The sequence below is a fragment of the Somniosus microcephalus genome, chromosome 16 (assembly GCF_052327205.1).
Source record: "Somniosus microcephalus isolate GS21.2 chromosome 16, FLI_Smic_1.0, whole genome shotgun sequence".
Classification (NCBI taxonomy): Eukaryota; Metazoa; Chordata; class Chondrichthyes; order Squaliformes; family Somniosidae; genus Somniosus; species Somniosus microcephalus.
In genome coordinates, this window is record NC_141002.1 from 85766640 (window position 1) to 85910818 (window position 144179).

The 144179-nt window shown below is 46.2% G+C and overlaps 1 protein-coding gene across 3 annotated transcripts; it reads right to left on the reverse strand.

Moving 5' to 3' along the window:
- Positions 1 to 10249: 10249 nt before the first annotated feature.
- Positions 10250 to 110059, reverse strand: LOC147106357 (sodium-coupled neutral amino acid transporter 4-like). 3 transcript variants are annotated; one of them, XM_086009399.1, is made up of 17 exons: positions 109959 to 110059; positions 67215 to 67339; positions 62497 to 62733; positions 61150 to 61243; positions 60863 to 60978; positions 57733 to 57806; positions 57323 to 57415; positions 49201 to 49282; positions 46427 to 46509; positions 43001 to 43059; positions 42005 to 42289; positions 41833 to 41912; positions 41416 to 41516; positions 40351 to 40475; positions 21780 to 21924; positions 20911 to 21008; positions 10250 to 18428 (listed from the first exon to the last, which is right to left on the reverse strand). In XM_086009399.1, the coding sequence occupies exons 3-17, from the start codon at positions 62613 to 62615 to the stop codon at positions 18327 to 18329; spliced, it is 1656 nt and encodes a 551-aa protein (XP_085865525.1). In that variant the 5' UTR covers positions 62616 to 62733; positions 67215 to 67339; positions 109959 to 110059; the 3' UTR covers positions 10250 to 18326. The 3 variants fall into 3 exon arrangements, with proteins under 3 accessions (XP_085865525.1, XP_085865524.1, XP_085865526.1); XM_086009398.1 differs by having other exon boundaries at positions 62497 to 62736; XM_086009400.1 differs by lacking the exons at positions 10250 to 18428; positions 20911 to 21008; positions 21780 to 21924 and adding an exon at positions 37620 to 38499 and having other exon boundaries at positions 62497 to 62736.
- Between the last annotated feature and the right edge of the window lie 34120 nt (positions 110060 to 144179).

Genomic DNA, 144179 nt, shown 5'->3' on the forward strand with positions numbered 1-144179 from the left:
TGGCAGTACACAATAGCGACCGTATCGAATGGAGCACATCCGAGAGGACTTCCTGCCAGCGGGAGATAGGGAGGCCCTTGGTCCTTAGAGCTAGAGTGACTGCTTTCCATACTGTCCCGTTCTCTCGCTCCACTTGGCCGTTACCCCGGGGGTTGTAGCTGGTGGTACGGCTCGTGGCGATCCCCCTGGACAGCATGTACTGGCATAGCTCTTCACTCATGAAGGACGCCCCCCTATCCGTATGGATGTAGCTCGGCATACTGAACAGGCAGAACAGGCTGTTGAGGCATTTAATGACCGTGGCGCTGGTCATGTCTGGGCAGGGGAAGGCAAATGGGAACCGGGAGTATTCGTCCACAATGTTCAGGAAGTAAACATTGCGGTCGACGGACGGGAGGGGGCCCTTGAAATCTAAGCTGAGCCGCTCAAAGGGCCGTGTAGCTTTGATTAAGTGGGCTCTATCTGGGCGGTAGAACCGAGGCTTGCACTCAGCGCAAGTGCGGCAGTTCCTGGTCAGAGACCGAACTTCCTCAATCGAGTAGGGTAAGTTACGGGACTTTATGAAGTGGAACAGCCGCGTGACCCCTGGGTGGCAGAGGTCGTTGTGGAGGGTCTGTAGCCGATCCCCGGTGACGCTGGCACACATCCCTCGTGAGAGGGCGTCAGGGGATTCGTTAAGGGCCCCTGGCCGGTAAATGATGTCATACTCGAAGGTGGAGAGCTCGATCCGCCACCTAAGAATCTTATCATTTTTAATCTTCCCCCTCTGTTTATTATTGAACATAAACGCTACCGACCGCTGGTCGGTAAGTAGGGTGAAGCGTTTGCCGGCTAGGTAGTGGCGCCAGTGGTGCACTGCCTCCACGATGGCTTGGGCCTCCTTTTCCACGGAGGAGTGTCTGATCTCGGGCCCTTGGAGGGTCCTCGAGAAGAAAGCTACGGGCCGCCCCGCCTGGTTGAAGGTGGCCGCCAAGGCGAAGTCAGACGCATCACTTTCCACTTGAAATGGAGTGTTCTCGTCCACTGCCTGGAGCGTGGCCCACTCAATATCCTGCTTAATGCTTTTGAAGGCGGCGTGGGCCTCAGCAGAGAGCGGAAAGAGGATGCTTTCAAGAGGGGGCGGGCTTTGTCGGAGTAGTTGGGGACCCATTGGGAATAATAAGAAAATAACCCCAGGCACCTTTTCAGGGCTTTGGGAGTGTTGGGCAGGGGCAGCTCCCGTAGGGGGCGCAATCGGTCGGGGTCTGGTCCGATTTCCCCATTCTCCACCACGCTGCCTAGTATGCAGAGGCGCGTGGTGTTGAAAACGCACTTGTCCTCGTTGTAGGTGAGGTTGAGTTTTTGTGCGGTTTCCAGGAACCTCTCGAGGTTCGAGTCGTGATCCTGCTGGTTGTGACCGCAGATGGTGACGTTGTCGAGGTAGGGGAAGGTTGCCTGCAAGTGGTGGTCATCGACCATGCGGTCCATCTCCCTCTGGAAGACCGAGACCCCATTCGTCACCCCAAAGGGGACTCTGAGGAATTGGTAGAGGCGTCCGTTCGCCTCGAAGGCGGTGTACGGGCGGTCCTCTGGTCTGATAGGGAGCTGGTGGTACGCTGACTTAAGGTCGATGGTGGAGAACACCCGGTATTGGGCGATTTGGTTCACCATTTCTGATATGCGGGGTAGCGGGTAGGCGTCTAGTTGGGTGTACCTGTTGATCGTTTGGCTATAGTCGATCACCATCCGTTTCTTCTCGCTACCCCTTACCACTACCACTTGGGCGCGCCACGGGCTGTTGCTGCGTTCAATAATGCGCTCTTTCAGGAGCCTGTCTACCTCGGTCGCGATAAACCGCCTGTCCTCCCAGCTGTACCTCCTGCTTTTGGTCGCTATTGGCCGGCAGTTAGGGGTAAGGTTCGCGAATAGCGAGGGCGGCTTTACCTTCAGGGTAGCCAGACCGCACACTGTGAGGGGCGGCTGGGACCCACCGTACTTGAGCGTGATGCTTTGGTGGTTGCACTGGAAATCCAGGCCCAAGATCACGCTCGCACATAGATTCTTCATGATTAATACTTTAAAATTATCATATACAGTTCCGTTAATGGACAATTGTACCGTGCAGTAACCCAGAATGGTCGATGTCTGGGTTTTATCAGCCATAGAGATGGTACCCTGAGTAGGGACCACCTTTAGGGAGAGTTGTTGTGCCAGTTCAGGGTGGATAAAACTCTCCGTGCTTCCACTGTCAATTAAACATTTAACCCTGCACCCGTTTACCTCGATGTCCACCATTGATTTGGATAGCGGGTGCGGCCTGGTCTGGTCCACTGTGACCGATGCCACTGTAGGGCTCTGATCGAGACAAGATGGCGTCCACGCTGTCTGCTCATAAGATGGCGGACCCCACGAGGTCGGGCAAGATGGCATCCAAGATGGCCGCTCCCACGGCGCGCACGCGGCGGTGGCGGGTTTTCCGGCAGTTGGTTTTCCGGCGGGGTTCCCTCTGCACACCTTCCCGAAGTGCCCCTTCTTACCGCACTTAAAGCAGGTGGTGCCTTTCGCCGGGCACAGGTTTCTGGTGTGCTTTGGCTGCCCGCAGAAGTAGCAGTTGGGTCCCTGATGCGTCGCGGCTGTCGTAGGGCTTCTGGGGGGAGAGCGGGGCCCCGACGGTGTCGGGCTGCCGGGCGGGGAAGATGCCTTCCAAGATGGCGGCGCCCTTGGTGCACACGTGGCGGCGTGGACGGCGCTGGCTGAAGAGTAGGCGTCCGAGTTTCTCTGGGCCACATCCAGGGATCGCGCGGTGTCCGCAGCCTGTTTCAGGTCCAATCCCGTTTTTTCCAGCAGTCTTTGCCGGATGTAAGTGGAGCTGAGGCCTGTGATAAAGGCATCGCGAACAAGCTCGTCAGTGTACACTGCGGCTTTTACATCTCGGCACTTGCAGTCTTTGCCAAGCATTTTCAGGGTGCCTAGGAACTCCTCCACCGATTCCCCAGGTCGCTGTGCGCGAGTAGCGAGCAGATGCCTAGCATACACCTCATTCGTAGACTGCTGGTAATGCGTCTTTAAGATGTCGCAGGCGGCCAGGTACGTGTCGGCGTCTTGGATGAGGGGGTAAACCCGGTGGCTTACCCAATTCCGCAGAATTCCGAGTTTCATACTCACAGCGTCCGTAGCGTCTTTGACGGCTGCGGAATTGTCCAGGAAGAATTCCATACACATAAACCAGTGTCCGAAGCGTGCTGATGCGTCCAGAGCATGCTGATCCAAATCCAAACGTTCGGGTTTCAGGAGTTGATCCATTGTGTTGAAAAATAAGTTAATAAAATTGATGTGCCTCAATAATTCCGAGACTCGATGTTAGCGAAAGAAAACAAGGCTTTTATTAACTTAGAAGGTAACACGTAGTGGAGAGAGGTATCTTCCATCCGGAGGGCTGCAGTGCTGGATATGAGGCCAGACTGAGCTTGCTTACATAGGGGCCAGGTATGGGCGGAGCCCTACACACAACACATTCCAATATACAATACAATGGTGAGGAAACGGAACTGGGGGAAGGGAAATGAAACTGAAACTGACCACAGTCACAGGCAGTGATGAATGGAATATTTCATCACAACGGGTCTATGCTAGCAGTTATAGTATGAATGCAGTCTAAATCTGGAGTCAGTATCTGACCTGACACTGGAGCGAAGTGGAGTCAGACTCCATGGGGGGGGGGGGCGCGGGGAGTCTCACTCCACTTGGCTTCGGAGTCAGCTCTGACCCATGACACTGACTTATACTTCATGGGCGGAACACTGATGTGGTCTTGCACTCAATGGGTACTTACTGGAAAATCACAGATGCTTTGCCTGCGATTTTCTGTCCATTGGTATTAATAGGAGAAGAATTGCGGGCCATGAAACTATTGTAGGGGGTGGTGTGTGTGTAGTCAGCTTCGCCTCTGACTGGGTTCCCGAGTGGTTCGAATCGCTCCCACACCCTTGGGTTCTAGACACTGGACTTAGGTACAGGCGGCGATACAGAATTGGAGCAGACAACTGGATTGGTACAAGAAAAACTGTATTTTTATTAAAAGGCACAATAAAATTACAACACTGGAAAAATTACTGGAATAGCTACAGGCATACAAGAGTACACTTAATTAGGGATGGGGAACACACGGCACATCGAGGGAAAAATCACAGTATTACTTCCCTTACCCTTGTCCCACCCCCAATATCTAACTAATTGTGCTTAGGGGCCAGGGATTATGCTCACCAATAAGGGTTTCTGGACAGGTCGGAGCCTGTCGATTAAGCCGGTTGCGGTTTTGGGGTTCGCTCTTGGTGTCCTTTGGGGCCTGCTGTCGTCATGTGGTCCCAGGGCACGGCGGTGGAGTCGTCTGAGTAAAGTACCCCCTTTTCCTCTGTTAGAGATAGGGAATAAAGTCTTTGTTGGGTACTTTACCTTGCAGAATGGAAACTTCGGGTTTTGTTCTTCTGGTGGTGGTCTGGTCGTCGAAGTTTTTGTTGCGGTTGGGGTTTGGTTGGCAGTCTTCGGTGTTGGCTTGGTCGCGGTGGCCTAGATCATTACCTGTGCAGTGGTAATGACCCGAAGGTATGGTTTACCCGGTCCTTTGTTACCGCGGTGCCCGTGGTCATCTGCTTCTTCTTCTACCCCTGCTTCGTTCATCAGCTTCGTTCGTTCCGAGTATACCTGGACCAGGGTGTGTGCCTGCTCGTCCCCAATGCTTCTCCACGCTGCCCTTCTCTGCTTATCGGCCTTGCCATTCGCCTCGTCTTGCCTGCCCACTTGCTGCCCTGTGTGTCCTGTGTGTCTTGGTTACCGGTGGGCCTACAATTATACTATTTTGGAGGTTCGTTATCTGCGCGCCAAATCAGGGTTAGTTCTTTGTCCGATTTTTGGCGGGCTCGTTAAAGTGATTATAGTCATTTCACTTTAACTGCTTTTCGGGTGGTTGCCCCTTTGCTAAATGCTCTTTAATGTCCTGGTGTTTGTTATTCATAAAGTGAATCGGCATCTTCCTGGCTCAGTAGCCAGTTTAAACTGTAAGCGATTATTTATGCAAAGGTTTGATGGGTTCAAGATTAAGTCTTTCCTGAGTTGATTGGTTTCAAAATGAAGAATGCGTATTCTGCATTATCTACTGTCTGGCTTCAGCTCTCACAGGCCCCGGCATGTCATTTGACCTGCCGTTTTTGCAGGGCCCTACTCTTGCAGGTTTCTGCCACGAGGTCCAGACGCCATTTTGTTTAGGGTTCCCTTATAACTTCTTTCTTCAGGGTCCCTTTATTAATAACTCTGGGGAATGTGGGAATTTTGAGAACCCTACACTATAATGTTGCAATAAACTGCTCACTTTGGGTGAGGCCTTGTTGGTGGAACAGAGAGATTCATCCCTCAACTTTACACCAATGCTTAACTCGTGTGAAACCACCATAAAGTTGTATTTTTATGCTAACAGTACATGGACATTATCAGGAAACCTTTCTTAGATGGTATCCAAGACTTTGTCACTGTTATCAGCTTCTACAGGGAAGGTTTTATGTACAAAAACATATTTGCTTGGCTAGTCACCAGGAGCAACACATCAACATTCAGGTCTTTGGTTGCACCCCAGGGCTCATTTGGTTTTTATATTATTTTGGTTCTACATAATTGCCCTTCCTGAAGTGTGCCATGATTCAGAAGCTTTTAATCCATTTCTGTCATTTCTGTGAATGATAGTATTCTATTATTACTCCCATAAATAGTGAACAGGAATGAGAAACAAACTGTTGAACCCAGTCAGTCCAAACTGTACTGACAGTACGAGAAGCCTAAGAAGGAGTTGTAACTTAAAAAAAAATGTTTCTTGGAACAAAATGTTATTGTAGGCAAGTCCAGGATATTACATAAAGAAATGGTTACTCAGTGACCCTATGTGGCACACAACTCAGCCTTTCATTTCTGTATTTTTCCTTCCAAGTATTATGTTGATGCATTGCTTCTCCAATACTTGTTTTCCTGTCACTGATTCCTTTCTGATTTCGGGTATCCTTTACGAGGAATTTGGGGGAAAGAGGAATGAAATCAGATCAAAGTAGTTAGCTCCAGTGTAGCAGCATTGTAAACTCTATGGAAGAAAAGAAAGAACTACATTTATATAGCATCTTCAGAGCATCCCAAAGTGCATCGTAGGCCAATGAAGTACTTTTAAAGTGTACTGTCAGTTGTAATGTAGGGAAATATGACACACAGCAAGGTCCCACAAACAGAAATGAGATAAATGATCAGATAATCAATTTTAATGATGTTATTTGGGGGATAAATATTGGCCAGGACACTGCTCTTCTTCAAATAATGACACGGCATCTTTGACACCCACCTGAAAGGGAAGATAGGGCCTCACTTTAATGTCTCATGTGAAAGACGGCACCTCCGACAGTCCAGCACTCCCTCAGTACTGCACTGAAATGTCAGCCTAGATTATATGCTGAGGTACCTGGAGTAGGGCTTGAGTCCACAACCTTCTGACTCAGATGGCAAGAGTGCGATCACTGAGCCAAAGCTGACGGCAATAGAAAATCAAGGCTGGTTTAACTTTTGCAATGCATAGTAAATGAAATCAACCGGCCAACTTGAAAGGAGGATTTATCCTTAAGTACACCTAAAAAGTCCCTTTCTTTTTTGTCTCTTTATGCATTAAAGCAACAGAGATCAGTGTTAGAACTTCTGTGTACTTTCCGCAGGAATGTGAAGACTTTTAAAGTGAAACAGCATTGTGGTTTTGGACAGAGAGAGCCTAGAAAAACTGCACATTATTTTATACCACCATCAAGCAACGTAATATTTCTGTCATGCGAATCATGTTGGCTCTGTGAATGTTCCCCACATTGCTTTATATTGGCAATATTGTCCCGATCATAATCAAAACATGTAACTTTTTCCTTATGAGGTCTCTAGAATGTGTGTCCATATCGCAGGGTTTGTAGACAGCCTCAATCCGACAGGAACTTTGACCGTACGAATGTCCTGTATTGGCTGCTCTTAAGTGGTTGGTTTTGAATTACTCTTCAGCTGTGATTGTGCAGCTTAAGTGTTGAAAAGCACTGCAGACGTCATGACCACCTCTAAAAGGATACATTGAGTACTGAGTCTGCACTCTGTGCAGTGGAAACACAAATAGACCCATTGGTTCAAGTCATTGGATGTTGAAGAGGCTGGTCTGTAGTATTAAAAGCAGACTGCAGTGCAAGTGTATGACTGATTATGTCAGGTCAATTCAGTGGGAACTGTAACTTTGCTACAAAACAGACTGGAATATAACATAATAAGGAAAAATTATTTTCCCTGCCTAACTATTCTTGACCACATAACTATTTGTTGTCAGAAATCAATTTAATTGACGAATAACTAGCTTAGTCTTGCAACATTTTTCACTAATCATTGACTCTGTTTAATTTTACTTAGTCAAGGACCAGATTTCAGTTGAATCTTGACTTGGCTAGGTTTTGTTGTTTGAAAAATAATTTCTATACATTATTTAAAAAAACCCAAAGAGTAAATGCCTCTTAATGGCAAGTGGGACTTTCCCAACACACAAAAAAATGGCTTTTAACAAGAATTACTCTCACCAGGAATTCTTGTATCCATTGCTGATATGCCCACTGAAGGTCTATGTAGTACGTAAGTTGAGGGCAGTGGTGAGCTTTACTGCCTCTGGTAATGCATACCAGGTGGCTTGCTGTCCCCGCAGGTCTTTGTGAAGTATTTAATGAAGCAGTCCATACCCGCATGTAACAAGACCTGGACGGCATTCAGGCTTGGGCTGATAAGCGGCAAGTAACATTCGTGCCAAAAATACCAGGCAATGACCATCTCCAATAAGAGAGAGCCTAACCACTGCTCCTTGACATTCAACGGTATTACCATCGCCGAATCTCCCACCATCAACATCCTGGGGGTCACCATTGGCCAGAAGCTTAACTGGACCAGCCACATAAATACTGTGGCTACAAGAGCAGGTCAGAGGTTGGGTATTCTGTGGCGAGTGACTCACCTCCTGACTCCCCAAAGACTTTCCACCATCTACAAGGCACAAGTCAAGAGTGTGATAGAATACTCTCCACTTGCATGGATGAGTGCAGCTCCAACAGCACTCAAGAAGCTTAAGACCATCCAGGATAAAGGAGCCTGCTTGATTGGCACCCCATCCACAAACTTAAACATTTACTGCTTTCACCATTGGCACACCATGGCTGCAGTGTGTACCATCTACAAGATGCACTGCAGCAACTCGCCAAGGCTTCTTCGGCAGCAACTCCGAAACCCGCAACCTCTACCGCCTAGAAGGACAAGGGCAGCAGGCGCATGGGAACATCACCACCTCCAAGTTCCCCTCCAAATCACACACCATCTTGACTTGGAAATATTGCTGTTCCTTCATCGCCGCTGGATCAAAATCCTGGAACTCCCTCCCTCACAGCACTGTAGGAGTACCTTCACCACATGGACTGCAGCGGTTCAAGAAGGCGGCTCACCACCACCTTCTCGAGGGCAATTAGGGATGGGCAATACATGCTGGCCTTGCCAGTGACGCCCACATCCCATGAACGAATAAAAAAAGGAGGTGGCACACCTCAGTCAAAGCATTCCTGGTAAGTTCAAGCCATCCTCTGCATTCTTAGGTAGCTGACTGTTGCTGTGGAGCACTGCCTGGGATAGTGCCTGCTGTGAGTCATACACTTCCCTATTCCCTCTCCTCCTACCTCACCACCTTTTATCACCAGTGGCTGCTACACCTTTGCTCTTGGGCAGAAAACCTCCCTGTGGCAGCACTTCAAAGAATCTTCCCCTTTGTTAAGCTAATGGCAGGTGGGATACTTTTCAATGTGAATATTCAGCTGTGTGGATAGGAGAGTGTCTATGGATGTTCCCTATATGGACATCCAGATGGCATTTGATTAGGTTTCACACAAAAGATTATATACAAAAATGAAATTGGCAAAAGAACCAGAGGGGAGACAAGGAGAATTTTTTTTTATGCAGCGAGTTGTTATGACCTGGAATGCACCACCTGAAAGAGTGGTGGAAGCAGATTCAATAGGAACTTTCAAAAGGGAATTGGATATATATATACCCAAAAAGGAAAAGAAATTGCAGGGCTATGGGGAATGAGACTAATTGGATAGCTCTTTCAAAGAGCCGGCACAGGCACAATGGGCCAAAAAGGCCTACTGTGCTGTAAGATTCTATGATCCTTAGGCCCATTTGTGTGATGTCGCCAATTAGAGGAAGTTTTGTGCTATAGCCCCATACTGACTTGGAACTGGATTGAGACTGCTGCAAATCATTGCACATAGGAGTGACCCCTAGAGCCAACAGACCGAGGAGACTCTCAATCCATCAGACTGGGCTGCATTTGAAACCAGCTCCCAGAATAAAAGGGCCCGTATCTCCCCATGGGTTGCCAGCCCTCCCGGATTGCCATGGAGTCTCCAGGAATGAAAGATTAACCTCCTGGACACTGCTGCGAGCAAACCCGGCAGAAAAATTAAAGGTGCTTTAAAAAATGGTGTATTTTATTTCAATGAACATGTTAGTTTATTACAGGAAACTTTGGTTTATCCAGAGGTTAACTGTCCGGAATGTTCGAGCCACCGGCAAAAATCAGGAGCTGTTTCGTTAGGTTATTTTTTTTTCCTTGCTTTTTTTTCACTAGTCAGGCTCTGCAAGGTCTCGCTGAAGCTGTTGCTAAGCTACAGAGACGCTTGCAAGGTACGGCCGACTGTTTAGAAGCTGTTGCCAAGCAACAGGGTTTGTTGCCAGATACGGAGCTCAAAATCTCCGTATGTTTCAACATTAGCGCTGGTTTGTCCGGCAGTTTTGATGGGACGGCAACAGCTCGGTCCTGTCGGTGCCGGATAGCACAAAGTTTCCTGTAGTTATAAAAACATTGGAGATGGGAAGAAAGGCTATTTGATTGGGTGGGTCGGTTAGAGGCAGGAGGCCATATGATGAAACCACCAGGAATACGTCCAACTGGATTTGGCGACCCTAATCTAACCCCACTGTGCCACCCATTTCCTACTCACAGAAGTTTTGTCAGGATCTCTTGTTAAATGACTTGGCGCTGTCAAAATGGGCTGAAGTATTGCATTTGTTGCACCCAATGCAAGCCAAACAACATTTTTCCAAGTTGAATTTTAATTCACTTCCAGTTTGTTATCCACAGTTCAGAAAGATGGCTTACACAAATTCAGCATAACAAAATGAGAAAAAGTGTCTTTATACAGCTTTATTGAGCATTATACGCTTTCCCACAATATTTTCTGATACAAAAGAAGCTCCAGTAATGGTAAGTTAGAAAGGTTATACCAATTTTATAAGTAAACTGGAATGCGATATGCAATTTGTATCTTGCTACGACAGCTTCACCCGCCTATTTATAAACATGAGTCACTTCATGAATACTGTGCATAATTTGTATCATAAAACAAGACAAACAAAACAGAAATAACAACAGAAAACGCTGGAAAAACTCAGCAGGCCAGGGCAGCATCCGTGGAGAGAGAAACAGAGTTAACGTTTCAGGTCGATGACCTTTCATCAGAACTGGGAAAAAGCAGGAAATGGAAAGCAGGTTTGGGGGCAAAACAGATCTGATCACTGCTCCGAAAGAACACTGGTAAGGCATTTGAGAGGTCATGGACATTCAGGTGTAGCTTTATCGAAACAGATAGGTGCTGAATTCTTTTTTTTAATAAAAAATCACTTGAAAATCATCACCAACAAATAAAAAGGTTAGTTTTTTTTGTGGCTAATTTACTGACGCTGAATTGAAGAATATCCTTAAAAGATCTTCAGGGTAAATTCCTCATCAGGCTTTTAAAATGCTGCTTGAAATACTCCCGGGCCTTTTATGCAAGGACATGCCACTAACTCAAGTGCTATTCATCCAAGCATGATATGGCATACTGTCTGATTTCCATAGGACCCTGCACAAGGACCCATCAAGGACAAATCCAAATGGTGGGAGGCCATCCTACAGGGCAGGATTCATCATCGGAGTGAGCCTTAGTGTCAGGTGACTCATTGCCACTGAACCCTTAAATACTGGCACCCAAGAGGTCCGATCTCTCACGGAGGGGTGAAGCACCATTTGGGCTAAGGGACTCCCTGCACTGGTGGAGCGAAGCTGTTTGTCTGAGGTGACACTGTCCCAAGGACCATCTCCGTGTATCTAGCTCCCAGCATTATAGACCTCCTGTGCCCACAGGGGCCCCTTCATCTTCATAGGGATGTCTTGGCTTCTCCCCTTTACAAGTCCTGCGGAATTTTCTCCCCTGGGACCAGTCGGGGGTGACACTGTGGCCATCAGAAACTAAGGGCTGAATTTTGCTGGCGCTCAGAGGGCGGGTTCGCTGTCAAAATCCAAATGATTGACAGCGGGGCAGTATCCCGCTCTAAACCCGCCTCCTTGAGAGTTTCCCTAGTGCCGGCTCTGCCTGCGCTTTGCAGACCCGGCACTAAGCGGCGGGTCATTCAGTTGTGCTAGTTGAGAGGGTGTTTAAACCAATTTAATCAACATTTTAGCAGGCACAAAGTATTTTCCCAAGTTTTCCACGAGGTTCCTGTCACTCGCGGATCATGCCAGGTAAGTGTGTTGGGTTCTGAACAATTCTCCATTTCTTTCACTAGGTGACAGCTGCAAAAGTGGTTTCAAACCTGCCATTTTACATCTGGTCACTTTCCACTCTCAAAAGCTTCAGGCTTGATTATTTGGAACAGATTTTTCAGCTTTATGCATTTGAGAAGTGTTTGCAGTAAACTCTCTAGTCACTGTCACCTCCTTGCAACATCATATCTAACCCTTGATAGATTGGTTCTGTCATCTGAACTTCACCTGCCATATGAATCATCAGAATGGGCATGATTTATGCTCTCTCACCTTTGTCCTCCGAATCTGATGACGATCAGCTGCAGCAGCAGCAGAACCGTGCTGGAGGCCACACCCCCAAAACAGGGTATACAGGCAGAGGATGAGCTTCCTCAACATGACGGAGCAGCAGTGCTAAAGGATGCTCAGGCTATCGCGCCAGGTCGTCGCTGACATTTGCGCTCTACTGGAGCAAGACCTGCAGCCCAGAGGAAGGGGTGGACACTCTTTACCAGTGGCTGTCAAACTCACCCTTGCCCTCAACTTCTTCGCCTCAGACTCCTTCTAGGCATCTGCAGCAGACCGTTGCGGCATCTCGCAGTCGGCCGCCCACACATGCATTGTACAGCTAACCGATGCCCTCTTTAACATGTCCGCAAATTATATTCATTTTGCCACTGATGAAACCACTGCCAATGAGCGTGCGCTTGGCTTTGCCGCACTGGCTGGCTTCCCACAGGTGCAGGGAGTCATCGACATGTGGCCATCAGGGCCCCTGTCACAACCCAATATCATTTGTCAACCACAAGGGTCTCCACTCCTTCAACGTTCAGCTGGTCTGCAACCATAGGAAGATCATCATCCATGTGTGCGCCAAGTTCCCTGGCAGTTGCCATGACTCGTACATCCTGCTCCAGTCCACCCTCCCTCAGCTCTTCGCATCGCCAAATAGTTTTGGCGGCTGGCTGCTTGGAGACAAGGGCTATCCACTGAAGATGTGGCTCATGGCACCTTTGAGGAGGCCAACAAATGAGCCTGAGGGACGTTATAATCAAAGCCACATCTCCACGAGAAGTGTCATTGAGCAGACAATAGGCTTGCTCAAAATGCGCTTTAGATGCCTCGACAGATCTGGAGGAATCCTTCAGTAAACACCAGCTAGGGTCTCGCGAATAGTCGTCATCTGCAGCACCCTGCACAACAGCGCGGCAGCGAGGATTAGTACTGGATGAGGAAGACAGCACTGAGCGCAGAGCCTCATCGGAGGACGAGGAGGATGAGGACGAGGAGGCTCACCATGAGGTTGGTTATGAGGATGAGGAACACCTGGACGAGCCGGTGGTCCCATTGGGACCAGTACGTGAGCACGTTGCTGCCCGTCACACCAGGGATACCCTTATCAATGGCAGATTTCAATAACTTCATGCAGCTCATACATGTGGCTGCCACCTGCGTACGCAGGTTTGCCTCACCGAACACCAACACCATGCAGCAGTCAAACAATGATTCGTCCCTTGTTTTGACTCTCACCACCATTGCTGGGTGTGAAACGAGCCCTGATCCTTCACTCTGCCACTTCCATTTCATCACACAAATTTGCCAACGACCTCCAAGTGAGGCAATTAGATGATTTATTAACAGCACTTCATAGAATACTAACATGACATTGATAAAGAAAGACACACCTGAGTGACTACCCTTGTGACTCTGTGTGGGATCTTTCTTTTCCGGGTGCTTCTACGTCGTGCTACCCCTGCGGCTTTAGCAAAGGTAGAGGCAGCCTCCTCATCTCCGTGCTGCGCCTGCTTAGACGCCTTTAGCGGCCGTCTTCTGGGTTTTGCAGCCACTGATGGCTCCGCCAAAGTCTGCTGCTCCTGCGACTGTGCATGCGCAGACTCAGCCATCACTGTCCGGGGAGGCATCTGGGGCTCTGACCGAGTGGGTGGAAGTCAGAGCGCTTGGAGCGGAGCCCCCACTTCCATGTCCCCTCCGACCATCATCCCTCTCATGGGCCACCTGCACTTCCCTGCAAGCAAGTAGCTGGAGAACACCTTGCTGCACTTCAATGGGGCCATGAGGGCCCACGTCTATACTGACACCCCTTCTAGAAAGGACGTCTATGAACCTCTGGTTTCTCTCCTCCATAGATGCCCATCTCTCCTCCATTTTTCCCCATCTCCCCTCCATAGATTAGCATCTATTTTGAAGAGAAACCATGTTCTCATGTGACTGGCACCGTGCCTCCTCCATGCAGGTGGCCATCCTATTCATGGAGGAAGCTATAGTTGCCAGTGATTGCGCCACGATGTTGCTCATGCTGGAGATGGACTCCTCCATTCTCTGCACACTCGCAGTCACTGCGGTCGCAAAACCAGTCAGAGCCTCCTGCACTTGTTCCTGCAGCTCCAGGATCACCCTCTTTCTGGATGGTCCCTGAGGCTCAGCATCTGCATGCAGGTGATCAGAGCTAGGAGACTCCTGCGCCCTCCAATGAGGAGTCTCCACTGCTGTCACTGTCTCCACCATCTGCTGCTGCTCAGTTGTGATCTGAGAGACATCAGGTGACACTATTCTATCTCGCGACATACCCACTGAGGTGTGCGTCTCTGCGCTGGTGCTGGGTTGCGTTGTCTGAGGTGATGCTGCACCCTCAGAGGCAGGAGGCTCCTCTGAGGAGTCTTCTTGCTGTTGCTCCTGGACATTGGGGGGGGGAGGGCGGCGGGTGCTCTTGATGGACCTGTGGGAGAGTGAAGACATCAGTAAGATATACAGGATGTCTACTGCAGACACATACCATTATCCACATGAGGAGCGTTCATCTTGTCTTGACATCACACCCCATATGAGGCAATGATGAAAGGCATGCAATTGTGTGGAAAATCACTGTCACCAGCTTCTTCTACTGAGCCCCTCTCTCCGTCCCCCACTTCCGGAACATCCACCACTCCAGCAATCTCCTGTGCTGCCTCCTCTGCACTCGTCAGATATGACATGGTTTGTGAAGGCCCTCCTCCCGTTCTCTCCCTCTTATTGTGGGCTATATTTTCCTGCAAGGAGGGAAAGAAGAGAAGGTTCAGTGACAGTGATGGAATGAGTGTAAGGAATGGAATGGCATAGAGCTTTACAGGGAGACTTTGATGGAGTGGGTTGGCAATAACAAGTTGCCTTCTTTTGTGCTGTTAGTTGCTGTCATTGCATAACAATGAGGCTGAGTGTGAGGGCTGCATAGTAAGATGGCGACCTGATAATGTAGATAGAGTTCGAGGGATGGATGAAGGTACAGGGGATGTTGGGCTGTGTAGTGTTGTGCAGGAGTATGGATGGCAATGTAGAGTGGTGTGAATGTGATGACACACACAGCAGCATCATGGTCATTGTGGCTTAATACTCACTTTTCCTGATCTTACTAGATCATTGAACCTCTTGCGGCATTGCACCCAGATGTGAACCACCACTGACAGCCCCGTAACCTCCTGCGATATCTGCAGCCACGCTGCCTTTGTCTGCTGCGGAGGCCTCTTCCTGCCGTCCATAGGGAAGAGAACCTCCCTATGTGCTCTCACTCCCTCCACAAGATGATGGGGGGAGTCATCCATGAAACGAGGTGCTGCTAGCTCATAGTGCAGGGACTCAAACACTGACAGCACTGAATGCTATCAATTTGCAACTGACAGTAACTGGGGCCATGGCCCCTTTAAATAAATCGGCAATAATCGCGTCATCGGGTGACGTCACCAGACCTGCACTCTTTAATAGGGCCGGGCAACGCGCAGGGCGCGCCTAACAAGGCCCATTAGGGCAAGGTTCAATTTATTGACGGGATCCATGCAGCAGCGGGGTCGCCCCCCACCCCCTGCAGCCGGCCTCCCCGCCTTGAAGCCGTCCAGGTAGGCAAAATGGCGGCCTAATTGACTAAAAATTTGTGCAAAAAATCTCTCACAATGTAGAGATTAACTGTCGCGTTTCAACAGACAATAAAACTTATGCAAGTTTACCATGGGGATCCCTATTTACAATACATAAATTACTCAAGAATGAAGAAACTGTTTGAGTAATCAAAAACATGCACACAATAATAGATCACACCATTGGAACTATTCACTCGTCACGCATACTTAGATCCACAAAAGAATCTATAAATAAACCTCCACTTTGGCTAGTTAAATAAAAATACCTCTGCTGGGCCTTTCCTGCCCATCATAATGGCAACAGATCTTTGTCATAATACAAACTTGCTCGTAAAGTAATGCAGAAAAATGATTGATATGTCAACTGGGAAAGAGAAACAAACTAGTTTTGAAATTCCATTGTATCAAAAAGCCTTGAAAATCTGTTGGGACATCAAAACTTCAGAGCATTATCACCAAACTGTGGAAGTAAGAGTTTGCGTTATGTTGCATTTTTTAAACGTTAGTTTCAAAACACTTTGGCCTAGAAATTCACTGGCACCCCGTTTGGGGCGCCAGCCTCGCCAGGGCGCCGGAAGTACCGCCCCGGAAGGAGTCGCGGCCGCCCGCCGCAAATTCAGTTTCAGTGCCCCAGACAGAAGCGTGGCGCTACTCGAGGCGCCCTGCATCCCTCTTGGGGCGCTGCAACTGAAAATCGCAGCGCAACGTGCCGCAGCGCCACACGCTGCGGCACGGTGTGCTGCGGTACTGCAGGCCTTCCTCCCCTTCTTAAAGGGGAGGGGCCTGCTGCAACGCGCTCGAAGAGCGTGAGTGCCGGCAAAAGAGCCCGGCACCGAGGAGAAGTGCCGAGCTCTTGGGACACAGCCGGCACTCTGCGGGGTGGGGGGGGGGGGGGTGTTCAGGAGGCCAGGGACGGCGGCGCAGAGAGGTGCTGGCAGGCGGCCAGCAAAAAAAAAAAAAAAATGGCCGCCCCGCACCTCAGCGCCTCTACCGCCGCAGGTAGGCCCCCCTGAACCGGTCGCAAAAGCAGGGGACGCTACTAAATTTCGCGATCGGGGCGCTGCGCACACCGATGACGTCATCGGTAGCGGCGCAGTGCTAACGGCTAGCGCCGCCATTAGTGTCCCGCTAAATTTAGCGGGAGGCGCGGCCAGTGGCACAAAACCCACTAAGTGCCCTCTTAGGGCGCTAACGGGTGGCGCAGCCCACTGAATTTCTAGGCCTTTGTCGATCAGTAAATGTGAAAACCGGGTAAACCAGAGTAACCTCTAAGCAGCTCATTCAGACGTCAAAGTATACTGTGCAACTGAATAAAGGTTCGTATTGAAATGCAGCTCATGGTTAAGCTGGTTGACCACCCAACAATTAAAACAACAAATGTTGGAAGACCGAGCGAAGACTAGTTTAAAAATAAATCTGAATTATTGATCTATCTAGAGATTTAAAAAAAAATAACCGAACAGAAAAAAGTACTGTACATTTTAATTCCAGAAATATCAACTCATAAAAAAAATGATGTGAATTATATACATTGATGAAATCATAGTTGCCTGCAGCATAACATCCTTGACAGCTAGCACTGGTTTAACTAAACAAAGTAGTTAGTTACTAGAATGCTTTGCCCTTTAAAACCTTTCTGTTTATGTGTGGAAGACAAGGCTATTAATTAAATCCACACTTGTTCTGTGACTTCTGTGAATAAAGTAGTTGCAAAGCACCATTCAGAAGAGAGATTTTCTCTAGCTATTAAACAGTAATATATACATTTGCACTATTGCCAGAGAAGGGAGCTGTAACTTATCAGCCTGAATGGATCTTGTGAAATGGATAAGAAGTTTCAGACTGAGATGAGCCTCTACATTTCTAAGAAAGATAATAAATAATGTAGAAATTATGCTAATATTCTAGAGAAGTTAAAGATGCCCTGCCAGGCAGATTAAAGATTAGAATGAAATAAGTTTACTTTTCAAATCAGGTAACATGAGAGGCATAATTGTGTACCCAATCTTATGATCCTTTCATTTGTAATAAATGGAGTGGATCATTACTCGAGGTTACTAGTTCCAGGCTCTGTTATTGGCAGGAACCTGTGGCACAGAATGGGGGTGGGGGGAGGGGAGGGGTGTCGAGGTAACAGTGACTTGTGATACAGTATCTGGACGTTAACTACAGACATGGAAAAAAATTCTGCCAAATACATTGTATTCAATTATAACCTTTAACTGAATAATAAAGAAGCTCTAACAAGAGGGGGGCGCGGTCACTTTACAGGCCCAGTAGGCCGCACCAGCACTTTCTATACCTTAAAAGACAGAGGTTAAATTCAATAGACACTTGACATGTCTTCTAAAGTTAGAAAATGCATGCTTGGTTTAATATTTGAAAACTATGTACACACTGTCTCAACCGCCGAGATAAAAAGTTTCCAGTATTCCAGCAGCAGGTACACATTACCCTAAGTTAACTACATACAGCAGTTAAGTTACACTACATCTGTAGTCTTGCTCTACTATGCATTTGTTCACAGCACATGCTATCTATCCTGAATCTGGATTTTTTTTTTGAAGTCCAAAGATTTTTTTTAAGCATAACTAAATCAAGCCCTTGTAAGAACAGATCTTCAGTTATCAACAGGCAGCGTCTAATCTTAACACTAGGTATGCTCAAGTCTCTGGAATCTTGCGGTTAAAAAAAAACTGAGGAATGGCATCTCACTCCCGCTGTCAGTGTTTGCCGGGGCCGTTTAGAAGATGCAAACCGATGGTTCCAGTCAGTAACACTGATCCGTCAGGTTACTGGCCACCTGAACCTGGAGGGTTGTGAATCCAATCAATGATAATAAGCGTCATGCTTCCAATCATAAAAATGATTCCAATTACAAGGAAAATCATAGCCTGGAAAACAAGAGGTACAAAAAAAAAAATTTAGGTTTCAGAATTTTTTACTGCTTTTATCCCAAACAAAACTATTCATCCCTAAAAGTACAAATCGTAATTGTACATTTCAATGCAAAATTAGAAACTATTATGGAAAATAGTGTCAGGTGCTGGTGCAAGACTTGGAATCAACACTCGGAATGTGCAACCTCCATGATAATAGTGGCTTCATTACTTAGCAGTACACTGTCTGATGGACAGCGGGAACAAAATGGAGGCTCTGTCTTCAGATCATGCTAGACTTAGGGAGCTCGACGATTTCGGATTCTGTGGATGTAAAGTCACCATTGTCTGGGTGAGTGGAGGAGGAATTTGGGACAGGACCCAGTTACATTGCGTCTCTGTCCCTTTTTTTAAACCTGTTGCCAACTTCCGATGTGAGGGGGACAGTCTCTTCCGTCCCTCCCCCCCACCCCACCCCCCGCCACCCTCGCTCATGTCAGAAGAGGAGGCGAGGCTGGCGGTATTACGTCACCACCAGAAATCCCGCTAGTTCCGCCTCTTTGCCCTCAGCAGAAAGTACATCTGGATGATACAGGCACACTTTCCTGGCTAGCATTACATACGAGTGGAGATGGGGTTAACATCGTTGATTTATGAAAGGCAATCAATTACAGAGCAATCGACTGAAATTACATTTGCCAGCTTCTGAATGGCAATTATCAGTAGCAAACAAAATCCAGACCTTTGGCTGGAACAGCCAGCCCTCTCATGGAACGCCAAAGTGCTGTTCCCAAATTCCTCACATAGAAACATAGAAGATAGGAACAGGAGTAGGCCATTCGGCCCCTCGAGCCTGCTCCGCCATTTATTGAGATCATGGTTGATCATCCAAATTCAGTACCCTGTGACGTAAGAAAACTACGAGGCACTTGGTCTAAGCATTAAGCAAAGCTTTAATCAACTGTTTTACAACATGGAGATCTAGTCGTGTTCTTCACTAGTTCCTGTAAAAGAATGTCCTGAGCAAGCTGGGCCCATGCCCGAGTATTTATACTCTCCCTGGACAGCGCCACCAGCAGGCCGCCCAGTATTATTTCATAAGTAATTTCCACATGAATGGCTGATTCATGTCACCCTGTCCCTGCTTTCTCCCCATATCCCATAGAAACATAGAAGATAGGAGCAGAAGTAGGCCACATCTCGTCACATCTCTGCTAGGTGGATGCCCAGGCAGCACCATAAATAGCATAGATGTGGGTCCCCTTTATTTTCCCCAGGCTTTGGGACAGGGTCAGTACTAGGGCAGACGTCCCATTAAGCATGAAATTGGTAAAATTGTTACTGTTAATGATTTAGAAGAAAATAGAGGCTGAAGAATGGAGAGCAAGAAAAAAAAAGATGTGTTTTAGCATTGCTGAATAAACAATGTAAAGACAATTAATAATTTTTCATACCCATTTTCATTTACAGTAGTGAGGTGTTTGGATTAAAGGAACACAAACTGGCCAATTTGCAGGCTTACTGGCCAGTTTTGCTTTTGATGCCCACTCACTTAGACAGACTAAGTGAATGGGCAGAGCTATGGCAGATGGAGTTCAATGTGGGGAAGTGTGAGGTCATCCACTTTGCAGCTGAGAGAGACAAATCGGAATATTTTTAAGTGATGAGAGACTAGGAGCTGTGGAAGAGCAAAGGGATTTAGGTGTCCATATACACAAATCACTAAAAGTTAGTGCAAAGATCCAAATATTAATCAAAAAGGTTAATGGAATGTTGGACTTTTTCTCAAGGGGATCGGACCCTTGGTCAGACCCCAACTGGATACTACAATCAGATTTGGGCACCGAACCTCAGGAAGGACAGATTGGCCCTGAAAGGGGTAAAGTGCAAATTCACCAGAATTATATCAGGGCTTAAAGGGTTAAATTACGAGGACAGGTTGCATAAACTTGGCTTGTATTCCCTTGAGTTAGAAGGTTGAGGGGTGATCTGATTGAGGTATTTAAAATGATTGAGGGATTCAGCAGTGTAGATACAGAAAAAACTATTTCCTCTGGTGGGAGAATCCAGAACAAGAGGGCACTTCTTCACACATTGGGTAGTGGAAATCTGGAACTCTCTCCCCCATAAAGGCTGTGGATGCTGGGACTCAACTGAAACTTTCAAGACTGAGATTGATAGATTTTTGTTAGGTATGGGTATCAAGGGAACAAAGATGGATAAATGGAGTTGAAGTATAGATCAGCCATGATCTAATTGAATGGCAGAACAGGCTCGAAGGGCTGAATGGCCTAATCCTGTAAGACAATGACAAAGTGCTATGTTACATTATATTGGTAAGTTTGCAAAATCGTGCTTCCAAGCACAGAGCCGTTGAAATTCAGGTGCATGCAACCCACGATTTTCTGTTCAGAGTGGGAGTGCAGCTTCGTAAAGCTACCCGAACAAAGTAGCACGAACTACTTTGGTGCGTTTTGCTAGAACATCATTTACTGACCCCGATCTTTTGCATGGATCTCATTGATTCCTTCTTCACAAGTCTGATGTAACATGCTGAGGGGAGTATGAAGATAAGCATCGTTGCAGCAGATGCTCCTGCAATACAGAAAAAAAAACACAAAAACAAAATGGTATTAATGTTTCACATCTGACTAATAATTTGCGTCCGCCGCCATTTCACCATTGAAACTGACCACAAAATAGCCGAATGCGAAATCCTGAAGTTGCGGTCTGTCGTTCACTGCTCCTGCACAGGCTGCACTGTGCGTCCAATACCCACCTCCCACCCCCACCCCATAGCCGGCAATCAGTGAAATCTCTCAAATCAGGGAAACTGATGAAAACTTCGGCTCTTCTGCAGTAATGCTACTGTTAAATAAACCTTTAAAAGTTAGACCCAAAGGGATTCGGTGCAATGGGGCTTTAACGGTGTATTGACGGCTAAACAAAGGTTATGGCCCTGAAAAACAAATTTTAATTTTGTGCAGTGTTATATTTATCCATTTGAATAAAAATTGAAGTTTTTAAGAAACCTTTTGTTCCTCTTTTTTCAGATTTTCCTTTTCCCCATGCAAGAGCCCCAATCTTTGTTTTGCTCTCTCTAACATTTTTAAAAGGTTAGAATTTTAAGAGCTTACTCGCTTCCTCGTTCGCTGTCTGTAAGAATTCTGCATTTTGATTGGCTGCTTAGACAGTTAGTTGATGTCACAGCAGCTCGCACTGGGGGATCCCCGCTATACTACGTTGATTTCAATTACGTGTCGGGAAACCTGAAATTCTCGACACAGAGATCATGAGTCACCGCTGACCGCAAATTCCGGGCCAATATACGTAGTATCAGTCGCACAGCGGTCCCTGTGAGCTTACCTATAAAGCCGAAAATATCTCTAATGTTTGGAACGAATATCACAAGAAGGTTGTTTAAAATCAGCAGGATCCCTGCAATTCCAATATGTCGTATCCAGTTGAATGACCTTCTTGGGAATATCAGTTCCTGAATCGATGCTCGGATCTGTAGAGATGAAATATTATTAGAAAATCATTCAAAAATTTTGCAAACAATGTTATTTTTTTTCCCCGTACCTAAAAGTAAAATTGCATGACAAATAATCCCTGCCAACAGAACACTAGAAATTCTATAGCATCCCATTTCGTACCTACACGGGCTCATTTTCAGTGTCAAAGCCACGTGATGAAAGATTTCCTGATCTTAATATTTCAAACTGTCCAAAGGGAAGGTTTTGCAAAAGGTTAAGATCTGCTGAATTGAATGGAAAGCTGACCTGATGCTTTTCAGCTGCTGTGGGCCATCGGAATAGGACACTGCAGCATCAACTGCAATCTAAAATCAAGACTCACATTCTACACCTTTTATAAAAAGATCATATCGGTGAAGCACAAGGAAAAATAGTTAATCCTTTTAGCGCTGCAGACAGTCCGAAATGAATATCCGCACAACAAATTCTCTTTCATAGTTTATTCAGGGGCTATTTAAAATTAATACTTTGTTTTAAACTTTTATTTCTAATAAGCAATTGAATGTGTTAAGTGTCATCGAGTATTATGACCCCTGAAATTCTGCGGGGGCTCCGGATCCGGGTTTCTTGCCGGAGCTACAGCGGGAGAATGGGAGAACAGCCGTGAAAATTCAGGGGCTAACATTTGAGGGGAATGGTTTACTTTGAAGGTGGTACAACCCTTTCATTTTTCAAACGTTTCACAGCTCATTAATGCTTAATGAACTAGAATGGGATACGGAGAGCTTTGACAGAATATATGCCGTTACGTTTGTAAAAGCAGGGAGTAAAAATCATGTGCGACATACTTCACTTACGTAGATATAAGGGTAAAGTTGCCCATTGGGTACAGCAGATGAATCGCACTGCACTTTATTCGAACTGTCTAATAGGAATACCAAGCTGAAGTCTTGAGCAGTGGATCAGTTGTAATGAATACTTGGAAATACACGGCACAAAAGTTCAAGCACAAGAATAGGTGAGGAGTAAAGGAAAAAAGTTCAATGCAGACTGACAAGACTTTTTGTCTGTTGAAGGCTGTGGGGATAAAATTAAACCATCCTCTATTTGAGAATAAAGGTTCAACAGCTGAAGTTCCCTCTTTCCGTATATCTGCCAGCTCAAAAAAGTGGTTATAAAACATTTTTGAATCCTACAAGGATACACTTACTCTTGCTTCAATCTAATAGGCCTTGAAATTAAACTATGCAAATATTAATGTGATGGCTCTTTTTTTATTCGTTCACGGGATGTGGGCGTCGCTGGCAAGGCCAGCTTTTATTGCCCATCCCTAGTTGCCCTTGAGAAGGTGGTGGTGAGCCGACTCTTGAACCACTGCAGTCCGTGTGGTGAAGGTACTCCCACAGTGCTGTTAGGGAGGGAGTTCCAGGATTTTGACCCAGCGACGACGAAGGAACGGCAATATATTTCCAAGTCAGGATGGTGTGTCACTTGGAGGGGAACTTGGAGGTGGTGGTGTTGCCATGCGCCTGCTGCCCTTGTCCTTCTAGGTAGTAGAGGTCACGGGTGTGGGAGGGCTTAACACCGTTGTATGATATTCATCTGTCTACTATTTTAACAGAAGTGCTAACTCGCTTATTTTAAGCCGGTTAACTCTCCTGTTAAAGGAGTACACAATGGAACTTCATTCAAATGTATTAAGCAGTTGCATGCTAATATGCCCTTATATAATTTCAACGCAATTCTGTTACAGCTACAAACTCAAAAAATTGTCCATTGTATTTAAATACAATCAAGTTAGAAAAATTGTATATGGATGAAAACTATGGAAGAAAGTGTGAAAAAAAGAGAAAGCTGTAATAGATTAGAATCCTCCCTTTTCTCTCCAATGTCTTCAAATGCACCGCCATCTCCCAGCTACATGCTCACCACTCCTACAATTCCCTGTTTGAATCAAGACAGCTCTGGTCAAAGGTACCACAACATCCTTTGTGACTGCTATCACATTTCATTATCACTCCATGACCTCTCCATGGTGTTTAACCACTCCATCCTCCTTCGCCGACTCTCCTCCATAGTCTGCCTCTGTAGGACTTCTTTTACATGTTCTGCTACTTTCTATCCCATTGCAGCCAGTGCAGCACCAGCAATTGCTCTCCACTTGTCCTCTGGAGTACCCCAAAGTTCCAACCTCGGTCTCCCTCATTTCCTCATTTACATACAGGAAAACATTTTTTATCCGGCACCGATGTGACCGACGTGGTGCCAGTTCATCAAAAATTCCAAATAACCGAGAGCTATAGTAAAAGATACGGAGAGCTGAGAGCTCCGTATAAAGCAACAAACCCTGTTGCTTAGCAACAGGTGCAGAACAATGGCCACAAGTTTCAAGCGTCTCTGTAGCTTAGCAACAGCTGCAGCCACACCCAATTGCACAGCAACAGATCGAGTACGTAATATGAAGTAAAACTTACCTGAACCTACTCCTGAATTTCGCCGGTTAACCGAGATTTCCGGTTATTTAGGTGCCGGTAAATCAAAGTTTCCTGTATTGATCCTGCTGTTCACAATATATATTAATGATCTGGACGAGGGAATTGGATGTAATATCTCCAAATTTGCAGACGACACAAAGCTGGGTGGGAGGGTAAGCTGTGAGGAGGATGTCGTGAAGCTCCAGTATGATTTGGACAGGTTGGGTGATTGGGCAGAAACATGGCAAATGCACTATAATGTGGATAAATGTGAGGTTATCCACTTTGGTGGCAAAAACAGGAAGGCAGATTATTATTTGAATGGCAATAGATTGGGAGAAGGGGAAGTGCAAAGAGACCTGGGTGTTCTTGTGCACCAGTCGCTGAAGGTAAGCATGCAGGTGCAGCAGGCGGTTAAGAAGGCAAATGGTATGTTGGCCTTCGTAGCAAGAGGGTTTGAGTACAGGAACAAGGATGTCTTGCTACAGCTGTACAGGGCCTTGGTGAGACCGCACCTTGAGTATTGTGTGCAGTTTTGGTCACCTTACCTGAGGAAGGACGTTCTTGCCATGGAGGGAGTGCAGCGAAGATTCACCAGGCTGATACCTGGGATGGCAGGAATGGCATATGAGGAGAGATTGTGTCGATTGGGCTTATACTCACTGGAGTTTAGAAGATTGAGAGGGGATCTCATCGAAACCTATAAAATTCTGTCAGGTCTGGACAGACTAGATGCAGGAAGGATGTTTCGGGTGGCCGGGGAGTCCAGAACCAGGGGTCATAGTCTAAGGATAAGGGGTAAGCCTTTTAGGACTGAAATGAGGAGGAACTTCTTCACCCAGAGAGTGGTGAACCTGTGGAATTCTCTGCCACAGAGGGCGGTGGAGGCCAGTTCATTAAATATATTCAAGAAAGAGTTGGATATATTTCTTGAGGCTAAAGGGATCAAGGGATATGGGGAGAAGGCAGGGACAGGGTACTGAATTTGGATGATCAGCCATGATCTCATTCAATGGCGGAGCAGGCTCGAAGGGCCGAATGGCCTACTCCTGCTCCTATCTTCTATGTTTCTATGTTTGCTCTTTGGTGGTAATATTCATAGTCATGGAGTCAGTTTCCATGTATATGCTGGCAACATCCAGCTTGTCCTCTCCATCATTTCCTACAACTCCATGATCACTTCTGTGCTGCCTGTCCAACATCAATTTGTGGATGGGACACAACTTCTTTGAAACGATTGCCACGCTGCAGCAGCAGTCACAAAGGATGAGAAGATTGAAGTCATCACCCTGACAAAAACTCTGCACCTTTGCCACTGACTCCACCCCCTCCTTGGCTTCTTACCCAAGCCAAACTAGATGGTGTGCAACCTTAGTGTCTTCTCCGACCTAGAACTGAGATCCGAATCCCATATCCTATCCATTAGATTGCTTATTTCCACCTCTGCAACATCACCCACATATGTTTTTACATTACTCTAACATCCTTATCCATGCTTTTGTTATCTCTGCTCAACTTCTCCAATGATCTTAACATTTCAGGTCGATGACCTTTCGACCTGAAACATTGGCCACGATTTTGCCAGGCGCTCAGAGTGTGGGTTCGGAGGTGGGTCTGCTGTCAAAATTGAAATGATTGACAGTGGGTTGGGAGCCTGCTCCGAACCCACCTCCATGTAAATTTCCAAAGTGTCGGGTCTGCGATTTCAGAACAGACCCGACACCAAGCGACGGGGGAGGCATTTAAGATACTTAACTGCTTGTTAAACGCTTGTTAACGACTGTTTTTCCAGCCTATTTCTATTTTACCACTTTTTTAACGAGGTTCACGTTGTTCGGAGATCACGTCAGGTAAGTAGGTCGGGTTCTCTATGTCTCCCCTTTGCTGTGAATAGGTGACAGCTGCAAAAGTGGTATGAAAGCTACCATTTCACAGCTGGTCACGTTCCAATGTTAGAAGCTTGAGCCTTCAGGACTTGGAAGACACTTTTGAGCTGTGTGCAGTTTGAAAGTGTTTGGTGTAAACTCTCTATCCACTGCCACCTCCTTGGAGCAAGCTCTCTCACCATTGACAGATCGCTTCTGTCATCTCAACTTCAGCTGCCATCTATTCCAGCAACATCGGTGGCCTTGAAAAAATCTCACCTTGGTCCTCTGAATCCCACCACGATCAGCCCCAACACCAACATCACCAAGCACACCAATATCACCATCAACACCGCCTTCTCCGCAATCACCTGATGCTGCACGGGACACAGGGCATCAGCACCTGACAACATTGCTGCCCGAGAGGCCAGCGATGGCATCACATGGCCAGATTTACTTCACTTCACGCTGTACATGCTGGCTGCCACATGAAGCACCAGGTTAACACCACCGCACACCATTACCATAAAGCATCCCTTCAATGTCCAAGCCATTCCTTTCACACTCATCACAATTGGGGGGGGGGCGGCGGGAGGGGGGGAAGTTATGTCTCACCATTCACTGGAACTCACTTCCAAAGGTGAGCACAGATCTGTCCAATAAGGTTGTGGTAAGCCACTTTTATCGTTCACTATCGTTACACTATAGTTATCACTGTTGTATTGTTATCACCGTTCTCACTGTTGTATCACTATACGAGGTCGCCTCTTGTCGCGCTGTTATACCTGGGCTGACCACCTCCGACTCCGCCCATGGCTCCACCTACCTGCCCAGGTATAAAGGTAGTCGACTGGCTGGTATTCCTCCTTGTTGGACCCGATCACCCACGAGGGTGGGCTCTGTTATTTAGTCAATAAAAACCTTTAGTTACGTTCCTAACTCGTCGCTTTTTATTGGACGAATTGATAGGTATATCAATTTTATTGACTAAATTTTAAAGATGTTTGCTACTGACCAGCCAGGAGCCCTCCCAGAAGCACAGCCACAGCAGCCTTCAGACACCGGGCTACACCAGCCACGCCAGCCGGCTTGGCTGCAAGCCCTCAAACCACCGTACCTGGATCTAAACCCACAGGCAGCAAACTCAGCCCTCAACTTCAAACACTGGCTGGACTGCTTCGAATCCTACCTGGAAGAATCCGGCGTCCCGCAGAGATCCAAACTAAGACTTCTGAACGCCCAAGCGAGCCCGAGAGTATACGCACTCATCCAGGACACGACTACATACGAGGCCGCTATCAACCTACTGAAACAGCAGTACCGGAGCCCGGTAAATTACATGTACACCAGGCACCTCCTAAGATCCCGCCCGCAACAGCCAGGAGAGCCTGTAGCTGAATTTTTACGGGCGCTAAGTGCACTCGGCAGGAACTGTGACTTTAAAGCGGTGACGGCTGTTGAAAATACGGAAGATAATATCCGCGATGCCTTTGTGAAAGGCCTACGGTCCGACTACTCACGGCAAAGACTGCTTGAAGCTAAAGACCTCGACCTGGACAAAGCTGAAGCCCTCGCTCTCTCCCTAGAGGTGGCCCATCAGGACCAGGAGGCGTTTTCCAGGTACTGCTCGCGACCCTGGGACTCGGGCCCGACCCCTACCGCAATACCCTTCGCAGCGCCGCCCCCGGGACCTACCTCAGCGTCGGCGTCCCGGACCCGACCGGGCCCACCACCCCCGGTACCGGCTCCGACATCGGGCACCCGCGATCGGGCCGCCGGCTGCTTCTTTTGCGGCCAGGAGAAGCACCCGAGGTCGCGCTGCCCAGCCAGGAACTCTACCTGCTCAACCTGCAGGAAGAAAGGCCACTTCTCTAAGGCCTGCAGGAGCGGATCTTCAGAGGCCAGCAGTGCCTCATGCGAACTGTGGGGGCGGCCATCTTCTTTCACGGCAACTGAGGCCAGCATCCCCACACGTGAGTCATGGGGGTGGCCATCTTTGATCAAGGCAACCGACCCCAATAGTGCCTCATGTGAGTTATGGGGGCAGCCATCTTCTCCGCCATTTTGTCCTACCTCGTGGGAGACGCCATTTTACCCACCACGCCCGACTGCCACCGAGCCCCCGGACCTGACGACCGCCGACGACAACGACTCGCTTACCTACACACTAGCCTCCGTCACTCTGGATCAAGCCCGCCCACACCACCTGTCCAAGTCGATGATGGACAGCAAAGTAAACGGACACGCCACGACCTGCCTGTTTGACAGCGGAAGCACGGAGAGCTTCATCCACCCAGACACGGTGAGCCACTACTCCCTCCCTGTCCTGCCAACGCGCAACCGAATCTCGATGGCATCGAGGTCCCACGCCACGGACATTAGCGGCTACTGTGCTGTGACCTTGTCGGTTAAGGGCACAGAGTATAAAAATTTTAAACTCCTCGTCCTCCCCCAGCTCTGCGCTGCCGTCCTACTAGGGCTGGACTTCCAATCCCACCTCCAAAGTGTAACCCTAGCATACGGTGGACCCCTCCCCCCACTCACAGTCGACAACCAGCGAATGTTAAACCGCCCACCGCGTAACACCTGCAGCCTATCCACCCTCAAGGTGCCGCCACCTTCCCTGTTCGCTAACCTCACCCCCGACTGCAAACCCGTCGCTACCAAGAGCAGGCGGTACAGCGCTGGGGACAGAGCTTTCATTAGCTCTGAGGTGCAGCGTCTCCTGAAGGAGGGCATCATCGAGGGGAGCAACAGCCCCTGGCATGCCCAGGTCGTGGTCGTTAAGACCGGCGATAAAAATCGCCTGGTCATCGACTACAGCCAGACCATAAACAGATACACCCAGCTGGACGCATACCCCCTTCCCCGCATATCTGACATGGTCAATCAGATTGCACAATACCGCGTATTCTCGACCATCGACCTTAAGTCGGCCTACCACCAGCTCCCTATCCACCCCGAGGACCGCCAGTACACCGCCTTCGAGGCGAATGGGCGCCTATACCACTTCCTTAGGGTCCCCTTCGGTGTCACCAACGGGGTCTCGGTCTTCCAAAGGGAGATGGACCGGATGGTTGACCAGAACGGACTGCAGGCCACATTCCCCTATCTAGATAACGTCACCATCTGCGGCCGCGACCAGCAGGACCACGACGTGAATCTGGAGAAATTCCTCCGTACAGCCCAACGGCTGAACCTCACCTACAATAAGGAGAAATGTGTGTTTAACACCTCGCGCCTTGCCATCCTTGGCTGTGTAGTAGAGAACGGACTCATCGGCCCCGACCCCGAAAGAATGCGTCCCCTCATGGAGCTACCCCTCCCCCACTGCCCTAAGGCACTTGAGAACCCTGGGGCTCTTCGCCTACTATGCCCAATGGGTGCCCAATTATGCGGACAAAGCCAGACCCCTCATGAAGTCCACATCCTTCCCCCTCACGGAGGAAGCGTGCGCGGCCTTCTCCCTCATCAAGGGAGACATAGCCAAGGCCACAATGCACGCAGTGGATGAGTCCATCCCCTTCCAAGTGGAGAGCGATGCATCCGACTTCGCCCTAGCCGCTACCCTTAACCAGGAGGGGAGGCCGGTGGCCTTCTTCTCGAGGACCCTACAGGGCCCCGAGATCCGACACTCGTCGGTCGAGAAGGAAGCCCAAGCAATTGTGGAGGCGGTACGGCGCTGGAGGCATTACCTGGCAGGCAAACGATTTACCCACCTCACCGACCAACGTTCGGTTGCTTTCATGTTTAATAACAAGCTGAGGGGCAAAATCAAGAATGACAAGATCTTGAGGTGGAGAATCGAGCTATCCACCTACGATTATGATATCTTGTACCGGCCAGGTAAGCTGAACGAACCCCCTGATGCTCTTTCACGAATTACATGCGCCAGCGCGCATATTGATAGACTTCAGACCCTCCACAACGACCTCTGCCACCCCGGGGTCACCAGACTTTACCATTTCATTAAGGCCCGCAACCTGACCTACTCCATCGAGGAGGTCAGGACCATGACCAGGAACTGCCAGACCTGCGCCGAGTGCAAACCGCACTTCTATAGGCCGGACAGAGCAAGCCTGATCAAGGCCACCCGCCCCTTCGAGCGCCTGAGCATCGACTTTAAGGGGCCTCTACCGTCATCTGACCGCAATGTGTACTTCCTCAACATCGTTGATGAGTACTCCCGTTTCCCTTTTGCCTTCCCCTGCCCAGACATGACCAGTACCACGGTCATCAAGTGCCTGAACGACCTCTTCGCCTTGTTCGGGTTCCCGAACTATATACGTAGTGACCGGGGCTCCTCCTTCATGAGTGAGGAACTCCGTCAGTTCCTACTAGCGAGAGGTATTGCAGCAAGTAGGACCACCAGCTACAACCCCCGAGGGAACGGCCAGGTGGAAAGAGAGAACGCGACGGTATGGAAGGCCGTCCTCTTAGCCTTAAAGTCTAAGGGCCTCCCAACCTCCCGCTGGCAGGAAGTCCTCCCGACAGCGCTGCACTCCATCCGGTCACTACTTTGCACTGCCGTTAACGCCACCCCCCATGAACGAATGTTTGTTTTCCCCAGGAAGTCGACTACGGGAACCACTCTACCAACCTGGCTGACCTCTCCGGGGCCCGTCTTGCTGCGAAAGCACGTGAGGGCCCATAAAACAGACCCCCTGGTCGAGAGGGTGAACCTCCTGCACGCCAACCCCCAGTACGCCTACGTGGCTTACCCAGACGGGCGGGAGGACACTGTCTCCTTACGAGACCTCGCACCCTCGGGCACTCCGGAGACACCACCTTTACCCCCCCCCACCACCCCCCCAATTCCAGCCCAGGTAGACGGCATGCCGGAACCCCACGAGCCTTCGCCGACCACGCAGACACCAGCACTAACACCGGATAATGCAGCACCGCCGCTGCGACGATCGGAGAGGCTTACGAGGCCTCCGGACAGACTGACATACCAGAACTGGTAGTACACTTCACCCCGCCGGACTCAAATCTAAACAAGGGGTGAATGTGGTAAACCACTTTTATCGTTCACTATCGTTACACTATAGTTATCACTGTTGTATTGTTATCACCGTTCTCACTGTTGTATCACTATACGAGGTCGCCTCTTGTCGCGCTGTTATACCTGGGCTGACCACCTCCGACTCCGCCCATGGCTCCACCTACCTGCCCAGGTATAAAGGTAGTCGACTGGCTGGTATTCCTCCTTGTTGGACCCGATCACCCACGAGGGTGGGCTCTGTTATTTAGTCAATAAAAACCTTTAGTTACGTTCCTAACTCGTCGCTTTTTATTGGACGAATTGATAGGTATATCAAAGGTAAAGTGTTGAAAATATAGATTTCAATGCTTGATAACACATTAACAGAAACTTCACATGAACATTGGCTAAACCACCCAAGTGCCTACCCTTGTGTGTTGTTAGTTGGTATGATTGCATTAGGATGAGGGTGAGTGTGAGGGGTGGCTAGTGAGATGGGGAAGTGATAATGTAGATAGAAAGGGATGGGTGGAGGTGCAAGGTAAGTTGGTGTGAGTAAAGATGTGCAGGAGTAGGGTAGGGAAGGCAGAGTGATGCGGATGTGATGAGTGGCACAGCAGGATGAGGTTGAGTGAGTGTTGGAAGTAACGTTTTGTGATCTACTGAGATCATTGAAAGGTTTGCGCCACTGCAGCCTGGTCCTCCCGATGACATACCTGCTTGTGTCCTCCTGTGCAATGTGCAACCAGGCTGCGTTGATCTCCTGGGGAGGTGTCTTCTGCCCATTGGAAGGGAAGAGAACCTCCCTGCGTGCTGTGACTCCCTCCATAAGCGTATGGAGGGAGTCATGGAAGAGCCTGGGTGCAGCCGTGCACCTCTGTGCAGTGCTTGTCAGTGTTTGCAACACCTCAATGCTGTAGAACACTGACAGCACAACTGTCAAGATCAATTTGGACATGGCCCCTTTAAGAAAACCGGCTGATGACGCGTCAATGACGTCATCAGACCCACTTCCTATTAATTGTCCAGGAACCGCGCAGGGCGGGCTTAACAAGACCAATCAACGTAAAAAGCTCTTGGAGAGTGCGGGCTGCAGTAGGCAGCGGGCTGGGACCGTGACACCGGCCCCAACTGCCCAGGACCTGCCTCGGCCGGTGAAATCACGGCCTTTAGCTCTGTTTCTCGCTTCACAAATGTTGCCTGACCTGCTAAGTGTTTCCAGCATTTTCTGTTTTTATTTCAGCTTTCCAGTATCCGCAATACTTTTGCTTTTGTGTTTTCCAATGATCTGCTCGTCAGCCTCTTGAGCTCCCACCTTCACAGTTTGTCCAAATCTCTGTTACCCACACTGAGTCCAGCTCACCCCAATACCGCCATCCTTCATTGCCTCCCTGTTTCCCACTGCATCAAATTTAGAATTTGTGTCCTTTATAAAACCCTCCATGGCTTCACTCCATCCAAACGGTGAAAGCTCCTCCAGCCTTACATCCTAGCCTGTGCCCTCCAATTCTGTTCTGCTGTGCATCTCCCCTTTCCTGTGGCAAAGCCGTTAGCCATTAACCCTAACCTCTAGGGCTAACTCTCTAAACCTCAGCACCTTAGATCCATTTCCCCGACTTTAAAAGCCTCATCAATATAATGGCCAAAAATTTGCAATCGGAGGCCTCCGACCTGTAAACAACCTACGCATTTACCTGGTGGCCCAGGAGGTATGGAGGCTTGCAATCCTGGGCCTCTCCGGGTACCCGTATCCCAGGGGCGCATGCGATTAGCAATAGTCCCTGGGATCACGTGGGCCGGCCCAACCAATAAAAGAAGGGAATCCCCATTCATACTTATGGGAGTTCTGTACGTATGGAACTCCCATATGTATGAATGGGGATCACTTAAAAAATACATGAACACATGTGTTTTATATGTTTTAACAGGGCTAAAAATAAACTTACCTTATTGGACAGGGTTTTTAAAGTATAAATGAGTGCTAACATTTTATTTTTCTATTTTTAAAACTCTTATGCTGGTAAAAGCAGGCCTTACGCCTTAAGAATTTCACAGGTATTCAGCGGGCGGAAGTCGGGCAAATAGCTCAACTCTCCACCTGCAGAGGCCCTTCTCCCGGGGATGCGGAGGATCTGTCAAGAGGATTCTTGACAGATCGCAAGTTCCGGGCTTTAGCGCATGCCTAAACCCGGAACTTGCGCGGCCCCTACGGGCGCGAGCACACCTCATATGCACCCGTAGGGGTCGCAAAATATGGCCTGTTACTTTTTTCAACCATGCTTTCAGTCATCTCTCTGAACTTTGCCACTGCTGCTTGGTATCCTTTTAGGCACTTGGTACAAATTGCTTTGTTATATGAATAAATTAGTTCGCAAAAGTATTAGTTTAACTTGGGTGGCGGGGGTTGCCTTAGAAAGTCTGCATTTGTTCTTGATTGAATTCAAGTGGACCGTCCTTCAGAATTGGTTACTCTTGTGAATCGAGTGATATGGTTCAGGGAATGGAGAACAAGAAGGAAAATATATTTGAGTCAATTTTCCCTGGAATACTATTAGCTTATTCTTACATAAAACGTGTTGCATTAAAACATTGATTCGGTTATTGCAATATTGTAACTTTTAACCCTTTATTTAGCAGCCAGCAGGCCACCAAATACCACATGAGCAGTTTCTCAAGTCTCACATTTTAAAATCCTGAAACGGTATTTAGATCACTAACACATAGACATTTACTCGGTCAGTGTAAAGCTCTCTGAAGAAACATCTTATGAAATTGTAACTTGCAGCATGCAAGGCATGTTTGTAAGCTCTTTCACTTATAGCAGAAACTGTTCTAAAGATAATCTTTATTTATTTTTTATTAACAATAACATAGTAAGCAATAGTGAGCCACCTCTGTTCTTTGCAATGCAGCAGACATGCTTTTAGGTATTAGTCACAGTAATGAGGAAAATTGAGCATGACAGATATCCCACTACCTAGTCTTGAATGAATGAATAAATAGCAGATTTCCAGATTAGGAGAAAAAATGAGTGACAAGTAATCTGCATGCACATTTTTTCACCAAAGTATCCTTTTTAAATGCAACGAAACACACTGTTTGTGAAGATTTTGTGTTCAGTAAGGTGAGAAAGGGAATACTTTCCATGATGTCAGCATCAAGCACTCTCAGGTCTGGTGTACACGGTTAGATGCAGATTTAAGGGGGAAAATTCGGTTGGTTGCGCCTTAAGGGGGCGCTAAGTGGGTTGCAAGCCAACTGGCGCCCAGGCGCGGCACTGCCCACGCCTCCCGCTAAATTCCGCGGGATGTTAGTGGTGGCACTAACCATTAGCGCTGCGCCGCTGCCGATGATGTCATCGGTGTGCGCAGCGCCCCGCTGACGCCCCGGCCGCGATATTCGGCAGCGCCCCCTGATTTACTGCCGGACGCTATGTCTGATGGGGTCAGGGGGGCCTACCTGCGGCCGGGAAGGCGCAAATTAAAGGCGAGGTGCGGGGCAGACATTTTTGTTGTTGGCCGTCTGCCAGCACCTGCCTGCGCTCCCGTCCCCGGCCTCCTGACCCCCCCCCCCGCCCCTGCGGAGTGCCGGCTGCGCTCCAAGAGCCCGGCACTTCTCTTCGGTGCTGGGCTCTTTTGCCTGCACTCCCGATCCTCGGGGGCCCAGCTGGGCCCCAGATCGCGCTGCACAAGGCCCCTCCCCTTTAAGAAGGGGAGGAAGGCCTGCAATACCGCAGCGTGTGGTGCTGCGGCACGTTGCGCCACAATATTCACTCACAGCGCCCCAAGAGGGATGTGGGGCGCCTCCAGTAGCGCCGCGCTTCCCTTTGGGGTGCAACCACTCAATTTCCGGTGCGGGGGCGCGAGTGTTTCCAGGGCATTACTTTTAGCGCCCTGGCGAGGCTGGCGCCTCAATTGGGGCGCTACTCAATTTTTAGCCCAAGCTCTTTTAACTCGGCCCAACACTGTGCTTCAGCCCTAACTTCAAAGGAGGACCTCCTGCTGTATCAACAGAGCATTTTTCCATTTCCCACATCAGTCATCTGTGGCCTGTCTGAGATAGCCAATTTGGTGCCAAATTAGGGGTTGTCTTGTGCGAAGACTCTTGCACATTAGAAACTGAATTAATACCGCCCAAGTTCATTTCATGTAGGACACTGCAGATGAACTAAACTCTTCAGCTATAAGACAAGAATATTGGTCAAAACCAAAGTTTGCTATTTGAAACAGCACCTTGCAGATCTCTCAGTCAAAGATCTCCAGATCAGTTCTATTGCACAGCTTCAGCTGTTTACCTCGTTGAATCTTATTGAATGGCAGAGCAGGCTCGAGGGGCCATAAGGCCTACTCCTGTTCCTATTTCTTATGTATGTATGTTCTCTTCTAACATCTCCCATTTCATTTATATGGAATAAACTGAGGTGGCAATCAAGTCCAGAGAGAACTTGGAAAAATCTGAATCTGCCTTAGCTCAATTTGGATCAATCAGGACTCAACAGCAACACTTAGTCCTGGGCCTCGGGACTTTAATAAACACAAACAGTGGACAAGCTCTAGATGCGTCACATTGCAGCTATTTTTTGCGATGCAGGCAAAGTAACGAGGAATCTCGAAAAGGAACATTTAACCGTGGCCTGAATTACAATTAAAAAGCAATTGCAGGAAGCCATATAATGTGGAACAAGTGCTTCCATGCAGTACCAGACAGCCAGAGCAAATGTTTGTTTCTAGCATTTGCAAAATGCTGGAAAGATTGTGTAATTAAAATGGGACAAGCAAAGACCAGACAAAAATAAGTAATTGCAAGACAACCCAAAATTGCACTAACGTGTTCTGAGGCTACATTTCAATGGTTAGGGCACTCAATACCACCTTTTTTTTAAAAAAGGTAATTTTTTTGTGGTAGAACCATAAAAGTTCTGAGAGACATTACACTTAAACTCACCACACATTCTGCCTTATATGCCTCGATTGGAAGAGCCGCCTTTCACTACTAAAATGATCAGATCCTATGGCGAAAAGAACTACAGCATTGTCTTTGCAAATAACGCGACACAGTCGATAATGAAGGAGCTTTCTGGTAACAATTAAACGCTGCATGACAAAACCATTCTGCTATAGTCCAGATTCTTCAAAAGCTTCACCTTGTGGTAGTGCTGTCATACGAAACTGGTTCACACTGGATTACATTCATTTTTAAATCTTAAACTATGCCCATGACAAGACCCTAATCAGGTGCTAGTCTCTCCCTATTTCAAATGAACTCAAAGCAGGTTGATTTTGTTCATGCAACGCTGATAATTAAAGACACCAATCTCATTTTAATTTGTTTCATTAAAGGTCGTTTAAGAATTAAGATTAAGAAAGTTCATCCAGATGTCTTTCCCATTAGGCTGAACACATTTATTTCTAGGATTATAAATGAATTTGACAAAGTAAATTAAAACAAATTATCAATGAAGGTTAGTTAATCAAAAACACCTTTATTTTAATTCAAGGAAAAGAATGTCAGCGGTGAGAAAAATTGAATAATTTTCTCTTTTGAGCACCTCGCATTAGCATCACGCACTCCCAGGTTACGTAATCCACCTGCTAAATTCAAAATCAGAAGAGTACCCTCGACTTGTACCAGAATTAATTTCTCCATTTCCCACACTAGCCATCCTTCTGGCCTCAGAGCGATATTGCAATTTTGTGCCAATCTTTACAAAGCCACAGTCCACGATGGCTCAAACCTATTTCATTTAGGAACCTCCAAGCTACCCAGAGCTACTTCCATCCCATCCGTCTGGGCAAGATTTGAATCCAGAATGCAGTACAATGTGCTACTTCTGCCCAGACCCCAAATAAAAATGGTTTTGAAAATATTGCTTGATTGCCATGCTAATTACCCCTGCTCCTCACATCTATTAGTTTAATTCACTCTGAGGCAAGTACAGTAAACTCTTTCTTATCCAGCACCTATGGGACCAGGATGGTGCCGGTTGATGAAAAATTCTGGGTAACAGAGAGGTATACCTACCAAGGCAATTTTTAATACAAACAAAAATAAAAACCACTGACTAACTCGGCCACCGCGGGAGACTCGGACTCGGCAAAACGAGTGCTGGATGGATTCGGCAAGATTACCGGTCATCTATTTTGCCGGTTATTAAAGTATTCCGGATGATTAAGTGCCATTTAAACAAGAGTTTACTGTAACTAGGATAGAACATTACAAATGGCTGCAGTTAGCAGTGCCCTCTCTAAAAGTGGTTTGTTTTATGAAACCAAATAAGGGAAGACTACCCAAGAACTCTCCAAATGTCCTGCCTTTTAGACACCTCTGAAATGGTTAATGAATACTGAACTACTTCATTTTGCCTAAATGTATAGAATGCATTTTCTACCAGACATCATTTATCAAAGGCTTTAGCTCCTCAGCAAGCTCAAATTTATGATTTAGAACTTTTTTCTATGCCTTATTCATATTACTACATAGGTGTGCCACATTTAACTCCCTGCTTAACCTACATAACAACAGTGACTATAATTCAAAAGGAATCTATTGATTGTAAAGCACATTGGGACATCCTGATGACGTGATATGGCACTGTAAAAATGCAAGCTCTTTCTTTACAATAAACTCTTACCCTAAGCTCTGGAATTCCCTCCCTAAACCTCTCCGCCTCTCTCCCTCTCTTTCCTCCTTTAAGACGCCCCTTAAAACCTACCTCTTTGACCAAGCTTTTAGTCACCTGCCCTAATTTCTCCTTATGTGGCTCGGTGTCATGCCTTTTAATGTTCCTGTGAAGCACCTTGGGACGTCTTATTACAATAAAGGTGCTATATAAATACAAGTTATTGTTGTAACCAACCTACAATGACAGAATTTATTTGCCTGCCAAGAGCAAAGTCAAAGGTTAGAGATCCTGAAATCAAACATGTTCAGCCTAACCAAGAGTTGTATCAACAGGAGATTTTCATTATGCTGTAGTTTGGCAGCACTGACATACATTTAAAGTAAGATATACTGCAGCAAATTATTTTTAAGAAGTACAAATTTATTTTTATCAAAAGGTGGAGTGAGCAGTAAAATAGTCTTGTCATCAACAGGAAAACCTGGATTGCTAGAACTAGGGATAGTGTGCTGCCTGATTTGGCTTACCCGAATTTCCCAAGCTGAAGTGAGCTGGCCTGCAGGCCTAAAGCAGAAAGTTGAAGCTGCCAGTGTGCAAAACACGAGCCACCGCTGTGGCTGATCTGGCAAGTGCAAGAAAGAGATTTGAAGAGTCATTGCCCTTCACACCTGTTGGATCAAACCAGAATGAAAACTCACATAAACACCTGCCAGGACAGGCCCAAACACCCAGATTCATTTGGTGATAAATCAATAGAAAGAGCTTCCTTGCTATGGTTTTCATTTCCTTAAACATTCAGCTTCCAGAAAACAAGCAGCATAAGCTAATGGTCTCGGTTTAGAAAATGAATGGCACAATTTTACCCCATTTATCTGGTTTAATGTCAATGTAACTCCTCATTTAATGAAGTTCATAAAAATATGCTTGATGTTATTTTAAAAAACAGCAAGTGTTTTATACGCGGACAGAGACCCACCACGCTAGATCTCCTTGTACTCTGGCCACTTTGGTGACACGGTTGAAGGGTAGGGGACAATTTGACACAGGGCAGCGCCGTTAATGACATTGACAGCTGCAACTTTAGACCATGTGGTTGAGGTCTGATTCAGCACTGCCTTGACCCTAGGAAAACATACTGCTGGTGGAGCACGTAGCACTAGTGAGTTTTTCAAGGGTTGGCCAGCTCTGGATCAGCTCCCAGGATGGACGTCATTGAATGGACCTGCTCGGGAATGCACGGGGCTCCTCCCTGTCACCAGAAAGGGCTAGAGGCAAGGAAACGCAACAGTAAACTGACTTCAAAGGAAAAGGTCAAGGCATATTTTTGTAAGTACATAATGGGAGAATACATTGGAAAAAATTCCACCTCCTAAACTTTCCTTCACCTTTAAACATCAGTTTATTTCCAGCAACAAAAGCCTGATCCCTCTTATTGTCATTTAAGCAAACATTTTCCACTGTGTATTTTAGAGTGTTTATTTTACTTCGTAACTATAAAGTGAACAGTCAGTAATGCACAACTTCAGATAGCAGGGCCTTCAACGACTTTCGTTTACACAACACAACTTACCGAACACATGCCAGTTATTTTCTAGTAGTGCTAATTATAACAGTTTATACTAGTGCATCCAACCTACTTATTGCTGCCTGTAAATACAGACTTTGTTAGATCTTTAGGGGAAGGGGTATGTGTCAGGATGTTTTTTTTCATGAAAATTTTGTTCCAGAACTATAATCAAGGTGATCATATTGCTGCCAGAATTGAAAATTATTCCACTCCAAGACACTGGGGGCTTGATTTTAATTCCCAGGCGGGAATGGGGCCCAGCGAGCGGCTGGCCCATCCGGGAGCGGGAAGTGGCTGCCTGACCGTTAAAATCGAGTGGCTCGTAGGGTGCCGGGGACCTAGGGGACAGTCCCCGGCATAAGGTAAGTGGATCGGAGAGGTTCAGGAGGGGAATCGTGGTTGTGGAGTGGGAAAGCATGGGGCAGAGGAGGCCCGAGATTTCGTTGTGGGGCCCAGAAGAGTAAAAATTCTCTCCTGAGTGTCAATATTAGGCACTCCTAGGTCAGGGATAGGCAACCAATTGCAAAGTACAGATCCCTTTACTCTGAAGAGTGCCAAGGTGTATTTTCCATTTGCCACTCCAGGGGTCTATTTATCCTCATTACCTACTAGGAACTGGGTTGTGATTGCCCAAATTATTTTCTGGGTCCTTACAGCTGACAGAGACATTTACCCTACCAATCTGGGTTAGATTTGAACTGGGGTCTCACGGGTGAAAGGACGGTGCTCTAGCTCCCATAGCGACAGGCCAAGTTTGCATTTTTAGAAGCACGGGTACTGCTTTGATGGACACTAGATCTGGGCACTGTGCTGTTAAGTGCGATCGGTGGTGACGAATGAATTGTGGATTTTTCCCATAAACGCTAAACATGGAAAATCTTCAAAAGTACCAAAAAAGAAACCATTTGCGGTTGAAAGTTCAGGGGTCGTCGTGAGCCACGTTCTTACTTACCGGGAAAAGCACAATGGGCACAGTCAGTGTGACGGCCACCAGCACAGCCAGGCGAACACTCAACACCAGAGTGTCAAACGTGTACACTTTTGAAAAAGTATGAAGCAATTCCGTTTCAACTTGTCCTGTGTGGGGAGAAAGGAAAAAAAAACACACAATCACAATTAGCCTTGTCCGTAAGCAAAGAGATAAATTGAGCAGCAAATGTTGGCACTTTGTTACTCTTCCACTTGACATTTTGGGAGTTATATTAATTGGAACACTGAAACAAAAACCCTCACCACGGAGGGACGTTGCACTTTTGGAGTATGTGATTCGAAGAGAAACAAATGTTTGGATTATCAAACTCAGTGGGGGAAAAATTCAGTTGTTTGCGCCTCCCGTTAGCGCCTTAAGAGGGCGCTAATGGGGTGCAAAGCAACTAGCGCCCGGGCGCGGCGATGTCTGCGCCGCTCGCGAAAATAACTAGACATTTTGCGGCGTCGCTAAACACTACCGCCACGATCTCCTGCGCCGGCAGATCGTGACGTCAGTTGAATGCACAATGCCCCGGTAGCGCCCCGGACCGGATATTGCGTGGCGCCCCCTGCCTTACCGCCTGCCGCTAGCAACGACAGGTTGAGGGGAGCATTTTGCAGTCGGAAAGGGACTGGGGGAGCGCTATTTAAAGGCGACCGCTTCCTGCCTTTTTTTGTTGGTGACATTTTTGCACCACGCATTCTGAGAGAGAGAGAGAGAGAGAGAGAGAGAGACTTCTGGAGAGATTCAACGCTGTGTGAAGGAGTTTTGGGTACTGAGCAGCACTTTGCAGGTTCATTTTGATTTGCCCTTCCTTGCTTCGCCAGCTCTCTGAGGTAGCGCCTCGCTCCTCGGCCTTTGCACTTTAAGACAGGTGTGAAGCGCCTGATTTAGCGCTCCAATCACCTTCAGGGGCGATAAAAGCCAAGTTTGAAGTCGGAGGCGATAATTAGTGCCAGGCGCTAAACTTTGCGCACGGCTGATAATGGCGCCCCAAACGGGGCGATACTGAATTTTTCCCCCAGTATTCCTTGCATTCTGACTCACCGTAAAAGGTCAGGTAGCCAAAAAGAGCAGCCAGCAGGTACATGATCAACATTGCCGTAATGGAGACATTGGCGACGTGCTGCATTTTCCTTTGCGATCGGCTGAAAAATAAACAGATTTCTTTTTTTAAATGCTCTGCACGATACCTTGCTTACACAGTGAAAGATTTTTTATTCTGTTCTCACTGACCACCTGCATAATAGAGGTTGCCAGATCACCAGATACAAATGAAGGCCTGAAGCGAAAGCTCACCATAAGAGGTGAAATAAATTGACTATAAGGGGAAATAACTTCTTCAGCTGGGGAAATACCCCCCTTAGACTTTAATCCTCCTTTAATACTTTTGTGCATTTTTACATGGAATGTTTATAAACACAACTTGTTGCAATGCTAAAAGGTTCTGCATGAAGTTCTTACTCTTTAAGTTCGCTGTAGATTGGGAGTACTTCAGGGTGACACACAAACGCAAAGGCCAAAATGGGAATGGTGTAGGCTGTCTAAAAAAAAAAAAAAGAAAAAAAAACCTCATGAAATACTGAGCTAGCATACAAGGGAATTGTTTCCTAAAGACTTTTGAAGTCTGGCATACCTGCGAGTTGAACACAAAGTATTTTGGTTTGCACATGTCGTCGTCCTGATGGGCTTCATAACTGACGCCATTAGTGTGGATGTGGGAATCATCTTCTTCGCGTGTTGCTGCGTGACCGTTAACATAGGGCATCATGAGGTTCACGTCGTGATCAGTGGTTTTGTTGCGTACCATTGGATACATTGTTACCACGTGCCCTGTGGTGTTGGCCGGTGCGGTCAGATTTCCTGAATAACCAGCAAGTGCAGGCAACGGGCAAGGGATCTGAGATTTCTTATATATTACCTGGAAGAATATTTTAGTAGGTGTATTTGAAAATATGAATGTTTTGTGCAAAATATACAGTAAAAATATAGCTAAGGTGCAGGGCAATCCTCTGTACTACAAAAGAAGACTTTATATGAGGGGGCAGCGACTTAGTCAAACATACTAAATGTATATTATAGAGAATAGGTCGATAGAACAACAAATTTCATTTATATAGCACCTTTAACCAGAGAGGGCAGCCAAGCAATGTGCTTGCTGCAGATGCCCTCTAGGGGTGGGTGTCACAAGGCACAAGGCTTCATCCGGGCAGAAGATCCCGATCCAATTTTCCCACCCCTTGAAGAAGACTTCAGCCCAACAGCTCCCTGCTTGGCATGGTTCAGACTAGGAGCTGATTAGAAATTAGCAGAAGATAAAATTGAACCTATGCCGTCATGCTGAGGTTGGCGGTGTGACTGCTCTAATGCTACTACACAAAGAGTAAATGGTTTCTTATGGTCACTGTCTATGGGGGCCTTTACAGCGCTCTGCCATTGCTGCTCAGATGTGATTATAAATTCCTGTTAGTATATCACATATTCTATCTTAATGGGCAAGCTCCCTTCTGCAGCAAAGCTCTCAAACTGACATAAACTGATGGATCGATTGCCAGTCTGCATTCCAGCACAGAATCTGCCCATTCTAACACTAGCCCTGTTTTACTGTTTAATGTAGTCAGCCCATACTTACAACGCCAACAAAGAAGACCATACAAGAAAGAGAAAATCCACTTGTGTAACCAAGGTACCCTGTGCAGGGAGAAACAAAATAGCAGTGATTTTAATTATATATTTTTTGTTTCTATGACAATACTAACCATATATGTAATTAAGATTTCTCAATATACAAAATATCTGTGTATACGGTCAGTGAACAATTGTGATTATTATACTAACATCATAATAAATAATCAGTTGTTTCTGAGTGATTTCACTGGGTCACATTACAGAGGACTTACGGCACAGGAACAGGCCATTCGGCCCAACCAGTCAATGCCGGCGTTTATGTTCCATTCGAGCCTCTCCCCATCTAACTCTATCAGCATAACCCTCTATTCCCTTCTCCCTCATATGCTTATCTAACCGCCCCTTAAATGCATCTATACTATTTGCTTCAACCACTCCCTGTGGTACTGAGTTCCACATTCTCACCACTCTCTGGGTAAAGAAATTTCTTCTGAATTTCCTATTGGATTTCTTGGTGACTATCTTATATTGACTATCTTATATTGATGCTCTTCCCCACAAGTGGAAACATTCTCTCTCTATCTATTCTATCAAAACCTTTCATGACTTCAAAGACCTCTATTAGGTCACCCCTCAGCTGTCAGACCCAGCTTGTTCATCCTATTACCTATGCTGGTGATAATTACCATAATTTTATGAAAACTGACCTTGAAACAAAATATATATTTTGATGCTTCATTTCAACTGGGACAAAACACAGTTACTTAAACAGTTCAATTCCTGTACCTCTGTTGTGTATACCATTCCACTACCAGTTTGTTAAGGCAACATCTTCAGTAAGATACAAATGAGATAACGAGTAAGATACAAATGTTAACTTTATAATGTGTATTTACAGCTGTGAGGCAGTAATTTTGTGATAGGGAAAGAGAACCCCTGTAAAATCTACTTTCTGATGCACCAGTTTAACTGCAACATACCAGAAAGACGCTTAAATTAGTTTCTGATAATACCTGGCAACATTAAACTCCATTTCACATGGCGCTTACAATTCAATTTAAACACTCCGTTTAGTGTTGTAATACTACTGGCACAAGCAGCAGAAATAAAATCTTGCTCCGAGACTACAGAAGTATTGGCCCAGAAATTCCAGAACGGGGCTTGCAGCGCGTGCAAGCCCCGTATTTACACTTACCCCGCGCTACTGACGATCAGCTCCAGGGACGCCTGGACTTGGTGAATGAAAAAGAAGAATCCCGGGCAGCGTATGACGTCACGCCGCTCAGGAGTGTAGCCAGCGCGAAGCCAGGAGCGTGCAGTGTAAGTGAGACACGCCCCTTGAGGTCTCAGTTTCACTGGACACGCCCCCAATGTTTCTGTCAAGCTGCTAAGGATTTTTACATGCAAAGCAGCAGTTTAAATAGGTTTTTGGAAGTTTTCTGAAGATTTTGGTAACTTTTATAAACTTTTTTAAATGTTTACATTATTTTGAGTAATCTGAAGTAGTTTTAAAGAGAATTAAAGCAATTTAAAGACTTTTAAAAGCCCTAAAAGAATTTTTTAAATTCCATTTATTTATTTAGCAATGTCGTCGTCATACGTGTCTTCACACTGTTCCCTTTGGGGAACTGTATGAAGTGGTGGAAGGATTTATGGCCGTGATTAACGCTCATTCCGTGACCGTAACCATCTTTGAACCAGCCATTAGGGCGGTTAGTCCTATGGCGGGAGGGTTTTACGGGCTCCCACAAGCTATACAAGGAGGGGGGGCCACCCACACCCACGGACGCAAATATCCCACTGGATGTCAACCCAGAATTTAGAGCCGGAGCTCCGACTCCACTTGCCGGGACTGTCTGGAGCGGGGTTCGAAACCCTACCCTGATCTGGCCCAGCGGCGGGGATCCTACCGCTATGACAAAGGCCCAATCCGATTAGCAACGTGAAATGGCAGCATAGGGCTCCAGTCACGGGGAGGGAAGAGGCGCAGGAAACGTATGGGTGTCACCTTTTGTGCGGAGTGGGCCTTTTGCGTAGCAGTAAGCATCCCCGCCGCTGGGCCAGAAGGAGTAGGGTTTTGAACCCCACTCCAGACAGTCCCGGCAAGTGGAGTCGGAGTTCCAACTTTAAATTCTGGGTGGACATCCAGCGGGATACTTGCGTCCGTGGGTGTTGGTGGCCCCCCCCCCCTCAGATGGGTTGTGGGAGCCCGTAAAACCCTCCCGCCATAGGACTAACCACCCTAATGGCTGGTTCAAAGATGGTTACGGTCACGGAATGAGCGTTAATCACGGCCATAAATCCTTCCACCACTTCATACAGTTCCCCAAAGGGAACAGTGTGAGGATACGTACGATGATGACCTCTTGCGCAATGCACCTCCTTGGACCCTCAGTCGCAGATGCGAGGGGGCAAGTCGTGCAATTGTTAAATTTTTCATTTTATTGACATGTAAAATGTTGGCCCAGTAATTCCCTTCCAACTGCGCGAGTACGGTCGGGGTACTTACGCATCTGGCCGGATGAAATGCCGGTTTTCAGCATGCACAGTGCTTTTGGGGAAAACCGGCATTTCCTGTCCTCTGAACGAAGGGGTTCAGAGGCAGAACGCGTGCGACTGCACAGGCAGCGCGTGCGCAGTATAATTCGCCGCTTTCATTACTGCTTTCAGTGAGGTCAAGTCCTTACAACTTACACATGAAAAAAGCATGGGTACAGTTGCTCCAGAGGCTGCGGAGGAAGATATTTCTTATCGTGGAGCTTCTGAAAGTATGTATGTCTGTATATATTCCTTTGCGTGTTATGTATATATTCCTTTACTTATGTGTATGAATGTATTATTTAATTATGACTTTCAGAGAAAGTAACTTATTTGAAAATCATAATTAAAAACATACATTCATACACATTAGTAAAGGAATATAAAACATACATACATATACATAAAGGAATATATGTGGACATACATACATAACTCATTCTCACATTCCATTCACACAGCCACAATTGCTCCTTCTACCGACCGTTCTGAAAACCCTTTAAAAAAAAAAATTTTTAACTTTAAAGCTTACTTAAAATTTCTTAAAATAACTTCCCTCCCTTTCCCAAACAAAAATATTGCATTTCAGAAGCTCCACGATAAAATGTTTCTTCCTCCGCAGCCAATGAACCACTTTACACTTGCTTTTTTCAAGTGTAACTTCTGAGGACTTACCCTCACGGATTTCATGAATGAAATCTACGAAGTTCACTGCGCAAGCGCTGCCTGTGCAGTCGCACGCGCTCGAGGTCTGGAAATGCCGGCGTTCCCCGCATGCGCTGTTCATGCTGAACGCCGGCATTTCCAATGGCCAGATGCGTGAGTACCCCGAGCGCACTCACGCCTTTGGCCGCGAATTTCTGGCCCATTATGTATAGGAGAAATAGCTTACCTAAATTCTTCAGAAATGTCAGAGGCAGGATAATACACAGCGACACAATTACAACAAGGTAGTTGCCATTCATATACCATTCTCTGAAAAAGAAATTTTCATTTCATTATAAACCTCCAGCAAGGCTGCAAATAAAATAACTTGTGCATCCTTCAAATCCAAATTGCTTTATATCTTTCCACCAGGAATGCTGTTTCAAAGGCTAACATAATAAATCTCCCCAGTTCCCATGACAATAAAGATTCAGGTAACTATCATATATACCGGTGTAGAAGTTTAAAAACCTAGGTCACTGTTTGCGGGTTGAAAATGGGTGTTGTCTTATATACAAGTTATTGTGGTGCATGCTACTGTATCTGGCCCTGGGCTGCGCACTCTCCTGCTACTAGCCTGATCCTGGTGTTCTTCCAGCTATTCTGGACTCTGCAGCACTGCTCACATCTCTGCAGCTCCCAGTCTCCCGTTTATGCCTCTGTTTCCCAATCTCCAGCTCTCCATCCATACAAAGCAGTGGAAGCGTATGGAACAGGTAGCAACATGCATTACATTGAAATTTCCTGCTCTCCACGCATGCCATGATACGTGTCATAGTTCCACCTCTCCACCCCCCCCGAGGTTTTATAATTGGAGAGTAGACGATTGTCTAATAATTGTATATATACTGTAGTCTATTGAAACACATTGAATTTTTATAGTTTATCAAACATTGTGTTTGTGAAAGAGAACAGTATTCTAACTTGTACTGAACCATTACACGTTGTACAATAATCAATTTTCACAACACTTACCACAAAGAACTTTTATTTTGTAATGATTACACTGTTGCAAATATCTATCTCATATTGGCTATAAAAGCATCAGATTGATATTGCAATAAGTGCCCTATACAGCATAACTTGTTTCAGAACCTGGACCTTATTTTGAATATGCAGACTTATTAATTTAAAATTGGCCAGGATTGCCATTCCTAGTAGCTAATCAATTATGAAAAGTCCTCAGGTGCGGATGTCGGATGAGGCTTGGCCATGAAGACCTCCCACCACTGACTAGCCTGTGACGCTCACCAATAGGGCTGACAAAGAAAGAATGGCCAATAGGTAAAGTATTAGAGGATAAAGTACCAGAAGCTAAAGACATTGGTGGAACTATGGGTCACCACCTTCCTGAAATAAAATGCTATATACGTTTGAAAAGCCCATTAACTCTGATGTTACTGAAATAAAAGTGAAAAATAATTTTAAAAAATAAAGTTATTATAGCTAGGATTTATTTGGAGAGCTGCTGTTTGGGTCTCCACACTCTGGGGGGAGCTGTTCTACTGATTCCGGCTATAGGTTTCTCATTGAATGAATAAAATTACACAGGGGATCTCCAGAGAACAAGGTAATGTTTAATGCACTGGATAATGGTGCTGCAGCCTAGCAATATCCACAAGGTTCAGAACACCAAGTGCAGGACTGATTTGCCAGTAAAAAAAAATAAGAGTTCCCCACTGAATGGTGTAATGGAATTTTAAGTACACTGAAATAATGGGATAGATGATTTCCCTGGAGCTGGGCCTGGCTGTAAATCGATATTCAGGATGGAGACAGATCTGGCCAGGAATTTCCGGGGCGGGAAAGGGAGTTTCTCTGGATTACCCGGCGTAACTAGGGAGGAAACCAAGGATAGAAGCCTAAACAAGATTTCTGCCGACCTTCCACTGAAGTTACGACGGAGGAACCGCTGAGGAAATTCTCGGCGGGAGTGTCAATCAGAAGGCAGCTGAGCTGAGAAACTCAGGGCGTGATCTTGCCAGCCCTGGGGAGGTGGGTTTGGAGGCAGGACTGCCGGGAAAATGGTAGAATCTGGGGGCGGATGTCCATCTTCCCAGGAGGCGGGTAGCCGACCCGCGCCAGGTCCCGTCTCCCGGACGCGGGAAGGGGATTACAGCCACTTAACTGCCTGTTAACAAGTAGTTAACAGGCAGATAAGAGGATTATCCCCATTTTACCCACACAAGTGCAGGCTTCCTGAAGGCTGCGAACCCCGCCAGGGTCACCGAGGCGAGCAGTGGGTCTGCGGGGGTCGGAGGGGTGTAAAAGTGCGCTGTGAAGGTAAGTGATGGGTGCAAGTGTGGAGAGGTGAGTATGTGAGGTAAGTGGAAAGTGTTAGAAAAAGTTTACTTACCTTTGTTTCTTCCTGCAGGCTTCAATCATTGGGGATGCAGAGAGTCTCGCATCTCTGCGACAGAGATAGCAGATGGCTGTTGCATTCTCCAATGCAACAACCATCTAATTTCTGCTCCAGAAGTCATCAAACTACAGAGAATGTCAGTGTTTGACAGCTTCACAGAGCTGTCAAACGATGACAATTCATCTGTCAAAGATTTTTGACAGATGAAACATCGTACGCTGACGTTCTCTGTAACTGGCTTCCCCTTAATTGGCCTGCTAAGCCTGCTGGGCGGGCTTAACAAGGTCAATCAAGGGAAAATAGCGTGGGTTGGCCACAAGTCGATGGAGGCGGGGCTGAAACCCGACAAGTGGGAGCCCCGCCTCCAAAAGCTCCCCATTGGCAAAATCCAGCCCTTCATTTGTGACTGAGAACAGGGGGGGGAGACTTGTATCCTAATTTTAGAAAGAAAATACTTAATTTTTGAAACCAACACTTAGATGGTGAGGAAGGGACCTTTTCTATTCACTCTCCATACAAATGTTGCTTTATACATTTGTAATGAGCCATGAAATACAGTTAAAAAAAATGGTTGCTTCTTTTAATGCCAAGATACATACCCATTGAACTCTTCCATTCCCATAAATGACCGAATTACTTCTGGTAGTTCATATTTGATTATAAATAGGTAGCTTGAAATAGCTGCAACGGAAATAGTTTTATTAGAATGCAATGCTGTTATAAATTTAATTTAATTCATTTTTAGCAAAACTTAGAGTTAAGGAGCTTGACAGGATAATCTTGCTCTATTTTGAGGGGGTGGGAGATTAAATATAGTGTAGTCGCAAACAAAACCTTCCTACTAGCACATTCTGTTGCTTTGTGGAAAAATTCAGCTTGCGACACTATCTTTCTAACATTGCTGGGGTGAGTTACTGGAGGCTGACCGGCATTCATGATCCTGTACCCCAGCAAGAAGGCAACTCCTTCAGGAGACGAGAGAGTCGAAAAAATAGATAATAAAAAGAAAATAAAGTTCCACGGAGGATCTCCAGAGGACCAGGTAATGTTTAATGCACTGGATAATGGTGCTGCAGCCTAGCAATATCCACAAGGTTCAGAGCACCTAGGGCAGGACTGCATTGCCGGTAAAAAAATAAGAGTTCCCCATTGAATGATGTAATGGAATTTTAAGTACACTGAAATAATGGGATAGATGATTTTTCTGGAGCTGGGCCTAGCTGTACTGAGCTGTCTGTGCAATGAAAAATGAGAATCAGGCAGGGATGAACGCATGCACACACGTATGGGAACTTGCTAAATGATCCATCTATTCAGCTAAATAGACAGAGAATGAGGTATTCCAATACACCTAAGTGCAGTACTAGGAAAACCAACCTATTGACTGAGTTGAAGTCCCAGGCAATTCTAATTCTGATGCCTGTTCGTACTCGATGGACAGTTTTGTGAAAATCGCAGGCATCATGGAAATGTAAAAACTGATAGTATTTTAATGGACTTTGTCTATAATCTTTATAATTTCAGCCAGATGTTACACTTTAAAAAAAAAAAAAATATTCTCTCTAAAGTGCCATTGCTCGTTCCAATTTTGTTTAGAAACTATAAGGAATGTTTAGATAGGAGCATCTAAAATAATTGCTTTTGTAGTCTTTAAATTAACTTTCAAAACATTTCCCAAAGTTTGGAATATTACAGAACCTTCTATTCATCAATAGCATAAACATAATCTGCAAGTTTAATGCATATGTAAAAGATTTTGAAAACCAAGATAACATTTTTATATAAAAAATTACAATTGTTTTGTTTATTGGATGCTTATGATTTTAAGAATGGTCAAACAGAACAGACTAATATTAACCATATTTAAAATTTGACTTGAAAAGGTTAATTCAAAATGTGCATCAATTTCTTTGTGTTGTCAAATGAATGTCAAGTAATCAGCTTCATAGATATAAAATCATGGAATAGCACAGCACATGTACTCATTTGGCTCATCGAGTCTGCGCTGGCTCTTTGACGAGCAATCCAGTTAGTCCCACTCCCCCGCTCCTTCCAGATATCCCTGCAATTTTTTCTCCTTCAACTATTTATCCAATTCCCTTTTGAAGGCTACTGTTGAATCTGTATCTACCACCCTATCAGGCATTCCAAATCCTAACCACTTGCTGCATAAAAATGTTTTTCCCCCTGTCGCCTCTGGTTCTTTTGCCAATCAGCTTAAATCTGTGCCCTCAGGTTATCGACCCATCAGACATTGGAAACTGTTTCTCTTTATTTACTCTATCTAAATTGTTCATGATTTTAAACACCTCTATAAAATCTCCTCTTAGCCTTCTCTGCTCTAAGGAGAACAACCTCAGCTTCTCCAGTCTATCCATGTAACTGCAATCCCTCAACCCTGGAACCATTCTAGTAAATCTCTTCTGTACCCTCACCAAAGCCTTCACATCCTTCCTAAAGTGTGGTGCCCAGAATTGGACACAGTACTCCAGCTGGGGCCAAACTAGTGTTTTATATAGGTTTAGCATAACTTCCTTGCTTTTGAACTATATGGGCTGGATTTTGCCAGCCCTGGGGAGGCGGGTCTGGAGGTGGGACTGCTGGGAAAATGGCAGAATTTGGGGGCGGGTGCCCAACCTGCCTCCATGCCATCTTGCCAGGAGGCGGGTAGCCAACCTGCGCCGGGTCCCGTCTCCTTGAGGCAGGAAGGGGATGTGGTAAACCACTGTTATAGTTATCACTGTATATTGTTCTCACTGTTCTCACTGTCACATCACTACACGAGGTCGCCTCTTGTCGCACTGTTATACCTGGGCTGACCACCTCCGACTCCGCCCATTACCTGCCCAGGTATAAAGGTAGCTGACTGGCTAGTATTCCTCCCTGTTGGATCGGATCACCCACGAGGGTGGGCTCTGTTATTTAGCCAATAAAAACCTTCAGTTACGTTCTTAACTCGTCGCCTTTTATTGGACTAATTGATAGGCATATCAATTTTATTGGCTAAATTTTAAAGATGTCTGATAATGAACAGCAACAGCAAGGAGCTCACCCAGCAGCACAGCAACAGCAGCCTCCAGACAACGGGCCACACCAGCCGGCTTGGCTGCAAGCCTTGAAACCACCATACCTGGATCTAAACCCACAGGCACCAAACTCAGCCAACGACTTCAAACACTGGCTGGACTGCTTCGAATCGTACCTGGAGGAAGCCGTCGTCCCTCAGAGATCCAAACTAAGAGTCCTGAAAGCCCAAGCGAGCCCGAGAGTATATACACTCATCCAGGACATGACTACGTACGACGACGCCATCAACCTACTGAAACAGCAGTACCGGAGCCCGGTAAACTACATGTACACTAGGCATCTCTTAAGATCTCGCCAGCAACAGCCAGGAGAATCGATAGCTGAATTTTCACGAGCGCTGAGACAACTCGGCAGGAACTGTGACTTTAAAGCGGTGACGGCTACTGCGAACATGGAAGACAATGTCCGCGACGCCTTGGTGAGAGGCCTACGTTCCGACTACACACGGCAAAGACTGCTTGAAGCTAAGGACATAGACCTGGACAAGGCCGAAGCCCTCGCCCTCACCCTAGAGGCCACCCAGCAAGACCAGGAAGCGTTTGCCAGGTACTATTCGCGACCCTGGGACTCGGGCCCGACCCCCACCCCACCACCCTTCACAGCGCTGCCCCCGGGACCTACCTCAGCGTCTGCATCACGGATCCGACCGGGCCCGCTAGCCCCGGTACCGGCCCCGACATCAGGCAACCCCGATCGGGCCGCTGGCTGCTTCTTTTGCGGCCAGGAGAAGCATCCGAGGTCGCGCTGCCCAGCCAAAAACTCGACCTGCAAAACCTGCCTCAAGAAAGGCCACTTCTCCAAGGCCTGCAGAAGCAAATCCTCAGAAGCCAGCAGTGCCTCATGCGAACCCTGGGGGCGGCCATCTTTGTGCGGGGCAGCCGAAGCCTGCAGAGCCTCATGGGAAAACCAGGGGCGGCCATCTTTGTGCGGGGCAGCCGAAGCCTGCAGAGCCTCATGGGAAAACCAGGGGCGGCCATCTTTGTGCGGGGCAGCCGAAGCCTGCAGAGCCTCATGGGAACAGCAGGGGCGGCCATCTTTGTGCGGGGCAAACGATTTAAACAGAGCCTCATGTGAACTACGGGGGCCGCCATCTTCGCCGCCATCTTGTCATGACAACGACGCGCTCATCTACACCCTAGCTTCCGTGACCCTGGATCAAGCCCGCCCGCACCACCTGGCCAGCTCAATGATGGACATCAAAGTCAACGGCCACGCCATGACCTGCCTGTTCGACAGCGGAAGCACGGAGAGCTTCATCCACCCAGACACGGTGAGCCACTACTCCCTCCCCGTCCTGCCAACGCGCAGCCGCATCTCGATGGCATCGAGGTCGCACGCCACAGACATCAGCGGCTACTGTGTCGTGACATTGTCGGTTAAAGGGACAGAGTATAAAAATTTTAAACTCCTCGTACTCCCCCAGCTGTGCGCTGCCGTCATACTAGGGCTGGACTTCCAATCCCACCTCCAAAGTGTAACCCTAGCATACGGTGGACCCCTCCCCCCACTCACAGTCGACAACCAGCGAAAGTTAAACCGCCCACCGCGTAACACCTGCGGCCTATCCACCCTCAAGGTACCGCCACCTTCCCTGTTCGCTAACCTCACCCCCGACTGCAAACCTGTCGCTACTAAGAGCAGACGGTACAGCGCTGGGGACAGAGCCTTCATTAGCTCTGAGGTGCAGCGACTCCTGAAAGAGGGCATTATTGAGGGGAGCAGCAGCCCCTGGCGTGCCCAGGTGGTGGTAGTCAAGACCGGCGACAAAAATCGCCTGGTTATCGACTACAGCCAGACCATAAACAGATACACCCAGCTGGACGCATACCCCCTCCCCCGCATATCGGACATGGTCAATGAGATTGCACAATACCGCGTATTCTCGACCATCGACCTCAAGTCGGCCTACCACCAACTCCCCATCAGCCCGGAGGACAGCCAGTACACCGCCTTCGAGGCGAATGGCCGCCTCTACCAATTCCTTAGGGTCCCCTTTGGTGTCACCAACGGGGTCTCGGTTTTCCAACGGGAGATGGACCGGATGGTTGACCAGAACGGACTACAGGCCACTTTCCCCTATCTCGATAACGTCACCATCTGCGGCCGCAACCGGCAGGACCATGACGTGAATCTGGAGAAATTCCTCCGTACGGCCCAACGGCTGAACCTCACCTACAATAAGGAGAAATGCGTGTTTAACACAGCGCGCCTTGCCATCCTTGGCTGTGTAGTAGAGAACGGAGTCATCGGCCCCGACCCCGAAAGAATGCGCCCCCTCATGGAGCTACCCCTCCCCCACTGTCCAAAAGCACTTAGGAGAACCCTGGGGCTTTTCGCCTACTATGCCCAATGGGTACCCAATTATGCGGACAAAGCCAGACCCCTCCTGAAAACCACATCCTTCCCCCTCACGGAAGAGGCGTGCGCGGCCTTCTCCCTCATTAAGGGAGACATAGCCAAGGCCACAATGCACGCAGTGGATGAGTCAATCCCCTTCCAAGTGGAGAGCGATGCATCCGACTTCGCCCTAGCCGCTACCCTTAACCAGGAGGGTAGGCCGGTAGCCTTCTTCTCAAGGACCCTACAGGGCCCCGAGACCCGACACTCGTCGGTCGAGAAGGAAGCCCAGGCAATTGTGGAGGCAGTACGGCGCTGGAGGCACTACTTGGCAGGCAAACGATTTACCCTCCTCACCGACCAACGCTCGGTTGCCTTCATGTTTAATAACAAGCTGAGGGGCAAGATCAAGAACGACAAAATCTTGAGGTGGAGAATCGAGCTTTCCACCTATGATTATGAGATCTTGTACCGGCCCGGTAAACTGAACGACCCCCCTGATGCTCTTTCACGCATTACATGCGCCAGCGCGCAAAGTGATAGACTTCAGACCCTCCACAATGACCTCTGCCACCCCGGAGTCACCAGACTCTACCATTTCATTAAGGCCCGCAACCTGCCATACTCCATCGAGGAGGTCAGGACCATGACCAGGAACTGCCAGATCTGTGCTGAGTGCAAACCGCACTTCTATAAGCCGGACAGAGCAAGCCTGATCAAGGCCACCCGCCCCTTCGAGCGTCTGAGCATCGACTTCAAGGGGCCCCTACCGTCATCCGACCGTAATGTGTACTTCCTCAACATCGTTGATGAGTACTCCCGTTTCCCCTTTGCCTTCCCCTGCCCAGACATGACCAGTAACATGGTCATTAAATGCCTGAACAAACTCTTCGCCTTGTTCGGGTTCCCGAACTATATACATAGTGACCGGGGCGCCTCCTTCATGAGCGAGGAACTCCGTCAGTTCCTATTGGAGAGGGGTATTGCAGCAAGCAGGACCACCAGCTACAACCCCCAAGGGAACGGCCAGGTGGAAAGAGAGAACGCGACGGTATGGAAGGCCACCCTCTTAGCCTTAAAGTCTAAGGGCCTCCCAACCTCCCGCTGGCAAGAGGTCCTCCCGATTGCGCTGCACTCCATCCGGTCACTACTTTGCACTGCCATTAACACCACCCCCCATGCCCGAATGTTTGTCTTCCCCAGGAAGTCGACTACGGGAACCACCCTACCAACCTGGCTGACCTCTCCGGGACCCGTCTTGCTGCGAAAGCACGTGAGGGCCCATAAAACGGACCCCCTGGTCGAGAAGGTGAACCTCCTGCACGCCAACCCCCAGTACGCCTATGTGGCTTACCCAGACGGACGGGAGGACACTGTCTCCTTACGAGACCTCGCACCCTCACCCCCCCCTCCCAACCCCCCGAGTCCAGCCGAGGTAGACGGCATGCCGGAACCCCACGAGCCTTTGCCGACTACGCAGACACCAGCTTTAACACCGGATAATGTAACACCGCCGCTGCGACGATCGGAGAGGCTAACGAAGCCTCCGGACAGACTGACATACCAGAGCTGGTAATACACTTCACCCCGCCGGACTCTAATCTAAACAAGGGGTGAATGTGGTAAACCACTGTTATAGTTATCACTGTATATTGTTCTCACTGTTCTCACTGTCACATCACTACACGAGGTCGCCTCTTGTCGCACTGTTATACCTGGGCTGACCACCTCCGACTCCGCCCATTACCTGCCCAGGTATAAAGGTAGCTGACTGGCTAGTATTCCTCCCTGTTGGATCGGATCACCCACGAGGGTGGGCTCTGTTATTTAGCCAATAAAAACCTTCAGTTACGTTCTTAACTCGTCGCCTTTTATTGGACTAATTGATAGGCATATCAGGGGATTAATGCCAATTAACTGCCTGTTAACATTAGTTAACAGGCAGTTTTTTCGCTAATCCCTATTTTGATCCCTGAAGTGTGGGCTTCCCGATGGCTCCGAACCTCGCCAGGGTCAGCGAGGTGGGCCGTCGGTCTACGGGGGTCGGAGGGGCCGAGATGTCCGGTGTGCAGGTGAGTAATGGGTGCAAGTGTGCAGAGGTAAGTGTGTGAGGTGTGTGTAAAGTGTTTTAATAAGTTTTACTTACCTTTACTTCTTCCTGCAGGCTTCCTCCCTTCAGGTCTCGGGAGTCCCTCAGCTCACCGGCACAGAAAGCAGAATGGCCGCTGAACTGTCAAAAGCTGCAGTCTTCTGCTTTCTGGTCAGGAAGGCTTTCTAATTGAGTCTTGAGTAAAGACACAACTTAGAAGACGGATTGTCAGTGTTTGACAGCTTCACAGAGCTGTCAAACGATGACATTTCATCTGTCAAAAGCTCTTGACAGATGAAATGGCACTCGCTGATGTCACCTGTAACTGGCTTTCCCTTAATTGGCCTGCTAAGCCCGCTGGGCGGGCTTAACAAGGTCAAACAAGGGAAAGTAGCGTGGGTTGGCCACAAGTCGATGGAGGCGGGACTAAAACCCAACAAGTGAGAGTCCCGCCTCCAAAAGCCCCCCATTGACAAAATCCAACCCTATGCCTCTATTTAAAAAGTCCAGAATCCCATCTGCTTTATTAACTACTTTGTTAACCTGCCCTGCCACCTTCAGAGACTTGTGCACAAACACCCCAGGTCTCTCTGTTCTTGTATCCCCTTTAAAATTGTACCATTTAGCTTCATTCTTCCAACCAAAATGTATCAGCTCACACTTTTCTGCATTGAATTTGATCTGCCATGTGTCCGCCCATTCCACCAGCCTGTCTATGTCCTCTTGAAGTCTATCATTATCTTCCTCACTGTTTACTACACTTCCAAGTTTCGTGTCATCTGCAAATTTTGAAATTATACCCTGTAACCCCAAGTCCAAGTCATTGACGTATATCAAAAACAGCAGTGGGCCTAGTACTGAGCCCTGGGGAACATCACTCCCTTCAGCCTGAAAAACAACCATTCAACTACACTGCCCTCATCCACCCCCTCTGTTACCTCGTAAAAAAACTCTCCTTTATTATTCAATGTTGTCCAAGTGGCTGTTAATTTTCTCCTGGATTGTGGTTCCTAAAAGCTTCCCCACCTCCGACGTTAAACCCAGGATGAAACTTGTTTTTAAATAGACATCCCACTATCCAAAATCTAATGGTTAATACCTAGTAAAAAAAAGACAATAACAATAACAAGAGGATGCTGGATTGGAAAATCATTTTTTTTTTAAAACACACCAAACTTAAATGTAGATTTTACAAAAAAATTCATTACCTCCAATATTTTGCATTGTAATAGAGATAAAAGCTGCAATTTTCCCAGGCCACCCAAATGCTCGCTCTCCTAATTTCTCATAAATTAAAGAGCCTAATTTTAAGAAAAAACAAAGACTTTAGTTAAACAAAATGATGACATTACAAGCATAGGTATTGTGGGATAGAGATCCGTCTTGGATGGTTGTGCAAAATGGGCGGTATCGAATCAGTTGCCCGTTCAAACTCCCTGCCCAATAGTCAGTCCATTGCCTTTAATAGAACTGAGTACAGTATCAAGCGGGCCGTACAACAGGCAGCATGAGATACCACCCGTTTTGTGCAGCCGCCCTAGGTGAATTTCCACCCCCATGTCGCGACATATGCTGTTAAACGGTATCTGCAGCATCTCAAGAAAAGCTATGGCCATACCTCCTTCCTTTGCAGTCTTTAGTAAGAGGTGAACAGAATACAAGGATAATATTGCCACTGCAAATAGCAGGATCCTGTAAGCAAACAAAAGGTGGTTTACAAAAAGAAGTGAAAAATAACTCTGTATATCTCTGAGCATAAACAGCAGGCGTAGTATTTGTTTGTATCAAACAAATCTTCATGATGTTTTTAACGCTGAACAGAAGTGCTCAGTTTAATGCTTCAATTTGTTCATTTTTATTACTCCTCTGACTTTGAATGCAAAACGTCAATTTAGTTTCTTGTGAAATCTACTTTGGCCAGTTCTACCTAGGTAGGCAAATAGCACAAAAATTGCAGATGCTGAAAATTTGAAACAAAAACAGAAAATGTCGGACCCAGTCAGTAATTGTGGAGAGCTGAAGGGTCTGCAGCTGAAACATTGCTTTGTCTGTTCTTTTTTTTGCTTTTTTAAGGACCTCAAGGCTGCTGAAGACCTGCAACTATCAGTAGGAGCTTGTGACTAGTGTAAATTAATTTATCAATCCGGGTCAGAAATGAGCGCAAGAGCCTCAGTTCAATATTACAGCTCACAGCAATGAGTAAATTGATGTTATGGTCTCGGGTATACAATCACTTCATGAAGGTTCCAGACATTCCTTTTGATAAGTCTCTGAGCACACAGGACTACTAAATTACTTTGGGATCAATATTTTAGACGGCAATCGGATTAGTAACTGTATTTTCATTTATTATTCTTGAAAATGATCAGACTGCTCTAAAATGTCACAAATGACTTTGATTTCAATGACTGTTTATTACTGTATACTGTGTTGTGATGTAGGTGTCTTCAGATCACCATCTTATCTTAAGTCCTTTCTGCGCTCTTGCATTTGACTGTATTTTAAACAGATGGTAGACGCTAATCAATTGTATATAGCTTTAAAACTGTGCACGAGTCATGAGAACTATTGGTCTTCCAATAAGTTTATGAACACCAGGCATCAGTTTGAAAACAAACAAAAAAATCTAAGACTACAGTAGGTTTTGGGGGAGAGTTGTTTAAAAACTCAACCATAGTTATTTGAGAAAGTGCTGATTTTGTGCCAAAGCATTAGACTATATACTCTGCTTAAAGTTTTGTACTGAAATTATTGTATATCAAATCATATTTGATTTTTAGCTCTAAAACCTAAAGTAAATGTGTGTGCCGATGTACCCCGATCACTGATAATTTTGTGGAATAGCAATGTTTCATATTACTTTCACATACATTTACAAAGTCCAGCCAATCAGATATTGACTGATCCTGGAGTGTTCTAGTACACAGTAATATAATCGTGACTCTCTTTACAGAAATAACCAACAGTTGTCACTGTTCGTCAAGGGTTGTTATCCTAGATAGCGCAGGGTTGCCTACTGTGCCATTCCTCTATTTCCTCCCTTGCTCCTCCAGCTTAGCATCTGCTCACTCATTTTCAGAAGGAAGAGACTCACCCTTAATAACTCTTCAAGCAATTATAGCCAAGAGGTACAAACGTCCCGCTACAGTCATTCAGTCCACCCTATTTAATGTTAGTTTTGAGTTTCAAGCGCCGTTGTGCTGTCGTGAATATTTTACTTCAACGCTAGTGTAATATTTTTTTTTTTAAAGCGTTTTTAGCAACGACTTTATACGCTAGAAATAAAGAGCTATAAACACACAGTAGGTCAATCAGTAGGAGAGAACAGACAGGGTGCTTACCCTTCAAGATAACCGGGAAAAACAGGAGCTGGACAGGCATTTTAAAACAAGCATAGGGAGGAAGCACCAGTGGAATGATGTGACAGATCATCTCAGTCAAGTAATAGACAGTAGGATTGAAGAAATAATAGACTTTAAAGAACCACAGGACATGTGAATAGCTATGGTAGTGAGAGGCATAACAAGACTGTGGGGTGAGAGAAATGGAAAACCTGAGGGTCAGATATGGATAAAAAAAATGGTCTGAAACTGAAATAGAAGGCACTGAGAAAGCACAGAGAGTCCACCAACTCCAAAAAAGAGAACAGGTCGACAGGGAATCTGTTTGATCTGTTTAGCTGATTTATATGAACTTTCTCCTCATCTATAGTTAAATTAATTTGAAATGATGATGTGCATATCCTGTCACAGTACACATAATCAGAAACATTTTCCCTGTGGGTATGTCTACATTTTGTAGACTTAAGTGGATGACTCAGAGATTCTCCTGATACCTATTAGAAAAAGAATCTACCTTTTGCAGGGCTATGGGGAAAGAGCAGGGGAGGGGGACTAATTGGAGAGCTCTTTCAAAGAGCTGGCACAGGCACGATGGGCCAAATGGCTGCCTCCTGTGCTGTATGATTCTGTGATACTTCTGTTCTTTATGGATAAAATGGCCCTTTTGATTATTGTAAAGGGCTGAAACTGTGAGGCTCCACTGCCGGGGAAAGGGGGTAACCTCATTGACGATGAGTGCAGCTCAGAGAATTGGGGCTATTGTGTCAGTTTTATCTTCAACACAGGATTGCATCTAGAACGGCTACAAGGTGGGAGCGGATCTTTGTAATTTCGGCCCTTAGATGCAATCTTACAAATACCCTTCTGTTGTGTTCACTTTCATTGTCGAAAACACCACTTTTGGAAAAAAATGGCACGACTGGTCAAGCATCACAGATCTGCAGTGTCTTTCGGAGATGTTAAACCCAGGCCCCGTCTGCCCTCTCAGGTGGACGTAAAAGATCCCGTGGCACTACTTCGAAGAAGAGCAGGGGGGTTCTCCCTGGTGACCTGGATCAATATTTATCCCTCAATCAGCATCACTAAAAAACAGATTATCTGATCATTATCACATGGCTGTTTGTGGGAGCTTGCTGTGTGCAAATTGGCTGCTGCATTTCCTACATTACAACAGTGACTACACTTCAAAAAGTACTTCATTGGCTGTAAAGCGCTTTGGGGCACCCTGAGGTTGTGAAAGCCGCTATAGAAATTCAAGTCTTCCTTTTTTCTCTTTGGGCAACTGTACTGGTACTGCAGCTCCTACAGTTTTACAAGTTACCTCTGCTTTGCTATTATTTTAGATTCCAGTCAGTAAAATCTTATTTCCATTATATCTTATGAGGTAAATCATTTTTCAATACTCACACAAATAGTATGATTCCAGCATTGGCCATGGCATAGGACAGGCCGAGAATGCCACTGCCCATGATAGCATTACTGAGATTAAATGCTGACATTCCAAATGATGTCATTCCAGGATGCTGCACATAATCGAATACGTAAGTCAGTACAATTCCATATTATCACACTTCCATTACTATTTAATTTGACATGAAGTATAAAACGAGGAATCTTTTTCACTACTTGCAGGAAGTAAATCAACAAAAAAAACTGACAACATTTAAAAACGATGGACTGACAGGATTACTCACATATTCTTCGTGATATTCTTCATATTTTTTTCCCCCTAAGAATTCACTTGTTAAAAACTTCTGACTTTCGGCATCATCTTCATCAACAAATTGACTAGGGAAGGAAAGCAAATCAAAGTAAAGCAAAAGCTTGCTGGAATTTCAGCCACAAGGCACGAGGCAAAACTAATCTGCTTCTCCTTAAAAGTAGCACCTCATTATCTCCCGATAACTATGGATGAGGATGGCCATTTGACCCATCGTGCTCATTCCATCAGGAAGATATTACCTTCCTCGGTTCTGAGGGACTGCCTAAGAAGAAGAGAAGATTACCTTCTCCTCATCATTGCATCATAATTTATTAATTTTTCTTCGCTAGTCTACCCAGAAGACCCTTCCATATGTTCATCACTTTATGTGAAGACAAACTTCCCAACATCAGCCCTAAGTGTTCCTTTTACTGGTCTGAACCCGTGACCCCTTATTCTACTCTCACAGTTTCGTTTAATTTCATGTCTACATTTTCCATGTCATTTACTATCCAGTATAACTCTATAAGGTCTCCTTTCAAAGCTCAGTTTCCTCAGTTTTGCCTCATACTTCAGTCTTCTGACTTGGGATAATCCTTGTAGTTCTCCCTGAATTGTCTCCAGGGCTTGAATGTCACAAATGCCATATGCTGTGTTCCCTTTCGTTGCAGGAAGCATTAGATTTGGACTCAGTATTCAAGGTGAGGTTTGACCAGGGCACTATACAATTTTGAGCAGACACGATGGGCTGAATGGCCTCCTTCTGTGCCGTAAATTTCTATGATTCTATGACTTCCTCTAACTTCTACTCCACTGCTTTGACTATATAGTTCAGCATTCTATTTGATTTGTTGATTTCTGCTGCACATTGGTTGTTCATGTTGAGTCCAAGATCCCTAGATCCCTTTCAACTTTATCTTTAGCTATTTTAACACCACTCGCGGATAGTAATTTTATCCTTATGTGCAGTTTCTTTTACGGTTTTCCATATTAAATTACATTTGTCATCGTTCCACCTGCTTCCATGTTCTGTCTAACTCATTGTGTAGTTCCAGAGCTCATAATTAACTGCATTAACAGTAGTGTGAGCATATATAAACAAAACGTTGTGCTTTTGTTTTAGGCAGTTAACATCAATTAAACGAGTCTCATTCGTGAGTTGTGTGACTTTTTGAAGCTTAACTTCTCTCCCATAGTAACAATTAAAAAGTACAAGCTTCAGGTGAAACATCAAAGTACAGAGCTCAAGCTCAAATATTTCTATTTAAACATTCTTCTGTTATAACCCTTGTAAAATATTGATTTTGATGGTCTTTTAGCCTCGTGCTTTCACTCTTACCTGCTGATGGTAACTTTTTCTGAATCCGTCATTTTAGTATAGCTCTCATCCATACTGTCTCCACTGTTGCTGTCATCATCAGCCTCAGGACTAACTTTCTTAAGCTCCATGCGATCCATCTCTTTTGTCAAAACAAAACCAGTAAGAAAAAGAAACCGGTACTGCGATCTTTTCAAATCTTTTAGGCTGTTTGATATTTCTCTTCAACTTCTGTATTGATTTCCTGGACAGAGTATTCTGCTGAATAAAAGTAAGAAAACAAATTATACTGGGTCAACATGCTCGGCGTAACAGCTAGCACACCTAATCCGTACATTAGCCCTTTCATATTTACTCTTCTGTAAAATATTAAAAGAGGGGCTGTCATATATTTGTCAGGGTCTTTGTTCTCTCCATTGACGTCAACAGTTTCACTATGCAACCAAGTTAGAAAGCAGGCTACAAACGTGATGTTGTGAGACTATAATGCCATTAAGACAATAAAAAAAGAACATTTTAAACAATTAATGAGCACACAAACAAGTAAAATATACATCTCCAAGGGCAAGTCAAAGGAATTTTTTTTCTCATACAGAGCATTATCATAGAATAGAATCATTCTATGGTTACAGCACAGAAGGAGGCCATTTGGCCCATCGAGCCCGTGCCGGCTCTCTGCAAGAGCACTTCAGCTAGTCCCACTCCCCCGCCCTTTCCCCATAGTCCTGCAATTTTTTTTCCATCCAATTCCCTTTTGAAAGCCACGTTTGAGTCTGCCTCCAGCACCCTTTCAGGCAGTGCATTCCAGATCCTAACCACTCGCTGCGTAAAAAAGTTTTTCCTAATGTCGCCTTTGGTTCTTTTGCCAATCATCTTGAATCTGTGTCCTCTGGTACTTGAATCTTCTGCCAATGGGAACAGTTTCTCGCTATTTACTCTGTCTAGACCCCTCATGATTTTGAATATCTCTATCAAATCCCCTCTCAACCTTCTCTGCTCTAGGAAGAACAACCCCAGCTTCTCTACTCTATCCACATAGCTGGAGTCCCTCATCCCTGGAATCATTCTCATAAATCTTACTAGAACATGGAATGCTTTACCACAAGTGGCTTTTGAGGCACAGACTATAACACTATTTAAAAGGGAACAGGGTAAGAATCTGAAAAGAAAGAATATTAAAGGGAAAGGACAGAGTATTAGAGTAGTTATAAAATGCAGGATTAGCCAAATGACCTACTTCTGTGTTAGAAAACCAGGGATAAGGGACTTCAGTTATGTGGAGAAACTAGAGAAGCTGGGATTGTTCTCCTTAAAGCAAAGAAGGTTTAGGGGCGATTTAATAGAGGTGTTCAAAATAGTGAAGGGTTTTGATAAGATATATTTGATTGGGGAAAACTGTTTCCACTGGCGTGTGGTTTGGTAACCAGGGGACACAGATTTAAGATAATTGGCAAAAAAGAGGGGGGAAATCTTTTTATGCAGAGAGTTGTTATGATCTGGAATGCACTGCCTGAAAGGGTGGTGGAAGCAGATTCAACAGTAACCTTCAAAAGGGAATTGGTTATATACTTGAAAGGGAACAATTTGCAGGGCGATGGGGCAAGAGCAGCGGAATGGGACTAATTGGATCGCTCTTTCAAAGAGCCGGCACGGGCACAATGGGCCAAATGGCCTCCTTCTGTGCTGTATGCTTCTGATTCAATGAAATGTGCTAAAAGAATGTGGATTGCACTGTTAAAATTAAATCACAGCAAATAAATGGAACCTTCTGAGGTACTTAAAAATAAAGTGGTTAAACACTGAATTTACTAATTTAAAAATGATCAGTTTATGTTCACAAACAGTAGTTTTATTTTTATTTCCCTGCCCAGAGGTCTAACCAACAGGCCAACAGCTAGCCAGTTAGGTGGCCCTCACAGTTACTGATTGCTAGGAGATTTATGAGGATAGTCTTTGATTTCCCCTTCTAACCCCCCCCCCCCACCACCCCCCCCACACCCTGTGACATCTCTGATGAGATCCAGAACTCACTGTGTGTGGAAACTACAAAGGCCATAACAAATCCTACCTCCCTGAACATGATGCCACAGAGTGTTTTTGAATAAATAAGGATTTCAGTGGTGGCGGATGGGCCACCTGTTATACACCACACCAGATTTTCCTCTCCACAGAAGGGTAATTGTGCTGGGTGTATAACAGGCGGCCTATCTGCTACCGCCCATTTTCCACCACTGCCAAGATTTAAAATTAGCACTGTTGCCTCACAGCGCCAGGGACCCGGGTTCGAATCCGGCCTCGGGCGACTGTCTGTGTGGAGTTTGCACATTCTCCCCGTGTTTGCGTGGGTTTCCTCCGGGTGCTCCGGTTTCCTCCCACAGTCCAAAGATGTGCGGGTTAGGTTGATTGGCTATGATAAATTGACCCTTAGTGTTAGGGGATTAAATACGTGGGGTTACGGATCAGGTGGAATATGTGTCGGTGCAGGCTCGATGGGCTGAAATGGCCTCTATCTGCACTGTGGGGTTTCTGTGATTCTGTGATTCTGTGTGTATGTTTTTCTCTGCAGCACTGATTTAGCCCTGTCCCAACTCAATGCTCTGGTTCCCAGAACACACAACTACTCATATCAATAAATAAAAACTCCCCAAATATTTACCATTAACAACTTTTGCAACTAGCTGAAGCCACTATAATAGCTGCTTTAAGAATTGTGCAACGAGGGGAGGAGGGTAAGCAGAAATCTTGCTGATAATCACACTGCACTATTTGCCAATGTGGATGACGTGGGTTTAATACAACGGTTAACACTCCTAATGGTAGATCTTGAGCGGGCTCTGCCCCGGAAGCAGTGCCGGGCTGGGGGCTAGGACGAATTGGAGATCGGACCAGACCCCCGTACACCAGAATCAAAAGCGGCTGCACTTTGTGGTGAAGAATTTCTTGGCATTGTGCTCCAGGATAGGAAATTATTCAAACAAGGGGAGAGGGTGGTATTCAGGGTACTCAGGTCCAAGCATTGAGCATTTCCACATGAAATCCACATCCGGGCAACACTGGGACCTGCTCTGCTCAAGTAGACACCCGAAAGAGAGATTATTGCTCCACAGATGTTCATTTGTATTTCTGCATTTGCAATTACACTTTGCACAGTGCATTAATTCTCATTGCTGGGTACCCTGCTATTTTTGTACTTTGTGTCAGTCTTGGCTCAGTGGTAGCACTCTCACCCCCGAGTCAGAAGGTTGTGGGTTCAAATCCCACTCCAGAGGCTTGAACACAATCCAGGCTGGCACTTCAGTGAAGCACTCAGGGAGTGCTGCACTGTTGGAGGTGCAGCATTTTGGATGAGACATTAAACCGAGGTCCTGTCCGGCAGAAGTAAAAGATCTCATGGCACTATTTCGAATAAGAGCAGGGGCGTTCTCCCCAGTGTCCTGGCCCATATTTATCCCGCACCCAACATCACTAAAATAGATCATCTCGTCATTATCGCATTGCTGTCTGTGGGATCTTGCTATGTGCAATTTGGCTGCTGCGTTTTCTACATTACAACAGCGACTATGCTTCAGAAGTATCTCATTGGCTGTAAAGTGCTTTGGGACGTCCTGAGGTCACGAAAGGCGCTATAGAAATGCAAGTTTTTTTCTTTTTGGGGGGGGGGGTAGTATTTTCCTGCGTTATTCTCGGTTGCAGTTGCCATTTGAAAAGCACCATACAAAGTAGTAAGAAAGCACCTGTGTTTTCAATGGAGGGGGAATCCTACAGCTCCAAATAAGGGCAGCCTCCTTTGGTATCCCTCCTGCAGTAGGACCTCCAATACTGCAGCATCATAGGGGGCAGTGTTGCTCACCTTTGATGCTGCGCTGCAGCCAACCAATTAGTCTACATTTCTGCCATCAGAACTTGCTTTGTAATGATGGACTTCTACCCTCTCCTAAATTTAGACCCCCCCCCCCCCCCCGACCAGACAAGACTACTGTAGGTCAATCTCTCTGAGCAAGCTTTTCATTTCCGGGTATCCTGTTCAAACAAGGGGGAGGGACTCATATCTCAAAGTTCCGTGCCCATCTGCCCTACTGGCTCAGGAAAGCCCATGCTATGGTCTCCTCAACCCCATTCTTACCGTTCTGGAAAAACCAGAACTCTTAGCATTAAAGCCAGATTCCTATCCTAATACTGTAGGGGGTTGATCAAGTTAGCAGTAACTTGTCAATCAAACTATTGGCAGACTCATTATTAACTGGTAACCAGTACAACACATGTAAAAGAGCAATCTGTCGTTCATGCAAAATAATGTGTTCAGATGCAATATATTACAGTTATTTCTTTTTAAATCACTTGTCTTGAGCTGAGCTGAATACAGATCTTAACTAACTCAAAATAATGAAGAATGCATGAATGCAGAGATCATGGGGCTCCCCTGTTCACAGTGGGAACAATCTTTAGACGCTATTAGTCGTGCTGAGGCTAAAGTGCGAAGCAGAAACCTTATTAACTCACTATGTGAAGCTACTTCATCCACAGGTATACATAAAGTAAGCATTATACAGTAACTCATTGTAATGAAGTATTTTGTACATAAATAGGTAAATCATGACCATAAACTGCAATCATTAGATATGGAGATACCAAACTGAAATTACTTTGGATTGAATTTGTATTAAAACACTGCAATATCCACAAAATTATAATAACACTTATATGATAAAATAGTTTAAGAACTACTCGGGTGTACTTACCCAACCCAAAATAATCAAGTTCCTTCAAGTGGCTCTTAGTGGAACTCTGAGGTGCTGCTTCTTTAACTTTTTAAAAATTCAGTCTTAATCATTCTGAAATTAATCTTTCTTGCGAATTTTGTTACCTGTTAGAAAACATTCAAAAAATCACAGATTAAGCAATATGAATGACCAGTTGGAATACATGGGTCAATTAAAAAAAATCCAAACTGGGCTAAGGTCTCCAATTAACTCACAATCTTTACTGAATTTGCAGAGATTTAATTAAAAATAGATTTTGCGTATACACAAATATTCCTGAAGTAGATGCTTAAAAGTTAATGGTCTACTCCTCTTCATTTAAATTTGATTCATTTCAATTATTTGTTTATTTCAATTAAAATTGCTTAATTCGTACTACAGGATAATTTGATTAAAAATTTACTTTCAATTAACAGGCTTTCCTTAAGGTGTCAGCCTCTGCTCAGTTGGTAGCACTCTCGCCTCTGTCAGAACGTTGTGGGTCCAAGTCTCCTTCCAGGACTGGAGCACATAATCTCGGCTGACACTCCAGTGCTGTGCTGAGGGAGTACTGCGAGTGGGCATAAAAGACCCCGTGGCACTATTCGAAGAAGAGCAGGGGAGTTCTCCCGAATCCTGGCCAACATTTATCCTTCAACCAACCCCACCAAAACTGTTGAATTGGTCATTTATCCCATTGCTATTTGTGGAATCTTGCTGTGCGCAAATTGGCTGCCGCGTTTCCCTACATTACAACAGAGACTACACTTCAAAAGTGATTCATTGGCTGTGAAAAGCTTTGGGATGCCCTGAGGTTGTGAAAGGCTCCATATAAATGCACGTTCTTTCTTTCCTGTTTGCCCACCCCTGTTCTGAAAGCTCTGACTCTTGCCAAGGTACAATTCCACAGGCAACCCTCCAGTTCCCTGCTCAACTGGTTTCACGTGAAGCATGCTGCTCTGTTTAAAACAAGCCACAGCAAATACTGTAAAAGTAAGACTTGCATTTATATAGCGCCTTTCACAACCACTGGACGTCCCAAAGTGCTTTACAGCCAATGAAGTACTTTTGAAATGGAGTCACTGTTGTAATGTAGGAAACGCGGCAGCTAATTTGCGCACAGCAAGCTCCCACAAACAGCAATATGATAATGACCCGATAACCCATTTTTGTTATGTCGATTGAGGGATAAATATTGGCCCAGGACACCGGGGATAACATAGAAACATACATAGAAACATAGAAGATAGGAGCAGGAGTAGGCCATTCGGCCATTCGAGCCTGCTCCGCCATTCAATGAGATCATGGCTGATCATTCAAATTCAGTACCCTGTCCCTGCCTTCTCCCCATATCCCTTGATCCCTTTAGCCTTAAGAAATATATCCAACTCTTTCTTGAATATATTTAATGAACTGGCCTCCACCTCACCTGCTCTTCTTCGAAATAGTGCCACGGGATCTTTTACGTCCATCTGAAAGAGCAGACGGGGCCTCGGTTTAACATCTAATCCGAAACACGGCACCTCCGACAGTGTAGCACTCCCTCAGCACTGCACTGGAGTGTCAGCCTAGATTTTTGTGCTCAAGTCTCTGGAGTGGGACTTGAACCCACAGCCTTCTGACTCAGGGGCAAGAGTGCTACCAAGTTGTTTCAGTAAAAAATCTATTGTCTAAGTGGGAAAGACCAACCAACATACACATGAAGTTCAAATAACTAGAGTCCACCTTTATAAATCTGTGGCCACGCGAGGGATCTTCGCAGGCTCCAAATCCCATGGATTGTATCACACTATAAAGAACTGCTACTGCTATTTCCTAGTGTAAAATAGTAGCAGTGATTCTCCTTTTAAAACTATTTGGCTGCAAAACTACCTTTGCTTTTGGTTTTGAATAAAGCAAATTTATATTTCTCGAAATATAAAATGTTTCAAAACGCATTGTACATGTTTTCGGTATCCATTTTAACATAAATTACTGGCACAAGAAATACAACAGCTCAACAAAATTCTAAATCACCTTCTCCATTTCCACCATTCCCACTCTTTACCCCCTTTATCTAACAATAAAGAAAAGCAAATTACCTGGTAACATTTCTGAGCTTATGATTGTTTGATAATAACAGCCAAAGGGCTGCTGCGCGAAAATAGCCAAAACTATAAACATGGTGAGGATAGCTTAAACCAAAAGAACATGGCGCCTTAGAGTATTATTATGCTGCATAACTTAATCAATAGCTGACAGAAATTCCTTTCTTAAATTACCACATTACAAGAAAACAAGTTATAGTTTTCCAAATGTACCACCAGAAATAAATTGATTAACATTCAATTTCATTTTACAAAAATGGATTTAACAACACTTCTAATTATAATGTTGATTAAATACATCCCACTGCTACAGATGAAAAACAGATTCAACCATAATTCCATAATCTTGTTTAAATAAAAATAAGAAAAGTTTAACAGTCAAAATATGTAAGTAGACCCCAAGTATAATCATTACACTCATTCAGTCATGAAAACCACTATTACCTCAATACATAGAAAAATTCTTTCTCAAGCTGTTGCCTGGGTTAACTCTGAAAAGCAACTTTTGTACTGTTGCACATAAGACCTTGGGCTGATTGCATCATAGACAGGTGAGCAGATGACTAAAGAGGAGGGGAGTATACTACGAGAGCCAATCATCAAATGCACCAAACTCAACACCTCCATTTAAAGATTGCTTACGTCAGCAATACAAAAGGCCAATATCTTATCCAAAATCAAGATTAAACTGCTGATCTTATAAATCCACAACTGACATATCGTTCAGGAGAAGGTCCGATTAAAAAAAAAAGCATCTTCTGGACACTAATACAACCCAATGATCAGAAATGATCTCATGGTCATTGGCGGAATTTTTACTGCTAGCACAAATTCTGTTTTTACCAATAAGTTCCCAGGAACGGTATATTGTATTTTATTGACAAACCCTCACGGAAAGGCTAAGGCCCAACAACAGAAGACACCACCAGGCTTCAAAACAGCAAAGAGAAGATGAGGTACATAGAAACATAGAAGATAGGAGCAGGAGTAGGCCATTCGGCCCTTCGAGCCTGCTCCGCCATTCAATGAGATCATGGCTGATCATTCAAATTCAGTACCCTGTCCCTGCCTTCTCCCCATACCCCTTGATCCATTTAGCCTTAAGAAATATATCCAACTCTTTCTTGAATATATTTAATGAACTGGCCTCCACCGCCCTCTGTGGCAGAGAATTCCACAGGTTCACCACTCTCTGGGTGAAGAAATTCCTCCTCATTTCAGTCCTAAATGTCCTACCCCTTATCCTTAGACTATGACCCCTGGTTCTGGACTCCCCGACCATCGGGAACATCCTTCCAGCATCTAGTCTGTCCAGGCCTGACAGAATTTTATAGGTTTCGATGAGATCCCCTCTCAATCTTTTAAACTCCAGTGAGTATAAGCCCAATTGACACAATCTCTCCTCATACGTCATTCCTACCATCCCAGGTATCAGCCTGGTGAATCTTCGCTGCACTCCTTCCATGGCAAGAACGTCCTTCCTCAGATAAGGCGACCAAAACTGCACACAATACTCAAGGTGCGGTCTCACCAAGGCCCTGTACAACTGTAGCAAGACATCCTTGTTCCTGTACTCAAACCCTCTTGCTACGAAGGCCAACATACCATTTGCCTTCTTAACCGCCTGCTGCACCTGCATGCTTACCTTCAGCGACTGGTGCACAAGAACACCCAGGTCTCTTTGCACTTCCCCTTCTCCCAATCTATTGCCATTCAAATAATAATGTGCCTTCCTGTTTTTGTCACCAGAGTGGATAACCTCACATTTATCCACATTATAGTGCATTTGCCATGTTTCTGCCCAATCACCTAACCTGTCCAAATCGTACTGGAGTTTCATGACATCCTCCTCGCAGCATACCCTCCCACCCAGCTTTGTGTCGTCTGCAAATTTGGAGATATTACATCCAATTCCCTCGTCCAGATCATTAATATATATTGTGAACAGCTGGGGTCCTCGGACCGATCCTTGCGGTACCCCACTAGTCACTGCCTGCCACTCGGAAAACGACCCGTTTATTCCAACTCTTTGCTTTCTGTCCGCCAACCAGTTCTCTATCCAAGTCAATACCTTGCCCCCAATCCCATGTGCCTCAATTTTGCATGCTAATCTCTTATGCGGGACCTTATCGAAAGCCTTCTGAAAGTCCAAATACACCACATCCACTGGTTCTCCCTTGTCTATTTTACCAGTTACATCCTCAAAAAATTCCAGTAGATTAGTCAAGCATGATTTACCTTTTGTAAATCCATGTTGACTTTGTCCGATCCTGTCACTGCTTTCCAAGTGCTCTGCTATTACATCTTTTATAATGGACTCTAGCATTTTCCCCACTACCAATGTCAGGCTTACCGGTCTATAATTCCCCGCTTTTTCTCTGCCACCTTTTTTGAATAGTGGGGTAACATTAGCTACCCTCCAAGCCATGGGTACTGTTCCAGAGTCTATCGAGTTCTGGAAGATGACGAACAATGCATCTACTATTTCTAGGGCCACTTCCTTAAGTACCCTGGGATGTAGATTATCAGGCCCTGGGGATTTATCGGCCTTCAGTCCCATCAATTTTCCTAACACCATTTCCCTACAAATACTGATTTCTTTCAGTTCCACCCTTTCATCAGACCCTATGTTCCCCGGTATTTCTGGGAGGTTATTTGTGTCCTCCTTTGTGAAGACAGAACCAAAATATGTATTTAGTTGGTCAGCCATTTCTTTGTTCCCCATTATAAATTCCCCCGATTCTGACTGCAAGGGACCTACGCTTGACTTCACCAATCTTTTTCTCTTCACATATCTATAAAAGCTTTTACAGTCAGTTTTTATGTTCCCTGCAAGCTTACTCTCATATTCTATTTTCCCTTTCTTAATTAATCCCTTTGTCCTCCTTTGTTGAATCCTGAACTGCTCCCAATCCTCAGGATTATTGCTTTTTCTGGCCAATTTGTATGTCCTCTCCTTGGATCTTATGCTGTCCCTAATTTCCCTTGTTAGCCACGGTTGAGTCACCTTTTTTGTTTTATTTTTATGCCAAACTGGGATGAACAACTTCTGTAGTTCATCCATTCGGTCTTTGAATGTTTGCCATTGCCTATCCACCGTCACCCCTTTGAGTGCCATTTCCCAATCAATCCTACCCAACTCGCTCCTCAGACCATCGTAGTTTCCTTTGTTTAAATTGAGGACCCTTGTTTCTGAGTCACTCAGGAAGTAGTAATTCATTGAAAACAAGCTTGGTTTTAAACACCTGAGATTGCAGGAAGAAAGAAAGACGGAAGAGATCCTTAGATTTATGGTCCTGGGACAAAATGAGATGGAGTGAGAGACAGTATGATAAGTTTGGATTTCAATGCCTTGGGGATACAGAGAAGAGCACACACTACAGGATCAAAAAAGAATGCTAATTACTCTATAGTAGTAGCAATAAAATATTGACAAAAGGTTGTAACAGAAAGAGTAGAGTGGAGAACAGAGAACTGAGAGGACATATTCTCGTATCCTATCCAAGGATGTGAGAGAAATGGAGAGCTCCCACTTTGTAATGTTATGGGAGCAGAACTCAAGGGGTTGATTTTCTCAATGGGAAGCTTTTGGAGGCGGGACTCCCACTTGTCAGGTTTCAGTCCCACCTCCATCAGCTTCTGGACGACCAGCGGGATTTTCCCCAGATTGACCTTGTTAAGCCCGCCCGGCGGGTTCAGCAGGCCAAGTAGGGGAAAGCCGGTTGCAGAGCACATCAATGTATGACATGTCATCTGTCAAGAATTTTTGAAAGAAGAAATGTCATCGTTTGACAGCTCTGTGAAGCTGTCAAACACTGACATTCTGTGTAGTTTGATGAGGTCTTGCGTACAAGACCTCATCAACCTTCTTCCTTTTACAGAAATGGGATGTTTGTTGCATCTGAGAATCTGCGAGACTCTCCGTATAGGAACTGACTGAAGCCTGCAGGAAGAAACAAAGGTAAGTACACTTTTAAAAACACTTAGGACTTACCTCAGATACTCATCTCTACACTCTTGTACCCATCACTTACCTTCACACCACACTTTTGCACCCCCACCCCCGCCGACCCCCACAGACCCAGTACTCGCCTCGCTGAGCTGGCGGGTTTTGGAGCCATCGGGAAGCCCGCACTTGTGAGGGCAAAAACGGGATAATCCTATTTTCTGCCTGTTAACTACCTGTTAACAGGCAGTTAATAGGCTTTAATCCCTTCCCACCTCCAAGGAGACGGGACCCGGCGCGGGACGGCCACCCACCCCCAAATTCTGCCATTTTCCTGGCAGTCCCGCCTCCATACCCGCCTCTTCGGGGCTGAGAAAATCGCCCCCAAAGTCTTAGATAGAGTTGAGCTTCATAGAAAGTTAAGCGTTGTTGAGGAGAATTAAGTGCTTGACATAACAGAGGAAACCAATGGAGATGTGAGACTTCTACTTGAGGCCAGAAGAGGTAGTGAGGCCAAAATTGTTGATAGATTAAGAAGTACTGAGAGTAGAACCATCATAGGCAAGAAGTAATAGCTGCTGATTTGATCATGTTGCCAGTAACTGTACACCAATATAATCAGATCATTGTGTAGACAGTTTGTTTTAACTAAATAGGTTAGGGAGGACCAGGGGTCACAACGGCAAGTTATATAAGGCCAGAACTAGGTTAGGAGTTAGGAGGCAGTTCTTTTCCCAAAGAATAGTGGACGTGTAGAACAGGCTGCCGGCTCTTGCGGTGAACACTGATTCGCTGAATTCCTTCAAGTGGGAGCCGGACCAGCTTCTGACTGGAACAGAAATCACCTTGTGTAAAATCTAGGTGCCGTATAACATTAATCAGGGCTGGAGTGGTCTCCTGGATTAGTTTTGAGCATCTAGTGGGGCCGGAGAGGAATTTTCCATATTTTTTCCCGCTAATTGGCCTGAGTTTTTACAGGTTTTTTCGCCTCTCTCGGGAGATGACATGGTGCCGGGTGGGTGGGGAGTGGATGTATTGTGATGCACAAGGCATCAATCACATTTGTGTGGGACAAGCTGGATTGACCACTGGGTCTTTTCCTGTCTGTCATTGTTCGTATTCTGGCAAATAACCTTTTTGTAATGCGACGGGTTCTAGTTTGGATTTAGTTAGCCTTTAGCAAAGAAAATTGGTACCTCTGGGAAACAAATAGATTTGAAATCAATACAAAGGTCAGCAGACACAGATTATGCTGCAAGCACCAAATCACGCTCTCGTCAAGGACGGGGTAACTTTGCGCAGACATGCCAAATATAGTTAGATTTTGTCAGTGGAAAGTTGGCTCTTTACCAACTCAAGAACTTTCAAAAAGAAGTTTGTAAAGTTTGCGGGCAGTCACTCTTTAACCTTCACTTGGCATTGATTGCAGTTATACTATAGCAGGTGTAAAGCCTCCTTAGCTCAGTCTCATGCCTTTTCCTCAACTGAAACTTCCCATCAGTTCAGCGACTTCACATCTGAGGTGCACCTCTTTCGAAACAAAGAGAAAACCACTTTGCAACTCATTAGTGTACTATAACTGGTCTATAACTTTCAGAAAGATATTAAGATTTCTATATTTTTTCTTTTATTGAAACCTTTTGATAATGGCTGATATGCTGGTTGTGTTAGTATAGTGTCATATTGGGGCCGATTTTAACTTGGGGCAGGATTGGTGCGTGGGGGGACCCAAAGCGGGTGACGCACTCGGAGGACGAGAGCAAAATAAGGCCTAGCCAATGTACTCTTTGACATCCGGCGGGAATGATGTCAAGGCTAGCCAGCGGGTGGGAACGGGAACTGAGACAGGAGCCGAACACTGCCGGGGACCCAAGGGAACGATCCCTTGTGTAAGCTAACTGCCGGGGCGGAGGTTCCAAAATAGATGCTGGTGTAGGGAGGGAAAGCGGGGGCAGTGGAAGGGGAGGAACATAGGAACAGGAGTAAGCCATTGAGCCACTCGAGCCTGTTCCGCCATTCAATGAGATCATGGCTGATCTGCGACCTAGCTCCATATATCTGCCTTTGCCCCATTTCCCTTAATACCTTTGGTAAACGAAAATCTATCAATCTCAAATTTAAAGTTAACAATTGATCTAGCATCAATTGCCATTTGTGGAAGAGAGTTCCAACTTTCTACCACCCTTTGTGTGTAGAAATATTTCCTAATTTCACTCCTGAAAGGTCTGCCTCTAATTTTTAGACTATGCCCCCTAGTCCTAGACCCAAGGATTTCTTCCAGGGCCCATCAAGCACTGGCCCCTTAAGGAATCTTCCCGAAGATTAAAGAATAAAGCTTACCTTGGCCTCTTCTGGCCACTCTGCTGACTCCCGCCAGGTTTCTCTGGCGGGTTTGCCACTGGGCGGGCCTCCCCCACGAGTTGTAGTACAAAACAATGTCGCGGTGCCATTGGGTCACAGCCTTTCCATTTTAATTAGGCCCCCGCCTGCCTGTAGTCAGAGCCTCGGCCGACTTGAAAGTTGGCAAAGAGAAAATCGCGCCAGGCGGGAACGGAGCGACCTACTTACTCACTGTTTTCACCCAGCTCGGGGGGGGGGTTAAAATTCCCCCCAGTGTGACTCTACATATGATTAATCTTTTTAATTTATGGCTTACTTCAGTATACAATTTTGATTGATTAAATGTTTTATTCTCAGTTCTACAAGAGATACAATGCTGAATATTGCAAGATGCTCCACGAGAGTAAGTGTCTTTTCCCACACAAGTTACATTTTGTGGAGGTGTGGGAATCATTCTACTTGCCCACCAGTCAGTCCAAGCTCCCCGAGTTCCTTGCAGCTGAAAGGGTGGTCAGCCGGCCTGCTCTCGGGCCTCTGCAAAATGCCCCCCCGCTCCCCCCCCTCGTCAGCGGCCGGGAAATGCAGGAGGGCAACCAAATGACACATCACTCTCTGATTTGGACACTTTGCTTTGGTGCCTCCCCACAGCAACATGAGGAAAAACCGAACCAATGTCCCGTGCTGCCATGCCACCACAGTACCAGGCCGGCACTTTTTGCACCGTTGAAAACTGGACAGAGGCAGGAGTTGGGCATGGAGTTAACTCACACTTACTCTGTGCACTTTTTCTCTTCAGATCTCCCCCTGTCTCTGCATTACTCTAACTACCTTCGTTTCTCTACAAAACAAATAATATTCACATGCTTACGTCTTTAATAAAGAGTGACGCTCTGGGTATTAAATAGGTCACATTTTATGCTCTATATATCCTCTAGTTATCAAGTAAGCAATTTTAGTCCTACAGTTAAATCCAAATCATTTCACTCAGATTGCTGTTAATCTATAAACCGATACATACAACCAATCATACCAGTAACCCATAGCTACGAGTACAATGCCAAGCCCTGCTTATATTTGTAGTTACTCAACACCTTTTAAACGTTCCTTATATTTAGAGTATGTACGAGAAAGCATGTTTTGCATTTTCTTTGTGTACCTAGCTTCACTCAAGACAAAGGAGTTAATCTCCCACACAGCCCCTATTCGCCACTAATCCAATGGTACTTTTCAGCCGTTCAGTGGTATCTGGTCGTTCTCTCCCAGAGTTTCACAGCGTTTGCAAATATGAGGCTCTACCTTCTTACCTCAACCTCTTGACATGACTGTCTGTTTATGATGCAGGGCAATTGATCGGCAAGCCAGGCTGGAGATAGTGGGTAATAACAACAGAAAATGCTGGAAAAACTCAGCAAGTCAGGCAACATCCGTGGAGAGAAATTTGAGTTGACGTTTCGGGTTTGACCCTTCTTCAAAACCCGAAACGTCAACTCAAATTTCTCTCCACGGATGTTGCCTGACTTGCTGAGTTTTTCCAGCATTTTCTGTTGTTATTTCGGATTTCCAACATCTGCAGTATTTTGCTATCGGAGATAGTGGGTGGCAGTCGGCCAGCGAAGCATCATAATGGGGCTGGAGCAACTCCAGGAAGCAGCTAATGGAATGGGTGTCAGGCCGAGAGGCTGCGCAATGAGTTGGGGAATTGTGCGTTATGAATCTCCTTCCACATTCGCCCTGGATTTCAAATGAGTGAGGACGGAGAAATACCTGCCACTTCTACACTGTATTATGATGGTCTCATGTACCGAGCAACAACGCTAAAGATAAAGTTGCCAGGCTCACTCAGGTTGGTTGCTAGGAAGACCCACTAAAAACCGGACCTTCCCAGCGACCTCCCTTAGCAAATCTGGCGACTTTATCTGTGGTGTTGCTGCCAGTTGTGTAGGGATCTGCTTGCCGGCAGCCGGCAGCACCAGCCAGCTAATATAAATATGGCTTCAGAGTACAACAAGGTTCCTTTAAGGACTCTGGCCTAGAAATTGGATTGTGCCCAAATCGGGACGTGATCCGGGTACAGTGCACACTGCACGTGCCTAAAGAGGCTGGTGGCAGGACCCCCACAAATTGCTCCATTTGTTTATTCCTGGCGTGCTGCAGGCGGCAGTGGCAGCCCCAGAGGCAGCTCGCTGGTCGTGGGGGGGGTAACAGGATCGGCCGGCTGGGACACCGGACGGGGTCGTTAGGACAGTCCGGGATTCGGGGGGGGGGGGGGTGGGGGGGAAGTCATGGCCGGAAGCGGCCCTCACATGTGGCCCAGGAGGAACAGAAATGCTCGTCCCAGCTCCACATTCAGATTAAGTCTTTTTTAAAACTTGCTTTTTTGCTGTCGGCCTTCAGCGATTCCTTTAAGGACCGCTAGTTAGGCCGCATGCAGACCTAGTAATCCCGAACACAGCAGACCCGATGCATGCTGCATTCAATTTCTGGTTTGGCTCCTTCAACAGGCCCCCCTGAATATGCCACATTAGCATATTCAAAGGGGCCTAACGCCTCTTTTAGATGGCCACCGGGGAATCCTTTACAGTGGCTAATCCAATATGGCATCAGAAATGTTTACAACATGGGAGGTTGGCCGCCTAAATTGCACCTCTTTTTTCCAGGCGTAACACGTTCCAATTTCCAGACCTTTGAGTCTTGAAGCTAAATATGGCAATACTGGAATCTCTATGCTTGATCTAAAATAATGAAGTAAAACAAGAAACAAGCTTAAAAAGGAATTTCCTTTCGCTGCCTGGTTTAATTTTCTTTTAAAACAGTAAACTGTCCAGTTAAAAAAATACGGGTGCAATCTTAATACTACCTTCCCTAGAGTATTTTGAAAAATCTATATATATAAAAGGATAGATCTGTCTGTCTGTCTGTCCTTCGGTGTGTCTGTCCGGCTATACACTCTAAAGTTATAGAGTGTACCTACACATGCGTTACATCAAAAGAAAGCTTACGATTCCGGAACGGTCGTAAGCGTATTTACATTTCGGTGAGACAAAAATTGCGCCCGCGGTATCCAAAAAACGTTCAAAATTCCGCTCATTAGCATCTCATTATCCGCTCATTAGCATAGAGTGACATTAAGGTCGACCAATCGTACGGTCGAGCGACCTGACAGTCGACCAATCGCTGCGTGGCGGGGGCGGGTTCCTGGCGCATGCGGGCGGGCCCTCCTAGAGTCGAGTGACGGGAGGATTAACCAATCCTACGCTTCGGTGACCTGACGGTCGACCAATTGGTGCTTGTGTGGGCGGGCCTTATCGTTCTGAACCGAGGTGAGTCGCCGCCATCTTGATTCCAAACTTTTCATTTCTTTTTCCCGCTTTCTGCGTCTTTAAAAAAAAAGTTGCTTTTAAAACACATATTGTTTTTTAAAAAAGTTAATCACTTTCTAAATCTTTTATCTAATCTCATTAATTTTCCTACCTTTCCCCGTTTTTGCAGGTAGGCCTCGAAGCCTGGGCGTCTGTTGCCAGCCATGCTGGACCCTAGGCAATTGTTTTGTGGCAAGCTCCTCCCACCCCTCACCCCCCACACCCGCCCCCCCCCACCCGCCGCTGGGCCCGATTCCGAACCAGCGGCAAGCCATCTTGGTAAAGGCTGGCTGGGCTAACTGCAAGCTCCTCGCGCTTCATTCGCGCTCGCGCTGCACGGCGCACCTCCACACAGAGCGCGGCCAGAGGGAAGCGAGCAGGTTAGCGGTGGGGGGGGAGGCGGCGGGGCTCGGGAGGGGGAGCGGAGAGGGTTACCCCAGCAACCGGGCTCGCCAGCCGCAATCGGCCGTCTCAAGCCGCTCAGGCCCAGGCCCAGGCCCGGTCCCGGAGATCGGGAGGTGGAGAGGGGAGGAGGGTTACCAAGGCAACCGGGCCCGGCCAGCCGCAATCGGCCGTCTCAAGCCGCCTCAGGCCCGGCCTCGGGAGGGCGGGGCTCGGGCTGACCGGGGCGCTGTGCTCGGCATGTCAGTGCATGGGGCGGCACGGAGCTCAGCGGAGCCATCGCCGGCAGAGCCCGCCCCTTCCCCCGATTTCCCCCCTTCCCCCTTCCCTTCCCCCCTTCCCTTTCACCCCCTCCCCTTCCCCCCTTCCCCCCTTCCTTCCCCCCTTCCCCTCTTTCCACCCCCAGTCGCTCTCTCTCTTCCCCCCCAGTCGCTCTCTCTCTTCCCCACCAGTCGCTCTCTCTCTTCCCCCCCAGTTGCTCTCTCTCTTCCCCCCCAGTCGCTCTCTCGCTTCCCCCCCAGTCGCTCTCTCTCTTCCCCCCCAGTCGCTCTCTCTCTTCCCCCCCAGTCGCTCTCTCTTCCCCCCAGTCGCTCTCTCTCTTCCCCCCCAGTCGCTCTCTCTCTTCCCCCCAGTCGCTCTCTCTCTTCCCCCCAGTCGCTCTCTCTCTTCCCCCCCAGTCGCTCTCTCTCATCCCCCCCAGTCGCTCTTTGTCTTCCCCCCAATCGCTCTCCCTCTTCCCCCCCCAGTCGCTCTCTCTCTTCCCCCCAGTCGCTCTCTCTCTTCCCCCCCCAGTCGTTCTCTCTCTTCCCCCCAGTCGCTCTCTCTCTTCCCCCCCAGTCGCTCTCTCTCTTCCCCCCCAGTCCCTCTCTCTCTTCCCCCCCAGTCCCTCTCTCTCTTCCCCCCCAGTCGCTCTCTCTCTACCCCCCAGTCGCTCTCTCTCTTCCCCCCCAGTCGCTCTCTCTCTTCCAAGAAGAACATGCCCTCGAAAAAGCCTCGGCACCGCCGGGCACTCCAGCTAGTATATAAATATATAGGCCTAGAAATTCAGTTGGTTGCGCCAGCCGTTAGCGCCTTAGGAGGAGTAGATGTCGGGCGCTAGGCGGGTAGCGCCCGGGCGCAGCGCGAACTGCGCCTCGCCCCAACTTCACTAGAGATTTAGCGGTGGCGCAAAGTCTTTGCACGTGCTCAGCTGCGCGCGCAGATCATGACGTCATTTCCTCGTGCAACGCCCTTTGTGCGCCCCCAACCGGAACTTCAGTGGCAACGCCCCATTGTGCGCCTGGCGCCCCTAGCGACTGTTAGAGTGGAACGGTGCTCAGTCGATGCGGGGCGCGGGGGGCGCAAATTAAAGGGCACTCCTCCTGCACTATAAAAGGCTGCCATTTCGCAGCACTCCCTCTTGAGAAACGGATCTTTGGAGAGAGACCAAGGTAGATAGCTTTCTGCTTTGGCCCAACACTCGGACAGGTACTTCTGGCTTCAGGCCACTGCTTTCCACTAGTCTTTGCCTTCATTGACATCTCATTGTTTGCCAGCATATTATGGGGGCTGCAATGGGTGTCAACGCTGGCTTTCTCAATTACATCCAAAGGGCTCACAGACGCCGTGAGAGAGTGGCAGCCCTGGCTAGATGGAGAGGGGGCAACAGGCGTCGGCAAAGGAGGCCTTACCCACCCAGGGTATACCGCCAGCAGTTCTCCTATCTCAACATGTCTGACGAGCAGTGTGTTCGGAGGCTGCGATTCAGAAGGGACGTGGTCACAGAGATCTGCCAGCTGCTTGGCGGTGATATGCAGCCACAGCTGAGGAGCAGGACGTCTCTGTCGGTGGCAGTGAAGGTGACGGTGGCTCTCAACTTCCATGCCACCGGCTCCTTCCAATCCGCTACTGGGGACATTGCCAACATCTCCCAGTTTGCCGTGCATTGCTGCATCTGCCAGGTGACCAATGCCCTTTTCAAAAGGAGATGTCAGTTCATCTCTTTCTCCATGGCCCTTGCCAAGCAGCAACAGCGTGCAATGGGCTTTGCAGCATTCGCGGGCTTCCCCATGGTGCAGGGCGCCATTGACTGCACGCATGTGGCTTTGCGGGCACCTCTGGAGAATGCCGAGGATTACCGCAACCGGAAGGGCTACCATTCGCTGAACGTCCAGCTGGTGTGTGACCACAGGCAGCTCATCCTAGCTGTCAATGCCCGCTTTCCAGGCAGCAGCCACGATGCCTTCATCCTGCGACAGACTTCTGTGGCAGACATGTTCCAGGCACAGCCTCACCCACGAGGATGGCTTATCGGGGACAAAGGCTATCCTTTGTGTACCTGGCTGATGACCCCGCTCCGTGCGCCCAGCACCCCTGCTGAAGAGGGATACAACGAGAGCCATCAAGCGACCAGGAACATCATCGAACAAACAATCGGCGTCCTGAAGCAACGGTTCCGCTGTCTGGATCGTTCCGGTGGAGCCCTACAGTATTCGCCGGAGCGAGTCTCCCATTTCGTGGTCGTTTGCTGCATGCTGCACAACCTGGCTATCCGCAGGACTCAGCCACTGCCACCACAGATTGGAGGACCACCTGAGGAGGAGGAGCAGGAGGAGGAGGAGGAGGACCAGCACAGGAGGGAGGCAGAAAGTGCAAGGGCCGCCCGTCGCCGGCTTATTGAACGTCGGTTCTAGGCCCCCTCTCAGGGACTGACTTGTGCCAATGTCAGCAGATGAATGTAGCCGCTCCACAAGCCCTCAGCCGAGCAGGGCAACCAGGACTTAACCAAAAAACCATGCACACTGCAATTTAACAACAATAATTTATTGAAAACCTCTGCCCTTCCCACATTACATGCTCATGTGGAGAAGCCCCCTCCAAAAACACAAAACTACCAGTCTCGGCCTTACAAAAAGAAAGAAAGACACCAGTCTCGGCCTTACACAAAAACAACTGCACCAGTGTCGGCCTTACAACAAGCACCAGGCATTTGTGCATACCTCTACTTTTTGCCCTGCGAGGGCGATGCCTTGCGCATCCTTGCCTGGCCCCTGCCCGCCCTGCTGCTCCTCCTCAATGGGAGCCCAGTGGCTGCAGCAAGGCTGGGGGAAGGCTGCTGAGGGGCAGATGGCGAGACGGCAGATGCCCTTGGGGGTCGGCCTGCACCAGCTCTGGCCTTGGAGTGTCCGGCTGCTGACTGCTCCAACTCTGGCTGGGCGGCAGCAGTCTGTCCAGCAGCTCGTGGCAGCTGCAATGGCGGAGTGGCAGTGTCGGCTGCAGGAATGTTGGCAACCTGGCAGATCGCAGGTGCTCGCTGGTCGCCTGAGACACTGGCACTCGCACGGGCCAGCACTGCAGCATGCGCAGCAAACAGCTGAAGAACAGACTGCTGGGCTGCTGCTGCGCAGCGAGTGCCCTGGCGATGCCTGGCTGATCCAGCGAGGGTGGCAGCAGTTAGTGCCCATGTGGCCCTGGTCTGTGTCCGCATGACACCAGCCAGTGAATGGACGGCATGACTGAGCACTTGGCTAGAAGCCGACTGTGCTGCTGCGAAGTCCTGCAGACTCCTGGCCTGTGCTGCACTGAATTGTTGCACGGTGGCACAGTGGTTAGCACTGTTGCCTCACAGCGCCAGGGACCCGGGTTCGAATCCGGCCTCGGGCGACTGTCTGTGTGGAGTTTGCACATTCTCCCCGTGTTTGCGTGGGTTTCCTCCGGGTGCTCCGGTTTCCTCCCACAGTCCAAAGATGTGCGGGTTAGGTTGATTGGCTATGATAAATTGACCCTTAGTGTTAGGGGGATAGGGTGGGATACGTGTTGGTGTAGGGGTTACGGGGATCGGGTGGGATATGTGTCGGTGCAGGCTCGATGGGCCGAAATGGCCTCTATCTGCACTGTGGGGTTTCTGTGATTCTGTGATTCCTGGCCTGTGCTGCTCTGAATTGCTGCACACTCCTTGACAGAGACTCTATGGAGTCAGGCATCCTTGCCACTGCAGCCATGAGCTCAGTGTGCCTGCGCTCAGCCTGGACGGCCATTTCCTCTAGGAGGCGCACCTCCTCTGCGCTGACCGTCGCAGGATTGGAGGCCGCACTCACCCTCTGGGGAGAAGTCCGCCGAGCTTCCCCACCCCTCCCGCGTTGCTGCAGGCCGCTGGGCCCCGGAGCTTCATTCTCCTCCGACCCTTCCCCCCGGCTCCCCTCCAGGGAAGACGTGTCCCCTACATCGCCATGGGCTGGCGCGGCTGAGGGTGGCACTGATGGGCCGGCTTCCTCTTCCTCCTCCTCGTCTTCCGAAGGGCTGACAGTGGCAGCTTGAGGGCCCGCCTCCTCACCTGGCGATTCACCATCTGAAAGCAGGAAGGCACAAGAGTAGCTTTAGAGTGAGGACAGGGCGGCAGCGAGGGAGGCATGAGTGGTGCCATTCACCGCATTGGTCGGACAGTGGCAAAGGATGTTGATCTGATGCGCAAGTGGAACGAGAGAGGTCCAAAAGGTGGTGCCCTTACCATTGGTGCCCAGAACAGGGTCGGCATCTCCACTGGCGACGGGGCCAATCAGCCGGCCTACCATAATGCGCTCCACATGCTGGTCGAGGTCGGAGAGCTCTTTGAGGTCAGGACGGCCTCCCCCGGTCTCAGTTCGGTTGCGCCGGTTGTGCGCAACCTTGGCCTGCAAGAGAAAGGATGGCCCCTAAGTACAGTGTGTAGCCCTGATCTTGTCTGCACTGCCTCCCATGGTCGAATAGCTTGTACAGTGTGTAAAGTGCTGAATGTGCAATTGATTTTCATGCCAGTCCCATAGCTGCTGGATGAGGGCTGGCCATTAGGGCTTTCAGGTCCCTTTGGCCATAATGTGAGGTGCACATGCAAGGATGAGGAGGACACTGGAAAGGGTACTCACCCTGACAACCCGAGTGAGGTCGTTGAACTTCTTCCGGCATTGCACAGGAGTCCTGGCAACCACGCTGTTGGAAGACACCCTGTTGGACACCTCCCTCCAGGCTTTCCGGTAGGCGCTGGGCAGCGGCCTCTTGCCACCTTCTGGGAACAAAACATGGCGCCTGTGCTCCACTCCGCCAACCAGCAGCCTCAGGTCGCCGTCGCTGAGGCGCTGCGCTCTCTCCCTGGCCTTCTCCATAGTCCTGGGCGTTGTACAGGTGAAGCTGAAGTGGTCAGGCCTAGGTTGAGGGCTGCAGCGTGCAGGGCGTGGCAGGCAAACAAATCCACCCTCCCCCTTTAAGAGATGACCGGCGCCAGAGTGTCTGCCGTCAATCAAGAACTCGCCGCACCTGCGCTGCGCCCGGCCTCGGGGGTATCGCTCAGCACCGCCGGCTTAGCGCCTAAAGATAGTCGTGCATCGCCTGTTTTAGCGCAGCAGCAACCTCTTGGGGCGATGCGACTGAATATCGGCGAAGGGGGCGCGACTTTGCGCCGGGTGCAAACTTTAGCGGCCGCCCGACTTTACCGCCCCAAAAGTGGCTATACTGAATTTCTAGGCCATAGACTGACAAGCGTGCAAAATAGTAATAACAAGTTCAAAGTTAGAGTCCTATATAACATACACCATGAAAAAAATTAGAGAACGATCTGCATACATACCCCCAGTAATTCTCTTCAACCTTCTGTAGCTATCTCCAGAAATTCAGGCACTACAATCTTCACTGCTGCAGGCAAAACCCACCTAAGATATGACCCAGAACTATGCGTTTAAGTTTACTAGTGATCCAGCATTATGTGTGAGTGTCCGTTATAAATGTGCCGCTTGTCATGTCAGCTGCTGGCTCCTGCAGGTCAGAAATTGCAACCTTTTATTTCTGTCTATACTTCAGTAAAATAGTCTTAATACTAACTGCAGTAAGATGAATCCCAATTGCAATGATAGTTTTAAGGCACTGCAACAAGGCAGCAGGTTCTCCATTTATATAGCATAATAATTGACAAGTAAAATATTAGTTACCATAACAGCAAATAAAAAGGCTCAAGAAATGTAACTTATGCCCCATTTATGCTGCAGAAATAATTTCTACCAGTGCCTCCAGAAGTAGCAGCTCCAAGCCACAGCTGCTGGAGGTAAAGGCTGTCACTTTTTTCTGGCTACCAGTAGGTTTGAGTTCCTTGGTGTGCCTGAACTAGGGAGAGGGGACGAATCAACCTGGGTCCCCACTCTTGATCAGGAGGCATTGAATCCGACTGGAAAAGTGTGCGCATCATGTGAGGACAGAATCGGTCTAGGCTGTGATAGCTTTTCCTGTTATTTTTTAAAATGTGTCTATGGGATGTGGGCATCGCTGGCAAGGCCAGCATTTATTGCCCATCACTAATTGCCCTTGAGAAGATGGTGGTGAGTTGCCTTCTTGAACCGCTGCAGTCCGTGTGGTGAAGGTACTTCCACAGTGCCATTAGGGAGGGAGTTCCAGGATTTTGACCCAGCGACGATGAAGGATCGGCGATATACTTCCAAGTCAGGATGGTGTGTGACTTGGAGGGGAACTTGGAGGTGGTGGTGTTCCCATGTGCCTGCTGCTCTCGTTCTGGTTAAACAGCCTGCCAATATTCACTGTCCATGTTCACACGTTAAGAACAGTCACATGGGAGAGGCTTCAAAGGGCTTCCCGTGGCCATGGAAACAATGTTCCTGTTAAGCTGCGTGGCCGCGCAGAGCTCTGGCTGTCCCGTGCGGGCCTCTCAGTGGCTTTACAATGGAAAAAATGCGCATGCGCGGAAATTTGAAGGGGGTGCGCAGCCCGTTAAAGGGGCCACACACCCCAAAAAAATTGGAAGAAACATTACGTGGAACCATACTCCAGGAGCTCAAGCCAGTGCCTTCAGGAGAGATGGGGGGATAATGAAAGGAAAGATTCTCCCTCTCCTCCCGAAAGATTTAAAAAAAAAAAATACTTGAATTTTACAAATTGGGAAATAATGCTCCCAGAAATCATTCCATGAAAAATATTAATGAAAGAAAACTTTTACATTCATATAGCATCTTTCACATCTGTCCCAAAGTGCTCCACAGCCAATGAATTTTATTGAATGCAGTGTAGTCACTGTTGTTATGCAGGCAAATCTGGCTACCAATTTACAGGCAGCAAAGTTCCGGAAATAGCAATGAGATAAATGACCAGTTAAACTGTTTTAGTAGTGTTGGTTGAGAGATAAATGTCAGGCAGGACTGTAGGAGAACTTCAATTTAAAGTCTCATCCAAAAGACAGCACCTCCAACAATGCAGCACTCTTTCAGTACCACACTGAAGGGGTCAGCTTAAGTTATGGGCTCGAGTTCCTGGGGTGGGTTTTGAACCTATTACATTCTGACTCCGAGTCAAAAGTGGCACCACTGAGCCAAGCTGGAGATAGATTTGGGCAGCACCCAACAAATAGTCCAAATATGACGACCAGAAATTTAAAAAAATTAATATACTCCCCTGCAGTGCTATTATTGCCGGCAATTGCTTTGGGCCTCATCAATTTCAATATTTCTGATATCAGAAGGTTAACAATCGCTGCGCAGATAAGCAATTAATATTAATCTGCAGGTTAATTAATAACCATTGCAGCAATTTAAAATGAAGTAACATCACCAGGTTTGACATTTAATAACTGGAAATGTTTGCGCATCAAATATTTTGATTACTTTTGCGGTTATTTCTTGCTATAGGGCAACAGCTGTGCTTTCTCAAGACAGAAAAATGCCCCTTCAAGGGCTATTATCTTGACAGGTGCCAACCTACTTTTCAACGTAATTTACAATTCACCTCCCACATGTTCCTTTCAAATGAAAACTGAACAATGTGGAACAGAATCTCAACATCTTTCATTTAAAGCAAACTGCAAATCATTATTTACCTGGGATAACACATTTATTGTGAAGGGGTCAAATATAAGTAAGGATGTGCAGGAGTAGGGTAGGGTAGGGAAGGCAGAGCGATGGGGATGTGATGAGTGGCACAGCAGGATAAGGTTGAGTGTGGCTTTGTACTAACGTTTTGTGATCTACTGAGATCATTGAAACGTTTGCGCCAATGCAGCCAGGTCCTCCTGACGACATCCCTACTTGTGCTCTCCTGTGCAATGTGCAACCAGGCTGTCTTGATCTCCTGGGGAGGTCTCTTCCGCCCATGGGAAGGGAAGAGGACCCTCCCTGCATGCTGTGGCTCCCTCCATAAGCATATGGAGGGAGTCATGGGAGAGCCTGGGTGCAGCCCTGCACCTCTGTGCAGTGCTTGTCAGTGTTTGCAGCACCTCAATGCTGTAGAACACTGACAGCATAACTGTCAAAATAAAGTTGGCCACGGTCCCTTTAAGGAAACCGGCTGGTGATGCGTCATCAAATGACGTCGCCAGACCTGCTTCCTCTAATTGGCCAGCAAATGCGCTGGGTGGGCTTAACAAGCCCCATCAAGGGAAATTCATGTCAGAGGCCAGGTTGGAGACAGCAGCGGAGTCGGGACCCGCCACCGACGTCACCCGCCATGGACCCGCCGAAGTTCGTAAAATCCCGGCCCAACATGTCCCTTTCAAATGAACAGGGTGGGGAAGAATCTCTTTCATTTAAAACAAATTGCAAACCATTATGTACCCGGGATAACATAATTATTGTCAAAGTGTTAAATTAGTAAGAATGTAAGGTGAAAGTGTCTCAGCTTGATAAAAAAAAACAAATTTGGAAAACCTGATAAAGCCTGTAAATTCAATCCTCCCTTCCAAAAGTTAGTCTCCCACATCTATGTTATCCTCTTTGGTTGGAAGGAAAGAGTCAGCACAGGCACCTCTCTCTGGATGTCTGTACCATTCTTTAGTCAACCTGCCACGGGTGCTTTAACATTGTGAGAAGTGATATCTTATTGCTGGGCACACATCCAAAACTCAGCTTCTAGAGAAGCTGCAACTGTCATATCAGTCATGACGGTAATTCAAGTCATGAGTCCATTGCTGTAGATACTGGGCCATTGGAACACTAAATTACTATTGCAGAGGGATTTTTATACAATCTTATCAAATGAAATTGTCTGAACATCTCATTTCTATTACAGTACAGTAGATGAAACGTTAAACCGAGGCCCCGTCTGCCCTCTCAGGTGGATGTAAAAGACCCCCAGGCACTATTTCTTAGAAGAGCAGGGGAGTTCTCCCCGGTGTCCTGGCCAATATTTATCCCTCAACAAACATAACAAAAACAGATTTCCTGGTCATTATCGCATTGCTGTTTGTGGGAGCAAATTGGCCGCCGTGTTTCCTACATTACAACAGTGACTCCAATTCAAAAGTACTTCATTGGCTGTAAAGTGCTTTGAGATGTCCTGAGGTTGTGAAAGGCACTATATAAATACAAATTTCTTTTGTAACAAGAATAAAATAACAGAAACAAATGGGTATATGAGCAACATTCACACATAAGCTCATTTTTGTTAATATTACAGAAATAACAACTTGCATTTATATAGCCTTTATAACATAAAACATCCCATGGCGCTTCAAAGGAGCACAAATCAGGCAAACATAGAAACATAGAAGATAGGAGCAGGAGTAGGCCATTCGGCCCCTCGAGCCTGCTCTGCCATGCAATGCGATCATGGCTGATCATCCAAATTCAGTACCCGGTCCCTGCTTTCTCCCCATACCCCTTGATCCCTTTAGCCTTAAGAAATATATCTAACTCCTTCTTGAATATATTTAATGTATTGGCCTCTACTGCCTTGTGTGGTAGAGAATTCCACAGGTTCACCACTCTCTGGGTGAAGAAATTCCTCCTCATTTCTGTCCTAAATGGCCTACCCCTTATCCTTAGACTGTGACCCCTGGTTCTGGACTCGCCGACCATCGGGAACATCCTTCCTGCATCTAGTCTGTCCAGTCCTGTCAGAATTTTATAAGTTTCAATGAGATCCCCTCTCATTCTTCTAAACTCCAGTGAGTATAAGCCCAATCGACCCAATCTCTCCTCATACGTCATTCCTGCCATCCCAGGTATCAGCCTGGTGAATCTTCGCTGAACTCCTTCCATGGCAAGAACATCCTTCCTCAGATAAGGCGACCAAAACTGCACACAATACTCAAGATGTGGTCTCACCAAGGCCCTGTACAACTGCAGCAAGACATCCTTGTTCCTGTACTCAAACCCTCTCGCTACGAAGGCCAACATACCATTTGCCTTCTTAACCGCCTGCTGCACCTGCATGCTTACCTTCAGCGACTGGTGCACAAGGACACCCAGGTCTCGTTGCACTTCCCCTTCTCCCAATCTATTGCCATTCAGATAATAATCTGCCTTCCTGTTTTTGCCACCAAAGTGGATAACCTCACATTTATCCACGTTATAGTGCATCTGCCATGCTTTTGCCCAATCACCCAAAAACTGGCACCGAACCAAAGAAGGAGACATTAGGACAGGTGACCAAAAGCTTGGCCAAAGAAGTAGGATTTAGGCAGAGTCTTACAGAAGGAAAGAGTGGTGGAGAGGTTTGGGGTGGAAATTCCAGAGCTTAGGTCCTAGAAGGCTGAAGTCACGGCCACCAATGGTGGGACAAAGGAAGTGGGGAATGCGCAAGAGGCCAGGGTTGGAGGAATGTAGATTTTTTGGAGTATTGTGGGGCTGGAGGAGGTTGCAGAGATAGTGAGGGGTGAGGCCATGGAGGGATTTGAACACAAGGATGAGAATTTTAAAATCGAGATGTTGGTGGACCGGGAGCCAATGTAGGTCAGCGAGCACAGGGGCGATGGGTGAACGGGACTTGGTGCGAGTTAGGACACGGGTCAGCGAGCACAGGGGCGATGGGTGAACGGGACTTGGTGCGAGTTAGGACACGGGGCAGCGAGCACAGGGGCGATGGGTGAACGGGACTTGGTGCGAGTTAGGACACGGGGCAGCGAGCACAGGGGCGATGGGTGAACGGGACTTGGTGCGAGTTAGGACACGGGGCAGCGAGCACAGGGGCGATGGGTGAACGGGACTTGGTGCGAGTTAGGACACGGGGCAGCGAGCACAGGGGCGATGGGTGAACGGGACTTGGTGCGAGTTAGGACACAGGCACGTCGGCAAACAACTTATGGCAAAGAACAGTCATGACACTGTATGTTAGAGCACTACTGAGATGAAAACATTAAGAGGCTTCAGTGTGTTAAAAACATTTCCTGTGCCTTACAGGGACCTCTGTCCATTTGGATTGCCCAATATTTCAAGTCCTTGGTCAATGCAAATTTGCTGACGTCAGAACAACTGGAATCCACCTGGCTCTCGTAATGAATTATTAGTTGAAAAATGATACTGCATTTCTAATTACACATTTGAGGTCTGTGGCATGAAAAAGAGCAAGTAGGGAAGATCAAATAACTAAATGCAAGTACATTTATTTTTGGTTGGAGTGACACAGTCAAAGGAAATGAGTTCACTCAGGTTTCATATTGAAGTTAAGTTAGCCATACTTATAAGTGTAGTTAATAACTGATATTATATACAATATTAAAAAAAAACTATTACAATCACAACCCCTCAAGTAGCCGCTCCATAACTTATTTACTTGGCTACCTCACAGTCTATTTGCTTGACCTTATGAAGTGATCCTTTTTCTATGACACCTGTTCCTCACTTTGAATATAATGTTCATATTCTTCCAAGCTCCATAAAGATGATTTTAGTTGCTTAAGTGTATATTGGCTTGTTATAGATTTGTATGTTTACTTGTCATGTAAGCAGATCACACACAATAATATGTATGGGCAGTCTAGTGTCTAGATCACAGCTGTGATGTAGGTCCCGCATTGGACTCATCAGTCACCTGCGAACTCATTTTTAATGTGAAGCAAGTCATCCTCGGTTCCGAGGGACTGCCTAAGAGAGAGAGATGTTTAGCTGCTAACCTGACCTGTTGCCTTAAGGCTATGGTTCAAGTATTGTGGGAAGGTGGTGAAAATGCGCAGATTCTGGTCATTGTAATTGCTTTGTAAAGTGCTCATGTTAACCAGAGGCAGTTGTTAACTCTTTATAAATTTCAGGTTCCAAGCAAATGGCTGTATTGCATCTGCAACGTGTGATATTGTCACCTTAAAGTGTGATTATGTGGAGGATACATCCGAGATGCAACTTTTACCTATATATGTATTGCAACAACCTGGAGTTATATTGCGCTGTTAACGTACAGCAATGTCTCAAAGTGCTTCACAGAGGCATAAGGAAAATAAATTGATGCTGGAGTTATTAGGAGGGCTGACCAAAGGTTTGATCTTAAGGAAGATCTTAAAGGGATGCGGAGAGACAGATGAGTTTCAGGCAGGAATGCCAAAGCATGGGGCCTAGGCAGCTGAAGGCACGGTTAATAGAGCAGTGGGTGCGGGGAGGGGGATGACGATGATGACGACGCGGGATGCATAAGAGGCCAGAGTCTGAGAAATGGAGAGTTTGGGAGGTGGTTGTAGGGCTGGAGGACGTTACAGAGATAGGGAGGGGTGAGGCCATGGAGAGATTTAGACATGAGGATAAAATTTTACATTTGAGGTGCTGGGGGACTGGGAGCACAGGGTGATGGGCAAGTGGGACTTGGCTTGGGATAGGATACAGGCAGCAGAGTTTTTGAACGAGACGAATTTTACAGAGTGGGGAATGGGAGGCCTGCCAGTAGCGTATTGGAATAGTTGAGTCCGGAGGTGACAGATGCATGGATGAGGGTTTCAGTAGCAGACGAACTGTGGCAGGGACTGAGGCGGAAAATGTTACGGAGCTGGAAGTTGGCAATCTTTGTGACGGAGAGGACAGGGGTCAGAAGCTCAGCTCAGGGTCGAATAGGATGCCGAGATTGCAAACAGTCAGGTTCAAACTAACACCGTGACTGGGTAAGGGAATGGCATCGGTGGCGATGGTATGGAGGGTCTAATGGGGACCAAAAACATGAATTATTTATGGGTACTTATGAACCAATTTAAATTGTAAACAATGTACATCTCCAGAGGTAGTTTTCAACAAACAGATCTGTGCAACAAGGTATGGACGCATGTAAACAGAGAGCTAGATTGCAGAGGTTTAACTGATCACTGATTTGATTATAAGCTGATCTGAGGCAATGTCTTTTTTACATCAGAACATGAATTGATCAACATCTAACTAGTCACGTTTGACACACTAAGGTTCAGTGCCCAGCAGGAGAAGTTGCATGCAAGGTACAGAACAGAGCACAAAATAGCCGACGGACTGTTCAGTACTATCAATTCTCACTAAGGCATGGTTACTGTTCAATTGTTATTAATCCTATAGATCGTTGCACTCATGATGTAATGAAATGACAGTGCTCATATTTATTAGTTTAATTGTTTTAATTTAAGAAAAAAGTATGTGTGTGTGAGCTAAGTAGAGTGCTAATTGAAAATTCAGATAATGTTTACAAACCACTTAGGTTTCATTGTCTGTGTTCACGAATGTATCTGAGCTCCTCGTTTATGCTACTGCCTCTTACCAATAGATTAGATATTCTAGAAATCTCTCCTGCATGTCCTATATTTACCATTACAGTATGGCAGCTCACTGTGTCTCCTTCAAACTTAAGTTCTCTCAGAATATGGGCTTTTCCTGGTGCCCATTGACCAATACATCAGAAAACTGAAAAATACCTGCTAACCACAGATTTGCAAGTCTTTAAAAATGCAGTATCATTCTTACTCAGCCTCGTGCAGACCTATGCTGGCAACCTAAATGGGTTAACGCCTCTGTTGAAATAGCAGAGAGAAGAATTTGATACAAAGGTGTTAAGCATCTGGATTATTTCCAGGCTCCAATCTAAAGTGTCACACATTATAAAAGATGTACTAGCAGAGCACTTGGAAAACAGTGACAGGATCGGACAAAGTCAACATGGACTTACAAAAGGTAAATCGTGCTTGACTAATCTACTAGGATTTTTTGAGGATGTAACTGGTAGAATAGATAAGGGAGAACCAGTGGATGTGGTGTATTTGGACTTTCAGAAGGCTTTCGATAAGGTCCCGCATAAGAGATTAGCGTAAAGTTAAGGCACATGGGATTGGGGGCAAGGTACTGACTTGGATAAAGAACTGGTTGACAGACAGGAAGCAAAGAGTTGGAATAAATGGCTCTTTTTCCGAGTGCTGGCAGTGACTAGTGGGGTACTGCAGGGATCAGTCCTGGGACCCCAGCTATTCACAATATATATATATAAATGATCTAGACAAGGGAACTAGATGTAATATCTCCAAGTTTGCAGACGACACAAAGCTGGGTCGGCGTGTGTGCTGTGAGGAGGATGCCGAGAAACTCCAGTATGATTTGGACAGGTTGGGTGATTGGGCAGAAGCATGGCAGATGCTGTATAAGGTGGATAAATGCGAGGTTATCCACTTTGGTGGCAAAAACAGGAAGGCAGATTATTATCTGAACGGCAATAGATTGAGAGAAGGGGAAGTGCAATGAGACCTGGGTGTCCTTGTGCACCAGTCGCTGAAGGTAAGCATGCAGGTGCAGCAGGCGGTTAAGAAGGCAAATGGTATGTTGGCCTTCGTAGCGAGAGGGTTCAAGTACAGGAACAAGGATGTCTTGCTGCAGTTGTACAGGGCCTTGGTGAGACCACACCTTGAGTATTGTGTGCAGTTTTGGTCGCCTTATCTGAGGAAGGATGTTCTTGCCATGGAGGGAGTGCAGCGAAGATTCACCAGACTGATACCTGGGATGGCAGGAATGACGTATGAGGAGAGATTGGGTCGATTGGGCTTATACTCGCTGGAATTTAGAAGAATGAGAGGGGTTCTCATTGAAACTTATAAAATTCTAACAGGACTAGACAGACTAGATGCAGGAAGGATGTTCCCGATGGTTGGGGAGTCCAGAACCAGGGGTCACAGTCTAAGGATAAGGGGTAAGCCATTTAGGACAAAGATGAGGAGGAATTTCTTCACCCAGAGAGTGGTGAGCCTGTGGAATTCTCTACCACAGAAGGCAGTTGAGGCCAATTCATCAAATATATTCAAGAAGGAGTTCGATATATTTCTTAAGGCTAAAGGGATATGGGGAGAAGGCAGGGACAGGGTACTGAATTTGGATGATCAGCCATGATCTCATTAAATGGCGGAGCAGGCTCGAGGGGCTGAATGGCCTACTCCTGCTCCTATCTTCTATGTTTATATACAATGAATTTAATGATCTTATTAAAAGTACATGTAGGGTTGCCTTGGTAAGGTACACGCATTTGCTCCGAGTGCTCTGTGAAATACAATTGCAAAGTGCTTAATACTGTTATATTGCCATGAACTGACACCAAAGTGCATTTGTCACCTTTTAGTTTGCTGAGCAAATTACATTTGTACAATTTGAAAACTGAACTGCAGTTTGCTTGTAGTGTCTGATTAATGGCAACTCTAAGCCAGTAATATGCGGATGGCATGTTGAATGAGTCTCTGCTCTGAACAGTGGTTTTACTAATATTCTTTGGCAAAAAATATTGGTACAGCTACATTTGTAACAAAGTAATAGGACTCTGTTGGACAAATTTATATAGTCTCTTTCTAATTATGTCTTTGAATAGCAAATTCAAAAGTCCTTTTTTTCAGCTAACAGTTCCTCTCATTTCTTAGGCTCAGCACACAGAGTAGATTTATTTCAAAAATTAAAAATGAACAGTAAGTTCATATCAGGAAAACGGGGTAGCGTAGTTTAATTTACAAATAGGTTAGGATTCTCAATAACCAACTGAAAATAAGTCTTTTTATCCCGGCGATCACTGAGGAAGGGTTGACCGACTGGTTTTTGTTTTTAGTTGACAAGCTACTTTGCTAACTGTATTTTCCTTCATTAAAAAATGTAAAACTCAAGACTCAAGTGATGCCTCCCAACTAAATTGGCACCAAAGGGAAAGGACTACTTCCTGCTGGTTCTCAACAAGTTTTACTCTGCTCGGTTTATAGCTGCAGTGGTAAATTTTACAAAAGCATGAGGATGAGTTTTAGAGCTCTAATCTTAGAAAGCTAATGACTTCCGAGCCATTTGAAAAACCTTGTGTTCAAAAAGCAATTTGCTCCTGCCCCTGCCCCTCCCCCCACCCCCACCGAAAGAGATCAAACAGGACCACCGGCTGGGTGGTGAAAAAAAGTTGTCAAAAAGTAGCAGGAAAGCGCTGAGCAAAAGTGGCCCTGATCATGTGGAAACAATGGAGTGTCCGATTACAAAGATCCTGCATGTCCCTTGAAAGAAGCTGCCAGGGATAAGGGGCAGCTCATATATGAAGGGAAGAAAGTCTACTTTTCACCAGACTTTCCTAAAGTATTCAATTTGGAAAAGACCGGTTATAACTGGCTCACCTGTGCATCTATTGGATCCAATCTCACACTTTCAGTTATCCATGAAAGACTATGGCCATCGCGAATAAAGCACACCTGGATGCTGGAGAAGATGAAGAAACATGGAGATTGATATGAGTCCGGGGTTACTTTCTATACGTCAGTGCCGTTGGAGCAGTACTGCAGGCATGATTCTCCCTGCTAACCTAAAGATTTACTGAAGGTGTCTGTTTACCAGCTTAATCTCTTCTCTCTCTCTTAGGCAGTCCCTCGGAACCGAGGATGACTTGCTTCCACATTAAAAATGAGCTCGCAGGTGACTGATGAGTCCAATGCGGGACCTACAGTCTCTGTCACAGGTGGGGCAGACGGTGGTTGAAGGGGCGGGTGGGTGGGGTGCTTGGGTTGACGTGCGCTCTTTGCGCTGCCTGCGCTTGGCTTCCGCCCGCTCCCGGCGAAGAGACTCGAGGTGTTCAGCGCTTTCCCGGATGCTTCTCCTCCACTTTGTGCGGTCTTGGGCCAGGGATTCCCAGGTGTTGGTGGGGATGTTACACTTTTTCAAGGAGGCTTTGAGGGTGTCCTTGAAGCGTTTCCTCTGCCCACCTGGGGCTCTTTTGCCGTGTCGGAGCTCCGAGTAAGCTCACCAGCTTAATGCAGGGGGAATGGCATCCGGGTGGGAATATAAGCCACACAGCTGTCTATACTCGCTCTCAAATATTTACTCGTATAGCAAGGGGCGACGCGAGTCCGGAAAGTTCTGCTTATTTCTGGGCATGCTAACATAGTGTTAAGGGTGTGCCTGAATTAGAGTGTTAGTTATAAACAGGACGATTTGCATTAAGTCCTAGCTGGGGATGCTCTTGATGCCATAGCTAATGCTTTACACAGTCTTTGGCGGCAGGTTGAATCTTCTTGATTTTCCTGCTTCTTTTGTAGTTTCCCCGAGATGCAGGGGACTACTTGTTTGGGACTTTTGGTTCTCCCTTTAGCCAGTGTTCACAGTTTGACTTTATACTGCGTGTGTATATTATATTGGCATTCGTCTGCTGATTTTGGTAACAGTATTAGTAGTCCTGCTGAATAAGTGAATATAGGAAAGATGAAGCAGACTCGTGAAACCCATGAGTGTGTGAGGGGGGCTGGAGGAAAGGGTGCCGACTCTTCACACATTTGCCGTGCATTAGCTTCAGAAGTGACAGATACCCTCTGTGAGCGGATGTTTATCTAAATGACCAGAAGGTCAGTGTGATTCGCTTCCTAGGACTTTAGGCGACTCACGTGATTAATAAAAAGGAAGATCTCCTTTAAATGTTTTCAATAGAGTTGCTTATGGGTGCAAGGTACCTGCTCAATTCAGAGGTGACTGGGTGAAGCAGGTGTTGGATATTTCGTAACTCTAAGGCAGGTGAAATATCTTTGCTATTTTAACCAAACACATTAACCCATTTACATTAGTGTTTGCAAAGCATAATTTCAAAGCACAAAAGGTTAGGGGGTTGCTGTACTATTCCAGGAGAATCTGAATGTTAATATACTAATATAATACAATAAGGGGAAGCTTGATAAACACATGAGGGAGGAAGGAATAGGTTATGCTGTGAGGGTTAGATGAAGGAGGGTGGGAGGAGGCTCATGTGGAGCATTAATACCGGAATGGACCAGTTGGGCCGAATGGCCAGTTCCTGTGCTGAGCATTCTATGTGATATATTTCTGTGTAAACAGTCAGATTTTTTGTTTTTTATTGATTGATGGGATGTGGGCGTCGCTGGCTAGGCCTGCATTTAGTGCCCATCCCTAATTGCCCTTGAGGAGATGGTGGTGAGCCGCCTTCTTGAACTGCTGCAGTCCATATGGTGTAGGTACACCCACAATGCTGTTAGGAAGGGAGTTCCAGGATTTTGGCCCAGCGACAGTGAAGGAACGGCGATACAGGTCCAAGTCAGGATGGTGTGTGGCTTGGAGGGGAACTTGTAGGTGGTGATGTTCCCATGCGTCTGCTGCCCTTGTCCTTCTAAGTGGTAGAGGTCACGGGTTTGGAAGGTGCTGTTGAAGGAGCTTTGGCGAGTTGCTGCAGTGCATCTTGTAGATGGTACACACTGCAGCCACAGTGCGCCGGTGGTGGAGGGAGTGAATGTTGAAGGTGGTGGATGGAGTGCCAATCAAGCGGGCTGCTTTATCCTGAATGGTGTCGAGCTTCTTGAGTGTTGTTGGAGCTGCACTCATCCAGGCAAGTGGAGAGTATTCCATCACACTCCTGACTTGTGCCTTGTAGATGGTGGAAAGGCTTTGGGGAGTCAGGAGGCGAGACACTCGCCGCAGAATTCCCAGCCTCTGGCCTGCTCTTGTAGCCACAGTATTTATATGGCTGGTCCAGTTCAGTTTCTGATCAATGGTAACCCCCAGGATGTTGATAGTGGGGGATTCAGCGATGGTAATGCCATTGAATGTCAAGGGGAGATGGTTAGAGTCTCGCTTGTTGGAGATGGTCATTGCCTGGCACTTGTGTGGTGCGAATGTTACTTGCCACTTGTCAGCCCAAGTCTGAATGTTGTCCAGGTCTTGCTGCATATGGACACGGACTGCGTCAGTATCGGACGAGTCTCGAATGGTGCTGAACAGTGTGCAATCATCAGCGAACATCCCCACTTCTGACCTTATGATGGAGGGAAGGTCATTGATGAAACAGCTGAAGATGGTTGGGCCTAGGACACTGCCCTGAGGAACTCCTGCAGTGATGTCATGTGATTGAGATGAATGACCTCCAACAACCACAGCCAACTTCCTTTGTGCTAGGTATGATTCCAACCAATGGAGAGTTTTCCCCTTGATTCCCAATGACTTCAGTTTTGCTAGGGCTCCTGGATGCCACACTCGATCAAATGCTGCTTTGATGTCAAGGGCAGTCACTCTCACCTCACCTCTTGAGTTCAGCTCTTTTGTCCATGTTTGGACCAAGGCTGTAATGAGGTCAGGAGCTGAGTGGCCCTGGTGGAACCCAAACTGGGCGTCAGTTAGCAGGTTATTGCTGAGTAAGTGCCGCTTGGTAGCACTGTCGACGACACCTTCCATCACTTTGCTGATGATTGAGAGTAGACTGAGGAGACGGTAATTGGCCGGGTCGGATTTGTCCTGCTTTTTGTGGACCAGACATACTTGGGCAATTTTCCACATTGCCGGGTAGATACCAGTGTTGTAGCTGTACTGGAACAGCTTGGCTAGGGGCGCAGCTAGTTCTGGAGCACAAGTCTTCAGTACTATTGCCAGAATGTTGTCAGGGCCCATAGCCTTTGCAGTATCCAGTGTCTTCAGTCGTTTCTTGACATCACGTGGAGTGAATTGAATGGGCTGAAGACTGGCATCTGTGATGCTGGGGACCTCAGGAGGAGGCCGAGATGGATCATCCACTCAGCACTTCTGGCTGAAGATAGTTGCAAATGCTTCAGCCTTGTCTTTTGCACTCATGTGCTGGGCTCCACCATCATTGAGGATGGGGATATTTTTGGAGCCTCCTCCTCCTGTTAACTGTTTAATTGTCCACCACCACTCACGACTGGATGTGGCAGGACTGCAGAGCTTTGATTTGATCCGATGGTTGTGAGATCGCTTAGCTCTGTCTATCGCATGTTGCTTCCGTTGTTTGGCATGCAAGTAGTCCTGTGTTGTAGCCTCACCAGGTTGACACCTCATTTTTCGGTATGCCTGGTGCTGTTCCCGGCATGCTCTCCTGCACTCTTTGTTAAACCAGGGTTGATCTCCCGGCTTGATGGTAATGGTAGAGTGAGGGATATGCCGGGCCATGAGGTTACAGATTGTGGTTGAATACAATTCTGCTGCTGCTGATGGCCCACAGCGCCTCATGGATGCCCAGTTTTGAGTTGCCAGATCTGTTCGAAATCTGTCCCATTTAGCACGGTGGTAGTGCCACACAACATGGTGGAGGGTATCCTCAACATGAAGACGGGACTTCGTCTCCACAAGGACTGTGCGGTGGTCACTTCCACCAATGCTGTCATGGATAGATGCACCTGCAACAGGTAGATTGGTGAGGACGAGATCAAGTAGGTTTTTCCCTCTTGTTGGTTCCCTCACCACCTGTCGCAGACCCAGTCTTTGCTAGACCAATCCAAAACTAATTCCACTGCCCTGTATCCCCTCCATGTCCCTGTATCTCCCTTAACTTCAAACGTCACCCTTAAAAGATACAATAATCTTTGCCTCAACTACTCCCTGCAGGAATACACTCCATGTTCCAAACAACTCTGAGTAAAGAAACTTCTCCTACCCTCGCCTCACTCTCAGCTACAATTTTAAATAGATGAATCCTTATTATATAGAGGACACTGTTGCTACAAGCAGTCCTCTACATATACCATCTACTGACAGCTACATGCATAATACTGATAAAACTGATCTTTGCCCATATTTTTAATTTCACCGAGTAGTTTGGTGGCTGCCAAGTAGCTCAATGACGTGAATTTGATGAGGGCAATTAGATTACCATCTAGGTAGTTTGTGGCCTGGGTGCCACCCCTGTTAAAATCATGAAAACTGAAGATACAGGCCTGGTATTTATTTAGCAGTTCCTGAACATCAAGCAATGAAACTAGTCATTCTTCTTGCTGGTGCACTTAACACACTTCTTATATTGATTTTTGTGGCGAGGTCAGCCACAGTCGTTGCAGTGGAGGTTCAAGCTCGTCCCCTCATAGTGGAAATTCAACCCCCTCTTTGCAGGAGTGATAGTTCTAGGATTCTCTTATGGGCAAGTTGAATTGGTTCTACAAGCTGAACTGAGACTCAGTAGATCAGAACAATTACTTTTGGAATGAATGGTACAATAACAACAATGTGCTTTTAACCTGGTAAAACATCCCAAGGCGCTTCACAGGAGTGTTATCAGACAAAATTTGTCGCCGAGCCACATAAGGAAATATTAGGACAGGTGAAAGCTATGTTTTAAGGGGTGTCTTGAGAGGTGGAGAGGTTTAGGGACAGGATTCCATGGCTTAAGGCCTAGACAGCTGAAGGCACAGCCACCAATGGTGGGGCGATGAGGCCAGAATTGGAGGAACGCAGAGTTCTTGGAGATTTGTAGGGCTGGAGGAGGTTACAGAGATAGGGAAGGGTGAGGCCACGAAGGGATTTGGACACGAGGACGTGAATTTTATCTTGGCGGCACTGGGGGACCAGAAGCCAATCTAAGTCAGCGAGCACAGCGGTGAAGGGTGGTGGGATTTGCTGCTGGCTTAGATACGGGCAGCAGGGTTTTCAATGAGCGCAAGTTTTTGGAGGGTGGGAGGCCGGCCAGGAGTGTATTGCAATGGTCAAATCTGGAGATGACAAGCCTAGATGAGGGTTTCCGCAGCAGATGGGCTGAGGCAGGAGCAGAGAAGGGCGATGTTACAAAGGTAGAGTTAGACAGTCTTTGTGATAAGGTTGGATACTCAGTTGGGGGCCAAATAGGACGCCGAGGCTACGGACTGACAGTGGCCAGTGTTTAAATGGAGAAAGGTTTGGCTAATCGAGGACTGGACAAGCATGTTGACAACACAGAGGCAGTGGAGGGGTCGAGAGAGATGGTGGCGAGGTAAAGCTGGGTCAGCATACATGTCGAACCTGACACCATGATTTTTGGTTGATGTCGCCGAGGGGCAGCATGCAGTTGAAGAATAGGAGGTAGGGTCAATGCTAGGGTAGATGTATATAGTCACTGTAAAATTTTTGAAAAACCTACCCCTTAATACAAATCTCCTTCAGAATTTACGTTATTTTAACAGTCAATTCCTGTGTTTGGGTAGAAACTGTGCTATAACATAAAATTAGGGTAGTGAGTTTGATTCTTTCCTCTAGATTATTTTCCAAAAAATTAGGAAGGAAAGTAAAAAAAAAATTGCAAAAGCAGCATACTGTTGTTGTGATAAATATAGAATGTTTGGTAAACTTTAACTTCCACTGATACACTAAGTGTGCTCTTGCTGGGGATGTGTCTAGTTACAACTTCCATCTGCCTTTGCCTAGTGCTCTCCTCAAGCAATCACACACTCACGGCATCTCCTGATTACATGTGCACATTTTAGATAGCATGCCGCTGGCTCCACTTCTCAGTTTTCTGCATTTCTATAGATCAGGTTCACCTTTCCTTTTCGGTTATGCCTCCCCTCTGCTCCAGGGGTTGTGCGGACGACTCGGATACACATACTACCCTGTCCGTTCATTCTACCACTTATCTCTACTCATCCACAATCTACACTCGCCAAAGCAGCCTAAACTTCCACGACTTTTCCAGAAACCCTGTCTATTTTGATTTTGTAGTTAAAAAAGTAACAGTCCCCGTTAACCTCAAATGCAATTTTCCGCCGTGTATTATTTTCACTTAGCCTATTTTTACATGTAGCCTAACAAGTTTACTGCTTCAAACTAGCTTAGCCACTTGAACAGGTAGTTAGGAAAACTAAGCATCAATCATCATTAAACCTTTTACAAGCTGGTTACAAATTCCATGCATTCCAATCACCTTTGACTCAGTTTCCAAACTTTCTGATAGTAAATAACTTTGACTAATCATCTGCGCAGAAAGCACAACATTTTTTGTCCCAGCATTCAGCTAGCACTTCATGTCTGACAACCTCTCACAGAACAATGATAGGAATATTATTATTTAAGGAGCTTCTCTGAGTTGTTTTCCCTGGTAAATAATCATTTTAACGTCTCTCTAAAGAGTGCAGCAAAAACGCACCTCTTGTATTAGCTATTTAAATTCAAAGCTGGAAATGTTTGGTGTTTGACAGAGACATTTCCTACAATCATTTCTTACTTTCACACAATGAAACTTGTTTGACAACTTACTAAAAGTCTCTGCAGTTCTCTTTGCTATTTACACGAAAGGAAAAAAAAAGCAGAAGATTATTTTAAATGTAAAACATCACAATTTGCACAAAATGATTGTTGTCTTCGCAATGCAACCCCCCACACCCCCATCATTGCAAGCAACGTTCCCGCTAAGCTGCGCAGCGGTCGGTGTTCCTGCGCGGGCCGCTCACCGGCTTTTCAATGCAAGAAACTGCGCATACGCGAAAGTTTGAATGGGCCGCACAAGCCCGTTAAAGTGATTGAACAGCAAAAGAAAATTTACAGGGAACATTGATTGCAAGGCAAGATGCACAAAGAAAATCAAGGCCACAGTTGTCTGTCAACACATACACGTTCAAACAGGCTTTTCAATAATAAATATAACAGAAAAGTTTGCTCTATAAATGGCCATTCCATTTCCCAAAATGACATACTGCAATGAGCATTTGTGAATATTTATAGTATGCTCTGATGATCAGCCATGATCGCATTGAATGGCGGAGCAGGCTCGAGGGGCCGAATGGCCTACTCCTGCTCCTATCTTCTATGTTTCTATGCTCTGCAAAAAGAATTCCCACAATTAAAATGAGCAGTGTGCTTAAAATTTGGCCATGGCCTTTTAAAATTAAAGGTGTACAACTTACTGACTTTTTTTTAAGTGATTAAAAATGACCATTGTAACGGAATGCCAATTGTCTACTATTTAGAAACCAAACTCCAAAATGGCTGTCTTGATAATGTTGGGAAGAGATCATTTATACGTTTTATTTATATTTTTAGTTGTTGGAATTATTACTCAGTCTTATCTTAGCTGAACCAAAACAATTTGATATTATTTCACGTGTACTTTTAAAACCTATTCAATTTCAGGTCTAGAAATTCCTGTAGGCCATTTTTAAACTGAAGATGGAGGCCCGAGGATTCAGACTTGGACCTCAGGCGAGCTGCTGGTACCTGTTGGCCTACTCAGGCAGCTCACCCAACGGACACGTGCAATTTCGAGACACCTGCCTCACTGGCATTCGTCCTCAGGTTAAATTCATTATTTTTTAATACAGCGTATTCCATTAACATGTGTACCTGTCTATTACAAGCGTTAACTTTAGATCTAGTACACAAATGTTGTAGCTGTTTGCCTCCTTTGTAATCAATCTGTACATTCAATAAACCATCTTATGACTGGTCTTAAACAGCTTTCCTGTTAAATGAAATCATTGGCTTTATTTACCCATTTACAGATTGGGGAGTTGCACAAAAATATTGTTTTATGTTGGAATAAGATAACTTTTCAGATACTTTCTTCGACCACAATGCATCACTCACTTTTGAAGTACAACCTTTAAATAACATGCAAATCAAAAACTCTAGCTTTATTCGTTTATTAGCCCATTGGGTTATTGCTCAAGTAAGGGTGCCAATTAAATTCTAGTGAGCTCTTTTTTAAATTTAGAACTAAAAATTTGATGAGCATCAATCAGTTAATTTAATTTGGGTGTGTTGTTTGAGGAAGGAATTTTGGCCATGACACTAGGAGAACTCATCCGCTCTTCTTCAATAGTGCCATGGGATCTTTCATCTCCTCCTGAGTCACCAGAAAAGGCAGATGAGGGTTTGGTTTAATGTTGAATCTCACGTAACACCATTTTTTTCCAACAATATGTACATGGGTAGGATACATTGACTATGGTTTATGTTCGCTACATTTTAAAACTGTTTATATACAAGAATAAATTATTAATTGGCCCATTTTATAGCGCAATGTGCAGGCTATAAATTTCTTGGTAAAGTGTGAATAAGTTTGATGAAAACGATTGTGGGCCATTTGGCTTTAAATGTGCAGCACATAATCTGGTCCTTGTAATAGACCGAAGTTCTGATTTTAAACCCCTGCACCCATCAAGAATAGGGCTGGCAAAGGGTTAAAATATTGGCAGGCACCATGTCCACGTTGCACCTGCGCTTCCTACCAACCCCCACCCCCGCCCCGTGTTTCAGAGATGCATTTTGCGCAACGTGAGAGGCAGGTGGAGCCTCACTGAAATGCAATAGTTAACATCTGATGATGTCATCCAGACCCCGCAATGCCATTTTAGCTCATTTTCAGCGAGGTCGGCGCCAAGGAGCAGCAGGCTCCAGAAGAGTGCCAAGAAGGTGAGTTTATTTTCTTTTCAGGTTTCTTTGTGGGACAGAAGGATTCCCCTCCCTTCCCCCGACTGCAAGAGCCTGCGTCCTTGCTCCGATTCAATTACTTTAGTGGTGAGGACCATTCCTGCCGCTGGCCTCCTCACGTCACTGTCGCTGGGTTCGGGTGGACATTGGGCCTGGTTTATTTAAATGATGTCCTGGAGATGAAATGGGATGTGCCTAACATTGGCGAGTCAGGGCAAGCCCAACGCTCGCCCCCAATGCCCCGAGTTAAAATTGGGGCTTAAAAGTTACATCGGATTTAATTCTTTTTATTGTAAAGCATTAACTAATTTTAGGACTGCGAACCTTGCAAAAAACCTTTAAAATACAGGGCCTCTGGCCACATAGAGCACTTACTCAATTCTCAGCAGCGGCTGGAATCATAGTTGAAATATAACATTTTTAAATATCAGCAAATGTAGCAATAAAAAGTGATGCAGAATAGAAAAGGACTGAAAAGACTTTATTTTGCCAAGTCCGTTTTTTTAAACTTATCTGCATTGATAACAGGTTTGACTTATCCTGTGCCACGGTTGTTCTTAGGCCAGCTAGAGCTGCAACAGTGACCAGGGTAGCTCGCCCTCCGATTTTCCTGTTCTCCAGCTGGAGCAGTGCCTGGCCTCTGGTCTGCATCTCCAACCAAGTGCATAACTCAGAACTCACAGCGTGCCAGGCTCATGTCTTAATATTCAGTGGTGCAGCACATTGGAGAATCAACTTGCTGCACCACTGAGAATACATCTTCATATTTCATAACTACAAATGTCACAGTATTGTTTGCAGCAATTATAAGAGCATACAACAACAGCAACCTGCATTTATAAAGTGCCTTTAATAGGGGAGAAAATGACCCAAGGCACTTCACAGAGAAGTAAAGAGAACGTATGCCCAGGCAAAGAAGGAGAGATTAAGAGGTTCAAGAAACCAAATGACCAAACACTTTAGTCAAAGAGGTGGGTTTTAAGGAGGGTCTTAAAGGAGAGGGAGATGGTGAGGTGGAGTGGTTTAGAGAGAGCATTTCAGAGAGTGGGACTTATGCAGCTGAAATAATTATGCCGATGGTAAGGCAAAGGTAGGGGCTGGAGGAGGTTACAGAGATAGAGAGAAGCAAGGCGATAAACAAATTTAACAAGTGCAATCATTTTGAATTTAAGGAACGGGAGCCAATGTAGGTCAGTGAGGATGGGGGTGGATAGGTAAACAGGAATTGGTGTGGGATAATTTACGAGCAGCAGAGTTTTCAATGAGCTGGAGTTTATGGAAGGTGTCGGATGGGAGGCCATCAACGAGAGCATTGAAGTAATCGAGTCTGTAGGAGACAAAAGCATCTCTGAAGGTTTTATGCGGCAGATGAACTGAGTTGGGGCAGAGACAGGTGATGTTACAGAGGTGGAAGTTGGCAGTTTGTGTGATGGAGAGGATACAGTTACACTTCAACTGCATTTCACACGTGCCTATATTACCCCTACATTTGACTTATTGTATTCAGACAACATTACCCATACATAAAGTCAACATCATGAGTACAAACCTCCAAGATTTCAAACTATTATTTCACTTCTCCACTCCTCACAGCAAAGGCACTGGAGGAGAAATTTGGTGGGCTGCGCTACCAGTTAGCGCCTAAAGAGGGCACTCAGTGGCTTTAGCGCCACTGGCCACGCCTCCCGCGATATTTAGCTGGAGCGCTAATAGCAGCGTTAGCCTGTTGCGCTGCGCCGCCACCGATGACGTCATCGGTGTGCGCAGCGCCCCGCTACCGCCCCGATCACGATATTTGGCAGCGACCGCCTCTGTAGCGCCGCTCGCTAATCGCGCCCGGTTCACGGGACCTACCTGTGGCGGCAGTGGCGCAAATTAAGGTGGAGGTGCGGGGCGGCCGTTTTTTTCGGCGGCCACCTGCCAGCACCTCCGTCCCCGGCCTCCTGTTCTCCCCCCGCGGCATTGCCGGCTGTTTTCTGAGAGCCCGGCACTTCTCCTCGGTGCCGGGCTCTTTTGCCGGCACTTGCAATCTCTGATCGCGCTGGTGCAGGCCCCTCCCCCTTAAGAATGGGGGGAAGGCCTGCAGTACCGCAGCGCGCCGTGCCGCAGCGTGTGGCGCTGTGGCACGTTGCGCTGCGATATTCAGTTTCAGCGCCCTAAGAGGGACGCGGAGCGCCTCGAGCCTCACCCCGTGTCCCTCTTGGGGCGCTCAAGCTGAATTTCCGGCGATCGCTGCTGCTCCAATCGCAGCGCAAAATCTGGCGCCCAGGCGAGCTTGGCGCCCCGTTTGCGGCTCCACCCAATTTCTCCCTGTATCTTATTGAGCTATCGTTCCACAGGCACTCCAGTATCTTACCCAAGTGGATGGCCTTCATTTTTAGCCCACACAATGGATACCACACAACTCTCATCTATCCAAGAGGGTTCCAGGTGACAATCACTGATGCCAATCCCAAGCCTGATGTTTGTGAGCAACCACATGTTCTATTGCCACATCTGGAGTGCTGTGGTTGGGACAGGGGCCATGGGGGTTCCCAGCGGTCCTTGCCAGGACAACTGATAAAATCTAATAGGCAGTGTCAACACGGTGCTCAGCGTGAGGGTGAGGATAAAAGGGTGGGTTCACAGCCAAACCTAAGCTGTTCTCACCCAACATCCACACACATGTACTTTTCAGCAGACAAAAAACTTGCATTTATATAGCACTGTTCAAATTCTAAGGATGGCCCAAATCTCTTCACAGACAATTCATTACTTTTGAAGTGCAATGACATCATTATATAGGCAAAATACGGCAGCCAATTTTCACACAGCAAGGTTCGACAAAACAGCAATGAGATAAATGACCAATTGAATCTCTTCTGGTTGGAAGATAAATGTTAACCATTAAAGGAGGAGATTTTGCCTGCTCTTGTATGAATCGTGCCATGGGATCTTTTACATCCACCTGAACTAGTAGACAGCTTTTGGTGCGTCTCATCTGAAAGACAGCACCAGCAGCAATGCAGCACTTCCCCATTAATATGCTGAAGTGTCAGCCTAGATTATGTGCTCAAATCGTGGAGTGGGGGAAAGTCACTGGATAGGAGTGGGAATCCAATCTGATTTCCTCTGCACCCACCCCCCTCCGCCCCCCTCATCTCCCTAAATTTATCAAATCATAGAGTCATAGAGTCATAGAGTTATACAGCACAGAAAGAGGCCCTTCGGTCCATCGCGTCCGCGCCGGCCATCAAGCCCTGTCTAATCTAATCCCATTTTCCAGCATTTGGTCCGTAGCCTTGTATGCTATGGCATTTCTGAGCTGAAACCTATAACCTGGTTCAATTTGTAACCTTTCTGTCTGGAAGCATGAAGGGAAAAAAGGGGGTCAATGCCCCATCCGTAAAAGGTAACAGAAGGTCTGAATTTACACCGCCGTGCCCGGTGAACACACAATGGGTACCTGCAACCTGAGGATGCTAAACGCAAAGGGGTCTGACAGGAACAGGGGACATGAGTCGGGCTCTCATCTGGCCTCAGGTGGGGTGAGGGGGGAGGAATTCCAATTAAAAGGCTGGAACATGAAGTAGGGGACAGGGCTGGGAAAGTTTTTGTCTCCTTATTTAAGGAAGGGTTACTTGCCTTGGAGGCGGTGCAACGAAGGTTCACTAGATTGATCCCTGAGATGAGAGGATTGTCCTATGAGAGATTGAGCCTATACTCTCTGGAGTTCAGAAGAATGAGAGGTGATCTCATTGAAACATATAAGATTCTGAGGGGGATTAACAGGATAGATGCTGAGAGATTGTTTTCCCTGGCTGGAGTGTCTAGAGCTAGGGGGCATAGTCTCAGGATAAGGGGTCGGCCATTTAAGGCTGAGATGAGGAGGAATTTCTTCACTCAGAGGGCTGTGAATCTTTGGAATTCTCTGCCCCAGAGGGCTGTGGATGCTGAATGGTTGAGTATAATCAAGGCTGCGATCAATAGATTTTTGGACTCCAGAGGATTCAAGGGATATGGGGATCGGGCAGGGAAGTGGAGTTGAGGTTGAAGATCAGCCATGATTTTAGTGAATATGGCCCACTCCTAATTCTTATATGTACTTAAATCAGGGCGAGGTTCCCCCACCCCTTCCCTTCCCCGCAGCCTCCGCATCTCCTCTCCCACCTCCTGCGGCGAGGCGGCGCCCACAATGTCAACTCAGCCCAGGTTAGGGGTCTCGGAAGTGGGTGGGGCCGGCTTCGACCCCTTCCCAGCCCCCGGAGAGTGGGTTTTACCGTCGCTGAGCCCAGCCCAGAGGGGGGATCCGAAGCTCTATCTTGGCAGCTGCGGATCCCCCGCCCCAATGTAACCCGACCGCAACCCGCTCAGCGCCCGCTGGCTCCCGCAGCCGGTCGGTGAGACCCGGGGACCCCGCCACTGCGCCCAGTCATCTGGCAAGATGCAGGTTGCCTGGGGGGCAAAGGACAACCATTAAACCGGCAAGATGACTCACAAAGATCGCATCGCTCTGCAAGATGCAACAGTATCTGCAGTCTGCGCGGATACATTCACTTAATAAGGATGCAACCAAACAACATGCACCATCCCGTTCATTTCCAGATTTAAGACTGCAGTGTTTTTAAAATCCACAATTCACAGCCTTCCTCCTCCCTCCCCACTACATACACACACACACACTTTTAACCTGATACAACAATAAACAATTGCCACTTGAGGCTAGCAAATTCGTAAAAGCTCAGCCATCGTGCAGTGAAAGAGCAAATATTGTTACAGCAATTACAGTAAAGCAACATTTTTAGCAAATAAAACGGCTTTGGCAGAAATCAATACAAAAGACTTCTCTCCTTGCCACGGTTAATAAAACACGATTCAATCGCACTTCACACACACACACACACACGGAATAAAACAGAAACTGTATAAAGTGAATGAACTTTTAAAGCGGTCTGATTGTACAACGATCATTTCCCATTGCCCCCTCCCTTCCTACGAGGTTATACCCAATGCAAATACAATGTTGACTTACTATTTCCTTCTTTGCTCACGCACAGAGTCCCGCATTTAATTCACCAACCGTTCATATTTCCAGATATTTGCAATCGTTCTTAAGTACCCACTTACACATATTTTTAATACCTTTCTACCACAATAAGAACCTTTACTTCCTATCCGCCAAATCATGCAGCGGGTGCATTTTACAAAACAAAATAGGGCAAACCTCTCTTGCCGCTTAAAATATAAAACGCAGCCTGAAGCCATTTAGGCTTTATCACAATACACTGGCAAAAGCCAATTTAAAATGTTATTTACTTTTTATTAATAAGCTGGTTTTTTTTGTTGCTGACGAAACCCACCTTTAAATTGCAACGTGAATCAAGTAACAAAGCGGGAGCAACAGTGAATTGTAATTTCAGAGGGGAGATCCTCTGCATTTAACAGTACAGGGGAGATAGTGGAAATTTCCACCATGTGAACGAAGCGTGCAAACAGTTTCATGTTTCATGAATGACAAGACACGCCCTGTACTCGGGAGCCGCCAATCAAGATGAAGCTGTCCGAGGCGAACTCCACACAAAGGGCTGGGCACACCATCCACGCTTCAAATGCAATCTTAATTGGTGTGACATTCTTAAAGGAGTACTGCCTACCCTGAAGTGTCCTGGCAAACCTTTTCAGCCGTGTTAAGAGGTGTAATTCGTGCCTTTGAAGATATAAAAAGAAACAGATTTAGCCATCAGATTGCCAGCCACAATATGCACCTACATCATAGGTTTGGTATGGACTGCTATCTCCCTCTTCATCTTTACCTTTGAAAATGCTTCCCTTCTCGTCTGTCTCAATCTCATTGCTCTGAACGTAGCCTCCCTCCTTTCCTCCTGACAACCAGAGAGACTTTTACATTTATGCTATCACTCCATTTTGTTTTGGGAGAGCAACTTCTTTGTGCTTTTCTGCCTTTACACTTAGACAGAGGAACTGTTCTAGACTGCTTTTATAAAGATGCCCGTAGATGGCAAAAGTGCAAAAACCGAGCTCCTCTTATACATGACTAAAATCAGTTCCTTTAATCTGATGGTTTTAATATACATCCCCTTTTTAATTGGTCGACAGTGCTGTTGAACCTGGAGATTATGGGGTGCAGCTTAATTTTCTAAAGAGTAGAAGTGCCTAGAGAATGATGATTCTTCTTCTTAGGCAGTCCCTCAGAACCGAGGATGACTTGCTTCCACATTAAAAATGAGTTCTCAGGTGATTGATGAGTCCAATGCGGGACCTACAGTCCCTGTCACAGGTGGGGCAGACGGTGGTTGAAGGGGCAGGTGGGTGGGGTGCTTGGGTTGACGTGCGCTGCCTGCGCTTGGCTTCCACTTGCTCCCGGCAAAGAGACTCGAGTTGTCTGGCGCCTTCCCGGATGCTTCTCCTCTACCTTGTGCAGTCTTGGGCCAGGGATTAGGATAATAAAAGCAGGCCTGATCCTCCGGGCCCCAAGAAAGATCATCTGGACCACTGCCGCCCCCAGGCTCAACACCCCTCCGCCATTGTGACAGCCCGCCGGACCTACCTTGCTGTCGGCCCGGCTTGAATCCGGTGAGCTGCATCAGGATGCCTATTTGGAGACCGTAGCTCGCCGGTTCCACTGGAATGAGGCCAGGGTCTCAAAATGGCTTCAAGGCTCTTATTCCCTGGAACGGGCAGGCTACTGGCACATCCCGCCGGTCGGTCACCCAAAAGTTAAAATCAACCCCGAGGAGTCTAAATCGAGAGTTCGTAGACACAAACATAGAAACATAGAAGATAGGAGCAGGAGTAGGCCATCCAGCCCCTCGAGCCTGCTCCGCCATTCAATGAGATCATGGCTGATCGTCCAAACTCAGTACCCTGTCCCTGCCTTCTCCCCACATCCCTTGATTCCTTTAGCCTTAAGAAATATATCTAACTCCTTCTTGAATATATTTAATGAATTGGCCTCAACTGCCTTCTGTGGTAGAGAATTCCACAGGTTCACCACTCTCTGGGTGAATAAATTCCTCCTCATCACTGTCCTAAATGGCTTACCCCTTATCCTTAGACTGTGACCCCTGGTTCTGGACTCCCCACCATCGGGAACATCCTTCCTGCATCTAGTCTGTCTAGTCCTGTTAGAATTTTATAAGTTTCAATGAGATCCCCTCTCATTCTTCTAAACTCCAGTGAGTATAAGCCCAATCGACCCAATCTCTCCTCATACGTCATTCCTGCCATCCCAGGTATCAGTCTGGTGAATCTTCGCTGCACTCCCTCCATGGCAAGAACATCCTTCCTCAGATAAGGCGAACAAAACTGCACACAATACTCAAGGTGTGGTCTCACCAAGGCCCTGTACAACTGCAGCAAGACATCCTTCTTCCTGCACTCGAACCCTCTCACTATGAAGGCCAACATACCATTTGCCTTCTTAACCGCCTGCTGCACCTGCATGCTTACCTTCAGCGACTGGTGCACAAGGACACCCAGGTCTCGTTGCCCTTCCCCTTCTCTCAATCTATTGCCGTTCAGATAATAATCTGCTTTCCTGTTTTTGCCACCAAAGTGGATAACCTCACCTTTATCCACATTATACTGGATCTGCCATGCATCTGCCCAATCACCCAACCTGTCCAAATCATACTGGAGTTTCTCGGCATCCTCCTCACAGCACACACTTTGTGTCGTCTGCAAACTTGGAGATATTACATCTAGTTCCCTTGTCTAGATCATTTATATATATTGTGAATAGCTGGGGTCCTAGGACCGATCCCTGCAGTACCCCACTAGTCACTGCCTGCCACTCGGAAAAAGAGCCGTTTATTCCAACTCTTTGCTTCCTGTCTGCCAACCAGTTCTTTATCCAAGTCAGTACCTTGCCCCCAATCCCATGTGCCTTAACTTTACACGCTAATCTCTTATGCTGGAAAGCCTTCTGAAAGTCCAAATACACCACATCCACTGGTTCTCCCTTATCTATTCTACCAGTTACATCCTCAAAAAATTCCAGTAGATTTGTCAAGCACGATTTACCTTTTGTAAATCCATGTTGACTTTGTCCGATCCTGTCACTGTTTTCCAAGTGCTCTGCTATTACATCTTTTATAATGGACTCTAGCATTTTCCCCACTACCGATGTCAGGCTTACCAGCCTATAATTCCCCATTTTCTCTCTACCACCTTTTTTGAATAGTGGGTAACATTAGCTACCCTCCAATCCATGGGAACGGTTTCAGAATCTATAAAATTTTGGAAGATGACCAGCAATGCATCTACTATTTCTAGGGCCACTTCCTTAAGTACCCTAGGATGTAGATTATCAGGCCCTGGGGATTTATCGGCCTTCAATCCCATCAATTTCCCTAACACCATTTCCCTACAAATACTGATTTCATTCAGTTCCTCCCTCTCATTAGACCCTATGTTCCCCGACATCTCTGGGAGGTTATTTGTGTCCTCCTTAAAATTAAAAGTAAGAGATTTAGAACAGAGCGCAAGAGAATCTTCTTTACACAGAGAGTTGTGAGGCTGTGGAATTCACTTCCAGGGTTAGTGGCTGAGGTAGAAACGATGTCAACCTTCAAGATGAGATTGGATAGGACATTGAAGGAAAAGGGGCCAGAGGGAAATAAGAACAGGATGGGTTAATGCAAGTAGGACTATTTGCTCACGTGGAGGGTAAAGACAGAGGGGGAAAAATTCAGTATCGCCCCATTTGGGGCGCCATTATCGGCCGTGTGCAAAATTTAGCTCCTGCCGCTAATTATCGCCTCTGACGGCAAACTTGGCTTTTATCACCCCTGGAGGTGATTGGAGCGCTAAATCAGGTGCTTCACAACTGTCTTAAGTGCAAAGGCTGAGGAGCGAGGCACTACCTCAGAGCGCTGGCGAAGCTCATGTGATGTCAGTCAGCAATGGAACACAGACACAATGGCACTGGCCAGTTCTTAAAGGGGAGGGTTGATCTTGCTCTCCATCCATATCCTGCTCATTGCAGCCTTGAATCTCAGCCTGGAGAGACCTATACATCAAATCTGCTGGAAAGAACAATGGAGAGACCCAGGAAAAGAGCTCAGAGTGCAGCCCCCACAGTCTCTTCTAAATCAATGCAAGGAATGGCAAATCAAAATGAACCTGCAAAGTGCTGCTCAGTACCCAAAACTCCTTCACACAGCGTTGAATCTCTCCAGAAGTCTCTCTCTCTCTCTCTCTCAATGACTGGTGCAAAAATGTCACCAACAGAAAAAGGCAGGAAGCGGTCACCTTTAAATAGCGCTCCCCCAGTCCCTTCCTGACTGCAAAATGCTCCCCTCAACCTGTTGTTGCTGGCGGCAGGCGGTAAGGCAGGGGGTGACACTCAATATCTGGTCTGGGGCATTGCGTACTCAACTGACGTCACGATCTGCTGGCGCAGGAGATCGTGGCGGTAGTGTTTATCGCTGCCGCAAAATGTCTAGTTAATTTCGTAAGCGGCGCAAATGTTGCCGCACCCGGGCGCTAGTTGCTTTGCGCCCCATTAGCGCCCTTTTAAGGTGCTAATGGGAGGTGCAAACAACTGAATTTTTCCCCCAGACTATTTGGTCTCAATAGCCCTGTGTTGTAACTTCTATGTATTTGTTTTTTCTAATGATTTCCCCATTTATTCAGGTTTCCCCGGGCTATGCCACCAACCGTAGACAACATTCAACCAGACTTCAGACTTCAGTCAATTCTGCTCTGGAACCAGCTGCTAGGAAGTTTATGAGAATGACGCAGTGTCAACTCACCCTCACTTTTTTTTCTCCAATGGGGAAACAGCTAACCTCTACTCTGTGCCTCCCTATAAGTCTTGACTGAGGTTGAGAAATCAGAGAAATGGGGGATGAAGCCTGCATTCCTGCACCGTGTGGTGCTGTGCGTTGGTGCACCAATGGATTGCACTGCCCTTCAATAGCTCCCTTTGCAAATGAGAATAGATAGTGCAGCCAAATTGTGCAACAAAACAGGTTCACTGTACTTTATGCTAGTGTAGCTCACAGATACTGTTACTCAATGCACAATGCTGTCTTGGAAGACTCTGAAGGTAATAGTGAACATTTTTGGATTGCACAAATATTGCATTTAATAACTTGTATGAACACTTAATACCAATGTGTTGGTGACTGATCTTCAACTGCCTAATCATTGCTGTAGACCAATAATATATGTAAAAAGAACAATTTGATGGATAGTTCTGAATATCAACGATTTAGTGATAACCAATAAATACGAACATATCAGCAAGAGTGTAGACCTTCAGAAGTGCTTCTTTTAATGTTATGGTTATTTTTTTTACAAATGAATTATTGTATCTGAAAAAATTGTGTGAGGTGCTTTTAATTTTAAACTGTATGATGTTAAGATATACTTTGGCTGTACAGCTTAAATGTCTGCAGAAAACATTTTATTATTTTAATTTTCTGTCCATCCTTTGAGATCTAGAGACAAAGAGATATTCAACAACACCTTTTCATATTCAATTTTTCAGTTATATTGCAACAATTTTCATTTCAACATAATCATACCCTAGATCTTTCTGAAGCGCCTACTTAGAGACCCTGAGCAGCTTTAAGTATTGGCATTGCAGAGCCCTAATCCAAGCTCTGCATATCTTTGTGCTAGTTGTATGCCTAATGGTAGAATTGCTCACCTTGTTTGTTCACATGTTTGTAACTAGTTAACAAGTTTGAGTGCAGGACATCAATACTATTTAAATGTTGTTCATTGGCAAGTAGACATGTTGCCTTTTCTACATGCAGATATACTCAGATGTCGTTACGTAATAATGTGAATGGTGTTTGATATATAGGGATTCCCAACCCTGCGTATCCCTTTTTAAGGATATCATTTCAGGAATTGTTCAGCCTTTTTATGTTACGATTATTGTCTAACAATTCCATATATTGAGTTGCTAGTTCCCAAAGTATGGTTCTAAAATTAGAAAAAAGATATTTTAACTTTCTCACACAATAGCAAAATACTGCGGATGCTGGAAATCTGAAATAACAACAGAAAATGCTGGAAATACTCAGCAAGTCAGGCAGCATCTGTGGAGAAAGAAACAGAGTTAAGGTTTCAGGTCGATGACCCTTCATCAGAAATTCTGACGAAGGGTCATTGACCTGAAACGTTAACTCTGTTTTTCTCTCTCCATGGATGCTGCCTGATCTGCTGAGTGTTTCCAGCATTTTCTGTTATTTCATTTTAACTTTCTCCACTGACAGAAGCACATAATGTAAAACTTTGTCCATTTACATTTACACACTTAGATTTATATGCCTTGACAGTTACTTTTGGATTTCCTTTGCCCAGGTCATAAAAACATGAAGGGGATTTTATTTTTAAACTGAGAGTTCAGCATTTATTCTTAAAAATGTTAATTTATAGAGCTATACATATTTAATTGCTTTTAAAAACAAGTATATTTCTTTTCTATTATTATTCAAAACTGTAATTCTACCTCTGTATTGTACGAAGGTGCAGATAATAGTTACACAAAGAGGGAGTCGAAGCAATTTTTGATTTACCCTGCATTAAAATGTGCTTTGAAAATGCATCTGTAGGCCACAACCAATTCATGTAGCATGGGGAACATGTCTACTTGCCAATGAACAACATTTAAATAGTATTGATGTCCTGCACTCAAACTTGTTAACTAGCTACCAACACGTGAACAAACAAGGTGAGCAATTCTACCATTAGGCATACAACTAGCACAAAGATATGCAGAGCTTGGATTAGGGCTCTGCAATGCCAATACTTAAAGCTGCTGATTGTCTCTAAATAGGCGCTTCAAAAAGATCTAGGATATGATTATGTTGAAATAAAAATTGTTGCAATATAACTGAAAAATTGAACATGAAAATATGAAAAGGTGTTATTGAATATCTCTTCCCCAATCAATTTGATCAAGTTGTTCCTCGTATAAGTCCTTCTGAAATTATATACCTGGCTGCTGGCCTTTGATAATTCTGAATCCCAGATCGCGTGAAGCTTAATAATTTTGTAGTCACTATGGCCCAGATTGAAGGGGATGAAGGAGAGCATACTTTACAATGGATGCAATGAGACACCCCTAGATACATAGCTTATATGGCAACACATTGCAATGTATTACATTGGCCCGTAGTTTGTGGTCAGTGGTGAAGTGATGGCGCTCGCCGCTGACCTCGAAGAAAGCTGCCCACAAAGATTTAGCGTGCTCTGTGGCGTCAATTTCCCTTATTACGGCGTGACTTTCTATCTGGCACCAGCTATAGGGGAACTGTGGTGTCCAGGAACAGTGAGGTCATCAAGCAGGCTGAGCAGCCAATCAAATTGAAGAATTATCACAGACAGCAAACCAGGAAGTAAAAAGCACTGATTATCATTACTTTTTAATCATTTTACAGAAAACAAAATAAAAATTGGGACATATACATGGGATTAAGGTAGAAGCTGAAATATCATAAACAAACTTTTAAAAAAAATTAAGGAATGAAACTCCACACTTATAAAATTAGTTTTTCAGGACCAGAGAGATTGTTCAGCAGTAATTATGACTTAGGATGCCATTAAAAACTCAGTTACACCTCATTCAACAATACTTAACTTTTTCAATAGTTTTTACAGCAAGAATAGTGTGTAAACAGTTGGGCCATGAAATTTGGCTCCTTTGCGCCTGCCTTTGGCGCCTCCAGGGGGCGCTAATTGGTTGCAAAGGGCCTATTGCCTGGGCGGGGGCAGCGCCTCCTGAGAAATTCGGTGGGGCACTACTGAGGCACCAGCCGACAGCGCCGCGCCCCTGCCGGTCGTGCCCCAGGCCGCTCTGCTGCCGGTGATGACATCATCACCATGCACCATGACCCCTTAGCGCCCCGCTGCGACCCCTAACCACCCCGTGGCAGAATTTTGGCTGCACCCCGCGAGGCTGCCGTGGGCGGTTTCAACACCAGTGTCGTGGGTCACGAGCCGGCTGACCTACGCTCGTGGGGCGCTAATTAAAGGGAGGTGCGGCTGCGACCTGCACCGCCATTTTTTTTGGTTTCATGGCGGCCCTTGGCCTGGTCCGTGCCTGCCGTTGAGCAGCCCGGCATCACGCCACCCTGGTGAGCTAGTGTTGGCCATCAGAGGCCCTGCAGAGCTTGCCGCATCCCTCCCCTTTAATGGAAGGGGAGGGGCGTTGAAACGCGTCAGCGCTATGTGGAGTGGCCAGTTTGCGCCCCCGACACTGCTCGAAAGGAAGCGGAGCGCCCGAATTTAGCATCCGGGGCGGTAGTTCCACACCGGGCGCTAAATTTCTGCCGATAATTCGGTTACCGCCCCCAAACAGGGCGTAACCAAATTTCGCCCCCTTGAAGTTCACGTCAAATCACTGATTCTGTGTTGATTGCATCTGCGAAGACGGCAACAGCGCACCCTGTGAAGGAGCAGGGTACCACTGACAGCAACTTCCAGAGTTCTGCGTTTAACTGCACATGTGCGGACACCAGAAGTTGCTGTCAGTTTTGCCATCATTACAACCGCAAATTCCAGGCCATTATCTCAAAAATGCCAAACTTCCGTTTCCTGCTTGCTAACTGAGTCATTTATCATTACACTGTCAAGATGAGAATTGCCTCTCATAGCTTCCCTAACTGGCTGGGCCATGAATTACATGAATGCATTACATTTAACAATCTGAACTAAACCACTCAGTATTCCCAATTTATATTTGGCTGATTCAAGTCTCATTAAAGTAATTTTCCTGTTTTCACATAGCCTTTTGTCTCCTCATAGAACAAGCTGTCTTTCTTCTCATTTTGACCTGAGCGGTTTGTAGCGTATTCCTCAGGAATTCGTTTCAACTTCCGTGGTTGTGGGAAATTGGCGATAGCCCGATTTTCTGAAAACCCCACAGAAGTTAAAAATTGTCACCCGCTCGTGTTAGTTTTTTTTTGTTGTGCAGCTTTCCACCTCTCACAGGCTCAACTTCTATACCCTCCCAGATGTCCCTGACATGTAGGGCTACAATGCCTTCTCTCCTGCCTGCTCTATCTCTCTGTCCCCTTGTATTCTGTATTCATTACCACTGCCTTGGGTCAATCATGTTGCTGATATTCCTACTACATCATAGTTCCGTATTACATCATTGTTCCCGATTGCCACAACAGCCTTCATTTCAGGTATCTTATTCTAAATGCTTCTAGCATTTGTGTACACACATCTTATTCTAGAGCCTTTTGGTTTTGGTTTTTGATCTTTGATCCTTGATCTAGGGACAGGGTCACTGGCTAAGAGCTTGAAAGCTAAACAGAGCCAGGCCTGGTTAGTACCTGGAGGGGTGACCATCAGGGGAAGACCAAGTACAGAAGGTCACAGAAGGAGCCCCGAAGAGGGGCAGTTGGTGAGAAGGTCACGGAAAGAGGAGCGGCTGGTGAGCAGGCCTGGGCGTTGGGCTGAAGATTGTCGGACAGGAGGAATGGTGGAAATGGAATGGCGGCGTGCACCGACGCAGCGGCTTTGCTTCTCCCAGTCATGGGAGCTTGCAAGATCACATTTCGTTGTTCATGTACTTGTGCAATGACAATAAAGTTGAATTATTATTAGTAGGAGTATGTTTGTGTGTGTGTGTGTGTGTGCTAGGCCGATGTAGCAGAGCCTGGTCTCCAATCGTCTTGGATCCCCTTGCCATTGGACCCAAGACCTTGCTCTGTCAAGCCCGTGTGGTAGCTGGTGTGCAACGGCCACCCCACGTTAAAAGAATTCACGCACAGGCATCTTCCACCCTTTAAAATAAAGTTCAGAACCTGGAACGTCAGGACACTCATGGACAACCCCAACAGTGACAGAGACTGTAGGTCCCGCATTGGACTCATCAGTCACCTGAGAACTCATTTTTAGTGTGGAAGCAAGTCATCCTCGGTTCCGAGGGACTGCCTAAGAAGAAGAAGAAGAGCCACTTCCTTTCTTGACCTCCACTATTTGCCTGTTCCTGGTACACTGACTCCATCCCTCTCCCTAGCATCTGTCTGAGGCTGAACCAGAACGTTCGCAACCTTGGTGTCATATTTGACCCTAAAATGTGCTTCCAACCACATATCCACGCCATCACTAAGACCGCCTATTTCCACCTCCGTAACATCACCTGACTCCGCCCCCTGCCTCATCTCATTTGCTGCTGAAAACCTTATCCACGCCTTTGTTACCTATAGACTTGACTATTCCAATGCACTCCTGGTCGGCCTCCCATGTTCTACCCTACGTAAACTTGAGGTCATCCAAAACTCTGCTGCCAATGTCCTAACTCGCACCAAGTCCCCTTCACCTATCACCCCTGTGCTCACTGACCTACATTGGCTAACGTTAAGCAATGCCTCGATTTTAAAATTCTCATCATTGTTTTCAAATTCCTCCATGGCCTCACCCCTCCCTATCGCTATAATCTTCTCCAGCCCCACAACCTCTCTTTCCTCATTTAAAATGCTCCTTAAAACCTACCTCATCTGCCCATATATCTCCTTGTGTGGCTTGGTGTCAAATTATGTTTTATAACACTTCTGTGAAGCGCCTTGGCATGTCTTACTACGTTAAAGGTGCTATATGAATACAAGTTGTTGTTTTTGTTGTTGTATCAGGCTACTGTTGTTCTCTCTGATTTATTGACCCATAATTTGCGGCCCCTATGGGCGCGTATGAGGTGCGTACGTGTCCGTAAGGGCCGCACAAGTTCCGGGTTGTTGCGCGCGAAGCGCATGTGCAAAGACCTGAAACTTGCGATCTGTCAAGAATCTTCCAGAAAAGGCAGACTGCTGTAGGTTGGAGCCAGAGATATGTAGAGCGCCAGTCAGAGCATTCCTGTTTTAGGAGTGCCTGTGACTATGACATTGGCCAGTGGGTACTCTGTTAAAGAGGGCCCTGGAGTGGCCATGTTTTCCTTGGTAGTTTGCAGCTTAGTCAGGCAGTGATGCAGCACATCACAGATATGGGTTGCGGAGTCTGATGTGGAGGTACCATACTGTAGAGGCTGCATGACACACTTGTAAATAACTCCATGAAGTGCTGATGTTGAGCTACCAAAATATGTTTGTATGCAGATGCTGCGAGATCAGGGTCCCAAGGCTTTACAGGAGCCCTAGAGCTGACTCTTCTGTAATTCCACCTGCACTTTCTCCTCACTAAGCACTCCCTCCTGGAATTCACTAACTCACCACCACAGAGTGCATATATCTGTGATGATGCTTTCTTCTGTAGGAAGGAATATTGGACTCAGTCAGGCATGTAGAGGATGAAGGAGAGCATACTTTACAACATTTGCAGTGAGAATCCCCTAGGTACATAGCTTATATGGCAACACATTGCAATGTATTACATTAATGGCCCGGAATTTGCGGTCAGCGGTGAAGGGACGGCGATCACCACTGACCTCGAAGAAAGCTGCCCACAAAGATCTCACGATGTCTGTGATGAAAACATTAGCTTTCTCAATGTTAATTTGGTTGTAGCGCTGTCTATAGGGAATCTCCAGTGTACAGCAGCAGTGATGCCATCAAGCTGTCTAAGCAGCCAATCACATTGAAGAAATCTTACAGACAGCAAACCAGAAAATAAAAAGCAGCTTTTATCATTCACTTTTTAAAATTTTTACAGGGAGCGAAATAAAGATTGGGACGTACACATGGGGTTAAGGTAGAAGCTGAAATATAAACAAATTAAAAAATCGAGTAATTTTTTATCATAATGGAGAAATTTGACAGTCCGCAAACAACGCTCCCGCTAAGCTGCGCAGCAGTCTGGTGGTCCAGCAGAGGCTGATCACCGGCTTTTCAATGGAAGAAACCGCGCATGCACGAATATTTGGATGGGCTGCGCAACCAGTTAAAGGGACTCCGTGCAGAAAAAATTAGAGGGAACATTGTACACCAATATAAAATTTGTTTTTCAGGGCCAAAACGGTTGTTCAGTAGTCAATACGTCATTAAAACCCCAGTTACACCTCTTTCAACAAAGCTTAATTTTTAATTTTTTTTAACAGCAATATTAGAGCAGAAGAGGGGAAGTTTTCATCAGTTTAAGTGATTTCACTGATTTCCGGCTCTGGGGAGTGTAGTGTATGTACCTTTAAGGGGAGAACTACTTTTTACAGCTCCTGTACACTGTAGTACTGGCAGTGACCACACCTGTATATAAACCCTGAGTAGGGATCTGTACGTTAGTTTTAAAGTAACCCTCATCCAGTAAATACCTGTTGATTGTTCCTGCAGTCTCGTGTCTAGTTATTGAAGGACACACTACATCAAAAATACACGGATCTAACAGTGGCGACGAGGCAGATTCGAACTTACCTGCAACTCTGCATTACCTCCCAGGGATTCCCTCCTGGAGAACAGTGGAAGAAAGTTGAGGCCAGAAGCACGGGCGTCGACCACTAGCAACCGCCCAGTCATCCAGCAGAGATTGAGCATCGCAGGGGAGGCTGTTGAGAGCTGGGCTTGGTTCTCCAGTCATGGTGGTCCAGCGAAACGGGATGGCAACAGGTACGGCGCAGACCCTTCCCGGACAGCGGCGGCTAGAGCCGACCGATGGCACAGAAAAGGCCGAGCAGCATCGACGGGAGAAGAGAGAGGGTAGAGCGCACAGGGCGCATCTGGTGTTCAGGACCGAGCGGCGTCGACGGGAGAAGAGAGAGGGTAGAGCGCACAGGACGCAGCCAGTGTTCAGGACCAAACGGCGTCGACGGGAGAAGAGAGAGGGTAGAGCGCACAGGGCGCAGCCAGTGTTCAGGACCGAACGGCGTCGAGGGGAGAAGAGAGAGAGGAAGAAAGGGAAATGCGCAGAGCGCAGCCGGTGTTCAAGGGCCGAGCAGCTGCAGTGGAGAAGAAGGGAGAGCGCGGGAAACGCCATTTTGAGCCGCAGCGGAGAAGAAGGGAGAGTGCGGGAAAACGGCATTTTGAGCCGCAGCGGAGAAGAAGGGAGAGCGCGGGGAAACGCCATTTTGAGCCGCAGCGGAGAAGAAGGGAAGCACGGGAAAACGCCATTTTGAGCCAGTCTAACCACACCCAGGGATGCCGAAGAGTGGCAGTATCACAGCGTTCGACAATGAAGTCGAAGATTGGACGACATATGTCGAACGCATAGAAGTGTACTGCAAGGCGAATGCAGTGCCAGATGAGAGGAAAGCGCTGGTATTGTTGAATTCTATGGGTGCAAAAACGTATGGCTTACTGCGAAACCTAGTAACCCCAGAGAAGCCAGTGGACAAGGATTTTGGAAACATAGTGTCAACCCTACAGAACCACTTAAACCCCACACCGCTGCTGATAGCAGAAAGATTTAAGTTTCACAAAAGGAGCCAGCATAAAGATGAAAGTAATGCTGAGTATTTAACGGAACTGCGTAAGCTATCGAAACACTGCCAGTTTGGAGTGGGACTGGCAGATACCTTAAGGGACAAGTTTGTGCGTGGGCTTCAAAGTGAAGGAACCCAGAAACGGCTTTTATCTGAAAAGGACCTTACGCTGGAAAAGGCTTTCAGCATGGCAGTATCACACGAAGCAGCCGCACGGGGCGCTGCAGAGATACAATGGAGACCGCAAGAATATGGCACAAATGAAATGTCATACGGAACAGTGAAGTGTTATCGCTGCGGCAGAACAACACACGACCATAATGATTGCTGGTTTAAGGACAAAGTGTGCAGACAGTGTGGAAAAGTAGGACACATAGCAAGAGTCTGCAGGTCGGCAAAGAAAACCAGCAGCAAGAAATCTCCACAGGAGAAGTACAAGAAGGTAAATAAGGTGACGGAGAGTAGTTCAGACGAACAGAAAAGTGATACAGACTCCGGAAGCAAGGAGCTGGGTTGTCTGAAACTACATAAGGTGATCCAAACGGAGGATCATCAAACTATCTGGGTCACGCTCAAGATAGCTGGAGTCCAAGTGAAAATGGAATTGGACACAGGATCAGCCCTAACAGTCATAAACCGAAGGGACTACAAGCGGCTATTCTCACATATACCCTTGAGAGATACAGAGATTGTCTTGAAGATGTACACGGGGCAAAAAGTCTACCCCAAAGGAAAAATAAGGGTGAACGTTGTATATAACGGTAAGGAAACACCAAAAATGGACCTACATGTATTGCCAGATGGAGGACCACCACTACTAGGACGTGAATGGATCCGGAAGATACAGCTAGATTGGCATTCCATACAAGCACTGGCTGTAGATGCCAAAAAGGATGACGACGCCACACCTGGACGACTGTCAAAAATGCTAACTGACGCACAAGAAGTGTTCCAGGAGGGACTTGGAACACTAAAAGGCATAACAGCGACGATTAAAATAGAGGAAAATGCAAGCCCAAAGTTTTTTAAGGCCAGACCGGTGCCTTATGCGATCCGCCCAGCCGTCGAAGCAGAGCTGGAAGGTTTGGAACGTTCAGGAGTACTGTCCAAAGTGGACTGAAGCGAGTGGGCCACACCCATCATTCCTGTAATGTAGAGGTCGTTGAGTAATATGCCTGGGGAACCAAAGAAAGTTCGCATCTGTGGGGACTTTAAGGTGACAGTGAACCCAGTCCTTCACACGGTACAATATCCGCTTCCGCGGATTGAAGATATTTTCGCCTCGCTATCTGGAGGGAAACGCTTCACTAAGATTGATCTGGCCCAGGCGTACCTGCAAATGGAGGTAGAAGAAGCCTCGAAAAAGTACCTCACGATCAACACTCATAAAGGTCTCTACCAATACAACCGGCTGGTGTTCGGGGTAGCATCAGCTCCGGCTATTTGGCAAAGGGCAATGGATCAAGTCCTGCAAGGGATTCCAGGGCCCAGTGTTATTTGGACAACATCCTGGTCACGGGCGAAAATGACAGTGCTCACCTTGCCAACCTGGAGCAGGTGCTCACTAGATTGAAGGAATATGGGCTCCGAGCAAATCGCCACAAATGCGAGTTTTTCCAGAAGCAGATCTCGTATTGTGGCCACGTTATTGATGAAGAGGGGTTACATAAGTCCCCTGAAAAGATTGAGGCAGTAGTCAAGGCTCCAGCACCGGAAAATGTGTCACAACTGAGGTCGTTCCTCGGGCTGGTGAACTACTACCATAAGTTCTTGCCGAATTTGTCTACAGTACTACACCCACTGAACGCCCTACTGCAAACGGGGGTACCATGGAAGTGGAATGACGAATGTAAACGAGCTTTCCAGAAGGGCAAAGAATTGATCACATCAAAAGAGGTGTTGGCTCATTTCAACCCAGCACTACCAATTCTGTTGGCGTGTGATGCATCACCCTATGGCATTAGAGCGGTGCTGTCGCACAAGTTCCCGGATGGCTCGGAGAGGCCGGTAGCCTTTGCGTCTCGGTCACTAACCTCAGCCGAGCGTAACTACGCCCAGATTGACAGGGAGGCCCTCAGCCTAGTGTGGGGAGTGAAAAAGTTCAACCACTATCTGCACGGGCAGAAGTTCACCTTGCTGACGGACCACCAACCACTTGTCTCCATCTTTAATCCAAAGAAGGGCGTGCCGGTGATGACTGCGCAACGGCTACAAAAATGGTCGCTTTTTCTAGGGGCGAACCAATATGAAATAGAGTATAAGGGCACGAAACAGCATGGAAACGCTGATGGGCTATCACGCCTGCCACTGCCTACTGCGGAGGAAGCACCAGCAGTGGACCCTGTCGAAATATTTCATTCGACTATAATTGAACGCTTGCCAGTAACTAACGCTGATATAGAGAAGGAGACCCGAAATGACCCGACACTGTCTCGGGTATATGACTTGACGGTGAAGGGATGGCCAACACATGGCGACTCACTGTTGCCAGCATTCTCATCCAGAAGAGAACAGCTGTCAGTATGCCAGGGGACCTTGATGTGTGGATCCCGAGTGGTAATTCCACCCAAGTTAAGGGAGAGAGTGCTCAATGAGCTTCACGAAGGTCATCTGGGAGGGGTGAAAATGAAAAGCCTCAGCAAATCGAGGACCTGACAAAGAGCTGCTCAGGATGCCAGAAGGTCCAAAATGCACCACCACATGCCCCTCTACACCCATGGGAGTGGCCCTCATCTCCATGGCAATGGGTGCATATTGATTTTGCTGGTCCATTCATGGACTCAATGTTTCTTACTCCACCGGAACTGCTTCCTGCTCTGGTGCAGGCTTCTTCTTTTTCTTTTTCTCTTTCCACTGCTTAACAACATCTGCTGTGGTTATATCTTTGGACTTTTTCTGCTTGTGTTTTTCCTCTTTGTACTTTTCTTCCTTTGGCTTCTCTTTGACCTTAAAGTCTTTTTCTTTCTTCTTGGAGAAACTAGGCTTTTTGAAGACAAGGATACCCTTTGACCTTTTCATCCTTGATGGGCTCTCTGCTTCATCACCTGCATCATCTGGTCTGCTTATGGCACAGTTTATACGGTAGACTCTCTTTACCAGTTCTAAGTCTTCACAAGCTTTGTCACCTAGTAGAGAATCAAGCCCTTCAGCCACAACAGAAAACATGAGATGATGCACTTTGTCTTTGACTGTCACTTTGAGTCTGCATACACCTAAGCTATCTATTTTCTGTCCATTATAGCTCTTCAGTAGTACTGACTTTTTCTGTATTTTGGGCTTTTCTTTCATATTTTTTATGTCACTCATACTGATTAAGTTTGCTTTTGTACCAGTGTCCAGTTTCAATGTAACGAATGCTCCATTTATCTGCAGTGGGATCATCCATTTGTCCACTTTTACTGCATTGACTTTATGTTCAGCATTGTCCATTTCTAAGGGCTGCACATTTTCTGTATCTTTTTTGAAATCGTCACATGACACCATTCCTACAAAAAATGTCTCACTTAAATCAGTGTCCTCAATCACATTAACTTGTTGCCCTTTCGTTGTTTTTACTTTTGAAAAGCATTGTTTGGCAAAGTGATTCTTTCCATTACACTTTGTGCACATTTTTCCAAATGCTGGGCATTGTCTTAACTGGTGTTTGTAACCACAGCGTTTACAATTAAAAATGTCATCCTCCGATTGCTTTTCATTTCTGTTCTGCCCATGTTTCTTCCCCTTGTAGGACACAGCACCGACAGCAGCATTATCACTCATTACAATCGCATCATTATTGATTTCACTGAAAGTCTTCGCGTGCTTTTGAGCTAGCTCGCTGGCTTGGCATATTTTCACTGCATTTTCCAAATTTAGTTCGGTTTCTCTCAGCAGCCTCGGCTAATGGAACACCAATGATTGGCCTGAGGGAAGAAGGAGTATCCACCAGAACTGCTTCCTGCTCTGGTGCAGGCTTCTTCTTTTTCTTTTTCTCTTTCCACTGCTTAACAACATCTGCTGCGGTTATATCTTTGGACTTTTTCTCCTTGTGTTTTTCCTCTTTGTGCTTTTCTTCCTTTGGCTTCTCTTGCTGTGTCCGAGAACGGAAGATGTATCTTTCATACGTCTCATTCTTTTTGGGAGAGCAATGTGCATCAAATTTTTTTAGCACATCTTCTAATTTTTCTCTGTTCTCCTCTGGATTAAATACAAATATATTAAATACCTCTATCGCCTGTGGGCCTGCAACCGTAAGCAGCAATGCTATTTTTCTTGCGTCTGGCTTCGTACCGAATCCGATGGCAGCAATGTAGAGTTCGAATTGTTGTTTAAAAATCCGCCAATTGTAGTCGACATTTCCCTCGAGATTCAAACGCTCTGGTGGCTTCAAATTCTCCATGTCGCTTTTCACAATTTTCAGCAGATCTTCACCATCCTGGTACCATCTTATGTTCATTAATATATAGACATTCTTATTATGAACACAGCTAGCTTTTGCTAGACACTTTTATTGAGCACATGTGGACTAGGTACAGTATCTGTAGAGGCTTCCATCTTGACTGCTGCCTTGTGGGTAGCCTAGTGCCTCATGGGTGATGTAGTCTTAATATACATACAGCTGGGTAGTGTAGTCTTATATACAGCTCTACACAGCTCTACGGCTCCACCTAGTGTCCACTATAGAATGACATGTTATTGGTCATTACAAATGAGCTTCACGAAGGTCATCTGGGAGGGGTGAAAATGAAAAGCCTTGCTAGGGCTTATGTGTGGTGGCCGGGGATCGATCAGCAAATCGAGAACCTGACAAAGAGCTGCTCAGGATGCCAGAAGGTCCAAAATGCACCACCACATGCCCCTCTACACCCATGGGAGTGGCCCTCATCTCCATGGCAATGGGTGCATATTGATTTTGCTGGTCCATTCATGGACTCAATGTTTCTAATAGCCGTGGATGCGCACTCGAAATGGCCTGAGGTGATCAAAATGTCGTCCACCACCACGGAGAAAACTATTGCAGTCCTATGGACCTTATTTGCCAGGAACGGCTTGCCAGAGCAGATTTGCTCTGATAACGGACCACAGTTTGTGTCCAAAGAGTTTCGAAGATTCATGAAAAGGAATGGGGTAAGGCATTACACATCCGCCCCATATCATCCAGCCACAAATGGATTGGCTGAGAGGTTCGTACAAACCTTTATGAAAGCAGTAAGGGCTATGTACAATGACAACATTCCACTGCAGCATAAGGTGGACAATTTCCTGTTAGCCTACAGAAATGCGACACATGCAGTCACCAACCAGACCCCGGCCATGATGTTCTTTAACCGAAGGTTGAGATCTCGTCTGGATTTGCTCAGACCAAATGTACGAAGAGATGTTGAGAATAAGCAATTCCAGCACATCAATGAGAAGCCGACAAGGAGCTTCAATGTAGGGCAACCAGTCTTGGCCCGCGACTACCGAACAGAGAAATGGCAACCAGGAACGATATGCACACGGCAGGGGCCACTAATGTACACAGTGGATGTTGGGGAGAACATTGTGAGACGCCATGTTGACCAGATCCTAGAGTCACAGGAACGAGTCAACCCCATGTCTCGCGCACCTGGTGATGAACCCGACATACAGGTAGCATCCACCCCAGAAACAGTAGCATCGGAAGCTGATGAACCAACTGACGACAGGGGGCCTCCGCACCATGAACAAGACACTCAGGAAAGGCGCTATCCAGAAAGGATCAGGAAGCTGCCCCAAAGACTGAATTTATAAATGGACTATTTTCAGTTAATGTGCATGTTAAAAGTGTTAATTGTTAAATGAATGTTATGGTACTGTCAATCTAAAAGGGGAGGAATTGTAGTGTATGTACCTTTAAGGGGAGAACTACTTTTTACAGCTCCTGTATACTGTAGTACCGGCAGTGACCACAGCTGTATATAAAGCCTGAGTAGGGATCTGTACGTTCGTTTTAAAGTAATCCTTATCCAGTAAATACCTGTTGATTGTTCCTGCAGTCTCGTGTTTAGTTATTGAAGGACACACTACATCAAAAATACACGGATCTAACAGGGAGTTACACAGTGCAGCCTATGGCGGAGCAGGGAATGACTGACTGCAACTTCAGGTTTCCATGTTTATCTGCACATGTGCTAAATCCTGAAGTTATGTTCAGTTTCAGAGGGGTAATGAGGAGGAACGCTGACAGTTTCTGCATCATTACTACTGCAAAATCCAGGCCATTAATATGCTATGGAGTGAGTGCAGCGTAGGTTTACCAGAATGATACCCGGACTTCAAGGGTTAAGTGACGAGGAGAGGTTACACAAATTAGGGTTGTATTCCCTAGAATATAGAAGGTTAAGGGGTGATCTGATTGAAGTTTTCAAGATATTAAGGGGAACAGATAGAGTAGATAAAGATAAGCTATTTCTGCTGGTTGGGGATTCTAGGACTAGGGGGCATAGTCTAAAAATTAGAGCCAGACCTTTCAGGAGTGAAATTAGGAAACACTTCTACACACAAAGGGTGGTAGAAGTTTGGAACTCTCTTCCGCAAACGGCAATTGATGCGAGATCAATTGTTAATTTTAAATCGGAGATTGATAGCTTTTTGTTAACCAAAGGTATCATGGGCCAAAGGAGTTAGGCCACAGATCAGCCATGATCTCATTGAATGGCAGAACAGGCTCGAGGGGCTGAATGACCAGCTCCTGTTCCTATAATATCTGCCTGTGTCTGAGGGAGCGAGTGAATGAATGAGTTAGTAAATAAGGAGATAAGAATGAAAAGTAAATAAATTCTTCCACTGGTTTTTGAGACTAACTCCAACCTCACTCTCCAATTCTCTTCTTATTGCTTCAATACCCAGAATCTCCATGAATGCCTCTCCTCATAAAGCGTCAAAGCTCACAGCTTTGGTGATCCCCCCTTGGCCTGCATGCACGGTCTCCTGTAATGCGCAGCTCTTTTCTGCAAGCGGATATAAGAGGGATATATGTTGGAAAGAGGAATGTGAGAGAAGATTTGTGCACCCAAGTTTCCAGAACTTAATCTCTCCTGCTTTCTATCCTATCACTGACCTTCCCTTTTGTTCTTTCATTCCCTCCCCCTTTTCCCTGCCCCTAACTTGCTTCACAATCTATTCCTTTTCCTGCTTTTTTCCAGTTCTGACGAAAGGTCATCGACCTGAAACGTTAACTCTGTTTCTCTCCCCACGGATGCTGCCCTGGCCTGCTGAGCTTTTCCAGCATTTTCTGTTGTTATCCGAGAACACTAGCCACCTTGTGCAAGGTTGTGAACATGCAGCAATTAAAAGCCTTGTGCTGGCAATGTATTTGTTGCTTGTTGCCTGCTACATTTAATGGGCCCCATGGTTAGCACTTTGTTATGGTAACATTATGGCATGGAAAAATGTGAGCATGTCTATATGCATTTACAAAGATAAAAGTCTATTGCATTCTCCCTTGGTGGTGGTTCACCAAACTTACAGTGAAAAGCAATAAAGACACATATTAAAATGCTGCCATGTTTTAGCACACTTACCTTGGCAGCTTTGCACAGCCCATGGTTCAGGTTACAGGGGAGACTGCAGTTACAGGCCCTGTCACCTTCATCTATGCTGCTCTGGCGGTGCTCTTTATTACACAGCGGCCCTCCCTTCGAAATAGGGCCACCCTTCACTGCTGGATCTCCTGTAGTAGGGCCTCCAATGCCACATCGTTGAATAGAATTGTTCTGCCCCAACCATTTGTGACACCGAGCAGAAGCACAGCTTTGAGGCAAGCGATCAGGCCTTGAAGAGCTGCTTCCACAGGAAATCCCAACCTCGAGCTCTGCGTGCTCCCAATGGCTCTGGCATTAGAGCATTGGGAGTGCCATCAACATATTTAAATGAGCTGATTAGCATTATCAGGTGAGGTTAGCCTGTTCCTCCTAATGCATAAGCAGTACCCGGCACACAGTGGATTTTGGCATTGTTGTGTCAGGACTGCATTATTAGTCCCAGTGAGTTAAGGCTGTCAATAGCCAAAAGGACTACTTAGCACCTCACCAGTTGCTAAAAATAATACTCCATCTCCTTCATGTAGCAAATGCCCCACTCAGAACTTTAAGAGTTAACAAAGATATGTATCTCACTTTATTTTCTTATAAGCTAGCAATTTAAAACATTAGTTTGGCTTCTTTGGGTAAGGACTGTGAAAACCAAATTACAATGCGATTGCTTAATTTACGACTTACATTTTTTATTAGTTTGACATTCCCATTGCTTTAATATTATTATAGCTCAAGACAAGACAAGGCTGATTTGAGCTGATCTTGCTTTGTGCCTTGCAATATTGTATTTCCAGTAGGCAGTCAACAGGCTTTGAATTAACAATCTCAAGAAATCTAATGGTTCGGAGCTTTGAATGGCCAAACCTTCCTTTCACCTGAATAAGCATCTAGTTTAGTGATTTTGTAAAAACCCAAGTCACTGAAATATTGGTCCCGATTTTAACTCCAGGTGGATTCCCTGCTCAGGCCTGAGGTAAAATTACAGTCGGGCCTCAATGATGTCATCGGGCTGCAACATGCATATGTAAAGAAGGACCCTGTTGGCTCCGGGTGTGTGTCCTTGCTGCCTGCTCAGGAGAGCAGGTTAAATTTGCAGATGTTGCGATCATGGTGGCTTTCGGACAGTTAAGAGCCAGGGTGATTTTAACTGCCCCAACCGCCAGGTTTCTGCTGAGTGAGCAGGGTTAAAATCACCCCTCAAATTTAGAAATTTACTTCCCCAATAGTTTCATAGATTGCCATCACATAGGATTTTTTTTTTAGATGAGCACAGTGGACCTATTTTAACAAAGATGGAGTGTATTGATATGTTTTATGACTTTTTCAGTGCAAAAGATGTTTATGTCCTATACTATATTTTAGACTTTTCCATTTTCCCACATTTGTGTTGCCAACGTGAAATCTTACTTTAAATCTTCCCTTTCATTTCCATAATGGCACATTATTCTGCATTACTGAGCAGGAACCAACGTGTTCAATATTGCATGCTTTAGAGTAATACCATACAATTCGAGAAGGGTGGGGTGAAGTATTTATGACTTAATCACAGGGACCATGGCAAAAGGTACCTTGCAGGGGACTTAAATAATACAAAACTAAATTGTGAAGACAAATCTGGGACAGTATTGTTGAGCTGTTGGCGGAACATAACGTTGCTATTATTCTTCATATATTCTTCATGGTTGTTACATTCTTTCTTGGCAGTTTTTTTAAACAACTCTTGTTTCCTATAGCTGCTCTTAGATCTTAAATGCAACAGTTGCCAAATGGTTGCTCTTATTTCAACAAGAACAAAAACTTGCATTTATATAGCGCCTTTAACATCGTAAAACGTGCCACGGCGCTACACAGGAGTGTTGTCAGACAAAATTTGACACCAAAGCATATAAGGAGATATTAGGACAGGTGACAAGTTTGGTCAAACAGCTAGGCTTAAGGAGCATCTTAAGGGAGAGTGAGGAAGAGAGGCGGAGAAGTTTAATGAGGGATTTCCAGAGCTTAGGGCCTACGCAGCTGAAGGCACGGCTGCCAATAGCGGAGTGATTAAAATCAGGGATGTGCAAAAGGTCAGAATTAGAGGAGCGCAGAGATCTCGGCGGGTTGTAGAGCTAGAGGCGGTTACAGAGATAGGGAGGGGCGAGGCCATGGAGGGATTTGAAAACAAGGATGAGAATTTTTAAATTGACATGTTGCTTAACTGGGAGCCAATGTAGGTCAGCGAGCACAGGGGTGATGGGTGAACGGGACTTGGTGTGAGTTAGGACACAGGCAGCTGAGTTTTGGATGACCTGAAGTTTACATAGGGTAGAATGTGGGAGGCCAGCCAGGAGTGCATTGGAATAGTCAAGTCTAGAGGTAACCATGGCATTTCCTCACGAAATACAGGGAAATGAGACCATGCGTTGACACATATGTTCTTTGTCTATTACAGAGGATTCATTATGAACATCACTGCAAGTTACATAATCTTGTTGCTGTTTATAATTGTGTTCATCTAATTCATCAACCCTCAGGCAGATCAAGAGTAATTCCATGCAGTATTCAAATATAGTTCAGGATACATCAAACAAAACATGAGTTCCAATGGCTCGATTATGCTCATTTGAAATCTAAATATTAAAATGTAGTTTATTAAATGTGTGACCTGTTATTATCTGCGTACTCCATTCTTCTTCTCATGTGTACAGCTTTGGAACTTAGTTCTTGAATCAAGAGTATTACACTTGCCAAAAAGAGACTGTAATGTATTAAAAAAACATAGATAGATCAATAGATCTTTCCTGGTACCCATCCATTACTCAGTTCTCCTTCCTTAAACCCCTTACTTAGTCTTGAATTGACAAGGATAAAAGAATGGAAGATGCTACTAACTACATGATATTCCTTACATCAAATATCTCCTAGATGTTGATAGAATGTATGTCAGAGAAGACTTAAAATTCTCAGCAGAACATGCATGGTTATGTGGGCATAATGAAGTACACTCAGAACATTGGGAAAATCCAAAATGGAAATAATCATTTCCTTTTTCATCAAACTGATAAAGTAATTAGCAGTGATTTGATGAATGATTTTGCACATTTCCAGCACTGACTTTTAATTATACTAGCTCCACCTATGATCCTCGGGCTGTCCCAAAGCACTTCACCGTGAATTAATTACTTTTGAAGTATAGTCACTGTTATTATGTAAGCAAATCTGGCAGCCAATTTGTGCACAGCAAGGTCCCACAACCAGTAATGAGATAAACAATCAGATAATTTATATTAGTGATGTTGGTTGAAGGATTAATGTTATCATAGAGTCATAATGGCACAGAAGGAGGCCATTCAGCCCATCGAGTCCGTGCCGGCTCTCTGCAGAGCAATCCAGTCAGTCCCATTCCCCCGCTCTATCCCCGTAGCCCTGCAAGTTTATTTCCTTCAAGTGCCTATCCAGTCTCCCCTTGAAAACATTGCGTGTCTCCACTTCCACCACTTGGCTACAACATTGGGAGCGTTTCCCTGCTCTTATTCAAATTAGTGCAATCTTTTATGCCCACCTGAGTAGGCAGATGGAGCCTCAGTTTATAGTTTAAATTCAAAAGACAGTGGGGGAAAAATTCAGTTGGTTTGCGCCTCCCGTTAGCGCCTTAAGAGGGCGCTAATGCGGCGCAAAGCAACTAGTGCCCGGGCGCGGTGATGTTTGCGCCGCTCGCGAAATTAACTAGACATTTTGCGGCGGCGCTAAACACTATTGCCACGAACTCCTGCACCCACAGATCGTGACGTCAGTCGAGCGTGCAACGCCCCGGTAGCGCCCCGGACCAGATATTGAGTGGCGCCCCCTGCCTTAACGCCTGCCGCTAGCAATGACAGGTTGAGGGGAGCGTTTTGCAGTCAGAAAGGGACTGGGGGAGCGCTATTTAAAGGCAACTGTTTCCTGCCTTTTTTTGTTGGTGACATTTTTGCACCACGCATTCTGAGAGAGAGAGAGAGAGACTTCTGGAGAGATTCAACGCTGTGTGAAGGAGTTTTGGGTACTGAGCAGCACTTTGCAGGTTCATTTTGATTTGCCCTTCCTTGTATTGATTTAGAAGAGACTATGGGGGCTGCACTCTGAGCTCTTTCCCTGGGTCTCTCCATTGTTCTTTCCAGCAGATTTGATTTACAGGTCTCTCCAGGCCGAGATTCAAGGCTGCAATGAGCAGGATGTGGATGGAGAGCAAAATCAACCCTCCCCTTTAAGATAAAAACAGAAAATGCTGGAGAAACTCAGCAGGTCAAGCAGCATCTGTGAAGAGAGAAACAGAGTTAATGTTTCAGGTCGATAACCTTTCATCAGAACTCCCCTTTAAGAACTGGTGTCAGTGTGTCTGTGTTCCATTGCTGACTGACATCACATGAGCTTCGCCAGCGCTCTGAGGTAGCGCCTCGCTCCTCAGCCTTTGCGCCTTAAGACAGGTGTGAAGTGCCTGATTTGGCGCTCCAATCAGCTCCAGGGGTGATAAAAGCCAAGTTTGCCGTCGGAGGCGATAATTAGCGCCAGGCGCTAAACTTTGCGCACGGCCAATAATGGCGCACCAAACGGGGCGATACTGTATTTTTCCCTCAGTTTCTATTATGAATGTGGAATCTATAATGGAAAAGGGTGATGTAGGAAATGCATGCAAATGCAAGATTTTTAATGTATTATATATATATATAATGTTGGAAATAACTGAACCACAAAAAATGATATACTGAATTGCAATACTTACACTGCTCTTTTGTTTCCCCAAAGTCATCTCCTAAAGGCACTGAATACAGAATCACAGACAAGGCCCAGACAGGCCCTCCTGTGCATTTCCCAAGTAGGCTTTCTTCATTTGGAAGCCTATACAGTGAGTTGGCAGCTTATTTGTTCATCAAAGACATTGCAGCTACCCCAAATCTGGCTTAAGCTAACATCCAAAACATGTTTACTAACGAAGTAGTACTCGGGAATGGGAACTCTTGCTAACTTATCCCTTCCTAGCCTGTGGGCTAGATTTTTGGGGAGCCGTCAAGCGGGGTTTCAGGCGTGTGGGGGGCTAAAATCCCGACTTTGGGTGTCCCGCCACCATCCCGCCCAAAACCCCGCCCCACGTAAGTTTCAGGGGCGGCGGGTACCCGCCCCGTACTGGGACCCACCGAAACCAGGCGGGAAGGGATTAGTGCCAATTAACTGCCTGTTAACAGGAAGTTAACAGGCAGTTTTTAGCCTAATCCCCATTTTGAGGGGTTTCGTGTGGGTTTCCCGACGGCTCCAAACCACGCCAGGTTGGAGCGGCGGGCCGTCGGGTTGAAGGGGTTGGAGGGGTCAGGATGTCGGCGCTCAGGTGAGTGATGGGTGCATGAGTGTAAAGGTAAGTGTGTTTGGTGTGTCTAAAGTGTGTAAAGAACTTTTACTTACCTGTACTTACCTTAACAGCCTTTCTTCCTGTAGCCGTCGGGAGCGCATCACTCAGCCAGAACTGAAAGCTGAGCGGCTGCGATCTGTCAAAAGTGACAGCCTTCAGCTTTTAGTGCTGCTGAGATTTCTAAATGAGTCTGCGCAGAAGGACTCATCCTAGAAATCAGACTGTCAGTGTTTCACAGCTTCAAACAGCTGTGAGACACTGATATTTCATCTGTCAAGAAATCTTGACAGATGAAATTTCAGTCTGTGACGTCACCTGTTGCTGGGTGGCCCTTAATTGGCCTGCTGAGCCCGCTGGGTGGGCTCAACAAGGTCAATCAAGGGAAAATCACGCGGATTGGCCGGACGTCGAAGTAGGTGGGTCAAAAACCCGAAAGGGGAAGTCCCGCCTTCTTTCCGACAGGTTCGACAAAATCGACCCCGCAGAGACCAATCAGCGCTCTCTCTCATGGTTGGGATAAGGTAACTCAGCATTGAACCCAGGAGCTTCCTGCTTGATATCGTTCAGTGTCACCTCATATGGTGCATTTATCCACTGACCCATTATGGCAGTACTTAAGCTAACCTTTCAAGTCAATTAAAAAAAAATGCAAATCTTTATAATAGAATTTCTTGTGTCTGTTGTGAATGTTATCTACATCATAACTATTGAATCTGCCTGTCCAAATCCTTCTTCCTCATTGGTTAAGTGTTTGTTTTTGTGGTTTTCTTTTTTTTCTAATTGGATATTTTCACCCATTATTGTACTTTTGATATTCACTGATCATATAACACAAACCTTTCTCCTCCAGCTCACATTTACTCTCCAATCACATTCTATGAATAAATGGTCTGTGTGATATAGTCACCAAGACAGTTCCTCAACCATTCCACTATATACCACTAAAAAAAAATGTTACCACAAAACAAATAAATAAAACATGACAAATTTACCCCTAAGCTTGGATCCAAAAGCTTCCTCTCTGCCAGTCCACAAACAGGATCATGCACACTGCTGGATCTGTGAATATTTTGGATTTTGGGGACATGCTCCTTCCAGTCAAGTGGAAAACACCCAGGCAAAATTGATATGAAGTTTGTACATCGGTGCTCCAGGACTACAATTCCTAGGAACTTCCACAACTTTCTTTACCAAAGGAATTCTCAGAAGTCATCATGTGACCATCGTGCCCCAATCATACTCACAAGTCCATCTGTTGGAATTTGTCTGCATACCCTGATCCCCAGGACTACAATCCCATGAAACATCTCCTATTGAGCTACCGTTGTTCATTTTCTCCAAATCCTTCAGTGATTTGCACCATTCTGATGTCTTTGTTTTTTTTATTGCCAAACTACCCCACCCCCCTCCCCACCAGCCATTTGGTAATGTGAATTCTGCAGAAGGTAGGGAACAATGCTGCAGGTATAATTAGAATAAAGAGGTAAACAGAAGAGCAAGAAAGGGGGAAGGTCAAAATAAATTATGGAAAAAAACCAAGAAAGTGAAATAGAAGGAGAAGCGGGCAAGAAAAGCCACATGCGCATGTCCGGAGTCCATCTTTGATGAAAGAACTCCAACTTTATTTGTTTCAGCAGTGCTGAACAGGGGTAGAAGAGGGAAAGAGAGACCGTTGGTGCTGTGGGGGCAATGGAGATATAAAGCGACCTTGTTCAGGGGAGGAGGAAGCGAGAGGGAGAGAGACACTCGGGGTGTGGTTAGTGATAGAGGCAGAGGGAAATCCTAATTAGGGATAAGGGAGAGAGAAAAAAAACATTCTTAGCGAGGTGGGGCGAGAACAGCACGAACATCCCTGTTGTGAGCAGGAGAGGCTTAACTAAAAATTGCAATCTTATATTTTTATGACACAAAAATGCTACTGCAATCCTCAAAAGGTCGCAAAGCACAGTTAAGAACGCTAAGTTGCATATATGTGTACAGACATCTAATGGCAAACAATAGACTTTGTAGATTTTCTGAAGCGATGAAATGCTTCTGTGTTGGAAGCGCCATTCTGCTCCACAAACAATGGTGATATTCTACTGTTCAAACAATAGTGATAAGTATAGTCAGTATGACACTGGTACTGTGCGGTGTTGACAAAGCCAACAGAAGTGGTTGCACTGAGATGTTATGTGCTTTTAATTAATCTACCTTCTTTTATGGCCTTTATTTTGAAATATTTCTTGAACCCTCAGTGAATATCTGCTGGAGCTGCATAACACAAGACATTCATAACCCTTAATCCTCACTAGAAAGAAACAATCTCACTTGATGAAGCCTGATAAGACAGAGAGAAAATGCTTCTCATTATTACATAAGTGTTGTAGGACAACAGAAACATGAAGAATAAAACAGACAGATTGTACATGCTGCTGGGTCATTTAAAGCTATAGGATCGGAATTTGCGGTGGGTAATAACAGCGAACTCTCAGCGTTTGCCGTCATTACCCCTTTGAAACAGACCGCAACTTCAGGATGTAGCACATGCTGGGTCAAAATCCTGGAACTCGCTCCCTAACAGCACTGTGGGAGTACCTTCACCACACGGACTGCAGCGGTTCAAGAAGGTGGCTCACCACCACCTTCTCAAGGACAACTAGGGATGGGCAATAAATGCTCCCACAAAATGCAGTTGTAGCGCTCCAAGAGCGAAGTGGAGTGCTAATTCAAGTGCTAACCATGTCCCTTGGAACGCTAATACCGGCAAGAGGGGCGGTAGCGGTGCAGCGCTGCCCAATGTCGGGTCGGCGATGTGCAGCATGATGACGTCATGATATCCGGGTGCAGGAGATCGTGGCGCAAGGTGTTACCACCACTGCAAACCTCGACGGGAATTTCGCGGGCATTGGTACTCTCGTGCACCCGGTCGCAAAGCCGGTAGCGCCCCGTTATCGCCCTCCCCGGAGGTGCTAACGGGAAGCGCAAAGGAGGCGAATTTCGAACCCTTTGTACCCACCGATGAATTTACAAATGTCAAATTTGTGTTGGTTTCCCTCGTCGGGCTTTTAAGAATGTTTCTGTTGAAACTAAACATATTGGCCCAGAAATTCAGGTCGGAGGCTTCCCGCGGGTGCAAGCCTCCAACCTGCACTTACCTAGCGCACCGGCCATTGTGCTGTGGGCCCGCATGGGATTCCAATCCTGGGCCTGCTCCAACTGCCGGCGCGCTGTGCTTGCGTATCCCAGGGGTGCAGTTAGTTCGAAGCGTCCCCTGGGATCACGTGGGCCAATCGTAGCAGGGAATCTATTCATAGATTTGACAGGAAGAGCTGTCAAATCCATGAATAGAGTTCAGCCCCAAAACATAACTAAAACTTCAAATAAATTTTTTAAAAAATCACATTTTTAAAATAACTATAAATTAGATAAAATAACTATTTTAAATAATAATTTAAATTTTTGAATTTTTGAAAAATTACTTACAGTTTCTAACAGGGCTAAAAATAAACTTACCTTTCTAGAAAGTATTTAAAAATAATAAACCTGTGGAAAAAATGTTTTAATTTTACTTAATTTTACTTAATTCACCACTTAGCTTGTTAAAAGCAGGCCTTGCGACTGCTTTTTAAAAGCATAGCTGCTAGAGACTTACGCTCCCGAAGAAACCTGCAAAAAAAACGGAAGTTCCAGGCGTACGCGCTGCCTCTCCGACGCACGTGTTCGACCTGTGAACCCCTTCCTTTAAGGGAACGGAAGTTCCGGTTTCCCGTGCATGCGCAGTGCATGCACGAAACCTTCACTTTCGTTGGGCCTACGCGTGAGTACCCAGCGCGTACTCACCCGTGGGGACCCGAATTTCTGGCCAATTAGATTCATGTTATCACTAATTGAACGTATAAAGTAGAAAAACCTTTTTTAAAATATCTTTCAGCTGTTGATGTTATATCTTTCCAGATTCCAGTTTTTAGTTTTATGTTTTTTTTTTACCTCACTAGTTTTCTCCCCTGAAGCTATTGACTGCTTGCTGGGGTATGCTCCAAAGGTTGGTATTTTGTCTATGTGTCTATTGTGCATTTGTGAGCTTTGGGAGGCTTTTTGATCTTGAGCGCACCACCTGTGCCTAATCATGTCCACACAGCAGTGGTCATTCACTAGAAAGCAGGCAGCTAGAACACTGGCTGATTTGTCCCTTCCTCAACCCAGGGTGACTAAGGCCAAATTCTAGTGCCCTTATTGCTACCCTCCTAAGATAGAAGCATAGGAAAATAGGAGCAGGAGTAGGCCATTCGGCCCTTCGAGCCTGCTCCACCATTCAATATGATCATGGCTGATCCTCTATCTCAATACCATATTCCCGCTCTCTCCCCATACCCCTTGATGCCTTTTGTGTCTAGAAATCTATCTATCTCCTTCTTAAATATATTCAGTGACTTGGCCTCCACAGCCTTCTGTGGTAGAGAATTCCACAGGTTCACTGCCCTCTGAGTGAAGAAATTTCTCTTCATTTCAGTCCTAAATATCCTACCCCGTATCCTGAGACTGTGACCCCTCGTTCTAGACCCCCCCAGCCAGGGGAAACATCCTCCCTGCATCCAGTCTGTCTAGCCCTGTCAGAATTTTATAAGTTTCAATGAGATCCCCTCTCATTCTTCTAAACTCTAGTGAATATAGGCCTAGTCGACCTAATCTCTCCTCATACGACAGTCCTGCCATCCCAGGAATCAGTCTGGTGAACCTAAGATCAGCTAACTCAGCACAGTCCAGGGATTCAACCTGTGACTTTCCTGGTCTGTATGGCTCAGCTACTTACTGGATAAGCTTGCCTAGCAATCAAGGGAGCCTTATGTTATTATTAATATACAGAATCCTCTTGTCAAATTTCTTTAGTCAGCTGTGGCTCAGTTGGTAGCACCTGCACCTCTGAATCAGAAGGTTATGGGTTCAAGTCCCACATCCAGAGACTTGAGCACAAGAAGCTAGGTTGACACTCCACTTTCGGGTGAGACATTAAACCGAGACACCGTCTGCTCTCTCAGGTGGACGTTAAAGATCCCATGGCACTATTTCGAAGAAGAGCAGCCGATTATCTGGTCATTATCACATTGCTGTTTGTGGGACCTTGCTGTGCGCAAATTGGCTGCCGCATTTCCTACATTACACCAATGACTACACTTCAAAAAGTACTTAATTGGCTGTAAAGCGCGTTGGGATGTCCGTTAGTCATGAAAGGTGCTATATGAATGCAAGTCTTTCTTTCTTTTTACTAGAATGTATGGGAAACAATAGATGATAATATGAAAAAACTGATCAACTCATGCTGTTTCTTGGCTGTAATTTTTTTCATCTGTATTTATGTTTTACATAGTAATTCTATGTCAGTGATTAACAACATAGTAATGGTAAATATGAACGCCAATGACTGTGATACAGTATCACAACTCTATTAGAGTTGTGTGAAGACCATGAATATGCTAAGGTTAGTGAAACAGGAATAAGGAAATAAAATTTACTTGGGGCAATTCTGAATTGAACTTTTATTACAGTTGTGAATGCACCTTCAGAAAATATTCCCGAAATGCCTTTGGGCAAATAATAATCTAAAATATTTAAGTTTAATGTGGTTAAATCTATGCAGAATGTTTGTCACATAGGGCTCTCCCCTATAAAGGAACTTAATAATCTATCAGCTAAGATTAAGGAACAAAATGTGAAAGGGCAGGGATGATTCCACTGATCTAGGTCGATTCCTTTGGTACTAGCAGTGTACAAGCTGGTTTACCTAAGCACAATCCTCAGAAGGTGAATCCATTTTTTTTCAAGTTTGCCAGAGTAGTATTGCATAAGACATAACGATATACACCTCTCTAATAGTGACACAAATGGTAGAAACAATACCTTATGCAGAATTATAAATTGATTTTTACATAGAAACTATATTTGGAATTTGTTTGATGAATCATACAGACCACGTAGGTTCCAGATTTGACCCTCTATGGGCCAATGTTCTAACTGCGCACTCCTAGTGCAAGCCTCACCTGCAAGGAATGCTTGCAGCAGGTGCCGTCTTTTGGATGAGACGTTAAACTGAGGCCCCGTCTGCTCTCTCAGGTGGACGTAAAAGGCTCCGCGGCACTATTTCGAAGAAGAGCAGGGGAGTGATCCCCGGTGTCCTGGCCAATATTTATCCCTCAATCAACATAACAAAAACAGATTATTTGGTCATTATCACATTGCTGTTTGTGGGACCTTGCTGTGCGCAAATTGGCTGCTGTGTTTCCTACATTACAACAGTAACTCCACTTCAAAAAGTGGCTGTAAAGCACTTTGAGACGTCTGGTGGTCGTGAAAGGCGCTATATAAATGCAAGTCTTTCTTTCTTCTTTCTTTTATCAGATAATTGAAGGCACATTCCCCATGAATCGATGGGATATATGGCTGTAATTTCCCGATATGCATTCTGGATGAGGCCCTGTGCTGAGAACACACATTTGGAAAATCATTCCTCTGCGGCCCAGAAAGAAAGTGGCTAAAGGGTAAATCTCATAGGAGTATGTATAAATATTAAAGGGTATAGATAAGGTAAATTTAGGGTTGCTTTTCTGGCCAGTGAGATCAAAAATGTGACAGAGCTTCATTAAAGCCCCAATTCTTATTTAAATAAGTAGAATTTACCTGGTGCCACTGTTACTGCATTTTCTCAGCTAGAATGCGCAGTGTGTTTACCTCAGCCATACACAATGGGCAATAAAGAGCAGACACATTCTGGCCTTTCAGCATGATGGCAATATGCTTTATGCCATGTTGTGGGCTTAAGTGTATGCCTGTTTAAAAGTGAGTGAGTGAGTAGGGGAAATAGAAAGAAAGACTTGCATTTATATAGCGCCTTTCATGACCACCGGATGTCCCAAAGTGCTTTACAACCAATGAAGTACTTTTTGAAGTGTGGTCACTGTTTTAATGTAGGAAACACGGCAGCCAATTTGCGCACAGCAAGCTCCCACAAACACCAATGTGATAATGACCAATCGGTTTTAGCGATGTTGATTGAGGGATAAATATTGGCCAGGACACCCCTGCTCGTCTTCAAAATAGTGCCTTGGGATCTTTTACATCCACTTGAGAGAGCAGACAGGGCCTCGGTTTAACATCTCATCCGAAAGACGGCACCTCTGACAGTGCAGCACTCCCTCAGTACTGCACTGGAGTGTCAGCCTAGATTTACAGTGCTCAAGTCTCTGGAGTGGGACTTGAATCCACAAACCTTCTGACTCAGAGGCGAGGGTGCTACCAACTGAGCCATGGCTAACAGCACAATAGGGGAAAAAGAATAACAGGAAAAGGATGGTAATAGCTCTAAACTTGGGGGAGAGCTGTGGCTTAACCCTGCTGTGTTGCCTCTAAGGTCTCACTCCCTAGAATTTGGAAAGTGGCTGCTTCAAATGCATTTAATGGCAGGAAGTTTTGGGTTGCCCCTGCAGTGTGAGTTTGCTCACTCCTGTTCTATGCTGCTTTGTCCCGTGAGCAGAAAAGTAAGGTTGAGATGCTGGAAATTTGAAGAGCACTATAGTGATTCACGAACACCCCTCTACGTCCCAACGTGTGTGAGTAAAGGAAATGACTTTGTACAGCAAGGTTTTGTTGAAAGCTTGCTTTCTGGGCACACATTTACAGATCCAAGTGCAGAAATAGTTCCAGTTTAAATCTGGAGCTAGAAAGTTTGCCCTGCTGCTGTGTGGACATGGAGCTAGGAGAGAACTGTAAGGTTCTCTTAGTGCTTTGTATGTGGCCTCAGTCAAGGTGTAACAGCTTGAGCAGAAGTACTTTGTGACCTGCATAATTTGTCCATCTCTTTGGTATAGGAAAGTGCTGGATGTTCTTAACTTGGCAGGTTTTCTGAAGTTGCCAAAGTCCTTCCTCATCTGATCTTTGGTCCTCTGAATAGCTGCAGTTATGCCTTTTACCATCTTCCACCACACAGTCTGGTCTGGTCTCCTGTGAGGAAGGGGCCCCGACGTGCCAAACAGGGCAACCCTCTTTTCACCTACTTCTTGCAGCAGCCACTCCATGGCTGTTATAGTGAATGGCAAGGTTCTAGAGTGGTGCTGCTCCATTGCTTGCCTTCGAAATATTAACAGGCTCTGTTCTATGTCTCGCTTTACAATAAATAACTCCCCTTTAAATGGCAGCTACCACGATAGAGTGAGCTCCTAGTGGGAGACCTAATCCATGCTGGGAGTCAATAATCAACTGGCAGAAATATGTTCAAAGTCTCCAGTGTCACCGATTTTTAGCTGGTTAAATGCTTCAGTGAAATTGTACTATCATCACTATATATGGCATAACATATCACCCATTATGAATTTTGCCACAT

Bases quoted from the DNA above. Each gene is read 5' to 3' on its own strand.
- LOC147106357 (XM_086009399.1), bottom strand. From the start codon at position 62,615: ATGGATCGCATGGAGCTTAAGAAAGTTAGTCCTGAGGCTGATGATGAC. The intron at 61,244-62,496 runs GTAAGAGTGAAA...TTCCTTCCCTAG, and splicing joins GAAAAAGTTACCATCAGCAG to TCAATTTGTTGATGAAGATG. The intron at 42,290-43,000 runs GTAAGTATGGGC...ATATTCTTCCAG, and splicing joins TGGTCTTCTTTGTTGGCGTT to GTAATATATAAGAAATCTCA.